The sequence below is a fragment of the Thamnophis elegans genome, chromosome 9 (assembly GCF_009769535.1).
Source record: "Thamnophis elegans isolate rThaEle1 chromosome 9, rThaEle1.pri, whole genome shotgun sequence".
Classification (NCBI taxonomy): Eukaryota; Metazoa; Chordata; class Lepidosauria; order Squamata; family Colubridae; genus Thamnophis; species Thamnophis elegans.
The window spans coordinates 6,748,459-6,853,059 of record NC_045549.1 but is presented as its reverse complement, the minus strand read 5'-3'; the positions used below and the strand labels follow the sequence as shown (position 1 = coordinate 6,853,059).

General features: G+C 45.0%; 1 protein-coding gene and 1 long non-coding RNA gene across 4 annotated transcripts; one reads left to right on the top strand and one right to left on the bottom strand.

Moving 5' to 3' along the window:
• Nucleotides 1-12,385: 12,385 nt before the first annotated feature.
• On the top strand, nt 12,386-13,090 carry LOC116513587. The gene is made up of 2 exons (XR_004256003.1): nt 12,386-12,743; nt 12,959-13,090. It is a non-coding gene; the product is annotated as an uncharacterized LOC116513587 (long non-coding RNA).
• Nucleotides 13,091-13,543: 453 nt separating this feature from the next.
• GC (GC vitamin D binding protein) lies at nt 13,544-64,032 on the bottom strand. 3 transcript variants are annotated; one of them, XM_032223709.1, is made up of 12 exons: nt 63,869-64,032; nt 39,716-39,785; nt 36,523-36,655; nt 33,585-33,796; nt 31,731-31,863; nt 29,305-29,399; nt 27,286-27,415; nt 24,108-24,310; nt 22,687-22,819; nt 21,840-21,937; nt 19,921-20,062; nt 13,544-14,178 (listed from the first exon to the last, which is right to left on the bottom strand). In XM_032223709.1, the coding sequence occupies exons 1-12, from the start codon at nt 63,930-63,932 to the stop codon at nt 14,152-14,154; spliced, it is 1,440 nt and encodes a 479-aa protein (XP_032079600.1). In that variant the 5' UTR covers nt 63,933-64,032; the 3' UTR covers nt 13,544-14,151. The 3 variants fall into 3 exon arrangements, with proteins under 3 accessions (XP_032079600.1, XP_032079599.1, XP_032079601.1); XM_032223708.1 differs by lacking the exon at nt 13,544-14,178 and adding an exon at nt 16,720-16,808; XM_032223710.1 differs by lacking the exon at nt 13,544-14,178 and adding an exon at nt 16,720-16,774.
• Between the last annotated feature and the right edge of the window lie 40,569 nt (nt 64,033-104,601).

Here is a 104,601-nt window from a genome sequence, read left to right as displayed (position 1 = left end):
GAAATAGGAAGGAAAGAAGGGAGGGAGGGAAGAAAGGAAGGGAGGTAAAGTGGAAGGAAGAGGGGAAAGGAGGGAGGGAGAAAGGAAAGGGAGGGAGGGAAGAAAGGAAGGGAGGAAAAGAGGAAGGAAGAGGGAGGGAGAAAGGAAAGGAGGGAGGAGGGAGGAAATAGGAAGGAAAGAAGGAAAGAAGGGAGGGAGGGAAGAAAGGAGGGGAGGAAAAGAGGAAGGGAGGAAAAGGAAGGAAAGAAATAAGGGAGGGAAGGAGGGAGGAAGGGAGAAAAAGAAGAAGGAAAGAAATAAGGGAGGGAGGGGGGAAGGAAGGAAGACTAATAGAAATCTAGCAATATACAGCTAGTCCTCGACTTATGACCTCAATTGAGCCCAGCATTTCTGTTGTTAAGTGGGTTTTCTCCCATTATATGACTTTCCTTGCCACGGTTGTTAAGTGAATCCGGCTTCCCCATGGACTTTTGTTTGTCAGAAGGTCGCAAAAAGGGATCCCATGACCCCGGGACAATGCCCCGTCATAAATGTGAGTCAGCTGCCAAACCGTCCGAATTTTGATCACATGACCCCCGGGACACCGCAACTGTCATAAGTGTGGAAAACAGTCGTAAATCACTTCAGCGCCTTTGTAACTTCAAAGGGCCACTAAAGTGAACGGTTGTAAGTTGAGGCTTACCTGTGCAACCCTGTGATGGAAGCCCCTCCCCTTTTCCAGGTATTTGACAGGTGCATCCCACATTAAAAAAAGGGACTAGGACAGTGTTTCTCAACCTTGGCAACTTGAAGATGTCCGGACTTCAACTCCCAGAATTCCCCAGCCAGCGAATGCTGGGGAATTCTGGGAGTTGAAGTCCGGACATCTTCAAGTTGCCAAGGTTGAGAAACACTGGACTAGGAGTTTGAGCAATCTCGACCTTTGTTTTGGGACACCCCTGCCGAGAACCACCATACAGCTAGTCCTTGATTTACAACAGTTCATTTAGTGACTGTTCAAAGTTACAACGGCGCTGAGAAGAGTGACTTGTGACCGTTTGCAGCATCCCCGTGGCAACGTAATCAACATTCAGACGCTTGTGGACTGACTCACAGCTACGATGGTTGCATCGTCACGCGCTCCCCTTTTGCGACCTCCAGACAAGCAATTCACTTAAGAACCGCGCTACTAATTTAACCACCGCTGGGATTCGCTTAACAACCGTGGCAAGAAAGGACAGAAAACGGGGCAAAATTCACATAACAAATGTCTCACTTAGCAACAAAGACGTGGGGCTCAATTAATCGAGGACCACCTGCATTGGAGTCTTTGTTTTAGACTCCCCTTTTCCGCGTTTCTTCTCTATCCGTTCATTTATGAGTTTTAACTCCAGGCCTGATTTGCATTAAATAAATAAATAAAAAAAAAAAATAGAAAAGTTTGCCAGAAAACCAGGCAATAATAAATGTTATTCCTCTCTTCCGTTTTGTTCTTTGCTACCCAATGACACATAAGGGGAAGAAAAAGAGATTTCACAAGAAGAAGTTAATAATTCACAATTATTAACTTCTAACCATGTCTTCCTTAAGTGGCTGGGATTTTTTCCCCCTGCTAACTTTAACTCTGAATCTGCCTCAATTCCTTTTAAAAGGTAAAGGTTCCCCTCGCACATGTGTGCTAGTCGTTCCCGACTCTAGGGGGCGGTGCTCATCTCTGTTTCAAAGCCGAAGAGACAGCGCTGTCCGAAGATGTCTTCGTGGTCATGTGGCCGGCATGACTCAACACCGAAGGCACACGGAACGCTGTTCCCTTCCCCCCAAAGGTGGTTCCTATTTTTCTACTTGCATTTCTACATGCTTTCGAACTGCTAGGTTGGCAGAAGCTGGGACAAGTCACAGGAGCTCACTCCGTTATGCGGTGCTAGGGATTCGAACCGCCAAACTGCCGACCTTTCTGATCGACCAGCTCAGCATCTTAGCCACCGAGCCATCACGTCCCTATATAAGGAAGATTTTTAAAGGCAGCCAAAAGTTCTTAGAATAGGTTGTTTGCAAGGGCTTTTAGCAGAAGTGAATATGCTTGAATTCTCCTTGGAGCATCTGAGCAGATTCTTACGAGGTTTGCAAAAAGTCTGCATGACAGGGAGATGAACAATTGCGGGACGATGCAGAGGGATGCAAATAAATGTAATTATATCAATTGTGTGATTATGCAAACGATGTACATGAAGTCAGTCATCCAAATTGTTTTGGCAGCCTTTGGTGGCGTTTTCACAATAGGGATTTGAACCGCCGAACTGCTGACTTTTCTGATCGTCTTAACCACTGAGCCACTGCGTCTCTCTTCACCTTTACTATTATTATGTATATATAAATGAACTCATACAATACACTGTTTATTAAGCACTCATAAATGTCATTTTATTTTGTAGCAGATTTTTTTACTATTTTTTCCCTTCTACAACACCTTACAGTCATTACATCAACATTGTTATGTCATCATACCTGTACATGTATATAATATTTCGCTTCTATATTTACACACCTTTATACACAGTTCTATATATATTTATATATAGCTTTTTGGCTTAATTAATTTTATTCTTGTTTTGCAGCCATTTGTACCAATTGTTCCAAATTTCATAATATTCCGACTCTTCTTTATCTTTTAATTTCAGTGTTAATTTGTCCATCCCTGCACAATCCAAAGGTTTTTTTTAATCACTAATTCATCCGAGGGGGGTATTATTTTGTTTCCAGCATTGGGCAAATGCTATTCTAGCTGTAGTTAGCAGATGTGTTAATATGTACTTAATTTTCTTTGTATCTTTCCCTTTGATTATTCCCAGTAGAAAGATTTCGGGTTTGTATTTTATCTGTTCTCCTGTAATTTCTTGCACCCATTTCCAAATTTTTGTCCAATATTTTTTTCTTTCCGGGCAGATCCACCATGTGTGATAATAAGTCCCTTGTACTTTTTTACACTTCCAGCAGGTCGGCTTCATGTTTGGGTACATTTTAGCCAATCTTGTTGGTGATAAATGCCAACGGTAAAACATTTTGTATATATTTTCTTTAAGTGCTGCTGATCGTGTTAGTTTATAATTTGTGTTCCAAATTCTTAATTTTTTTTTTAAAGGAACTATTGTAAGTCGAGGCCTACCTACACGGTGAAGTACCGGTAAATCTTTGCGGAATTTTTAAAAAAATTGTTCTCACCCACCCAAGCAGGCTTGAACAATTGGTTCCACGGAATGCCTCGAATACCTTTCCTCCCGGTTGAAATGTCAGGCCGACCTTGGCTCCTGGCGCTAAACCTCGTGGTGTCTCCTGGGTCTCTGTTATTACGGCACATTAACACACCCTTTGATCAGCAATGACTTCTCATTCCTTCTCATGGCTGTCCTTCCCTGATTTGCTCAAGTGGGAGATTTCTTAACCCCGCTTTCAGCTTCCAAGGGCTCACCAAACACAGTTTGGAATTGGGTGGAAGGAATGAAACGAAGGAAGGATTTTAACCATCAAAGGGGGAAAATATCGGTGCCGCGCAGGGGTGGGTTTCTCGCCCCGTTCCAACCGGTTCGGTTGGAACGGGGCCGGCGGCGTCCTCGTGCACGCGCGCGGTGCACGCATGTGTACTAGCGTGTGCGCGACGCTCCAGCTGCTCCTGGAGGATCGCGCAGGCGCTGTATGCATCCTGCGCATGCATGGAAGCGCAGAACTCGTCAAAACCGGGTAAGGACCGCGGGCGGGCGAGCGGGCCCTTCGCCGTTCCTGGAAGTTACTTACTTCCGGGTTCGCCGACCAACCGGTTCACAGGGACCGCCGCGAACCGTTTGAAACCCACCCCTGGTGCCGCGCGATCGTCAGAACTTTTTGAAACTTTTTTTAGCAGGTTTTTTTTTTTTACTACTGGTTCGCCCGAACCGGTAGCAAATAAATGCTTTAAAAAGTTTTTTTTTAAAGTTCTGATGACCAGCTGTGCGACAATCAGCTGTGCCACGTGATCATCGGGGCTTTTTAAAAACATTTTTAAAGCATTTTTTTATTACAGGTTCGGGCAAAATGGCCCGAACCGGTAGCATTTCACCCCTGGGGGAGTTTATACCTTCTGTTGGGCTTTGCACTTGAACTTCCTGTTCCTTTTGCAAGAACATGTATTCTATTGTCTGTTGTCAGATTCCTATGGGGTCATGTTTGTCTCAGCTCCCAGGTTTGGTTGAAGTTTGCTGGGTGATGGAATGTCCTTAGGAGATTGCATTGCAGTGGGCTTTGTGTCTTCTGCTAAATGGTCCTATTATGTCCTGAAGAGCCATGTCTTAATCCCATCACCCTGGAGCTGAAGGTCTGTTGTCTTGTAGATAGGCTGGCCCAGTCCCGCTGGAGCTAATAATTAAGGTGGGGGTTGCTTTCTGAGAGCCTGTTTCTCCTTTAGGGAAATATAATATTCTGCTGTTTTAAATATTTCCACAAAATATTTCATTTTTCTAGGAGAGGGGTGGGTGCTAACATTGTACAATTAGGAACAGCACTGATGACGTTACCTAGTTGGGTTATGAAACGTCTTCAAGAAAGCCACCAAGTTCAGAGAGCACCAAGGACCCCACAGTTCAACCCTGAGCTGCAAATATTCTCTTCCATCTGCTTCTTCTGGGCCAGAGTGGCGCAGTGGTGAGAGTGCAGTACTGCAGGCTACCTCTGCTGACTGCCGGCTGTCAGCAGTTTGGCAGATCGAATCTCAGCGGGCTCAAGGTTGACTCAGCCTTCCGAGGTGGGTCAAATGAGGACCTAGATTGTTGGGGGCAAGAGGCTGACTCTGTAAACTGCTAAGAGAGGGCTGTAAAGCACTGTGAAGCGGTATATGTCTAAGTGCTATCACTATTCCTTCCTTCCTTCCTTCCTTCCTTCCTTCCTTCCTTCCTTCCTTCCCTCCCTCCCTCCCTCCCTCCCTCCCTCCCTCCGTCCTTCCTCTCTTAATTCCCTTTCTCATTCTCCTTCCTGATGTCACAGTGGTTAGAATGCAGTATTGCAGGTTAAGTCTGCCCACAGCCAGCAGTTCAATCCTGACTGGCTCAAGGTTGACTCATCCTTCCGAGGTGGGTCAAATGAGGACCCAGATTGTTGAGGGCAAGAGGCTGACTCTGTAAACCACTTAGCGAGGGCTGTAAAGCACTGTTAAGCGGTATATAAGTCTAAGTGCTATCACTATTCCTTCCTTCCTTCCTTCCTTCCTTCCTTCCTTCCTCCCTCCCTCCCTCCCTCCCTCCCTCCCTCCCTCTCCTAATTCCCTTTCTCATTCTCCTTCCTGGTGGCACAGTGGTTAAAATGCAGTATTGCAGGTTACGTCTGCCTACTGCCAGAAGTTCGATCCTGACCGGCTCAAGGTTGACTCAGCCTTCCGTCCTTCCGAGGTGGGTAAAATGAGGACCCAGATTGTTGAGGGCAAGAGGCTGACTCTGTTAACCGCTTAGCGAGGGCTGTAATGCACTGTGAAGTGGTATATAAGTCTAAGTGCTATCACTATTCCTTCCTTCCTTCCTTCCTTCCTTCCTCCCTCCCTCCCTCCCTCCCTCCCTCCTTCCTTCCTTCCTTCCTTCCTTCCTCTCTTAATTCCCTTTCTCATTCTCCTTCCTGGTGGCACAGTGGTTAGAATGCAGTATTGCAGGTTAAGTCTGCCTACTGCCAGCAGTTCGATCCTGACCGGCTCAAGGTTGACTCAGCCTTCCGTCCTTCCGAGGTGGGTAAAATGAGGACCCAGATTGTTGGGGGAGGCAAGAGGCTGGCTCTGTAAACCATTTAGTGAGGGCTGAAAAGCATTGTGAAGATTCTAAGTGCTATTGCTATATTTCATCTCTGCTCTGGTTAAACCTGAATTTCTGACGCCCTTTGCTTTTATGCTTTATTGTTCTACATCAGCTGGTCTGGAGACGGAACAAGCTATACATTACCTTTACAGTGTTGTCAGACCACAATTCTCATCACCCCTAGCAGCACTGGCTAGGATTATTATTTTTAAAATAAAAGCTGCAATTCAAGATTTGATCCAGAAGTCGTGTTAATGAGGTGTCCCAAATCACATATTTTCCTTTCTTGGGAAATCCAAGCCTGGTTTTTTTCTTGACCTTTACAGACAGAGTGATTAACCACACATTTAATGAGAACAGGGGGAAGGAAGCCAAATGTGGTTTCTGGGGAACCAGTTTGCATATCTATTGATGGAGAGGCCCTCGTGGAAACTATGGGAGGGCCTTGAACTTCTTCTGACTCTGAGGGAGGCCAAACCATTAGATGGGATTGTGATATTTAGAGGCATTGGCCCTATTTAGGAATACCCTGGGAAACTTCACTTATTCTCAAATGTCAGCCAGGGCATAAATTTAGGGTGGGGGGGGGGAACAAGGCCATTCCTGTCTCCTCCTTTTACTAACAGAACAATAGCAAATTCACCAAACAAAATATTCAAAAGATAAGCTACCTCACATTAATCTAATTAAAACAGATTCTCTGCGTATTATTTAATTTTCTATTCTAAGGAGACGCCACCTGTGTTCCTGGAATATCAGCTTTAACCATTGCCTCGCGTGACTTCAGATTAACAGAGTTGGAAGGGGCCTTGCAGGTCATCTAGTCCAACCCCCCCCTCCCGCCCAAGCAGGAGTCCCTGCTCCATTTCTGACCAATGGCAGTCCAATCTCTTCTTGAAAGTCTCCAGAATCATAGGCGGTCTTCCCGAGCTCTGTTTTAGGCTGCGATGTCCTCCTGCAGCCGTCTGCCAGTGAAAATGGAGCTGGGGAGGAGGGGGGGTCATAGGCGGTCTTCCCGAGCTCTGTTTTGGGTTGTGATGTCCTCCTGCAGCTCTCTGCAGGTTAGGGTTAGCTCTCCATGAATTCCAGAGCAAAACGGACATCGCCATTCGATTCGGAGCCCATCAGTGTGGTTAGGAGGGGGCATGCCTTTTGACCCGGCCTTATGTACATTTCCTGGCAAAATACATGGGAAAATCCCATTGGGGAAAACACTTAGGGTGAGTGTTAACTCTCCATGAATTTATAGAGCAAAATGGACATCACCACTGGCTTCGGCGCCTGCCAGTGTGGTTAGGACAGTGCATACAGTATGTGGGCACCTTTTCAGCCAGCCATATCAGAGGTGGGTTCCTACCAGTTCGCACCTATTCGGTAGAACCGGTTCGTCAAATCTACCGAACCGGTTAGAAGAGGTTCCACCAGTGGACCTGGAAAGCAGGCCACACCTACAGAAGAGGTTCCAATTTTTTTTGAAACCCACCACTGACACACACACACACACACACACACACACACACACAGAGAGAGAGAAAGAGAAAGAAAGGAAGAAAGAAAAAAAATAAAAAAATAAAAAAAAATAAAAAGTGAGAGAGATGAAAGAAAAAAAGGAAAAAGGGACAGAGACAAAAGGAAGGAAAGAGAGAGAGAGAGAGAGAGAGAGAGAGAGAGAGAGAGAGAGAGAGAGAGAGAGAGAGAGAGAGAGAGAGAGAGAGAGAGAGAGAGGAAGAACACATGGCCAGGAAACCATTCCCACCAGGTCACATGGCCGGCAAGCCACTCCCACAAAGGAGGCCACACCCACAGAGTAGATCCGAAATTTTTTTTGAAACCCACCACTGAGCCATATGTACATTTCCTAGCATCACAGCCACTTGTACTATGATTCATGTGATTTTTATTGCTACTCCAACCATGGTGGCACAGTGGTTAGAGAGGTTTATTCCCAGCTTCTTCTGATAATCACAGGCTGCCTGCAATTTGGCAGTTCAAATCTCACCAGGTTCAAGGTGTACTTAGTCTTTCTGAGGTGGGAAAATGAGGAGCCAAATTTTTTGGGGGGCAGGCTGACTCTGTAAAGTGGTTAGAGAGGGCTGTGAAAGTCTTGCTTCCTTGTGACAATCTGAAAGCTTTCGTTCCTCTGATGGTGACAATCCTACTTGATTCTGGAGGGGTCCCTTGATAAAAATGAACCTGTCCTAATACTTACTAGGGGAACTAGTAAGTTAATTTTTGAAGCTTTGTTAATATTCAAACAGTTCAACACTTTGAACTACCTGTTTAAGATACACAACTGGGAGGGAGGCAACTTGATTTCAACAAGTTATGGAAAAGTTGTTGAGTTAGAAATAACAAACGGCAGTTTCTCTGCTAGGGGTTGGGGAGGAAAAAATCACACACCATTTCATTTTGCTGATCACTTACATTGAGTGAAGTCTTTGATCACAACCTAGGGTAGAAGGACCAAATTTTGGCCAGCTGAAGGTTGAAAGACAGCCAAAAACCTTCCATTTGGTCTCACGGATTGTAGTTATTGATGAGGATTTAAGAAGCCTGTGGGGGATATGAACTCACACGATCCATAAATTCCTACCCTGGATTTATCAATTTTAGGCATTTTCCACATTAGCTGCTAGTGAGGTCTCGAAATTGCTTCATTTATTCTTGTCTATCTCCTCTCCTGGAGTCTTTAATCTTGAGAGACTACATTTTTCTACCAACCAATTACTACCAACCTACCTTCCATTGAGGATCTGAATACTCCACGAGTCAAAAAAAAAGGGCCGTGAAAATATTTACATACCCCTCGCATCCTGTACATAAATTATTTCAATTCCTACCCTCAAAACGACGCTATAGGGCTCTGCACACCAGAACAACTAGACACAAGGACAGTTTTTCCCCGAACGCCATCACTCTGCTCCACAAATAATTCCCACACCGCTGTCAAATTATTTACTACGTCTGCATTACTATTACCATTAGTCTTCTCATCATTCCTATCACCCGTCTCCTCCCACTTATGACTGTATGACTGTAACTTAATTGCTTGTATCCTTAAAATTTATATTGATTGTTTCCTAGTATGATTTGATTGCTTATTTGTACCCCATGACTACCATTACGTGTTGTATCTTATGCTTTGTAACAAATATATCTTTTCTTTTATGTATACTGAGAGCTTATGCACCAAAGAAAAATTCCTTATAGCACATGGAATTCCTTATAGCACATGGAATTCTATTCTGTTCTGTTCTGTTCTATTCTATTCTATTCTATTCTACTCTACTCTACTCTACTCTACTCTACTCTATTCTACCCTACTCCTACTCCTACTCCTACTCCTACACTATTCTACTCTACTCTACTCTATACTCTACTCTACTCTACTCTACTCTACTCTACTCTACTCTACTCTACTCTACTCTACTCTACTCTACTCTACTTTATTCTTATGGGTAGCAGTGAACATTATGCTCTTTCTAAGTATTTATCAAAGAGAATCATTTTTAACATCCTTCAATGTTGCTTTATTCTCTTTCTACTAATTTTTCCCCAGGCTGAATTTCAAATTTTCTCAACCTTGGCAACTTTAAAACCCGTGGACCAACTCCCAGAATTCCCCGGCCAGCATTGGGGGTGGGGGGGTGGGGGGGGGGAAAGAGAAATAACTCTTGGGAACTCAAACAAATTAAACAATTAGCCGGAACAATGTCATGCACAGATGCCCTGCTGGTTAATACCTAACATGAAGGGAACACAAATAGGTTTCTCCTGTAGCCCTTCCCTTGATGACTTTATACCTCTAGGAAATTAGTGGTCACTCCCATGCAGGAGAACGAGATGAAATATGATGCCCTTCAATGCTATAGCTCATGTGCCAGAGGTGGCATGCAGCACCCTCTCTATGGGAATGTGAGTCCTCACCTCGGTTCAACTCTGCCGTGCATACATGCGCGGCTCCCACCAGCCATCTTGTCTTCAAGTCTCTGACGCGCATTTGTGGGGGGAAGAGTATATGTATGTGGGCTGTGCATGCATGCATGGGGGGGCATGGGGCATGCACATGTGCGGTGGGACAGGGTGCATGTCGGGGACAGGGCACAGGCATGGGAGGCAGAGTGTATGTGTGGAAGGGGAGCATGCACTGCATTTCACCCACAGGCAAACAGAACCTGCTTTGGGCACTTGATCCAGAAAGGTTTAGCCATCACTGCTACATCAGAAAATAGCTGGGGATCTCTTGGGTATTAAAATGAGTGGCATATCAACCCTGTTCTTCCTTTCATAAATTACATTTGAGATTTAAGATTTCCCTAAGCCTCGGCGAGCAGGATAGATGCTGTTCTGATTAGGTTCCAGGTGACCGACAGATCTTCACACTCCTGAAACGAATTTAACAACCGAACGAATGAATGGTTTCCTGCAAAATCCCCCTTCCCTTTCGCTCCTCTTTTATTTCCTCTGGGAGGGGCCATTCACCGTCCACCTGTGGCCTTACTCCCAAGTCAACCCCTGTTTTTTAGCTGTTCCCTTCATCTGGTAACTCTGCGCATGCGCACACTGGGAACAGGCTCCAGCTGTTCTTTTGCCTCACTGATGTCTGACTCCGTAGGCACCTGATCATTGCCAGATAGCCTCAGCCCCATCTCTGCCTCCAACGCAGAGCCCTCGTCCGAGCCTTCCCCAGACTCCAGGACTGGCCCATGTTCCTCCCCAACATCCTCACTGCCCAACTCTGCTGCCAGCTCCACTGGCCAGCCACAACAGAAAATCTTCAGATTATGCAATGTTTATTATAGGTGGCTTTGATATCTGTGTGTGTGTGTGTGGAGGGTGGATATGATTTATATGATTAAAGTCCTGCCCACTTTTTCTGGATTCTTTTGACCTGTAGGCAGCCTTGGTTCGTGGACCTAAATCAACCGTTTCTCAATCTTGACCGCTTGAAGATATGTGGACTTCAACTGCCCCAATTGGAGTTGGGTTATCTCACCATCACTTGGAAAGTTCTGTTTCTAGTAGACGCCTGTCAAACCTCAAGTCATTCACAGGATGACTGATGCCATCCCCCAAAGATGTAAAATTCTTAGTAAACCATCGGAAAATGCATTGAGCCTACAGCCGGAGTGGCGAACCTCTTTGTCAGGGTACGCGATGGCTAGCTGACTTTAGCCTTTTTTGAGGTCATTTTTCGTCCTCCAGGGGGCGCCAGAGGCTTTATAGGAGCCTGGGGAGGGCGGAAACAGCCTCCCCTGCCCCCCCCGGAGCTTCCCTGAAGCCTCCAGAGCTCGAAAAACCCGCCCCTACGGGCAAACTGGAAGTTCGGGAATGGACTTCCGGTTTGCTCGTAGGGCCGGTTTAAGCCCTCCGGAGCCTTCAGGGGCCTTCCGGAAGCTTCTCTGAAGGCTCCGGAGGACAGAAAACGACCCTACGAGCAAACCGGAAGTCCCTGAAGGCTCCGGAGGGCTTAAAGCAGCTCTATGAGCAACCGGAGAACTGTGAGCCGAGGTGGCGCAGTGGTTAAATGCAGCACTGCAGGCTACTTCAGCTGACTGCAGTTCTGCAGTTCGGCTGTTCAAATCTCACCGGCTCAGGGTTGACTCAGCCTTCCATCCTGGTTACATTACTGGTTCAGCACACCCAACCCACAGGTAGCAACTATCGGTTTGTCCGAAGCGGCAGCAGCCCACCACTGGATGTGAGGAAGAAGGTCACTCCCTCTAGAACCCAGAAATGTCTTTATTCTTTTTAGATTTATACCCCTCCTTCCCTGCGCCACCTCGAAGAGCCGAGGTGGCGCAGTGGTTAGGGTGCAGTATTGCAGGCCACTTCAGCTGACTGTTATCTGCAGTTCGGCGGTTCAAATCTCACCGGCTCAGGGTTGACTCAGCCTTCCATCCTTCCGAGGTGGGTAAAATGAGGACCCGGATTGTTGTTGGGGGCGATATGCTGACTCTGTAAACCGCTTAGGGCTGAAAGCCCTATGAAACGGTATATAAGTCTAACTGCTATTGCTATTGCTATTGTTCCCGAACTTCTGGTTTGCCCATAGGGCCGTTTTTTTGCACTCCAGAGGCTTCAGGGACCTTCAGGAGGCTTCAGAGCCTCCGGAGGGCTTAAATCGAACCTACGAGCAAACCGGAAATGATTTCTGGTTTGCTTGTATGGTCATTTTTTGCCCTCTGGAGGCTTTAAGGAAGCCTTCTGAAGGTCCCTGAAGCCTCCGGAGGGTCTCTGGGGGAGTGGTGGAGGCTGTTTTCGCCCTCCCCAGGCTCCTATAAAGCCTCTGGAGCCTGGGGAGGGCAAAAAAAAATCATGCAAAAAATGGGAAGCTCCTGTCATGCGCGCATGCGTGCTGGGTTGTGTGTGTGTCACACATTGCATTATGGGTGTGGCACACCTGCGCTCCCCCCGCTTTTTGGCACACGAGCCAAAAAAAGGATTCGCCATCACTGGCCTACAATGTTGGCACAAGCGAACAACCAGAGATGAGAAGGTGCCTCGTTACCGCCTTCCTCTGGTTTTACAATCCTAGCCTAGTTGAGCCGTCATTCCATACCTCCAACTTTCGTTTCCTTCCCGTTTTCCTCAGGTTTAAAACAGCATCTTATTGTCCTGGGTTCGGATTTTAAAAGAGTATTTTATTCTTAAGCGCGGTATTCAAGCTGACACTCGAAATTACTTAGGAGCAAAAAACACACGGCAAAGCTGTCACATGGGGGAAGGCGAGCATCTCTCTACACAATCCAAAAAGAAAGTGAACCCTTCACAAGTTTGATTCTCACCACCCTCCCCTCATCCTTTAAGCACTGGAAAACAAGCTGTAGGGAGATTGTGTTGGATGGGGCATCCCAGCACATCTGGTGGGCACCAGGTGGTAGAATACTTCATTTCTTCAGTGAAGGAGAATGTTTGTAACCTCAGGGCTGAAATGAGGGATCCTTGGTGCTCTCTGAGGTTGGTTGTTTTCTGGCGGATGTTTCGTGACGTAAACACAACACCGTCCGTGTTAAGATAGGGTTTGGGGTGGTGGTGAGGAGGAGGAGGAGGAAAGAAGGAGGAGGGGAGGAGGAGGAAGTAGAGGAAAAGGGAAGAAGGAGGATAAGAATAAGAGGAAGAAGAAGAGGAGGAGGAGGAGGAGGAGGACTGTGAAGTCCTTGGTACTCTCTGAGCTTGGTTGTTTTCTGGCAGGTGTTTCATGATCCAAACACAATACTGTCAGTGTTAAGATGGGGTTTGTGGTGGTGGTGAGGAGGAGGAGGAGGAAAGGAGGAGGAGGAGGAAGCAGAGGAAAAGGGAAGAAGGGGAATAAGAAGAAGAGGAAGAAGAAGAGGAGGAAGAGGAGGACTGTGAAGTCCTTGGTACTCTCTGAGCTTGGTTGTTTTCTGGCAGGTGTTTCATGATCCAAACACAATACTGCCAGTGTTAAGATGGGGTTTGTGGTGGTGGTGAGGAGGAGGAGGAGGAAAGGAGGAGGAAGAGGAAGCAGAGGAAAAGGGAAGAAGGGGAATAAGAAGAAGAGGAAGAAGAAGAGGAGGAAGAGGAAGACTGTGAAGTCTTTAGCACACTCTGAGCTTGGTTGTTTTCTTGCATACATTTCATTACCAAACTAGGTGACATCATCAGGGCTAGATGGGAGTGGGATTTGTGGAGAGGAAGAGGAGGTGGTGGTGGTGGTAGTGGGGTGGTGGTGGTGGTGGAGGAGGAGCAGGAGGAGGAGGACTGTGAAGTGTTAATACTCTCTGAGTGCGGTTTTCTTGCGGACCTTTCATTACCAATTTAGGCAACATCATCAGTGCTAGATGGGAGTGGGATTCGTGGAGAGGAGGAGGAGGAGCAGGAGGACTGTGAAGTCTTTAGCTGCTAAAGTTTAGCACACTCTGAGCGTGGTTGTTTTCTTGCAGACATTTCATTACCAATCTAGGTGACAGCATCAGTGTTAGATGGGAGTGGGATTTGTGGAGAGGAGGAGGAGGAGGAGGAGGAAGACTGCGTAATCCTTGGTGCTCTTCGAAGTTGGTTAATTTTTTTGCAGATGTTTCATTACCCAAACTAGGTAACATCATCAGCTGTTTTCACCTAGTTTGGGTAACGAAATATCTGAAGAAGAAAAAAACCAAGCTCAGAGAATACCAAGAACTTCTCACTTTACTTCCTCCACCCCAAGAAACACAGAGGAGCAAGAGGAAGGCTAGAATGTCATATTATTTGATAGATGGGGTAATACTGCCACCTGCAGGCTGAAACGAGAAGCATTTTTGCTATGACATAATGGACATTCCAGCTTGCAAATGTTGGAGAAACATTTCAGAAATAATTCTGGACTTTATGATAGATCCCCCCCCCCCGCCCCCCGCCCCCGGTATCACTTTCTTTCAATTCCTTCTTCTTTCTGGAACAGAAAGGGGAAAAAAAACGGAGGGAAAAATTAACAATAGGATGATGGAGGAATATAACATAAAATGAGAAATACTACATTCATCTACAGAGAAGCATTCCTAAACATCAAAACTTACATATTTCTTTGGTATGGAATTTCAACCTCTCTGTTCTTAGGAGAGTGTTATAAATGAAGGAGAATTCAGTTCTACAAATCAGGCCTCCACGCAAATTTCAAAATGTTATGAATGTAGTATATGCTTACTAATAGATCACATTAGTTACTAGGGTTATTGGGGGCACGATGCTCAGTAGTTAAAGACCCTGGGCTCGGTGGTTAAAGACCCTGAGCTGAGGTGGCGCAGTGGTTAAATGCAGCACTGCAGGCTACTTCAGCTGACTGCAGTTCTGCCGTTCGGCTGTTCAAATCTCACCGGCTCAGGGTTGACTCAGCCTTCCATCCTTCCGAGGTGGGTGAAATGAAAACCCAGACTGTGGGGGCAATATGCTGACTCTGTAAACTACTTAAGAGAGGGCTGAAAGCCCTATGAAGCGGTATATAAGTCTAACTGCTATTGCTATTGCTATTGCTAACTTCATCCCCTGTTCATATATATGTTTGTGGGGCTTTGATCTTATACATGGAGTCCTTGGTGTTCTCTGAAGTGGTATATAAGTCTAACTGCTATTGCTATTGCTATCTGGTAAGCTGACAGCCTGGGTTTGAGACCCAGTTGCCATGTTATGGGGTGAGCTCCCTGTAATTAATGTTCCATTCATTAATTGTTCCCACTGACAAGAAATTTCTCCTTAATTCTAGATTAGAACTATTTCTGGAGTTTCCATCTATTGCTTCTTGTCCTGTCCTCAGATGCCTTGGGGAAGAAGTTGACCTTCTCTTCTCTGTGGCAGCCCCTCAAATATTGGAAGACTGCTGTCATGTTACGCCTGGTCCTTATTTTCAATAGACTGGACATACCCAGTTCCTGCAACCGTTCTTCATATGTTTTAATCTCCAGTCCCCTAATCGTCTTGGTTGCTCCTCTCTGCACTTTTTCTAGAATCCCAGCATCTTTATAACGTGGTGACCACAACTGAATGCAATATTCCAAGTGTATTTCAAGTAAAGTATTCCGCCCTAACTCTAACCCTCTAACCCTAACCCCAATCCTAATCTCTAACCCTAACCCCTAACCCCAACCTCCTAACCCTAACCCCAACCTCTAACCCCTAAACCTAACCCCTAAGCCTAACCATAACCCCCTAATCCTAACCCCAACCCTAACCCCTTACCCCAACCCCTAAGCCTAACCCCTAACCCTAACCCCAACCCCAACCCCCTAACCCTAAACTCAACCTCATAATCCCTAACCCCAACCTCAACCCTAACTCTCTAACCCTAACCTCTAACCCCTAAACCTAACCTTTAACCCTAACCCCAATCCTAACCCCCTAACCCTAACCCCAATCCTAACCCCCCAACCCTAGCCCCAACCCAAACCCAAACTCCTAACCCCAACCCTAACCTCTAACCTAACCCTAACCCCAACCCCCTAACCCTAACCTCAACCTCTAACTCCTAAACCTAACCCCTAACCCTAACCCTTTATATGCACTTAATACTATCATAAGATATTAAGAACACTTGTGTTTTCTTTAACAATATTAAGATTTTACCATGTCAGATGTGCCCAATCCAGGGGTGAGTTCCTGCCAATTCTAACCTCTTCTATAGAAGAGGTTCCACAAATCTACAGTGCCATTTAGAACTGGTTCCAGCTCCCTCCCCCTCCCCCCGCCCGTCCGCACATCATCAAGATGAAGAGCAAGAGGAGGAATTCTGGGAGTTGAAGTCCACAAGTCTTAAAGCTGTCAAGTTTGAACACCCCTGAGGGTTTTTTTCCTAATGGGTTAGGGGTGCAAGAGTCTTGTAACTTGACAGCTTTAAGACTTGCACACTTCAATGCCAGAGTTCCTGAGCCAACATGACTGGAGGAGGAATTCTGGGAGTTGAAGTCCACAAGTCTTAAAGCTGTCAAGTTTGAACACCCCTGTTTTTTTTTCCTAAAGGGTTAGGGGTGCAAGAGTCTTGTAACTTGACAGCTTTAAGACTTGCACACTTCAATGCCAGAGTTCCTGAGCCAACATGACTGGAGGAGGAATTCTGGGAGTTGAAGTCCACAAGTCTTAAAGCTGTCAAGTTTGAACATCCCTGTTTTTTTTAAAAAAGGCTTAGGGGTACAAGAGTCTTATAACTTGACAGGTTTGAAACTTGCGTACTTCAAATGCCAGAGTTTCTGAGCCAACATTTTGGTTGCTAATCAAGAGCGTTGTTAAGTGAGTTTCACCACATTTTACAAGTTGGCCACACCCACCCAGTCACATGGCTGGCAAGCCACTCCCACCCAGTCACATGGCCGGCAAGGCACTCCCACCCAGTCACATGGCCGGCAAGCCACTCCCACAAAGTAGGCCACACCTACAGAAGAGGTTCTAAAAAAATTTGAAACCCACCACTGGCCCAACCTCAGTCTTTTTCTAGTGTCTCACCTACCTGAGTATTTTTTAAAAAAGGGAACGTTCTCAAGATTTGTTTTCTATGCAGCCAACTAGGAAACAAAGGGTAGAGACAGAGTCTATGACCTGAAAACAACAACAACAACAACACCTGGATGGATTAATTCAGTTACAGCTCTCAAATCTTTAGGGTATATTTTTGGGGATAAGAGATTTTGACAATGGTCCCGTCTCCACTCAATCTGGTGTCATCCCGCTAAACTTGATTCATCAATGGCTGTAAAAAAAAAAACCCACAGGTTTTATGCGATGAGTCTTCTGTAATCAGAACAAGTCTTATACACAGAAATAAACATCGCTTCTTCTTAGATGTTTTTCTGACTTCGTAGTCTAGATCCATATATTAATGAGGCCTGATCTGCCAATAAATCCCAATTAACTCTCAATTTCAAGGATGGGGATCAGATTCACTTACGCTACTGTGCTAAGGACAACGGTCCATTCATGGCTGATTTCATCAAGCTCTATCAACGGGATTCACACCACTTGTGAAGCCCTTAAACTCTATCCTGAGCCACCATAATTGGAAGGATAATAACACCCCCCCCCCAAATTTAAATAAACAAGATTATGGTTTAAGTCAGGGGTGGGCTTCAAAAATTTCAGCAACGGATTTTCTGCCCGGTTGCTGGGTGGGTGTGGCCATGATGGTGGGCGTGACCTAGTCGGCCTCCTGTACCACGGTGGGTGGAGGGGGGTGTTTTCACCCTCCTGGGGCTCCGGAGACCCTCTGGAGGCCAGAAATGGGCCCGTTCCCAGCCTTCTGAAACTTCTGGGAGGCCTGTTACCACCCCTCCCCAAGGATCTGCATTGGCCCTGCACTTAACTCGCATCCAAACCGGGCCGGGGGGGGGAGACTTCTGGGAGGGGAGGGGTGGGCGGGGCCAGCCAGGGGTGGGAGTTGGAGGTTCTCCGAACTGGCCATAACATTAGCTGTGAGTTCTGCCGAACCTGGGGGAATCTATAGCAGCCCACCCCTGGTTTAAGTCAAAAGGCAGCAGCCTATAATTTCAGACTGCACAGTCCCCTCCCTTCGGGGTAGTTTAACTCCTGCAGTTGCCCACCAGGAGAACATTTTGGGGGGGAATTTTAATTGCTGAGTCAGGCTTTTAGATTTATTTCAGCCCAGTGAAATAACTAACTAACTAGAAGTGCAGCTGAAGTGGCTGCTGGTGGGAAGATAAAGCCCACAGGGAGGGGAGGGGTAGGGCTGAATCCCACCACTCCGCAGGTTGGATACTTTGCGTTGGCAGGCCGTATCTGGCTCGCGGGCCATAGTTTGAGGACCCTTGCTCTAAAAGGATGCAAAGGACCAGCTGTCTGCAAGGAGTATCAATCCTTCCTTTCCCCACCATCCAGTCAGAGCTGAAGAAGCTTCTGGGATGAGAAGCGAAACATCTTCAAAAGGAAAAAAAAACCAGAAAGTCTGGTTGCTTCCCGAAAAATCACCTTTGGGACAACCAAGACCTGGATGACTGAAAATCTCTACAGACTTTTAGCTATACAATTTGGGATAAACACCCTTGGAATGGTGTAGGAGTAGGAATGGATTTCCAGAGGGGGAAATTGAAGATTACAGCGTGACCCGTCAAAACCGCGGTCCACTAAAGCGCGCCTGATCAAAGCGCGTACGTGACGTCATCAGCAGCGCGACAGATAAAATTAAAAATAAATTAAATTAAAATTAAAATAAAATTAAAGCAAGCCGATTCACATAAAGGTAAGGGTTAGGTTTAGGGTTAGGGTTAGGGTTAGGTTAAGGGTTAGCGTTAGGTTTAGCGTTAGGTTAAGGGTTAGGTTTAGGGTTAGGTTTAGGGTTAGGTTAAGGGTTAGGCTTAGGGTTAGGTTTAGGGTTAGGTTTGGGGGGGGGTTAGGGTAAGGTTTTCGCGTTAATTTTAAATTTACCGCTCACAGTGTGCCGTTTTCGTCGCATTGTGATGACGTCACGTACGCGCTTTCGTCGAGCGCGCTTTAGTCTACCGCGGATTTGTGGTGGAACCGATTACAGGAACCGTTTGCACCACTCAGGTGACCCTGAGGACAGAGATAAACCTCCATGTACTTCCAGGACCCTCTAAAAGGATGCAAATGACCAGCTGTCTGCAAGGAGTATCAGTCCTTCCATTCCCCACCATCCAGTCAGAGCTTTTTGGATGAGAAGCGAAACATCTTCAAAGAAAACCCAGGAAGCCCAATTGTCTCCTGAACAAAATTACCTTTGGGACAACCGTGACCTGGATGACTGAGAATCTCTAGAGATGTTTTAGCTATACAATTTGGGATGGACATCCTTTGAATGGTGTGGGAGTAAGAATGGATCTCCAGAGGGGGAAAAAATTGCAGACTACAGGAACAAGAAGCACCACTCAGGTGACCCTGAGGACAGAGATAAACCTCCAAGTGCTTCCAGGACCCTCTAAAAGGATGCAAATGACCAGCTGTCTGCAAGGAATATCAATCCTTCCATCCCCCACCATCCAGTCAGAGCTGAAGAAGCTTCTTGGATGAGAAGCGAAACCGTGGCACGACAAAACCGCGGTCCACTAAAGCGCGCCCGATTAAAGCGCATACCTGACGTCATCAGCAGCGCGACAAATACAACCGCGGAGAAAAAAGGGCGCTTTAAAAAGCGCTTTTAAAGCAAGCCGATTCACATAAAGGTAAGGGTTAGGTTTAGGTTTAGGGTTAGGTTTAGGGTTACGTTAAGTGTTAGGGTTAGGGTTAGGGTTAGGTTAAGGGTTAGGGTTAGGTTTAGGGTTACGTTAAGCGTTAGGGTTAGGGTTAGGGTTAGGTTAAGGGTTAGGGTTAGGTTTAGGGTTACGTTAAGCGTTAGGGTTAGGGTTAGGGTTAGGTTAAGGGTTAGCGTTAGGTTTAGGGTTAGGTTAAGGGTTAGGTTTAGGGTTAGGTTAAGGGTTAGGCTTAGGGTTAGGCTTAGGGTTAGGTTTGGGGGGGTTAGGTTTAGATTTACGCGTTAATTTTAAGTTTACCCCTCACAGCGTGCTGTTTTCATCGCGCTGTGATGATGTCACGTATGCGCTTTCGTCGAGCGCGATTTAGTCTACCGCGGTTTTGTGGTGGAACCAAGCGAAACGTCTTCAAAGAAAAGAAAAAGCACCTTTGGGACAACCATGACTTGGATGGCTGAGAATCTCAACAGACATGTGAGCACGGACCTTACCTGTATTCCACAATACGCTGGAGGTGCATTCAGATGACAGCATTTGGTGGCATAACTACTTCTTTGTTCCACCAGAGCAGAGACCTGATTTTCAGCATCCAAAGTCCCAGGAGGGAACAGAGTTAACGCATTGGCTCTAAGCCTGCAATTCGAGACAGGAAGACATCACCAAACCCTTTTTAAGGTAAGAAAACACAGATTCCTTGGAAATGACTGAGATCTGATTTCATACAGCCGGGTGCAAGAAAATACAGTACAGGTAGACCTCCGTGTACAACCGCAGCTGAGCACAAAGTTGCTAAGAGAGACCGTTGTTAGGTGAGTTTTGCCCCCATTTTACAATGAGGCAGGAAATCAACACAATTTCATCCTCTAAGGTGACAGGCAAAGCGACCAAACTGAGCTAAAAGTTTGTTGTTGCGGGGCAGTTATTAAGTGAACCATACAGTCATTAAGCAAAACTGGCTGCTCCTATTGACTTGGCTTGCCAGAAGCTCCCTAGGGAGGATTGCAAATGACAATTCCAGCACCCTGGGATGTGGCAATTTTCCTAAACACATGCCAGTTGCCAAGCACCTAAAGTTTGATCAAGAGACCCGTCATAAGTGTGAGAACGGGATGTAAGTCCCTTTTTCCAGTGCCATTGTAAGTTTGAACTGTCATGTAATCATCATCTCCTTTTAACGACCCTATAATCCCTAGTGGGGTGGAGTCTGGGCAGCTGAATGGAGCTGAATGTTTACTGCCCGGATGCCCTTCCTGTTGCCAATGAGGAGTTTTGTTCAGCAGATATATTCTGATTGGTACCCAGAGAGAGAGAGAAATATCTGCCTCTACCTAGAATCGAACTCACAGCCTCCTGATTGTGAGGCGAGAGTTTCACCTCCAGGTCACCGCATCACTCTTTTGAATTGTTGTTTAATAAACGTATAGAATCATAAATTGCCAAGGGGAAAAAAATAAACACATAAAAAGCACCATTCAAGATCATGAGGCAGGAAGTCAACACCGTTTTATCATCTTATGTGACACGCAAAGCTTGTCTAATATTTTCACAAATTTGTTCCATGGCAGCGTTTAAAAAAAGAATGGCTGTCAACTTTCCAACAATAACAGAACCTTCCATTTCAGAGCTCTTTCCCAACTTTCATAGAACATGACATCTGCACATCAACATTCCTCGCCAAAAGTGTTGTGCCATTCTAATCTTTAGAGCACAAACTGTATTTGCCAATAAAGTACACGTTTTATGGGATCAATAAGTTTCTGATTACAAATGCTTTGTGCTACACATCGGTGTTCTGACCGAGGCTTCCCGAAAGCATGAAGCAAACTCCTTGTCCCGACAAAAAGCCCTTTTATTAATTTCCTGTGAATTCTGCTCATTCACATCCAGCAAAGTCTTTCAAGGGAGGATTTACAATCACAGACCTTATCTGGCTTGGAGAGCTGCCAGGCCGATATCTACAAAACTTGGCAAGGAGAGTCACGAACCAATGAAGTGAACTAATTGTCTCCTGCAAACTCCACTCCCCTTTTGCTCCTCTTTTATTTCCTCTGGAAGGGGCCATTCATCATCCACCTGTGGCCTTACTCCCAAGTCAACCCCTGTTCTTTAGCTGTTCCCTTTGTCTGGCAACTGGGCATGTGCACACTGGGAACAGGCTCCAGCTGTTCTTCTGCCTCACTGATGTCTGACTCTGAAGGCAGCTGATGACTGGCATACGTCTCTGGCCCCCTCTCTGTCTCTGACACAGAGCCCTCATCAGAGCCTTCCCCAGACTCCAGGACTGGCCCATCTTCCTCCCCAACCTCCTCACTGTCTGAATCTGCCATCAGCTCTGCTGGTGGGCCACAAAAACCCTGCTCTAAAGCATGATAGAATACAAATTTCCATGCAAATATGGAGGAAACTTTACCTCTTGAGGAATTCCACGTATGTATGATCCGTATATTCCCCACAAATCTCATTTCCTTTTTCAATCCAAGTGTGCAACAGAGCTATTGTTTTCAAACCCTAGAATTCAGAAAGAAATACCGTTGCATGAATGAAGAATGTTACCGCATTATATAGTATTCCAGCAAAGTGCTCCTCCCCCCCCCGATAGAGGACTTATTCTCTCCCTCTCTCCCCCCCTGCCTCCTTCTCTGTCTCTACATCTCCATTGCCATCAGAGATGGTATTCAGCCGGTTTAGACCGGTTCACCCAAATCGGTAGTGGAAATCACGGGTGGGCCTGCCCACCTGCCCCGGCTCTCTGCCGTCCCATTTAGGCACTTTTTAAAGCCAAAGCACATGCGCGGATGGGGCAAATGTGAACGCACACTCATCTATGAGAAACGGTAGGGAAGGTAAGTGAATGGCGTCCCTGATCTACCTCTATATCAGTAGGAGAACGTAGCAGAACTAGGAGGTGGAGTTAAAAGAGGGACTAGCCGAGAATCCCTACACTAGGGGTCTCCAAACTTGGCAGCTTTAAGACTTGTGGACTTCAACTCCCAGAATTCCCCAGCCAGCTTGGCTGGCTGGGGAATTCTGGGAGTTGAAGTCCACAAGTCTTAAAGCTGCCAAGTTTGGAGAGCCCTGCCCTACACAGTCATAAGAACAGCAAGCCCAATGAATTCCTTTGCCCTCCAAGCTGGTGCTGAACTATTAGTGGAGAAGATCCCCATGGATAGGCGGTTTAGCAATAAATCCGTTCCTTTGGACCTTCTTCCCACAGGGACCTGTGCCTGACTTCGTCTGAGAAGGTTCTCAATCTTTACCTTCTCCGCGAAACATGCTTTGGGGTCTGCTAGGCCACAGCAATCATTGGCGGCAGCTTGGCCGGCAGAATACAAGGTAATAAGAAGAGCCTCTGGAGCACGGCTGTATATCCGGGCCATGTCATAAATATTACTGCAAAAGGAAAAAAAAAACAAAGGCCGCTTTCTGAGTGACTTTAGCTTAGGTACTCTCCTTCCTCCCAACATACCCGTATTTTTCAGAGTATAAGACGCACCAAGATTTCAAAGAGGTAAATTAAAAAAGAAGTTTTTGCACCCTGCAGGCCTCCCAAACCCTCTGCATGCCGTTGTTGTTTTTTTTGTGAAAAACAGGCTACGCAGAGAGTTTGAGAGGCCTGCAAAGTGCTCCTTTGAGGGAGGGAACGAGCAAAAAAACACCCTGTTTTTCAAAAAAACCAGGCCCGTTTTTTTGCAAAAAAAACAGGGCATGCATAGGCTTTGGGAGGCTAGTAGGGTGGTTCCTGAAGGCTGGGAGGGGGGGCAAAAACGAGCAAAAAACACCCTGTTTTTCAAAAAAACCAGGCCCGTTTTTTTGCAAAAAAACCAGGGCATGCATAGGCTTTGGGAGGCTTGTAGGGTGGTTCCTGAAGGCTGGGAGGGGGACAAAAACGAGCAAAAAAATGGTCATTTTTGCCCTTCCCAGCCTCCAGGAGCATTTTGCAGCCCCCCCCCCCCAAAGCTCTGCACGGCCATTTTGGTGAAGGGGGCAGGGTTTCAGGAGGCCAAAAATGCTCTATTCAGTGTATAAGATGCACCCAGATTTTCACCCTCTTTTTTGGGGGGGGAAAGGTGTGTCTTATACTCCGAAAAATACGGTACTTCACACAATTGAAGTTGGAGAAAGAAGTGAAGAAGGGGCACTTTGGATGTTCTCCTGAGCTCCTGAAGGGAAGGAGGGGTATAAATCTAAAAAGAATAAAGACATTTCTGGGTTCTAGAGGGAGGGACCTTCTTCCTCACATCCAGCGGTGGGCTGCTGCCGCTTCGGACGAACCGATAGTTGCTACCTGTGGGTTGGGTGTGCTGAACCAGTAATGGTTTGGCGGCCTGGGTCACCGGAACCAGCAGTGACCCAGGCCTGCCACAGCCCCAAACTGGTTCTCCGGGTGCCGCCATGGGTGCCGCCATCTTGTTTTTTGCTTCTGCAGTCCCCCCACCACCACCCTCCCACCTGCCCCCCCCGGCACTATGCTGTCCTATTTAGCCTTGTTTTTGATGCCTCGTGCATGAATGCCAGGCACACGCATGAGCAAAGTGCGTGCATGATTGCGCATGCACAACCAGGGTTATTAAGGTAAGTGCAGCCCACCTCTGCTCACATCCCCCTGAAATGGTTAGAGAGCCCTGCATGCAAATCCCGCCTCTAGAGAAGGAGAAAAATGGGCCCCAAATCCCCTTACCGATATATGTCTACTTCGCCATCTTCCCTGCAGACGCCTTCGTCAACCGAACTGGGAGCTTGAGGCACATGGGAATGCTTAACCCACGGGAGCGAGTAAATGCACAAGTATTTTCCCACGTCGTCTTTAGAGCGGCAACAGGCTTGGAGTCCTTCGTTCGCTCCACAGGCGGTATTGCAGATGTGGGCGATGTGAGGTTTGAGCTGGAAGACAGAAGAGCATTGCCTTTGCAACACAACCAACGCAACAGGGCCGATAGCGTTTGACGGAAGGGATCATGGCTCCCTTCGTTTCGATTTTAAATAAATAAATAAAAATACAGGTTGCCCTCGATTTTGGTTGCCCAAAGATTCTGTTGGGAAGTGCGGAGATCCCAATTCCACTCTTCTATATAACTAGTCCTTGACTGACGCTATAAAAAGCGAATTATGACCGGGGTTTTTTACACTTATGTGTTCTGACCCTCCTTGTCCTACACCAAAGCACGGCGAGACAAAGATACTGCAAGGATTTATTAACACACAGACAGGACCTTGGCAGCAATCCAGCACAGTCCAGGCCTTGGCAGCAATCCAGCACAGACTAACCTTGGCAGCAATCCAGCCTGCCAAGCTAGCCACGAAAGTTCTCCCACTTTAGTGCATACGTTGACTCCTGCAAAAGGCCGTGTGCACAATCATTCCTTTTATAGTCTCGAGAGGAGCCTAAATACCACCAAGCTGAGTGCAATTATCTCCTGTATAACTGCGTAACTGTTCCTTACACCTATTAGCTCTTCGTTGCCGGGCATCCAGGAACAACTCCCTTGGCTCCTCCCCACTGCTCCAAGGCATGACGTCTGGATCACTCTCCCTTGTCTCCTCCCCACTGGTCCAAGGCTCAGGCGTCTCCTGGTGGCCAACCAGCCTCTCTGCGCCCTGCTCGGAGTCGGAACCCTGTCCAGGGTTCTCCACATCCTACAGAGCCGACTCATAGGGCCCCTCGCTGTCGGAGTCTGGTGGCAGCTCCAACGACTCCTGCTGAGCCACAACACTTATGTAAGGCCATTATGTAAAACATGCTCTTTTTTTCAGGAGGCAACCAGACTTCCTTGTTTTTTCCTTTCTGAAGATGTTTCACTTCTCGCCCAAGAAGCTTCTTCAGCTCTGACAGGACTGTGGGGAATGGAAGGATTTATATTCCTTGCAGACAGCTGGTCATTTGCATTTGAAGCAAATGAACCTCTAAAACAGGGGTGTCAAACTGAATTTCAGCGAGGGCCACATCAGGGCTGTGGTTGATCCCAGGGGCCGGGTAGGCATGGTTCAGCTTGATGCAACTCATTAGGCGTGGCTGGCTGGCTGGCTGTGGCCAGCTGGGTGGGCATGGCTGGCTGGCTGGGCGTGGCCAGCTTGACACCATTTCCCAAACTGCTGGCATGTTTCCTCTTTCCATTGGGTAGACTGGGCTGAAACCACGCTGGCCTGGTGTTTCCTCTTCACAATGGGTAGAGTGGGCCAAAGTGATGCGGGCTGGTCTCTTACATTTTTCAAGGCTGCCCCCCGAGCTGGATCTGATCCGTGGGCCTTGAGCTTGACACACTTCTGCTCTAAAAGGTTGCAAATGTCCAGCTGTCTGCAAGGAATATAAATCCTTTCATTTATCCTGTTGGAGCCGAAGAAGCTTCTTCAGCGAAAAGCTAAATGTTTTCAAAAGAAAAAAAAAACAAGAAAGTTCCAAAGGCCTCCTGAAAAAGCATCTTTGGGACAACTGTGAGCTGGCTAGCTGAGAATCTCTACAGACATTATGTAAAACCATGTAAAAAATATACAGCATCCACATGATCTCAAGGGATCAACATTTCAAATGCTTTGCAACTGGCATGTACCGTATTTTTTGGAATATAAAACGCATCTCCCCCCCCCCATAAAAGAGTGTGGAAATGTAAGTGCGTCTTATACATGAATACAGCCATTTTTGGCCTCCTGAAGCCCCGCCCTGCATCCCATTTTTGTGAAAAATGGGCCTTTTTTTTTTGCAAAAACTGAGGTTTTTTACACATTCCCTCATTTCCCAGAAGCACTCTGCAGGCTTCAGCAGGGCTGAGGGAAGGCAAAACACCCCCGTTTTTGAAAAAGGGTGGAAAACGGGCCGTTTTTCACAAAAACGGGCGCGTTTTTGCTCTTTCCCCCAGCCCTGATGAAACCTGCAGAGTGCTCCTGGGGGCTGGGGAGGACAAAAACTTTTTTTCTTACTTACCTCTTGGAAACCTTGGGGTGTCTTATACACCGGTGCGTCTTATAGTCCGAAAAATACGGTATTTATAACGGTTGCGGTGTCCCGGGGTTGTGGGATCCCCTTTTGCAACCTTCTGACAAGCAAAGTCAAAGAGGAAGCCAGATTCATTTAACAACTGTATTTCTAACTTAACAACTCTGGCAACAAGACTATAAAACGGGGCAAAACTCACTTAACAACATATCCCTTAGCCACAGAAACTTTAGGCTGAGTCATGGTTGTATGTCGAAGACTGTCTATAATTTAGGGCATAACATGTGAACTGCACAGGTTGACTAGGCCTTGATCATTATAAGATGGTGTCAGGGTTCCAAATAGCATCCGAAAATAAATCAGAGCCCAAGGCAAAGTATTGCTGAAAGTTCCAATTTATGAAGAGAGCCATGTTGGCACATCTGGGGAAACCTGAATCTGAAAGCTTCCCGGTTTTCCCCACCCAGTTGAAAGTTCAGGATCTTGCCCCCACACCCACAAGCCCATCCCATGGTCCAATCTGCTGGCAGCTTCCTCCCATCCAGTTCCGGTCAGGTGCAGAGGTGCAGAGACAAAGGATGACCTTGGCTTTCTAGAAAGAATGTTGTTATGGCTACATAACATCTAACTCCATACAATCCCCCCCTCCCATTTTCCCACAATAGAAAATGCATGGCAGAATAATAGAAAGTGTGGCAGGCCAAAGATCTTAAGAGAAATATGGCTGCAGGGCTGCCTGCAGGACAGAGAAGATTAGGATGATATTATCGTCAGATATGCGTAGAGAATTCTTCTGCCCCATAATTACGTATCCTCTTCATCACTACCCTGCTGGAAGTCAAGTCCACCAAGAGCTGCATCATCTAGTCCTACAAATTGTAGAAATAAGATCTAAGGCAGCTCTCGCCTGCCTTTCCTGATCGCTCACCTCATTGTGCAAACAGTTTTCTTCCAAACTGGCACAGCACTTGGAAAGAATTTCAGCTGCTTCTCCAGCGAGGCTTATGGCATTCTCAAAGGACAGGCTCGGCGTCTGCTGGGTAAATTTTATTAAGTAGCTGGAGCATTAGGGAAGGGAAGGGAAGAAAAAAAAAAGAGAATTTAACCAACGGAGAGTTGAATTAGCTGCTCAAACATTTTCCTGACCTAGGCTTCCCCAAAAAGCATGAGGCAGAGTCCTGGTCCTGACAAAACCCCTTTTATTAAACGAATGTGAACTCCTCTTGTTCACATTCAGCCAAGCCCTGGCAAACAGTCTTTCAAAGGAGTAATTATGACTACAGACCTTATCTAGCTTGGAAAGCTGCCATGTAAATATTTTCCAAGTGTGGTGCTGTGCAAGGAAAGTCTAGTAAGTAGTTGGAAGGACTGGCTGGCATCACCCACCCCTCCCCACCCTCCCACCCCACCCCTCCCCACCTTCCCACCCCTCCTCTCCCCTCCCCTCCCCTCCCCTCCCAGGAGTCTCCACACAGCCCATTTTGAATGCCAGGGAAGTGCAGGACCCGTGCAGAGGTTCTGGGAGGGTGAAAAATGGCCCTCTCAGAAGTTCCAGAAGTCTGGAACCGAGGTGGTGCAGTGGTTAAATGCAGCACTGCAGGCTACTTCAACTGACTGCAGTTCTGCAGTTCGGCTGTTCAAATCTCACTGACTCAGGGTTGACTCAGCCTTCCATCCTTCCGAGGTGGGTAAAATGAGAACCCAGATTGTTGTTGGGGGCAATATGCTGACTCTGTAAACCGCTTAGAGAGGGCTGAAAGCCCTATGAAGCGGTACATAAGTCTAACTGCTATTGCTATTGCTATTGCTATTGGAAATGGGCTCATTTCCACCCTTCGGAGAGTCTACGGAACCCGGAAGAGGCCGTTTTCACCCTCCGGAGCCTCGGGAGGACAAAAGTTCCTCCCCCCCCCAATGGTGCAGGAGGCCCACACAGCAACCGGGCAGAGAACCAATTGTTAAATTTTTTGAATCCCACCCCTGGGTATATGGTCTCCTACCTGTTCTGACCCCCCTCGTTCCACACCCAAAGCACACTCCGAGCCAGAGATAAGTTACGGCATTTAATTAACAGACAAACAGGTCCTTGGCAGCAATAAACACAGATAAGACTCGGCAGCAATCCAGCCTGCCAAGCTCACAGTAATGTCCTCCGACATTCAATCCTGCGTTGACTTCTGCAAAGAGGGCCGTGTGCACAAGTAGCTTTTTATAGTCTGGAGAGGAGCCTAATGACCACCAGCTGAGTGCAATTACCTCCTGTAACTGCGCAACTGTTCCTGACGCCTAGTAGCTCTTCAATGGCGTGCATCCAGGAACAACTCACTACTGGTGTCTGGCTCACTCTCCCTTGTCTCCTCCCCCACTGGACCAAGGCTCAGCTGCCTCCTGGTGGCCAACCAGCCTGTCTGCACCCTGCTCGGAGTCGGAATCCTGTCCAGGGTCTTCCACATCCTCCAGAGCTGACTCAGAGGGCCCCTCGCTGTCGGAGTCTGGTGGCAGCTCCAACGGCACCTGCTGGGCCACAACACCTACCTATGCAAAATTTGGATTAGAAGACCCCCCCACCCAAGGTCCCTTTCAATTCTCTTATTCTGTTATTTTGAGGTGGATGAGATAGAAGAGTTGGGAATGATGGAGGAGATGGAGGAAGAGGAGAAGATGGAGGAAGAGGAGGACGAGAAAGAGAGAAAAACACGAACGATGGTGTTTTCAGTGCAGTGCCATGTTGTGTTGAATAGAAATTGAAAGATTCATAGAGAGAAAAAAAATCTATATATGGGGGTCACTAAGAGTTACTTAGTGGCACATAATCAAAATGGAAAGATGCGTATGTAGAGACGGTAACCAGCTGAATCTGTCATGGCTCAGTTGTGAATTTCAACCACTAAAACTTTATCCTTCTGACCTGGCATGGGTGTATGAGACAAAAGGGTTTCCACTCTACCTGACCGTTGTTTTATTTTTCCCAAGCAAGGCATAGAGAGCGCAGGCTTTGTTTGACAGATGGGTAAATGTTTGGATGGGCTTGTGTTGTAACCTCTGCAAAAGAAAAGAAATTGAAAATGGTCAGGCAGAGATCACACAGGTACCGTATTTTTCGGACTATAAGACGCACCGGAGTATAAGGCGCACCATGATTTTGAAGAGGTAAATTTAAAAAAAAAAAAGTTTTTGCACTCTGCAGGCCTCCCGAACCCTCGGCATGCCTTGTTTTTTGCAACAACAAAAAAAAGGGCACGCAGAGGCTTTGGGAGGCTTTTAGACTGCTCCTGGGAGCTGGGGAAGGGGGAGGCAAAACCAGCCTGTTTTTAGCTCTTTTCTGCCCTCCCCAGCCTCCAGGAGCACTTTGCAAGCCTCCCAAACCCTCTGCACGCCCATTTTTGCGAAGTGGGTGTGGTTTCGGTAGAACAAAAGTGCTGTATTCAGTGTATAAGACGCACCCAGATTTTCACCCCCTTTTGAGGGAAAAAGGTGCGTCTTATACTCCGAAAAATACGGTACTTTATATCAGGGGTGAAATGAACCAGCCCGAACTGGTAGTAAAAATGCTACTGGTTCAGGAGAACCGGTAGTTTAAAAATGCTAAAAAAAAGTTTTTAAAAAGTTGGCCACACTCAGCCAGTCACATGACACCCCCCTCCCCCCCACCAAACCATGACCACCAAACCATGACCACAGAACCGATAGGGAGAGATTTTGAACTTCACCACTGCTTTATATGGGCTTCCCTCAAAATCAATAAAGCATCAGCTAATCTTCTAGGCCAACAGGACATTTTGCTCCATTTAACAGACAGGGATTTTGATCTGGGATTCCTGATCGAAGGCACAGAGCTGAGTAACCATTATCAGATCCGGGATACTTTCTTAAAACGCTGTCTAAAGCTGGGAAATAATACATCCATTGGATAGAATTTTTTAAAATCCCTTTTTATGACCCTGTAATTCCTTAATTCAGGATAGAGTTGGGGTTACTGGATGGAGCTGATGCCCTTCCTGATGCCACATGGAGTTTGCAGCAGATATTTTTTCTTTGCACCCAGAGAGAGAAAGATCTGCAGCTACTTAGGATTGAACACTCAACCTCCCAAGTGGGAGGTGAATATGCTGGTGAACCTTATCATCTATGTCTATGTCTATGTCTATGTCTATGTCTATGTCTATGTCTATGTCTATGTCTATGTCTATGTCTATGTCTATGTCCAGGTCCAGGTCCAGGTCCAGGTCCAGGTCCAGGTCCAGGTCCAGGTCCAGGTCCAGGTCCAGGTCCAGGTCCAGGTCCAGGTCCATCTGTCTGTTCGTCCATCCATCCATCCATCCATCCATCCATCCATCCATCCATCCACCCACCCACCCACCCACCCACCCACCACCCAGCAATTATCTAGGTATCTATCTATCTATCTATCTATCTATCTATCTATCTATCTATCTATCTATCTATCTATCTATCTATCTCTACTTACCTACGTATAATCTACCTACCTACCTACCTACCTATACTCAATCTCTCTCTCTCTCTCTCACCCTCCCTCCCCCCTCTCTACTAGATAGGTACCTACCTACCTACCTATAATCTACCTACCTACCTACCTATAATCTACCTACCTACCTACCTACCTACCTACCTACCTACCCACCAATAATCAGTCAGTCTGTCTATCTATATATCTATCTATCTATCGATCTATCTATCTATCAATCATCTATCTATCTATCTATCTATCTATCTATCTATCTATCTATCGTCTATTTATCTATCTCTACTTACCTACGTATAATCTACCTACCTACCTACCTACCTGCCTGCCTACCTACCTACCTACCAATACTCAATCTCTCTCTCTATCTCCCTCCCTCCCCCCTCTCTACTAGGTAGGTACCTACCTACCTACCTATAATCTACCTACCTACCTACCTGCTTACCTACCTACCCACCAATAATCTATCTATCTATCTATCTATCTATCTATCTATCTATCTATCTATCTATCTATCTCTATATACCTAGGTAGGTACCTACCTACCTACCTATAATCTACCTACCTACCTACCTATCTACCTATAATCAATCTATCTATCTATCTATCTATCTATCTATCTATCTATCTATCTATCTATCTCTAATCTATCTATCGGGATAGCTTGACAATTTAAACCTTTGCTTTGCTCTACCTTAAAAATATTCTATTGTTTGGATCAACTTTGATCAGCTCGACACTCTTGGGCGAATGATCACTTGAGCGTACATAGAAAAATCATTTGGAAATCTAGCCATGGGTTTTCTAATGCAGCGGGAGGCTGGAATGGAGGTGAGATGATTACAGTTTATTGGGCAGCTGATAACAAGCAGGGGGAAGAATGCGCTGACCTCTTTCAAGAAGCAGATGTTATTTTGTGTGCTGGCACAGCAGGTTCTGACGGCGGATAAATAATTTCTTGTAGCGTTCAGCAAGATTGGCAGAGGAGCGTAGCTGTAATCACTAGAATACTCGACCAGAAACCTAGAAGACAGACCAGAAGAGAAGAGCATAAAGGCGTAGCATGGAAGACTACTTGAGTAAATACAGGTAGTCCTTGACTTATGACCACAACTGAGCCTAAAATTGCTGTTGTTAAGTGAACTTTGCTCTATTTTACAACCTTTCCTGCCACCATTGTTCAGTGAATTACTGCAGTTGTTAAGTTAGCAACATGCTTCTAAAGTGAATCTGGCTTTCTCATTGCTTGTCTGAAGGTAGCAAAAAGGGATCACCGGACCTCAGGAACATTTCCATTTATAATTTTCATTTCCAGAAGAAATTCCACTGAAACAGTAATGTCAGAAGAATAATTTGGGCGAAATTTTAAGGAAATGCATGTTTAATTTTTACATGTATTAACTGCAGCTAGAATTGTATTTGCACAAAAACTGGAAACGTAATGAGAGTCCTACAGAGGCGAATGTGATTAGGAAAATATTAGAACGTGCAGAAATGAATAGGTTAACGCTTGCTAAAAAAAAGAGAAAGAACAAATGGAATATTATATGACATGGGAGTTATTTTATGGATGGTTGGAGAATAAAAACAGAAGTGAGAAATAAATGGAGACTAGTAAAATAAAGAATATATGTTAAGATAGAGATGTAAACAATATGATGAATATTATATATGATTGTTAAGATCACCATACTCAATATAATATTATGTTTTCATTAGAAGATACGTTAAGAGGGAGAAAGGAATAGTTATAATGCTGATTATTAATATTGTAAGATTAGAGGATTATCATTAATGCAATGAATATTGTAAATCTTTGTAACTGTACAAACACTTGTACCCAATGATACACTGTTCAATGGAAGATGATACGTTCAAGTTAAAAAATATTAATTAAAACAAAAAGAATAATAATTTGGGGATCCAACTCAAGCTGGGATTGCATGAGAATAAATAAAAAATGTGTGAATTAATTAGAGCATCTTTTGGAAACCTGACAGATGCTTTTTTCAAGAGGCAACTGGACTTCCTTTGTTTTTCCTTGAAGACGTCATGGAGGCCACTCGATAAATCTCCAAGTGGCATCCATGACTCTCAAGAAGAGTACTAAGGGCCAGGTAACTGCTATAAATCCTTCCATTCTCTAACATTCAGTCAGAACTGAAGAAGCTTCTAAGATAAGAAGCGAGGTTCCACCACAAAACCGCGGTAGACTAAAGCGCGCTCAACGAAAGCGCGTATGTGATGTCATCACAGCGCGACGAAAACATCGCGCTGTGAGCGGTAAATTTAAAATTAAAGTGAAAACCTTACCCTAACCCCCCCAAACCTAACCCTAAACCTAACTCTAAACCTAACCCTTAACCTAACCTTTAACCTAACGCTAAACCTAACGCTAACCCTTAACCTAACCCTAACCCTAACCCTAACGCTTAACGTAACCCTAAACCTAAACCTAACCCTAACCCTAAACCTAACCCTTACCTTTATGTGAATCGGCTTGCTTTAATTTTATTTTAATTTTATTTTAATTTATTTTTAATTTTTTTTCGTCGCGCTGCTGATGACATCAGGTACGCGCTTTATTCGGGCGCGCTTTAGTGGAGCGCGGTTTTGACGGGTCACGAAGAAGCGAGACGTCGTCAAGAAAGAACAAAGGAAGCCCAGTTCCCTCTTGAAAAAAGCACCTTTGGGACATGTGGAGAAATCCAAAATGAAGACAACGGACGCTTTCTGCACCTCACCTCTCTGCAAATCCCTGAGGGTCCTTCTTGAAGGCCTCACATATTTCCTCGTTGGTGGGCTCCACATAAGTCGGGAAGTCCTTCGGGTGGTGTTTCAAGGCTGCCAGGCAGAGCTTTCGAGCAAGACCTTGTTGGGTGCAACATCCAGCGATCCCGGGGTGTCTTGGGAAAGGAGCATCGGGGTGGCAGGATTTCTCAGAGAAAGCCGTAGACTTTGTTGGAGGGGAGGGCGAGGGTTGGTGGGAAAGGAAGAGATGGAAGGAAGGGGGCAGAGAGAGAAAGCATTGCATATTATTACTCTCATCCAATTTTGAGGCGTCCTTGGTGATCTTTGACCTTGGTTGTTCTCTTGCAGACGTTTCGTGACCCAACTAGGTAACATCATCAGTGCTAGAAGGGAGTGAAGTTTGCATCCATATGAACAGAGGTCAAACCCCACTCTCATCTAAGGTAAAGGTAAAGCTTCCCCTCTCACATATGTGCTAGTTGTTCCCAACTCTAGGGGGCGGTGTTCATCTACCGTTTCAAAGCCGAAGAGCCAGCGCTGTCCGAAGACGTCTCCGTGGTCATGTGGCCGGCATGACTCAACGCCGAAGGCGCATGGAGCGCTGTTCCCTTCCCACCAAAGGTGGTCCCTATTTTTTCTACTTGCATTTTTTTACGTGCTTTCGAACTGCTAGGTTGGCAGAAGCTGGGACAAGACACAAGAGCTGTTATCTGATGCTAGGGATTCGAACCGCCCAATTGCCGACCTTTCTGATCGACAAGCACAGCGTCTTAGCCACTGAGCCACCACGTCCCTTTCCACTCCCATCTAGCATTAATGATATTATCTAATTTGAGTAATGAAAAATTTGCAAGAAAACAACCAAACTCACAGAGCACCAAGGACCTCACAGTCGTTGTCGTCGTCGTCCTCCTCCTCCTCCTCCTCCTCCTTTACCAACCTCATTCCCTTTTATGAAGACATTACCTAGCTCGAGGCATGAAATGTCTGCGAGAAAACCTAACCAAGTTAAGAGAGAACCAAGAACCTCTCGTTTCAACCCCGAGTTACACATTTTCTCCTTTATTCCCCCAAGTTTCCCTGGAGGGGGCAGAAGCGGAGGTCAATTCTACTCTCGATCAGCAAAGTTTCATTTAATTGCCTGTCACATTTTCCACTGAAGCCAGCTATCTATCTCAAGGAGCATCACAGGCTGGCCCGAAGGCAGTATACTTGTCTTCCATGCTAGCTCCGAGCAATTGGTTTAGGTCAGGCACTGTAAGCTGATCAGAGTTGCTTCTTTATTGCTGTCAACCTATTTACGAGAATCTCACCAGACTGACTGCATTCTTTTGGAACCAGCCAGATAAAGGTTTGAGGGATTTTTTTTGGGGGGGGGGGAAGAGAGGAGGGCGGTGTGAGGTCTCATTGCTTCCTGTCCTGCAAGGTTCACCAGTCTCTTTACACACACGTCCCATCTCTAAATAGAGATTCCATCAGTTTTCAACGATAGGTTTCTTTCAAACACGGAGTACATGTAGATAGTCTTTGTAAATAGGCCTAGATAATATTAGGTAAAGGTTCCACTTGCACTTACGTGCTAGTTGTTCCTGACTCTAGGGGGCAGTGCACAACTCTGTTTGAAAGCTGAAGCGTTGTCCGAAGACGTCTATGTGGTCATGTGGCCGGCATGACTCAATGCTGAAGGTGCATGGAACGCTGTTACCTTCCCACCAAAGGTGGTCCCTATTTTTCGACTTGCACTTTTGATGTGCTTTCGAACTGCTAGGTTGGCAGAAGCTGGGACAAGTAACGGGAGCTCACTCTGTTATGCGGCACTAGGGATTTGAACCACCGAACCACCAACCTTTCTGATCGACAAACTCAGGACAAGAAGCAATGGGTGGAAACGAATCAAGGAGAATAATGAGAAATTTCCTGACAGTCAGAACAATTAATCAGTTAAGGTTTCCTGTCTGAGCAGGGGGTTGGACTAGAAGATCTCCAAGCTCCAGAATTTCCAACTTTGGAATTATATTCCTATTCCTATTCCTATTCCTATTCCTATTCCTATTCCTATTCCTATTCCTATTCCTACTTTCTCTTTTCTACTCTACTCTACTCTACTCTACTCTACTCTACTCTACTCTACTCTACTCTACTCTACTCTACTCTCTTCTATTTTATTCTACTCTTTCCTATTCCTATTCCAATTCCAATTCCAATTTTATTGTATTCTATTCTATTCTACTCTACTTTACTCTACTCTAATCCTATTCTATTCTATTCCTATTCCTATTCTATTTTACTCTACTCTTTCCTATTCCCATTCCTATTCCTATTCCTATTCCAATTCCAACTCCAATTCCAATTCTATTCTATTCTACTCCTACTCCTACTCCGACTCCGACTCCTACTCCTAGTCTACTCTATTCCTATTTCTATTCTATTCTATTCTATTCTATTCTATTCTATTCTATTCTATTCCTATTCCTATTCCTATTCCTATTCCTATTCCTATTCCTATTCCTATTCCTATTCCTATTCCTATTCCTATTCCTATTCCTATTCTACTCTACTCTATTCCAGTGGTGGGTTCCTACCAGTTTGGACCGATTTGACCGAACCGATAGCTGTTCGGCGAACTGGGTCACTGGAACCGGCAGCAACCCAGGCCTGCTACACCCCCGAACCAGTTCTCTGGGCGGCTCTGTAGGCGCTACCATCTTGTTTTTTCACTTCTGCGCATGCACAGAACAATTTTTACTGCGCTGTGCATACGAAGTGCACTTGCGCACGCAGCACACCCACGAGCGAACCGGCAGTATTGTCTGCCGGAACACAAACCCCACGCCCCCCTTCATCTATTCTAAATATTTTTTTTTCTATTGGTACCCAATCGTTTCCGGTCTGAGGAAGACTGGATCTGCCTGGATGGATGCAGAACTTTACCTCGTTTTCGTAGCAGTCTGGATCAGCTCCGTCCGCACAACATTTTTTGCCCAAGTCGACCATTTCGTTGACGAGGCTGATGATTTGTTCAAAGGTGGCATTGGAATACTTCCTGCTGTTTATGACGATTGATCTGCAAAAGCCAAGTTGAAAGAAAAGTGAATTGACGCCTGGTTTTAAAGGAGGGAGAGGAGGAGCCAACGTCGCAACGCTACATTGTGCGGCTTCGACTGTCCGAATCTGCCGATGACACTTTTGCCCCTGGACGGTCCGGCAGGACCTAAACCGTCCCGAAGAGACGGTGACTGGGAAGACAAGACCTTGGGAAAAGCCGAATCCGACATTGACACCTGGTTTTAAAGGTCTGCTTGTTGGCGTTGTGGAGCTAAGAGCTCGGCTGCCGTGGAGGGTTTTTCTTCCAGAGCAGATGCATATTAAAAAGGGATAGAGTTTGCCGAAGAAGCCTGGCCCTCTGACAAATCGGCCATCGACAGACACATAGACATTAACCACGTTTACAGACAATGCAAAAGAGGCAATCAACCAACCCAAAAGAGAACAAAAAGATTCCAGCATCTCTCCGCCGGCAACCAGCACTCAGATCAGCATAGATCAACTCCAGGTGCTTATGGAAATTCTCAGCCATCCAGGTCAGGGTTGTCCTAAAGGTGCTTTCTTCCGGAGGCAAGTGGACTTTCTGGTTTTTCTTTGAAGCCGTTTCGCTTCTCATCCAAGAAGCTTCTTCAGCTCTGACTGGATGGTGGGGGATGGAAGGATTGATACTCCTTGCAGACAGCTGGTCCTTTGCATCCTTTTAGAGGGTCCTGGAAGCACTTGGATGTTTATCTCTGTACTCAGGGTCACCTGAGTAGTGCTAAACACCTTGTTTGTTTTGGTAGCCCTCTGCCAGCGAAAACAGGGAGCTTGTGGGGAGCGCACATGTTTTCATTCTCACTGGCAGAAGCACCATGGGCCAGTCATTTGCTGCTTCCAGGCCAGCTCCGCAGGCCAGATCTAAGCACCCTGTGGGCTGAATTCAGCCCATGGGCCTTGAGTTTGACACCCCTGGTCTAGAATGTCGCACATACCATTTGTCCTGTAGCTATGCAGGCAAACCCCCAACTTTATGACTCTAATGGAGCCTGGAATTATGATTGTAAATCGTTGCAGTTGTGAAGTGGGCCGTGTCATGCCTGCAAGCCGTCTTTTCTTTTGGGCTTCAGGCCTGCCACATTTTCTACTATTCATTTTCTATTGTGGGAAAACGGGAGAGGTTGGGTGAAAGGTAGCCATAACAACATTCTTCTTAGAAAGCCAAGGTCATCTTTATCTCTGCACCTGGCCGGATCGGGATGGGAGGAATCGGTCTTTGTGGCAACGGAAGATTGAGCCATGTGATGGACTGGTTATGGGTGTGAGGGCAGGAACTTGACGTTTCAACTGGCTGGGAAAACCTGGAAGTTTTCAGATTCGGGTTTTCCCAGATGTGCCAACACGACACCTCTAATGAAGTGGAACTTTGAGGAAACACAAGCCTTGGAGTTTTATTGAGTTGGGGGTGTTTTTTTGGCACCCTGACTTATGGGACTGGACCCCATTTTACAGCATTTTTTTTGTGGCAATTGTTAAGGGAACGTTGTGAATTTATTTTATGCAATGGGTATTTATTTATTTATTTATTTGCTTGAAATAAGAAGTAAATTTGATAAAACAACCTGATCAAAAATTATGGCCATGTGACTGCAAAATAGCCATTAAGGTGAGTCCGGGTGCCAAGTGCCCCAAATGTGATCATATGACCATGATATGTGTGTGTGTGTGTGTGTGTGTTGTGTGTTTGTGTGTTTGTGTGTTGTAACTTCAAAATCAGGTCATGACTAGCTTTGCGAGAATCTGTTGTAACTTGGAACAGTTGGTAAGTTAGTCGTAAGTCAAGAACTACCTGTATTTCCTATTTCTGGCTGATACAGATAATCCTCGACTTACAACAGTTCATTTAGTGACCATTCGTAGTTACAACGGTGCTGAAAAAAACGTGAACTTATAACCATTTACACACTTACAACCGTTGAATGCCCCTGGTCACAGGATCAAAGTTCAGATGCTTGGCAACTGATTCATATTTACGACAGTGTCCCAGGGTCACATGATCCCCTTTTGCGACCTTCTGTCAAGCAAAGTCAGACCAAGGGGGGGGGAAACTAGATTCACTTAACAACCGTGTTACTCATTTAACAACCACAGTGATTCACTTAACAAGTGTGGCAAGGCAGGTTGTAAAACGGAGCAAAAATCCACTCAACAACTGTCTCGCTTAGCCACGGAAATTTGGGGCTCAATTGTGGCTGTAAGGACTATCTATACTTTGATGCTATCCTTTGGGGCGCTCCTGGTTTCTATGCACAGTAAGTAAAGTACCGTATTTTTCGGCGTATAAGACTCACCTTTTTCCCTCAAAAAAGAGGCTGAAAAACTGAGTGCATCTTATACACTGAATACAGCATTTTGTCTCCCAAAGTCCTTCCCCCTTCATCACAATGGCCGTGCAGAGCCTTTAGGAGGCTTTCAGAGTGCTCCTGGGGGCTGGGGAGGGCAGAAATCAGTGAAAAATGGGCTGTTTTGTGCACAATTTTGCCCTCCCAGCCCCCCGGATTACTCTACCTCCTAAAGGCTATGCATGCCCTTTTTGGGGGGTCAAAAACTGGGCCCATTTTTACAAAAAAACAGGCCGCTTTTTGCTCATCTTTGCCTCCCCCCTCCCCGGAGCAATAGCAATAGCAGTTAGACTTATATACTGCTTCATAGGGCTTTCAGCCCTCTCTAAGCGGTTTACAGAGTCAGCATATCCCCCCCCCCACAATCTGGGTCCTCATTTCACCCACCTCAGAAGGATGGAAGGCTGAGTCAACCCTGAGCCAGTGAGATTAAAACTGCTGAACTGCAGATAACAGTCAGCTAAAGTGGCCTGCAGTACTGCACCCTAACCACTGCGCCACCTCGGCTCTTATAAGCCTTCTAAAGACTATTCATGCCCTTTTTTGGGAAGTCTGCAGAGTGTAAAAACTTTTTTAAAAAAATTGCCTCTTCAAAATCTTGGTGCGTCTTATACTCCGGTGTGTCTTATACTCCGAAAAATATGCTATACGCCGATATTCTGAACTCCAAAAAATAAATGCAGTTTCAAAATACATACATGGAGCGAAAATTCATTTCCCCCAATGCGTTGTATTCATTGCAGACTTTTTCTTTGAAGTAATCCTTGCCTGTCAAAACAAAAGATGAAACTCTGTTAGAAATGTAACCAAAAAGATGCACAGGTGGTTATAAATGATGATAGGGAAACATGTAGATTTTAAATCTCAACTGCGTTTTATATCAGAAAAAATTAGATAAGTATGTATTTAATATTAGATGTAATAGCAGCAAGGATTAGATTCGCACAATGTTGGAAAAATGAAGAAACACTGCGAGATGAAGAGATAATTAAGAAGATGGTAGATTGTGCAGAAATGGATAGATTGGCATTGAAAATCAAACAGAAAGAAGATACAGAATACTATCAAACATGGAATCGATTTTATCAGTGGTTGGAAGAAAGAAGTGGAGATTAAGGAGGAGGAGGAGGAGGAGGAGAAGGAGAAGGAGGAAAAGAAGAAGAAGACAAAGAAGATGAAGATGAAGAAGAAGAAGAAGAAAGAAGGAGGAAGAGGAGGAGCAGGAGAAGGAAAACTTGCTTCTTGCACTCAGCAAGGATGTAAGGAATAGCCACTTTTTGCCATAACAAATTATATTATCACTTTCAGTGGTGCAATTCAGCTGGTGAACCGGTTGTGGTGGCGGTGGGGGGCTCCACCCACCCGCCCGGACGTCATCACATCCCGTTTTTGACTCCCTGCGCATGCACAGAAGGTCCTGCGCATACACAGAGGTGGCACGTGCGGCTCACATTTACGAACAGGTAGCGAAGGTAAGTTGATTTCACTCCTGATCACTTTGATCACAAGTAGAAAAGCACAGGCTTCAGTTATGAAACCCGGCCTTTTTGAACATTCATCCTGTTTGTAATAAATCAAGCGCACCAAAACAAAATATATATATATCCATTTTTAAACCTATAAAAACTACGTTGATTGTTCCTCTTCCGACAGCTTAGTTGATAGAAACCGAGTTGAAAAACCTTCCCCAATCGCCCAGCCGATCTCTCAAAGCTTCATTTATATCCGTTTAGCTCCGACTCGAGATAGTTCCTCCTTTAGAGGCCATAAATCTTGGCTTAAATGGAGAACATCCATTTAAAACGATGACTTCTGTGTACTTAAAGGCCCTTCAATGCGGTTTGATAATCGCCGATTAAAAGAGCATTTTGAATAAAAAGCCTCCTTCTCTCTTCTCTCCAGCTACTTAGGACATATTGGTCCTAAGGTGGCGCAGTGGCGCAGTGGTTAAATGCAGCACTGCAGGCTACTGCTAGATCAGCAGTTCAGCGGTTCAAATCTCACCGGCTCAGGGTTGACTCAGCCTTCCATCCTTCCGAGGTGGGTAAAATGAGGACCCAGATTGTTGGGGGCAATATGCTGACTCTCTGTAAACCGCTTAGAGAGGGCTGAAAGCCCTATGAAGCGGTATATAAGTCTACTGCTAAGTCTACTGCTATTGCTATTCCTTAAGACTGTTTGCTAGATGCTGGGCTGATTTGGAAGTGCCGTGAGCTATTGTAAATTTTTGCAACTGTTAGCAAACTTAGTATACCGGACTGATGATATGATTACTGGACTATGTTGTTAGGATTATCCCTTAACTGAAAGACGTTGATGACTGACTGTCTTATCCGTGTATGACTTGGACTGTTTTGATGGACTCTGATACCTCTATTTCCACGAAAGTAAAAGCCTATTTAAACTGCAGTGTCTCTGTATGCTGGTTTGTGTGTTCTCCAACACAACTCTCACAACGCTTCGCTGAACGTACTCGCTCTCCCAACGTGGAGCTTATCTAACACTCCCCATTAGCTTTTTGATGTCTTCCCTGATTTATTAAAAAAAATAAAAAATATGGAGAAAGCCTGAAATTCTAAACATCCCCTCAAAGCAGTGATGGTCATCGCATGCGCGCATGTGTGCAGACGCTCGTCGGGGCCGCGCCCCAGAAAAGCCGAACTTTCCCATTCTAGAGCACATGCGTGTTTGATGATTAGCTGGCCGGTACGCGGTTTACAGCACTGCTGCGCGTGCAAAGGGATTGCACTCCGGGAAAGCCAAATTTCTGGGTTTTAGTGTGCATGACTGCTCCAACGATCAGCTGATCAGCGCGCATGTGCAGGCGCCCTACTACGCGCTCGAAGGACAGCTGATCATCGCACGCGCATGCATGCGTGCTCTACATGGGCTGCCCTTGAAGAGCATCCGGCGACTTCAGCTAGTCCAGAATGCGGCCGCGCGAGTGATCGTGGGTGCACCTCGGTTCACCCACATAACACCTATCCTCCGCGAGCTGCACTGGCTACCTGTTGATCTCCGTGTGCGCTTCAAGGTGCTTCTTACCACCTATAAAGCCCTCCATGGTAGTGGATCTGCGTACTTGGGAGACCGCCTCCTGCCGATTACCTCTTCGAGACCGATTAGATCTCATAGATTAGGCCTCCTCCGAGTGCCATCTGCCAGCCAGTGCCGGCTGGCCACTACGCGGAGGAGAGCCTTTTCAATGGTAGCTCCGACCCTCTGGAACGAGCTCCCCGTGGGGATCCGTACCCTCACCACCCTTCAGACCTTCCGCGCAGCCCTCAAGAACTGGCTATCCTGCCAGGCCTGGGGGTAGAGATTGATCTGCCCCCTCCCGAATGTTGGATGAATGTTGTTTACTTTTTAATTATATGTAATGTTATATGTTATTGTCTGTATCCCCCTTCCTATGAGTTGTTAGCCGCCCTGAGTCCCCTCAGGGAAAAGGGCGGCCTATAAATAAACCCATTCATGCCAGAAACCCAGAAGACAAACAGGCAAGGGCACATGTGCTTGGTGACATGGCTTCTTCGTGTGCAAATTTGGGCATGCGTGCCATAGGTTCGCCATCACGGTGACTCATTTTTTTTTTCATTTTCAAGATCCACCTGGGGAATCAGAACAATGCCAGATGAAACAAAGACTACGGCTATTTCTCCTGCATGGACCTGACGCGACACAAAGTCGGTAACTATGAAAAAAAGGAAAATTTGAAAGAAAAAAGATCCCTCTTCTGCCAAACGGCAGAGCAACACACAGAGGCACAGTGGCTGGGGTAGACAACTGAATGGACCATTGGGGATCCCTAGGAATTATGCTGATGAAACATGTTCACAAGCTGGCCAGTTCTGGTGGACTCAATGACTTAAGTGAGTTTTGCACTCTTTTACAATCTTTCTTGCCACAGTTGTTAAGTGAATCACTGCAGTGATTAGAAGCAAGTTTTCCACCTCTTCCTTCCCGCAAATCCTTCTCCCTTCTATGACGTTACCTAGTTTGGGAAATGAAACATCTGCAAGAAAATAACCAAGCTCAGAGAGCACCAAAGACCCCAAAGTCCTAGTTGTCATTGTCGTCATTCTCCTCCTCCTCCTCCTCCTCCTCCTCCTCCTCCTCCTCCTCCTCCTCCTCCTGCAAATCTCTCTCCCTTCTATAACTGATGATACTTAGTTTGGGTAATAAAACATCTGCATGAAAACAACCAAGCTCAGAGAACACCAAGGAGCCCAGAGTCCTAGTCGTCCTCCTCCTCCTCCTCCTCCTCCTCCTCCTCCTCCTCCTCCTCCTCCTCCTCCTCCTCCTCTCCTCCTCCTCCTAACAAAGATAGCGTTAGCCACAACAGGAATTGCCCAACAAGCCCCTTCATTGCATCAGCCTAAACTTGAACCAAACCTAGCTCAGACAAACTCTTAGGATTTGTACATGGCACCGGGGGGGTGTGTGTGTCCTGACAACAGCCAATAGAATACATGTTCTTGCACAGGAACAGGAAGCTCAAGTTCAAAGCCCAAGAAAAGGTAGAAACCCCCCTCATTCTCAACTCCATTTGGTCAGCTGCCCAGAATCACGCCTGCTTGGTGGTTCTGCTTCATCAATAAATTCACCCTCTTGCCCATCAGCCTCCATTTCGCCTCCGGTGCCTTTCTCCCGGCTTGGACCTTGGACCTAGATATGTCTTCCAAAGGTTTGGTGGCACAAACGCCTACCTGGTTCTCTCTTTTTTCGCTCTGTTCTAAGTTTGCTTCTGCGTTTTGAAAAACGGAAAGAATACACCAACGTTGACTCACTCCGAGACAGAGTGAGCTTCAAATGGATTCAGCCGGTTCAGACTGGTTCGCCTGAACGGGTAGCGGAAATCGACGGTGGCCCTGCCCATCCACCCCGGCTCTACGGCATCCCATTTAGGCCCTTTTTTCGCCAGAAGCACATGCACGGAAGGCTGAGCCCGCGCGCACATTTCCAAAGTGGTAGGGAAGGGAAGTAAATATACCAGAATGTCTTGAGGAAAATAAGATTCTTTCAGTTATTTTTGTTAGGTATAATTACTGATTGTACAGTTGTAGAGATTAACTTGATCTTGCATTTAATAACGGCAGCTAGTTGGTGGCGCAATACTGGAAGAAGGAAGATTTGCCTACTATTCAAGAATGGACATTGAAAGTAACAAACTTAGCAGAGATGGCTAAAATATCGGCATATCTCAAGGATCACTCAGATGAGAGATATAAACTGGAGTGGAAAAGATGGATTGATTATACTCAAAATAAATACGGGACTAAGATATTTCAGATAGCTTATGACTAAAGAAACCAGGAATGATATAAATTGTTTAGAGCAGTGTTTCTCAACCTTGGCGACTTTAAGTCCTGTGGACTTCAACTCCCAGAATTCCCCAGCCAGCTTTAAGTCCACAGGACTTAAAGTCGCCAAGGTTGAGAAACACTGGTTTAGAGTTAGCCTAGCAAGGAGGAGCTAAAGCTCAAGTGAAAGATGTTATTAACTTTTTTTCTTTTTAAGCTTATTTTAGAATGTTTTTGTTAAAGAATTATACCTTGTATTAGGTCTGGGAAGTCTGGGGGGGGGTTGGGGGGAGCGTGGGGGGGGAGGGAAGTAAATATTTGTAAAAGTTTGTTTTTTAAAAATTTTCATTAAAAAAAACAGCAGGAAAAAAAAAGAAAATAAGATTCTTTCAATAGAACTGTGTTTCCAAGTAAGGGTTTTATAAGGTTTCAGCTTTGAAGTAAATAAAAAAAAAACCACCCTGAGTTTTATTTATGTATTTACTGAAAAAAAAAGCCAAAGCTCTCTGGGCATTTTACAATAACAAGTTAGTGACAACATACCTGAAGGTAGAACAAAGCTGAAAAATAAAGAACAGGAAAAGGCAACCTAGAGAGGATGGAAACTGTTCAACTGTCACAAATGATTAAATGCCAGCTCAATTCAGGTGCTGACACTCTTTTCGGAAATTGAAAATAAAATGGCTAAGAAGGAAGCTTTGCTCCTTGAGGGAATAGAGCAACAAAGAGAAGGCTCGTTAAACACAGCAAAAACAAAAATTCAAAGAACCAGGAGGCATTAAAGGATACAGTGGCCACCGTAACTCATCTGAAAGTGCACTGCTTGTGTTTGCAAACAGAGAGGCAGAGCAAATCACAAACTGAGAAAAAAAAAAGAATAGAAAGCCAGCTGGATCCTTTTCAGGAAGGAAGGAATAAACTTAAAAGTATTTTGATAGTTGCAAGAACAAAACAAGGTCTATGTTATTATTATTATTGTACAATTGTATCACAGCGGCCAGTTGTTTCGCCGGATTTGGCATTGGTTACTAGTCGGGCCCCACCCAGGGGCCTAGGACGTCGTAACATATTTTCGTAATATGCGTGGAGATCCAAGCAGTGCGGCTTTTTGCATTTGACTGATGGTGATTTTGTCAATTTTTAACTGTTTTAAATGTAATTCCAGTGCTTTTGGAATAGCACCCAGTGTGCCAATTACCACTGGAATTACCACTGCTGGTTTGTGCCATAGTCGTTGAATTTCGATAGTCCTGGTATCTTGCGATTTTTTCATGTTCCTTCTCGGCGACCCTGCTATCACCTGGTATTGCGATGTCTATGATTGTGACCTTATTTTTCTCAACCAGTGTGATGTCTGGTGTATTATGCGCCAGTATTTTGTCGGTTTGTATACGGAAATCCCACAAGATCTTGACCATCTGATTTTCTGTGATTTTCTGTGACTTTTTCAGGCAAATTATTATTATTATTATTATTATTATTATTATTATTATTATTATTATTATTGTAAAGGCATTGTTCATAATGGATCTAATTTATAGTATTATCTAAGTAGACAAGAACATGTAAAATGGTTTGCAAATTCAATTAGTAGCCAGTCTCTCACTAAAAGCCACAGAGCAGTGTTGGTTCCCTTCACACATCTGTGCTAGTCGTTCCTGACTCTAGAGGGCGATGCTCAGTGGTGGGTTTTTTAAAAAAAAATTAGAACCTCTTCTGTAGGTGCGGCCTGCTTTGTGGGGGTGGCTTGCCGGTCATGTGACCGGGTGGGGGTGGCTTGCTGGCCATGTGACCGAGTGGGAGTGGCTTGGCAGCCATGTGACTGGGTGGGCGTGGCCAACTTGTAAAATGTGGTGAAACTCACTTAACAACGCTCTTGATTAGCAACCAAAATGTTGGCTCAGGAACTCTGGGATTGAAGTGCGCAAGTCTTAAAGCTGTCAAGTTACAAGACCTTCGCACCCCTAACCCTTTAGGAAAAAACCCCAGGGGTGTTCAAACTTGACAGCTTTAAGACTTGTGGACTTCAACTCCCAGAATTCCTCCTCTCGCTCTTCATCTTGATGAAAAATTGTTCCACTGATTAATTGTTCTCCCTGTCAGGAAATTTCACCTTAGTTCTAAGTTGCTTCTCTCCTTGATTAGTTTCCACCCATTGCTTCTTGTCCTGCCCTCAGGTGCTTTGGAGATTAGCTTGACTACCTCTTCTTTGTGGCGGCCCCCGAGATATTGGAAGACTGCTATCATGTCTTCCCTAGTCCTTCTTTTCATTAAACTAGCCATGTCCAGTTCCTGCAACCGTTCCTCATATGTTTTAGCCTCCAGTCCCCTAATCATCTTTGTTGCTCTTCTCTGCACACCAGAAGTATTGGTGTAATTTATAGAAAACCATCTACTCACACCGCACAGCAATTTTCCTTTTGTGGAACACACAACATCAGATGGTTGGCAAGCGAACATTGATATTTACAGGAGATGTCAAACGTCCAGAATAATTCTCTGTTTTAGCAACTTATTCCTTGACCGACCTGAATGCATTTATATGGAGATTCCTATCCACAAGCTGGACATTGGATAACCTTGTATTGAGCAAAAAATGGAAGGGAAAGTGTGTTATTCTTGCAACACCCTGAAGGGGGCAGACTTGTGTTGATCATTGTCATTTGATTTTTTTTAAGCTTTTCACTTCTAGATTGAATTATGCGAAAGAAATCCCGCTCAATTAATAAAGCTCCAGAGAAAATGTTGTGATGCATGTTTCTGCAGTGTGTGTTAAAAAGACTTGTTAATGAATGGCTAATTCAACAAATTGGGGTCAATTAAGTTGGACAGCAAGTTGGCTGAGCTAAATCATCATCACCAATTAGAAATTAGCACAGAAAACCTAGCCGTGATCTTTATATTGACTGCCATAGGACATAATTTTGGGGGAAACAGTGTTTCAACCGGAGGTGGGATTCAGCCAGTTATGACAGAACGATAGCGGGAATTTTGAGTAGTTCGGAGAACCGGCAAATAGGCTGGCCACGCCCCTGCTGCCTCCCTGCTGATCTTTTTTTGTTGCCCTGAACAGGAGAACGGAGCTGGAAAGCAGGTTAGCGGGATGGGGAGGGAATGGGGATTTTGCAGTATCCTTCCCCTGCCACGCCCACCAAGCCACGCCCACCAAGCCCCAAAAATGATCCAAAAAAACCCGGCCTGGAAACAGCCTGAAAAACGGCCTGAAAATGGCGGAAAAACGGTGTGTTTTTTGCCCGTTTTTGCCCATTTTCATGCTGTTTTTCCGGCACCCGTGAAGACCTCTGGAACAGCGTAGGAAAATCAGTTTCCAAAGCAGCTGGGCCTGCTTACACAAGCAGTTTTCTAGCTTCCTAAACCTCTTTTTCAAAACCAGAACTTATTGCTAGCTTCGGCTGCTTGCTTAACCTCTGCTGAATGAGCAAATGAAAATACCTGACTTCAATATCTCGCTCAACCAGGCCAAACAAACCCTCCTATCCCATAACGGAATGTGGGAATTCAGTCTCAAAGTTGCCGATGTTTACACAGAAATCCCCCCCTCTTTGATTTCCAAATAAGTCGGGACAGAACGAAGTCTAAACCAGTTAAAAAAATGTATTACATTTGTACTTCCAAGTCTCACACAGACTTATATATTCATACGTAAAATACATAAAATTCATACATCAACTTACGGCAGTTTGTTTAGTGACGATTCAAAGTTACAACATCACTGAAAAAAGTGGCTTATGTCCGTTTCCCCACACTTAAGACCGCTGCATGTGATCGAAATTCGGGCATTTGGCAACTGGCTCGTATTTCTGACGGTTGCAGTGTCCCCTTTTGCGACCTTCTGATGAGCAAAATCAATGGGGAAGCCAGGTCCACTTAATGACCGTGTTACTAACTTAACAACTGCAGTGATTCACTTAACAAATATGGCAAATAAGGTTGTAAAATGGGGCAAAACTCACTTAACAAATGTCTCACTTAGCAACAGAAATGTTGGGCTCAATTATGGTTGTAAGTCGAGGACTATCTGTACACAACCTCACAGTGAATATCCATAGGCTGTTTCAAATGAGTGAAGCTTTGTTCCAGAGATTTGATTTAGTAGCGCTCCGATTGGATCTCGGAACTGAGACAAATGTTCGTACAGGTAAATCCTCAATTTATGGCCAAAATTGAGATCAGAATTTCCATTGCTAAACAAGAGGGTCGTTAAGTGAGTCACGTCCAAATGTATGACTATTTTTTATTAAGCCATTAAGCAGTTATTAAGCAAATCATTGCGCTCCTGGAGTGGTCGTAAATCACTTCTTTAGTGCCGTTACAATTTCAAACGGTTGCTAAATGAATGGTTGTATGTTGAGGACTTCCAGTAATTGTAGCGATGATTCAGATCATCATCAGAGTTGGAGGGGGCCTTGGAGGTCTTCTAGTCAAACCTCCTGCTCAAGCAGGAGTCCCTATACCATTTTAAATAAATGGATGTTCCAGTATCTTCTTAAAAGCCTCTTAAAAGTGATGAAACATCCGCAATTTCTGGTGGCAAGCTGTTCCACCGGTTAATTGTCCTCACTGTTAGGAAGTTTCTCCTCAATTCCAGGTTGCTTCTCTCCTTGATTAGTTTCCATCCATTGCTTCTGGTCTTGCCTTCAGGTGCTTTGGAGAATAGCTTGACTCCCTCTTCTTTGGGCCAGCCCCTCAGATATCGGAAGACGGCTATCTGTTGTGGCCCAGCAGGAGCCATTGGAGCTGCCGATGGACTCCGATAGCGAGGGGCCCTATGAGTCGGCTCTGGAAGGTGTGGAGGACCCTGGGCAGGGTTCAGACTCCAAGCAGGGACCAGAAAGGCTGGTTGGCCACCAGGAGGCGCCTGAGGCATGGAGCAGTGGTGAAGATCAAAGGGAGTTTGTCCCTGACGTCAGGCACTGGAGCAGTGGTGAAGATCAAAGGGAGTTTGTCCCTGACGTCAGGCACTGGAGCAGTGGTGAAGATCAAAGGGAGTTTGTCCCTGACACCAGGCAGAGAAGGGCAGAGAAACAGAGGCAGCAGTTACAGAGACAGACACATACAAGATAATCAAGCCCAGGTGGTTGTGGCTTGGCTCCTCCCAAGAGAGTATATAAGAAGAGACTTTGGGAGGAGACCTTTTGCAGGACACAACCGTTCAAACAAGCTGGAGAAGCTCTTGTTTGTTTTGTATCTCTTGCCTGTGGGAGTCTGGGTTGCTGCCAATGTTTTGCCTGTGAGTAATTGCTGTGAATAAAGCGTGGCTATCAGTAAGCCTGTGTCGGTGTTAATTACCGGACGGAGGGGGGGTCAGAACAGCTATCATATCTCCCCTAGTCCTTTTTTTCACTCGACCAGCCAAACCCAATTCCTGCAACCGTTCTTCATACATTTTAACCTCCAGTCTCCTACGTCCGGCCTGCAGTCATATTCCTTTTAGGATCTTTGGCCTGCTACACACACTCTCTCTTTCTTTACTATGCTGTTTCATTAGTGGGGAATTGGGAGGGGGAATAGTAAGGAGCAGAATGTGTTGTTGCCAAAATAAAAAACATTCCTTTCTAGAAGCCCAAGGTCATCTTTTGTCTCCACACCTCTGCACCTGACCAGAACTAGATGGGTGGAAATGCCAGCGTGGCAGAGGAAGATTGGACCCTGTGATGGACTTGTGGGTGTGAGGGCAAGGTTTTGAACTTTCAGCTGGGTGGAAAACCCAGGAAGCTTTCAGATTCGGGTTTTCCACAGATGTGCCAACATGTCTCTCTTATTAAATTGGAACTTTGATGAAAGCTATGCCTTGAATTCTGGGTGATATTTGGAATGCTGACATCCTAGCTGTCTTTGTTTCTTTCCCTTTAATTCTTTCCAGAGTCTCAACATCTGATCAAATAGAAACCAAGTGTTTTGAAATCAGGACTCGGTCTTGTAGAAAGGCTGACTTTGGGACCAATCTACACAACCTTTTCACATATGGCACCCGCAATTCTTCTGCTTTCAGGGACCAGGCTGTACAATAGATGGGACATTTCTTGGTAGAACAATAGAGAAGGAAAATGGAAGTAGAAAATTTAGCTACCTGTGTTTTCCCGAAAATAAGACCCAATTGGAAAATAAATCCTAGCATGATTTTTCAGGATGCTTGTAATATAAGCCCTACCCCCCAAAATAAACCCCAGTTAAGATCGTCAGCTAGACATTTAGAGGAGACATTTAGTACTGTATTTCCCTGAAAATAAGACCTACCGTATTTTTCAGAATATAAGACGCACCGGAGCATAAGACGCACCAAGATTTTGAAGAGGTAAATAAAAAAAAAGTTTTTGCATTCTGCAGGACCTCCAAATCCTCTACACAACTCATTTTTGTGAAAAAACAGGGCATCAGAGAATTTGAGAGGCCTGAAAAGTGCTCCTGCGGGCTGGGGGGGGGGAACGAGCAAAAAAACAGCCCTTTTGTTGCTTGTTTTTGCCCTCCCCAGCCCCCAGGAGCACTTTGCAAGCCTCCCAAACCTTCTGCACATCTATTTTTGCAAAGGCGGCGGGTTTCAGGAGGCCAAAAATGCTGTATTCGGTGTATAAGATGCACCCAGATTTTCACCCTCTTTTTTGGGGGGTGGGTGGGAAAGGTGCGTCTTATACTCCGAAAAAATATGGTAATTGGAAAATAAGACCTAATGTGTCTTTTGGAGCAAAGATTAATCTAAGATCTGGTCTTATTTTCGGGGAAACGTGGGTATTACAGTGTCTCTAATCTTGGACCTCAAAGACTAGCAAATAGACAATTGGCTTCATGGCTAGGAAGGAACACATGATATATAAATAAACAAAACGAAGCAAATAGCAGGAAAACACATGGGAAAGGATGCATAGTTCAATGCCTTATCTCTTCCCGTAAGCTGAGGCATTTTGTGGCTGCAAGTGCATGTAAACAATTGCTAAACCTTGTCGGTAAATTTCCACTTGATGGATTGATGGATTCCCACCTTGACCCAGTACTGCATTTCTGGAGCTACAACTTCCATCCACCCAACCTACTTAGCTCCTGGTCAGGGATGATGGGTCTAAGAGTTCGGCCTCCCAGGTGCTCGTGCGGGGAGCTCTCGTGCTACAGATTCATAGGGATGGAGGGCTGTCAGGGAATTGCTCGGCCGGTATCCAAATGGAGCCGAGAGGTATGGACACACGGACTTGTACAGGTAGTCCTCAAAGAACGACCACAATTGAGCCCAAAACTTACGTAGTTAGTAAGTGAGAAATTTGTTAACTTTTGCCCCATTTTGTGACTTTTCTTGTCACATTGGTTAACTAAATCAGTTAAATTAGTCACACAGTTGTTAAGTGAATCTGGTTTCCCAATTGAATTTGTTGATCAGAAGGTCACATCTCTGTCTCTCATTTTCTCTCTGTTTCTCTCTATCTGTCGGTCTCCGAGCCGAGGTGGCGCAGTGGTTAAATGCAGCACTGCAGGCTCCTTCAGCTGACTGCAGTTCAGCAGTTCGGCTGTTCAAATCCCACCAGGCTCAAGGTTGACTCAGCCTTCCATCCTTCCGAGGTGGGTAAAATGAGGACCCGGATTGTTGGGGGTGATATGCTGACTCTGTAAACCGCTTAGAGAGGGCTGAAAGCCCTATGAAGCGGTATATAAGTCTAACTATTGCTATTGCTCTCTGTCTCTCTCTGTCTCTCTCTTTCTGTTTCTCTCTGCCTCTCTCTCTCTCTCTCTCTCTCTCTCTCTCTCTCTCTCTCTCTCTCTGCCTGTGTCTCTGTCCTCTCTGTGTCTCTGTCTGTCTCTCTCTTTCGTACCTACCTACCTACCTACCTACCTACCTACCTACCTACCTACCTACCTACCTACGAGTCAAGCTATTCTCCAAAGCACCTGAAGGCAGGACAAGAAGCAACAGATGGAAACTAATCAAGGAGAGAAGCAACCTAGAATTAAGGAGAAGAAATTTCCTGACACTGAGATCAATTAATCAATTGCTTAATTAACAACTTGCCTCCAGAAGCTCCAACACTGGAAGTTTTTAAGAAGATGTTGGATATCCATTTGTCTGAAATGGTGTAGGGTTTCCTGCCTAAGCTGGGGGTTGGACTAGAAGACCTCCAAGGTCCCTTCCAACTCTGTCATTCTGTTCTATTCTGTTCTGTTCTGTTCTGTTCTGTTCTACCCTACCCTACCCTACCCTACCCTACCCTACCCTGTCTATCCTATTCTTTATTGTATATGTACATATATGGTTTAAAAAAACCCAAAAATGTTTTTATTGAGAGGGTTTTGTTTTTTTTGATTTTGGTATAATATCCAGGACAATTTTATTCTGCCATTCTTTTTAATGGTTTTAATTGAAGTGCCTTGAACAGGTGGCATTAATCAAGGGCCGCCATAAATTTTGTAACTAAATTTACGAATGCCTTTCCTTTTGCTCCTTGCCTTATCTTTTTTTGTTTTTAAATGTTCCCTTTTAGTTTTATAGCTCATCCAAGATCTTGGCTTTGAGGCAGGGGTGAAATTCAGCAGGTTCTGACCGGTTCTGGAGAACCGGTAGCGGAAATTTTTGAGTAATTTGGAGAACTGGCAAATACCACCCCTGGCTGGCCCCAGAGTAGGGTAGGGTGGGAATGTGGATTTTGCAGTATCCTTCCCCTGCCACGCCCACCAAGCCACGCCCACGGAACAGGTAGTAAAAAAAATTGAATTTCCCCACTGGATTGGCCCCTTCCATAGGAAACAAAAGAGGAGTGAATGGGGAGTGGGCTTTTGCAGGAAACAATTCGTTCCTTCGGTCGTTTCAAGAGTGGAAAGTAATGTTTGTGACTATAAGAGATCACAACCCCTCTTTCCTATTTACAGTCTACAACAAACCCAGTTTTAGAATAGAATAGAATAACAATAAGAATAGAATAGCAATAAGAATAGAATAGAATAGCAATAAGAGTAGAATAGAATAATAATAAGAATAGAATAGCAATAAGAGTAGAATGAAATAGCAATAAGAGAATAGAATAGAATAACAATAAGAATAGAATAGCAATAAGAGTAGAATATAATGGAATAGAATAGCAATAAGAATGGAATAGAATAGCAATAAGAATGGAATAGAATAGGAATAAGAATAGAATAGGAATAAGAATAGAATAGAATAGAATAGAATAACAGTAAGAATAGAATAGAATAGCAATGAATATAATATAATAGAATAGAATAACAATAAGAATAGAATAGCAATAAAAGTAGAATAGAATAGAATAACAATAAGAATAGAATAGAATAGCAATAAGAATAGAATAGAAATAAGAATAGAATAGCAATCAGAATAGAACAGCAATACGAGTAGAATAGAATAGAAATAGAAATAATGGAATGGAATGGAATAGAATAGAATAGAATTCTTTATTGGCCAAATGTGATTGGATAGACAAGGAATTTGTCTTTGGTGCATATGCTCCCAGTGTACCTAAGGAGAATAAAAATACATTCATCAAGAATAAAAAATAAAATAAAAAAAGAATAAAAAAATGACTTTTCTGTCACGTTCCGGCATTCACGTTGCATACAAACAGGGATTCAGTTTGTTTGGATGAAAAACCTTTCTCTCTATCTAAGAAACTATGTGATAACCAGCACTAAATGACAATGATACAAAGGTAATCAAATCCAAGTCAGTTCTAACCAAGTTAACACCAGCACTCATATATATATATATATATATATATATATATATATATATATATATATATATATATGTGTGTGTGTGTGTGTGTGTGTGTGTGTGTGTGTGTGTGTGTGTGTGTGTGTGTGTGTTTTGTGTGTGTGTTTTGTGTCACAACCCCTGTGTATCGGCTCATCCCAAGAGACCATCCAGACAGAAAGCCATTATTTTTACTGTTGCCTTTGTTACATTTGTGTTGCATTTGTGCTGATAAATAAATAAAGGGAGACTAGTATAGATCTGTTTCAAGCTATTTAGCTCTCATCAGCTAGCCATACCCTTACTGGGATTTGAACCTGTGCTGTATTATATATTAGGCAGTTGTGTTAGCCACTAAGCCACAGGTTCTCCTCCTTTATCAGCTGAGCCAGGGAAATAGGTATGTGTTTTGTGTCATATATACCTTTACCCCACCCAGCTCCATCGGTAGATTTGACGCACCGGTTCTGCCGAACTGGTGCAAACTGGTAGGAACCCACCTCTGGCCTGAGGGCTGAAAACAGCAAGGGGAAATCTACTTTTTCCAAGTTATTACTTAGGCCAGCGAGAAGCTGAAAACAGCCCCTCTCTCCTGATGTGAATGGAACACTTGGTTGACACTTGATTCCATGAGAAGTTTATTAGCACACTGATCTATGGTAATTGACGGGCACTTTCCTTGTGGCCTGAGGTGCTGAGAACAACGATATCGATATAGAGCATTGTCGAACTGTATTACCATAAAACAGCTAATGAAAGATACAGCTCATAACTTCTGGCGGCCATAAAATGGGCTCCCGCCAGAGCTGTGGGAGAGCTTAGACTGTGGGAGAACCCAGGCTGCAGAAAAAAGCATGATATCTATGGAGCACAAAACGTGGACTAATAATACAGATCCAGAATAACTGAGTCAGAAGGGGTCTTGTAGGTCATCTAGTCCAACCCCGCCACAGGCCAAGCAGGATTACACCATTTCTGACAGATGGTGGTCCAGTCTCTTCTTGAAATCTTCCAGTGACGAAGCTCCCACAACTTCCGAAGGCAACTTCTGTTCCACGCGTCAGAAAATTCCTCCTTGGGAAGTATATGAGGCTTGACGAGGGGTGTTAGATCTTAAAGTAATACGTCTGCACATGTATACTGTCTTCTCTTATTTTTTCTTTAAAACTAAGATATGTTAAGTATATTGATATGGAAGTATAAATACCATCAACACAGAATGGAGTTTGCTCAGAAGCTGAAATACACCAAATGAATGAGAGGAAGAGTGGGAAGTAGAGGTGAGAAGAAAGATAGGATGAGAGGGATAGGAGAGAGGGCAAGGGGAGGAAGATGAGGAGAATAAGGAGGAGTGGAATGAGGAGAGAGGAGAAGGAGAAAGGAAGGGGAGGTGTAGAGTAGAAAAGGATGATGGAGGGAAGAAGGGAGGGAAGAAGGGGGAGGAGAGAGGTAGAAGAAAGTGGTGTATGGAGAGCAGAAGAGCCAATAATTGGTTTCTATCTTTTTTAGTTTTTTTTCCCCCTGGAGTTGATGGCAAGATGGACTGATGTAATTATTAATTAATACAATATGATATTGGCTACGTAATAGTATACATGTGATTCTATGTTATGAAAATGGAAAATAAAAAAAGTATTTTTGCAAAGAGAAAATTCCTCCTTATTTCCAGGTTGAATCTCTCCTTGTCCAGTTTCCATCCATGATTCCTTGTCTGGCCTTCATGGAAAACAGCTTGGCCCCCTCCTCTTTATGGCAGCCCCTCAAATATTAGAAGACTGCTATCCTGTCTCCCCTGGTCCTTCTCTTCTCTTCACTAGACTAGCCAGGCCCAGTTCCTGGAACTGTTCTTCATACGTATGTTTTAGCCCAGTGTTTCTCAACCTTGGCGACTTTAAGTCCTGTGGACTTCAACTCCCAGAATCCCCCAGCTGGCTGGGGGATTCTGGGAGTTGAAGTCCACAGGACTTAAAGTCGCCAAGGTTGAGAAACATTGTTTTAGCCAGTGATGAAACATGCAGGACTTGTGGAGGGAAGCACTTCCACTGATGAATTGTTCTCATTGTCAGAAAGTTCCTCCTTATTTCCGAGTTGGATCTCCTTCTGAGGAGCTTCCACCACCCATTGGTTCTTCTCCTGCTATAGGTGCAATCCTAGAACAGCTGTACACTAGCTGAACAACATCGGAATTGACAAAATCACCACTGGTCAGTTGGAAAAGCCAGCTGTATTTGGAGCAGCTTACATCCTGCGACGATATACCCTTAACGCCAACGGGCAACAACATCTGCCTATCCCAAGGAAGGACTTGATAGGTGGATAAAAACGAGCAGGCTAAACATCTGGCTGACTATGTGACCCACCATAATAATAATAATAATCGGAAAAGGTAGCTTTGGTTGGAACAGTTTGCATCCATCAACCAATGATATCGTTAATATTATTGAACAACAACAACGATCTATCCGAGGTCCTTGGGAAGGACTCAAGATTGGACGAAAACGACTCAAGCGGGGAACAAAGATCGGACTGACTCTGCAACCAACAGTATTCATAGCTTCATGATCTAGACATCAGTTTTACAGTTCTCACAGCCCATTACAATCCATCCATCTATCCATCTATCCATCTATCCATCTATCCATCTATCCATCTATCCATCTATCCATCCTTCCTTCCTTCCTTCCTTCCTTCCTTCCTATCCTCTTCCTTTCTTCCTTCCATATTCTTTCTCCCTCTCTCTCTCCCTCCCTCCTTCCCTCTATTCCTCTTCCTTTATTTTCTTCCATAATTTTTCTCCTTCCTTCCTTCCTTCCTTCCTTCCTTCCTTCCTTCCTTCCTTCCATATTCTTTTTCCTTCCTTCTTTCCTTCCTTCTTTCCTTCCTGCCTGCCTGCCTTCCCTCTATTCTGCTTCCTTTCTTCCTTCCATATTCTTTCTCCTTCCTCCCTCCCTTCCCTCTGTTCCTCTTCCTTTCTTCCATATTCTTCCTTCCTTCTTTCTCTCTATTCCTCTTCCTTTCTTCCCTCCCTTCCTCTATCTTCCTTTCTTCCCTCCCTCACATTCTTTCCTTCCTTCCCTCTCTCTATTCCTCTTCCTTTCTTCCTTCCATATTCTTTCTCTTTCCTTCCTTCCCCCTATTCCTCTTCCTTTCTTCCTTCCATATTCTTTTTCCTTCCTTCCTTCCTTCTCTCTATATTCCTCTTCCTTTCTTCCCTCCCTTCCTCTATTCCTCTTCCTTTCTTCTCTCCCTCCCATTCTCTCCTTCCCTCCCTCTATTCCTCTTCTTTTCTTCCCTCCCTCTCTCTATTCCTCTTCCTTTCTTCCCTCCCTCTCTCTCTCTATTCCTCTTCCTTTCTTCCCTCCCTCTTTCTATTCCTCTTCCTTTCTTCCCTCCCTCCCTCTATTTCTCTTCTTTTCTTCCCTCCCTTCCTCCCATTCTCTCCTTCCTCCCCCCCGAACACATCTTCTCAAAGAAAAAAAACACTATATGTTTTTAATACATCTTTTAATCACCTAATCGGAGGGCAGTTATCATTTGGCAGTTTAGAGTCACAAGTTTTTTTTTTAAAGCCATCCAGAAGTGAGTTCACAAGCAAACAAACTAGCTTTGAATTGACTTGGTCAATGTCTAAATGTGGCAAGACACCGAAGTACGGTTTTTAACTTTGGCCCTGAATTTATTCTTTGCTCGGACAAAGAATAAAGGCCAGCTTAGTTGACATCCCCTGCAATCAGGGTCCATCAGGAGTAAATTATATCAGAGCCCATGGAAAGGGAAAAAAAGGCAGCGTGCAAGGAAAGCGCAGCTTGTCGACGTGACACTTCCATTGAAAATTGACCCCCGCCAAGAACCGATGTGCTTTGCTTCCCCTCAAACAAACCAGATTGCCTTGAGTCATAATGAAAGTGTTGCAAAATTGCCTTGATCACTTACAATGGCGAGGCAGGAGGGGAGATTAAGGCTCAGCCATGTTATTGTCGCTTCCAACATCTGTTCTCAGAAAGAAAAAAAAGATTCATTGGCAGCCAGCAGCCGGCTGCTCAAAATAAGGCAAAAAAACCAACAACACAACCACAACAACACCTCGGCATGATTTGCGTTAATCCCTTATTTTTCTCTGCCTCCTGCTTTTCCCATTGATTGACCCAGCCCAGTGACAGAAAACATAAATCATACACGCCAAACAGTGGCGGGTTGCAGGGGGTACGGCCCAGTTACGGGCGTACCGGAGCCTCCCCGGAGCACTAGATACCGTTCCGATACGGTGCTGCAGAGGCCCTGCCCGAGCTCCTTACCTGTCTTTTAAGGTTTCCGCGCTTCTGCGCACGCGCATGGTGTGTACAGCGCCTGCGCAATGCTCTGCCGAGCTGGAGCATTTCAGAGGCGCTAAGATGCATGTCTGTGCGCGCTGCCCGCACGCATGTGAATGCCGCCGGGCCCGTTCCAACCGTACCAGTTGGAACGGGATCCGCGACCCACCACTGACTCCAAAGTCCCTTCTGGCTCTGTTATTCTGTATACTAGAGGTAGTCCTCAATTTACAACAGTTTGTTTAGTAAACAGTAACAGAGTTGGGAGGGACTTTAGAAATCATCTAGTCCAACCCCCTGCTCATGCAGGAGACCCGTCCTAGGGATTCGAGTCTCAGAACTGCCGAGCTTTCTGATCGACAAGCTCCGTGACCGTTGGAAGTTCGAAATTAGGGCTGAAAAAAGGGACTTAACGACCGGTTTTCACACTTAACGACCATTGCAGCATCCCCAAGTGCCTGAATTTTAATTATGGGGACAGTGCAGTGCTCGTAAGTGTGAAAAATGGTCATATAGGTTACCTTTTTCATTGTTGTTGTACCTTTGGACAGTCACTAAAGGAATGGTTGTACGTTATAGGACTATCTATATAATATACTAGCTGATAACCCAGCGTAATCCGGGTATTTATTTATAGGGGGAAAATGTCCGGACCAAACGTAATTTCTAATGTTGCATTTTCTCCTTTACCAGAGGGAACCCTCTTGTGGAGTACTGTGAATCCATTACCATGGCAACTCTGCATAGTAGAAGCCCTTTTATGGCAGTACAGTAGAAGCCATTTTAAGGCACAACAGGCTGTATCTTAACAGAACACACACCCCAAGTATTTTTTTTCCAGACAGGTTTGGTTGAAATTGCTCAAGGCGTTCCAGAATTATGCTGGAACACACACACACACACACACACACACACACACACACATTGATATATACACTATATTGCCAAAAGTATTCACTCACCTGCCTTTTCTCACATATGAACTTATATTGGCTCCCAATAGATGTTCAGGTGCCATTCAAGTTTCCTGGTTATTGCCTTTAAAGCTTTAGATACGAGCAATACTGGGTGTACCAAGGTACACCCACACTACCCCTATCCTCCCCGAGCTGCACTGGCTTCCTATTGGTCTCCGAGCATGATTCAAGGTGCTGGTTATTACCTTTAAAGCCCTACATGGCCTAGGACCCGGATATCTACGAGACCGTCTTCTGCCGCACACCTTCCTAAGACGGATAAGATCACACAGGATGGGCCTTCTCCAGGTGCCATCAGCTGGACAATGCCGGCTGGCGACGCCTCAGAGTAGGGCCTTCTCTGTTGCCGCTCCAGCCCTATGGAATGAGCTACCCCCAGAGATCCGGACCCTACCCACTCTCATGGCCTTCCAAAAAGCTATTAAAACCTGGCTATTCCGGCAGGCCTGGGGCTGTTGACCTCTTGATTGAGGTCCAGCCCCGCTTAGACTGGGTGCATGTTGTGTCTCTTTTAATCTGCTGTGCTATTTGTTTTATTTGTTTTTAATTTTTTTCTAAATTTTTATTTCTGTAAGCTTCCCGGAGTCCTCCGGGATTGGGCAGCCTATAAATTTAATAAATAGTAATAGTAAATAGATACCATAGAACCAAGATACTTGCAGGACAACCTGCTCCCCTCAACCTCTGCCTGTCCCACGCATTCCCATATGGACATGCCCCCATGCTCCAGTCTCTGCTGACTGATGTCTAATGGATGTTGTTACACATTCTCTACCCAACACTCCTATTACTACAGAACAGATAAATGAAAACCAGTCTGATAAAATCCAGACGAACTATAATTAGTGCAAAGAATACTGGAAAAAAAAGCCATTAATTTGGAGGCGTCACGTTATAACTGATGTGCATCTGTAGGATAATAAAAATGAATGAAGCATTGAGTAGGCTAAGGAAATCTCTAGCCACATTATGGGCACTAATGCAGTGCCAGTGACTCAACAATGAATCCAAACGGGGGAAAAAAAATACTAACAGCAATTCAGTCGGGAAGACATAATCGCAGGTTAAATACTGTAAGTTCATATGCGAGTAAAACAGAGGTGGGTTCCTACCAGTTTGCACCTATTCGGTAGAACCGGTTCGTCAAATCTACTGAAGAGGTTCCACCAGTGGACCCGGAAAGCAGGCCACACCTACAGAAGAGGTTCCAAAATTTTTTGAAACCCACCACTGACTTGCATGCTTCAATGCCAGAGTTTCTGAGCCAACATGACTGGGGGAAGAATTCTGGGAGTTGAAGTCCACAAGTCTTAAAGCTGTCAGGTTTGAAGACCCCTAGTTTTTTTTTTCTAAAGGGTTAGGGGTGCAAGGATCTTGTAACTTGACAGCTTTAAGACCTGCGTGCTTCAATGCCAGAGTTTCTGAATAGCTACTTGGACCGACCTAAGTACTAATTCATAATTTCATATCCGGTCCCATGAGCGGCAAGCCACTCCCATCTGGTCACATGAGTGGCAAGCCACTCCCACAAAAGAGGCCACACCCACAGAGTAGGTTCGAACAATTTTTGAAACCCACCACTGGAGTAAAGGCAGGTGAGCGAATACTTTTGGCAATATAGATAGATAGATAGATACTTTATTTGTATGCCGCCCTTTTCCCTGAGGGGACTCAGGGCGGCTCACAATTCAGGGGGAGGGAGGACAAACAATTTACAAACATAAAACAATACATCATTAAAAAGCACAACAGTCATACTATTCGAGTGGGGTTGAAATCTTTAGCCCCAGGCCTGTCGGGACAGCCAGGACTTAAGGGCTACGCGGAAGGCCTGGAGGGTGGTGAGGGTACGTATCTCCACGGGGAGTTCGTTCCAGAGGGTCGGAGCAGCCACCGAGAAGGCTCTCCTCCGGGTAGTTGCCAGACGACATTGGCCGGCTGATGGAATTCGGAGGAGGCCTAATCGATGGGATCTTATTGGCCTAGTGGAGGTAATTGGCAGTAGGTGGTCTCTCAAGTACCCAAATATAGTGTGCATAGCAGAGGTGAGTTCCTACCAGTTCGCACCTATTCGGTAGAACCGGTTCGTCAAATCTACCGAACCGGTTAGAAGAGGTTCCACCAGTGGACCCGGAAAGCAGGCCACACCTACAGAAGAGGTTCCAAAAATGTTTGAAACCCACCACTGACACAGAGAGAGAGAGAGAGAGACAGAGAGAGAGAGAGAGAGAGGGAGAGAGAGAGAGGAAAGGAAGAAGAAAGAAAGAAAGAAAAAAACGAAAGAAAAAGTTGGATGAGAGAGTACCGATTGAAAAGAAAAAAAAGGAAAAAGGGACAGAGAGACAAAAGGAAGGAAAGAGAGAGAGGGAGGAGAGAGAAGGAAGGAGAAAAAAAAAATAATAAATAATAAAAAAAAAAGAATAAAAAAAAGTGAGAGAGAGAGATGAAAGAAAAAAAGGAAAAAGGGACAGAGAGACAAAAAGAAGGAAAGAGAGAGAGAAAGAAAGGAAGAAAGAAATAAATAAAAAAGAAAGAAAAAGTGAGAGAGAGATGAAAGAAAAAAAGGAAAAATGGATAGAGACAAAAGGAAGGAAAGAGAGAGAGAGAGAGAGAAAGGAAGGAAGAAAAAAATAAATAAAAAAGAAAGAAAAAGTGAGAGAGAGATGAAAGAAAAAAAGGAAAAAGGGGCAGAGAGAAAAAAGGAAGGAAAGAGAGAGAGAGAGAGAGAAAGAAAGAAAACACATGGCTGGCAAGCCACTCCCACAAAGTAGGCCACACCCAGAGAGTAGGTTCAAAAAAAATTTGAAACCCACCACTGGTGCATAGATAAGCCCTCTACTTGAAAACAACAGTTCAGATGAGATCACATAAGTGAGCCTGATTGGGCTAAATTACAGGTGTGATTCAGAAACCTGAGGTTGTCTTTATCTTTTTCTTTTCATTTCATCTGTTGCTCGCATTCCACTTTTATATCAGTTCCTGTCGTGCAGTCTTGTGCCTTTCATTCTATATTTTGATACGGCCTTTATGCCCATCGGCGACATGACAGATATAGTTTCAAAGAACTTTCTCAGTCTTTGAACCCTTTTTGAGAAAGGCTTCCCCCCCCCCCCGTTCTTTTTGTGAGGGCTTCCTATTGATTGCAACAAAAACATAATAATAATATTCCAATTAGAGGTTTGGCAGAGCCTGGATGGCTTTCACAGCAGCGAAATGGAAATATTAATTATCAGGTAATTCGATGCCCTTAAGCTCTGAAAAACAGCTTCGGGGTTTAATGAAAAAGGCCAGCGGGCGAATTATCATTCCTTTTTTCATTTCAAAACCAGGAGCCTTCTCAGCTGGTCTTTTTCTCATGTTAAATGTTCCACAGATATAATCGTCAAAAAAAACAACCTCCCTCTATTTCAATCCAATCCAATACAATAGCAGAGTTGGAAGGGACCTTGGAGGTCTTCTAGTCCAACCCCCTGCCTAGGCAGGAAACCCTATACCGTTTCAGACAAATGGCTATCCAGCATCTTCTTAAAGACTTCCAGTGTTGAGGCATTCACAACTTCTGGAGGCAAGTTGTTCCAAAGTTGTTTAGATCGGTGCGCGCTACCTGCTCGAAGATACGTCGGTGAAGCATGGGTACTAACCTTACCATCCACGCAAAAACTACCAGGAGGGGCACAAAGACAAGATAGAAGACAAGATAGAAAGACCTGCAAGTGGGTTAGAGAATCAACCAGAGGCTGCCGCCGATTCGGCATACGCAGAAGGCGTAGCACATGCCCCCCCCCCCCCAAACCGGTAGTAAAACAATTACCAACCCACCACTGGAACAAAGAGAAGTTTGTGGCATCATCAAGAGAGTAAAAGAATTGAAATGGGCTGGTCACATAGCAAGAAGAACTGATGGCAGACGGATCTGTTGTGGCCCGCCAGTGGATCTGGCAACAGATTTAGACAGATTTGGATGGGGAGGAACATGGGCCAGTCCTGGAGTATGGGCAGCACACCCTTGCCCCCCTGTGCATACATGTGCGTCCCCTGGGGTTCCCGCCAACCCCATGCATGTGCGCTCTCCCTTCCCCGTTTTGGGCCTAGTAGGCCTCCTTGAAGCCTCCTGGCAGCAAAAACGGGCTGTGGGGGGATGCAACACCTCCCCCCCGATGCTAACCCCACCCCCCCTTGCACATGCATGCGCATTTCCCACATGTATCATGCCCCTGTGCATATGCAAAATTAGTCCCCAAAATTAGTTGGATGGCGGGAAGTATGCACACATGAGCTGGGGCGATGGCTTCCATGTCCACAGAGAGGGCTGTGCATGCCACGTGTGCCATAGGTTCGCCAACACGGGTCTATGGGGACATGAAGAGCGGGACACATCTTGGAAGCTGAAGGACAATTGATGACTCTTTTCTTGCTACCAAAGAAAGACCCAAGAAAATCAATGCAGCTTCCCGACCCAGTCTGCCAAATTTCTGCTCGTTCTTTGTTGGCTAAGGAGAAATGACCCGCTTTTTCTTTTCATCCGAGAGAATCAGGATCAATATAAAAACCGTACCTCTCTGAAGTCCATGAGTCCATGTGAGCAGGAGCAGTAGGAGGCTTACAACACAAGCCCTCATCTTACAATTCCCTGACAATCACACTGGATTGTCATGCATTTAAGTTTTGTTTCTTACGGCTGGATTGCAAATGGGGAATCAATGAATGAACGCCCGTGTTTAAATATGGCTTCCCTTTATATATATTTATATTTGATCAATCATCAATTGCCACGCAAAGATCAGAGGGCAGGCATCCTTGGCCTGGCTGAGAGGAAGCCAAAGTCCAGAATCAGGCAAACACATGTCAGAAGGGGAATATTGACCCCAAACCATGTTTAGACTTAAAAATTAACTCGGCAGAGCCTGGAGCCTGGAGAGGGTGAAAAATGGGTCGAACAGAACTCTTGGAAGTTCAGAACTGAGCCTGTTTCCAGTTTCCAGAGGGCTTCCGGAGCCCAGGGGAGGCCGTTTTCGTCCTCTCAGAGGTTCAAGGAAAGCCTACAGAACCTGGGGAGGGAAAAAAGCCCCCCCCCACCACCACCATGAGGAGACCAAGTAGGCCACACTCCCATGGTCACCCCCACCCAGCAACCGGGAAGAGAACCGGTTGCTAAAATTTTTCAATCCCACCCCTGAAATTCCGAATGTAAATCACAAGACCGTGGGGATGTGTAAAAAATGCTCCTAAGCCACTTTTCTTCAGTGCTTTTGTAACTTTGACCGGTTACTAAATGAATGGTTATAAGTCGAGGACAGCCTATGTAGGGCAACTATATCCACACACCAGAGGTGGGTTCCTACCAGTTCGCACCTATTTGGTAGAACCGGTTCGTCAAATCTACCGAACCGGTTAGAAGAGGTTCCACCAGTGGACCCGGAAAGCAGGCCACACCGACAGAAGAGGTGCCAAACATTTTTTGAAACCCACCACCGGTCCTTGGATATGATTATTCTACACTATCATGCTCCTATTTATAAAACTCAGGGCCTCTGTGAAAGGTAAGGATGACTACTGCGTTTGTGGTGCAATCAGAACATTGCGTGTGTTGAAGTTGTTTGAACGCAAACCAAAGATGCCTTTTAAAAAACAAGTTTACATCCTATTCTTATGCATGCCAGTGCTGTGTGTGAGGTAATTTAAGGTGGTTCTGACAAGTGTCGGTGGCATCTTCATATCCGGTCACATGGGCAGCAAGCCACTCCCATAAATGAGGCCACACCCACAGAGTAGGTTCGAACAATTTTTGAAACCCACCACTACTCCTTGGATATGATTATTCTATACTATCGTGCTCATATTTATAAAACTCAGTGCCTCTGTGAAAGGTAAGGATGACTACTGCGTTTGTGGTGCAATCAGAACATTGCGTGTGTTGAAGTTGTTTTAATGCAAACCAAAGATGCCTTTTAAAAAACAAGTTTACATCCTATTCTTATGCATGCCAGGGCTGTGTGTGAGGTAATTTAAGATGGTTCTGACAAGTGTCGGCGGCATCTTCATATCCGGTCACATGGGCAGCAAGCCACTCCCATCCGGTCACATGGGCGGCAAACCACTCCCACAAAGGAGGCCACACCCACAGAGTAGGTTCGAACAATTTTTGAAACCCACCACTGCCACACACCCCTGTTCCTCATCATGTGACAGGGCTTCTTCCATTTTGTCTTGACAGGAAAGTGTTTGGCAGCCCCTCATGAAAACTTTCCCACCCCCAGATAGATTTTATCAAAGCTACTTTAATCACCTTTATCGGTAGTTCAGTGGAGTTTTGCCATATATTCTTGCTAGCAGAAGAAAACTAAATCAGATGTTCTCCCAATGGAGACAGCTTATTCGACTTTCCCATTTTCTCAAAGACCTCGTGCTTCAGTTAAATCACCTTTTAACCTCTTGAGTCAACCCGAAAAGCAAGGTTATTGGAGCTTACAACAGCGAAGGTCTTCTCTGTTATTAAACCATCGTTTATCCTCTGAGGGCGTCTCCAAGGTCAATATTCTTTTTAAAATAAAAGAAAGTGGAGTAAAAGAAAGTTAAATAAAGGAAAGTGAAATAATAAAGTGAAGCCAAAGAAATAATATAATAAAATAAAAGTAAAATAAAGTGAAGTAAAATAATAATAAAATAAAGTATAATAAAGTGAAATAAAATAATAATAAAATAAAGTATAATAAAGTGAAATAAAATAATAATAAAGTATAATAAAGTGAAATAAAATAATAATAAAATAAAATATAATAAAGTGAAGTAAAATAATAATAAAATAAAGTATAATAAAGTGAAGTAAAATAATAATAAAATAAAATAAGATGAAGTGAAATAAAACAAAGTAAAATAATAAAATAAAGGGAAAATAAAGTGACGTAAAATAATAAAATAAAGTAAAATAATATAATAAAAATAAAATGAAATAAATTGAAGTAAAGTAAAATAAAATTAAGTAAAATCTATATATATATAAAAGGCAAGTACCACTCACTCATCATGAAATCTCCAGAACTACAAACTTGAAATTTGGCACATATGTTCCTCTTGTTTTCTAAGTGCCTGCTAAGAAAGGATTTTTCAAAATGACCATCAGATCATTAGTATTTCTTATAAAGTAATTAACACGCTCTGATGTTAAGGAGTTCTACTCCCCCTCCCCACCTGAAAAGAACTCTGTTTCAACTGCCAGTTACCTCACATTCTGTTATCTCAGTTCAAAATGGCAAATGTTCCACACCTTCACTTAGGAGCGGTCTGGAGCTCCTTACAGTACTAAACATTGATACCTCATCCAAATCTCTACGTCTTCCACCTATGGAACTGCTTCCAGACTCAAGGCGGCGGGAACGATATTCCCTTATGTGTTTTAATCACCAACCACCACTGAGCCAACGGATTGTCTAACTGAATTTGTCCTGCATAGCCCGATCAAATAGTTTAGCCGCGAAGCACGGGTTTCCAGCTAGTAATAAAATAAAATAAAGCGAAGCAAAGTAGAATAATAATAAAAAATAAAGTAAAATAAAGGGAAGTGAAGTAAAATATTGTTGAAAGAAATGTCCTTCTGGGTTCGGCTCCAAGTGGGGAAAAAGACACTGGAGACATGGAGGCTGCTTGGAAAGATGGTTTAATGGTGGACAGGACCACATGGCTTGAGCTCCTGAACAGAAAAGGTGATCACGTGCTTCAATGTTGGTGGAGAAGAAGAGAGAGCGAAGAAGGGGATTGCAGGGTTTTTAATAATCTGTTCAGCCCCACCTCTCTGTTTCCTGTTCCTGTGTAAGCAATGTATTCTGATTGGTTGTCAGACTCCCATGGGGCAATGCAGGGACAACTCTCTAGGCTGTGTTTTGAATCCAGGTTTGGTTGAGTTCTCAGATGCCATGTGGCGAGTTGGGTAAAGGCTAATCATGCCTTAATCCCATCACCCTGGAGCTGAAGGGGAGAACTCTTTATTATGTAAAGGGACTGGCTTTGGCATCTTAATGGCCCATTGACAAAGAGGCAGGGAGCTGCAGGGAGCTACTTTGTCTTTAAAACATGTTTCTCCCTTTTCACGTCCAGGGAAATATAATATTCTGCCTTTTCGACATTTCCTAGGATATTTCATTTTTCTAGGAGAGGGATGGGTTTTAACTTCCTACAAGATAATAAAGTAAAGTAAAATAAAAATAAAAGAGCTACTGGAAACATACTTGAGATGTGACCAAGATCATTTCTTTCTGCTCAGGGAAGAATTCAACATACAAAACCACGAAGGTACTTTTTAAAAACATGTTTTGAGTTCTAACTTGGATAACTTTCTGAAAACGTCTATGGCTGAGTGGTTAAGACGCAAACCGAACTAATATGTTCTCCTGGGAAGCAAAAAAGCTTCAGACGTAGAAAAGCTGGGCTTTGACAGGATGGATGAACAACGATTTTCTGTTTAGGACGGGAGTGTGACACTTTTGCACAATTTCTAAGGTAGCCCGCGCTGGGTAAGACGATGTAAAACTTGGAGAATATTGTAGCTCAGGGTTGAAATGAAGGGGTCCTTGGTGCTCTCTAAGTTTGGTTGTTTTCTTGCAGATGTTTCATTACACAAACTAAGTAACATCATCAGTGCTTCCTCCCCCCTCCTCTTTCTCCCTGCAAACCCCTCTCCCTTCTCCTCCTCCTCCTCCTCCTCTTCCTCCCTACTAGGACTGATGATGTTGCCTAGTTTGGTTAATGAAATGTCTGCAAGAAAACAACCAAGCTCAGAGAGCACCAGGGATCCTAGAGTCCTTCCCCTCCCTTCCTCCTCCCCCTCCCTGCAAACCCTGATCCTTTCTATCACTGATGGCGTTACCTAATGTCTGCAAGAAAACAATCACACTCAGAGAGTACTAAAGGCTTCACAGTCCTCCTCTTCTTCTTCTTCTTCTTCTTCTTCCTCCTCCTCCTCCTCCTCCTCCTGCCTGCAAACCCTTCTCCCTTCTATCACTAATGTGCTACCTAGTTTGGGTAATGAAACATTTGCACGAAAATAACCAAGCTTAGAGAGCACCAAGGATCCCAAAGTCCTAGTCGTCCTCCTCCTCCTCCTCCTCCTCCTCCTCCTCCTCCTCCTCCTCCTCCTCCTCCTCCCCCCCTCTCTTCCTCCTCCTCCTCCTCCCCCCTCTCTTCCTCCTCTTCCTCCCTTCTAGCACCAATGACGTTGCCTAGTTTGGGTAATGAAACTTCTGCACAAAAACAATCAAGTCCTAGTCGTCGTCCTCCTCCTCCTCTTTTCCTCCTCCTCCTCCCCTTCTCTTCTCCTTCCTCCTCCTCTTCTTTCTCCCTTCTAGCAGGGAGGGGGAGGACTCTAGAGTCTAGGATCCCTGGTGCTCTCTGAGCTTGGTTGTTTTGTTGCAGACATTTCATTAGCCAAACTAGGCAACATCATCAGTGATAGAAGGGAGAGGGGTTTGCAGGGAGGAGGGGGATGGCAGGGGGCACTGATGATGTTACCTAGTTTGGGTAATGAAACATCTGCATGAAAACAACGAAGCTGAAAGAGTACCAAGGATGCCAAAGTCCTCCTCCTCCTCCTGTTCTTTTCCTCCTCCTCCTCCTCCTCCTCCTCTTTCCCCCTTCTAGCACCGATGATGTTACCTAGTTTGGGTAATGAAACATCTGCACGAAAACAGCCAACTCAGAGAGCACCAAGGAACTCTCACTGTAAGCCTTGGATAAAGTTTTGGTTGAAATTCTTCACACCTTTTTCATTTTGCTCTTTGGAGAACGGAGTTGAATGAAAGGGGAAGAGAGCAGACATTTTCTGTTTTGTCTGAATTTGCAAGACGGGCCGGGGGGGGGGGATGCATAATCTCCGCGTGGGTGTATGAAGGCTTAACCTTTCCCTCCTCCTTGCTTTCATAACCATGCAGGAGCTCATTGTCAGAAAATAAACAGTACAACTTAGTTTGCGTGCAGGGGTGAATTTTCAAGAGAATCCTTACTTCAGATCTTTACTACTACATTAAAATTCATGAAATCCCCAACAAGGAAGATGTGAGTAGGAATTTTAAATTCCCCAAGTGATAATTTCATTTCATTTCATTTATTATATTTATATGCTACCCTTTTCCCCCGAAGGGGACTCAGGGCGGCTGACAAATCAAATCTGGGAAAGGGGGGGTACAGACAAAAAATAAAAAACAAACATGACAATACACAATTTAAAACACACAACAGTCATACCATTCAAGACGGGGGCAACAGCTCTTTAGCCCCAGGCCTGTCGGAACAGCCAGGTTTTAAGGGGCCTGGAGGGTGGTGAGGGTTCGAATCTCCACGGGAGATGTGGTTAATGATTAACATAGTCAGCCAATAGGTTGTGGGGGGGTCAAGGACTGCAGAGTTAAGTGGTTTGTTGGGACATAGCCTACAAGCAACAATAGGATTGCAGTCCAATCCTATTAATCAACAAGCCAGCAGAACTAGGCTGTAATCTTGCATCTTAAAACAATCTCTTTAAAAAGCTGTTAAAATATACCGTATTTTTTCAGACGATAAGATGCACCGGAGTATAAGACGCAGCCAGATTTCAAAGAGAAAAACAAGAAAAAAAATTTTTGGTCTCCACGTGTCCGTTTTTTGCTCTCTCCAGCCCCCAGGATTAGTTAACATATGATCCCCTAAACAATATTTCCAACGTATTTATAAATTCTTCCCACAGTAAGAATGGGGATAGTCAAGCTATACCTTCAGATGGTTCTCTAAAACTGGTCAGAACCTGCTAAATATCACCTCCGGTCTGTAAATCCACATTTCAAACTTCTTAATAGTGGGGACAATTAACCAGTGGAAAACAGAAATCGGGAGTGCTCCATCACCTTTTAAGAAGAGACTAGACAGTCACGTGTTCTGACCCCCCCCTCGTCCTACACCAACACACACTCCAAGCCAAAGATAAGTTATGGCATTTAATTAATAGACAGACAGGTCCTTGGCAGCAAACCGGCACAGCCAAGCTTGGGCAGCAATCCAGCCTGCCAAGCTCACCATAATGTTCTCTGACATTAATTCCTGTGTTGATTTCTGCAAGAGGGGCGTGTGCACAAGCAGTCCTTTTTATAGTCTGGAGAGGAGCCTAATGACCACCAGCTGAGTGCAATTACCTCCTGTACTTGCGCAACTGTTCCTGATGCCTATTAGCTCTTCGGTGTCGAGCATCCAGGAACAACTCATTGGTGGCATCCGTATCACTCTCTCTTGTCTCCTCCCCACTGGTCCAAGGCTCAGGCACCTCCTGGTGGCCAACCAGCTTCTCTGCGCCCTGCTCGGAGTCAGAACCCTGTCCAGGGTCTTCCACATCCTCCAGAGCCGACTCTTAGGGCCCCTCAATGTCGGAGTCTGGTGGCAGCTCCTGCTGGGCCACAATAGTCATCTATCTGAAATTGTACAGGTTCTCCTGCTTGAGCAGGGGGCTGGACTAGAAGACCTCCAAGGTCCCTTCCAGCTCTATTCTATTCTAACATTATATTAACTGTGGTTCATTGCTTCCTCTCTCTTTCTCTCTCTCTTTTTTGTAATAAGGCTAAAAAAACTAACAGACTTCTGATGCTAGAAAGGGACACCATCCCCTCTCTCTTTTATTTTGTTTACAGAAGAATGCGTAATGTGTTCAATTGAACAGTCCACCTCCTAATACAATAATCTTCCTTCTGATTTATTTGTGCTTCCAAACTCGTAGCAGAATTTTCCTGAAGCTTCTCTGGTGGGAAGAAGAGGCTGTTGGAGCAAAACAAATCAGGGTTGTAAATGTATTGTAAATCATCCTAAAAGCTCAGTTGTTTGTGCTGAGATTCCTGGAACGTCGTCGCCATTAACTTAAGGGTAGTATTTCATACCTGCCGAAAAATTCAGAAATAAGAATATGATTTGTTCAATCTCCCTCCCCTTGTGATGTTTGACAGGTAAGATTCTTCAGGCGGTAGAATTAATTCAGTGCAGGGAAATCTAAATTCACATCTATAAACTGACTCCAGGAATGTCCTCAGGGGTTGGATTACAATTCTTTGGTACAATTTATGATCTAAGCTCACCATTCTCTATCTGTGCTGATGTTGTTCGATTATAAGAGCCCTCTGTGGCGCAGGGGTTAGACTGCAGTATTACAGGCTGACTCTGGCCACAGTCTAGAGTTCGATCCTGACTGGCTCAAGGTTCATTCAGCCTTCCATCCTTCTGTCAGTTAAGAGGAGGACCTAGATTGTTGGGGTGGGGGGCGTGTGCTGACATTGCAAACTGCCCAGAGCATGCCATGAATTGAATGTGGCAGCAGCCAAAAAAGCCAATGCAATCCTAAATTGCATTAACAGAGGGATACAATCAAGATCAAGGCCAGTATTAATGCCACTCTATAAAGCTTTAGTAAGACCTCACCTGGAATATTGTATCCAGTTTTGGTCACCACACTATAAAAAAGATATTGAGATGCTAGAAAAAAGTGCAGGGAAGAGCAACCAATACTGTTAGGGGACTGGAGACTAAAACATATGAAGAACGATTGCAGGAACTGGGCATGGCTAGTCTAGTGAAGAGAAGGACCAGGGGAGACATCATAGCAGTCTTCCAATATTTGAGGGGCTGCCACAGAGAGGAGGGGTTCAAGCTATTTTCTAAGGCCAGACAAGGAATAATGGATGGAAACTGAACAAGGAGAGATTCAACCTGGAAATAAGGAGGGATTTTTTTCGTGACCCGACAAATGCGAGCATGACAATAGCGCACCGACAAAACCGTGGCGAGAAAACCGTGATGTCATAAACACACCCACAACCACGCGCCGACAAAACCGTGCCCACAAAAGCACGATTTAAGTTAAGGTAAGGGTTAGGGTTAGGTTCCGGGTTGGGGTTAGGATTAGTGTTAGGGCTAGGGTTATTAGGTTGTTATTAGTTGTTTGTTGTGGGCGCGCTGTTGTGGGCGCATTTATGATGTCACAGTTTTCTCACCGCGGTTTTCTCGCCGCGGTTTTGTCATGCACGCATTTGTCGGTGAACCGATTTTTTGACAGTGAGAACAATCAACCAGTGAGAACAATCAACCATTGGAACAGAAGCTGCCTTCAGAAGTCGTGGGAGCTTCATCCCTGGAGGCTTTCAAGAAGAGACTGGACTGCCATCTGTTAGAAATAGTGTAGGGTCTCCTGCTGGGCAGGGGGTTGGACTAGATGACCTACAAGGTCCCTTCCAACTCTGTTAATCAAAAGCACTATGAAGAGGTATATAAGTCTAAGCGCTATTGCTAAGTGCTATCATTGTACCACGATGGTCTTGCAGATTTTGATTCTCCCCCCCCCTACTGTGAATATCTGTAGAAGAGACCAGATGACACACTGTTTAATGGATGATGGATTGTTTGTGTTATAATAAAATAAAAACTTAAAAAAAGAAAAAGAGAGATTGATTTTTGCTGGGAGAGCACTCGGGCACCACAGGCGCCTCCGACATGAGTGACGTAGAGCTAGCCATGCCCATCCTGGCCACTTTACAACTTTTACAACTTTAATAAGATTTGTATGCCGCCCACTCCCAAGGGACTCTGGGCGGCTCACAACAAAAGTAAAAACATAAAAATATTAAAAATACAATTATTTAAGAATAAGATATCATCCATTCAATCAAGTGGGGCTGGATATCAATCAACAGCCCCAGGCATGCCGGAACAGCCAGGTCTTGGTGGCTTTACGGAAGGCCGGGAGAGTGGTAAGGGTCCGGATCTCTGCGGGTAGCTCGTTCCACAAGGCTGAGAAGGTCCTCCCTCGGGGAGCCGCCAGCCGGCATTGTCCGGTTGATGGCATCCGGAGGAGGCCCAACCTGTGCGATCTTATTGGTCGTTGGGAGGTGAATGGCAGGAGGCGGTCTCTCAGGTAGCCAGGTCCAATACCATGTAGGGCTTTAAAAGTAACGACTAGCACCTTGAAGCGGGTCCGGAGACCAATGGGGAGCCAGTGCAGCTCGTGGAGGATGGGTGTAACATGGGTGTATCTAGGTACACCCATTATCGCTCACGCTGCTGCATTCTGGACCAACTGCAGTCTTCGAACACTCTTCAGGGGCAGCCCCATGTAGAGTGCGTTACAGTAATCCAGTCACGCCCAACTCCCCCCCTTTAAAGGTCAAATACAACCCTGATGTGCCCCTCAATGAAATCGAGTTTGACACTCCCGAACTACAAGATCTGCTAGGAAGGAAGAGAGGCTACAACGAAGAGAAATTCAAAGGTAGATTTCTGGCAACTTTACGCCAAAGACAAAGCATCCTTGAAATCCCAAAATGTTTAATAGCAACAGGGCAAACTTCAAATAATTTCACCCGCTGTCTGTTTTGAAAGAGAACCGTGGGCTGATGGGACAAAGCAGGCATTTCCATTTACATCCAAAGAGGATTTAAATCACACCTAATAAGCGCCATTTTTTTTCTGAAACATCTATCAAACATCTATTTCACAGTCCCCGTATTTCTAATGAGCTGGCTGGCACAGATAAAAGATTCTGATTAATTTCGAGGAAGAAGGTAAACTGACAAAGAATAATAATAATAAAAAACAATGAAAGTGCATTACTTTTTAATGGTGGCGGCACGAAGTAATGATTATATTAGCAGGAGAGCAGAAGTGCGCATGAAGGTATAAACAAAACAGACTCTGTGCTAGTCCGAGACATTCAATAGAACTAAGATGTAATTCTCAGAAATTACTAAAATATTTGGAGACGCATCTCTGCAAGCAAATGTTCCATTCGAGGCAGTTAAAAATGGGAAAGAACCACAAGGGTTCTCAGTTTGCGGGCCCTCAACACATTGCTAATTTGTAGTTTAGGATACCTTTGGGGATAACTTTACCTTCTGGGCCATAGGATTACCAAGATTGGATCTGAATGCATAGCAGAGATGCTTTCTAATGGGAGAAGGAGCAACTCTCATACCACCCTGGCCATCTGTACCCCTCACCAATCCGGACCATCTATAAACCATCCATGAACCCCCAAAAAACAAAGCAAAAGACCACTTAAGCCTTTCTGGGTACGCAGGTAGTCCTCAATGTTCAACTGTTCATTTAGTGACAGTTTGAAGATAAGATAAGGCAAGGCAAAGTAAGGTAGTAGAGGAGAGGAGAGAAGAGAGGAGAATAGAAGAGAGAGGGGAGAAGAGATGAGATGAGAGAGATGAGAGGGGAGAGAGGAGAGAAGAGATGAGAGAAGAAGATAAGAGAGGAGAGGAGAAAGAGGAGAGGAGAAAGAGGAGAGAAGAGAGGAGAAAGAGGAGAGGAGAGAGAAGAGATGAGAAAGGAGAGGAAAAAGAGGAGAGGAGAGAGGAGAGATGAGAAAGGAGAGAGAAGAGACAAGAGAAGACGATAAGAGAGAGGAGAGAAGAAAGAAGAGAGGAGAAGAGAGAGAAGAGATGAGAGGAGAGGACAGGAGAGGAGAGAAGAGAAACGAGAAGATAAGAAGATAAGAGAGAGGAGAGAAGAGGAGAAGAGAGAACAGAGGAGAGGTGAGGAGAGAAGAGAAATGAGAAGAGAAGAGAAGAGAAGAGAAGAGAGAGGAGGAGAGGAGAGAAGAGAGAGATGAGAGGAGAGAGAAGAGAAGAGGAGAAGAGAGAACAGAGGAGAGGTGAGGAGAGAAGAAAAATGAGAAGAGAAAAGAAGAGGAGAGAGAGGAGAAAAAGGAGAGGAGAGAAGAGAAGAGAGAGATGAGAGGAGAGGAGAGAAGAGGAGAAGAGAGAACAGAGGAGAGATGAGGAGAGAAATGAGAAGAGAAAAGAAGATAAGAGAGAGGAGAAGAAAGAGAGGAGAGGAGAGGAGAGAAGAGAAGAGAAGAGAGAGATGAGAGGAGAGGAGAGGAGAGGAGAGGAGAAGAGAGAACAGAGGAGAGGTGAGGAGAGAAGAGAAACGAGAAGTGAAAAGAAGATAAGAGAGAGGAGAAGAGAGAGAAGAGAGGAGAGGAGAGAGGAGAGAAAAGAAAAGAGAGAGGAGAGGAGAGAAGAGGAGAAGAGAGAACAGAGGAGAGAAGAGAAATGAGAAGAGAAAAGAAGAGGAGAGCAGAGGAGAGAAGAGAAGAGAAGAAGAGGAACAAAATGAATGTAAAGTTCAGCAATTTACTTTTGCTTAGAATCTTGTGTTCCAATATCTGGTTGAAAAATGTTCCATTTAGCCTTAGATTCACTCCGCGTGGTCTTTGGTGATTGCACAACCGCTCTTGATTCAATTTCCAAAGAAATCCCATTGAGAGGCAGTTTCTCCTGCTCATATATAAATTACGAGCAAAGCTTCCACATAGCCATAAGATAAATAAATCATTTAAGATAACTTTTATTGTCATTTTTTTTTGATGCGAGCATACCGGCCCACATTAAAAATGAAACTTTGTTGCCTGCTCTCAAGTGAAAGTATATATCTACTCCAACACATACACACTACACATATACCTACAATATACTGCATTTTGTGGAGTATAAGATGCACCTTCCCCCCCCAAAAAAGAGGGTGAAAATTCGGGTGCGTCTTATACACCGAATGTAGCCTTTCCCCCACCAGAGGCCAAAAACGCGAGGCATGGAGGCAGCGATGATCTGTGGCAATCCCTGCAGCCTGGAACAGCTGATTGGGGGTATTCCGGCAGCCCGATCCACCCGCCAATCAGCTGTGCAGAATCAGGCTGCAATAAGTGCTGAAGCTGACCTGGCTGATCAGAGTTTGCAGCAACGATCGCATTCAGAAAGCACACACAAGTGAGCAGGATTCAAAATAATAACAATATACAATACAATACCAAAAGCAGGTTTTCCAAGGTAGCAGTAAATACAAGCAAAACGCCAGCAGTTTCACTTTCAGTTCTTGGCTAAGCCTAAAGAGCCGAGGTGGCGCAGTGGTTAAATGGAGCACTGCAGGCTACTGCTAGATCAGCAGTTCAGCGGTTCAAATCTCACCGGCTCAGGGTTGACTCAGCCTTCCATCCTTCCGAGGTGGATAAAATGAGGACCCAGATTGTTGGGGGCAATATGCTGACTCTCTGTAAACCGCTTAGAGAGGGCTGAAAGCCCTATGAAGCGGTATATGTCTACTGCTATTGCTATTGCTATGTCCTTCCTGTCTCCTTGTTGTTCACATGGCAAATACTGTTTCACAGACCAAATATCCCTCATTGGCTGATTTAGTTGCTATGCCTATCCATTGGCTGACCTTGCTAACATGTATTCCAAGACAGGAAGTTAGCCAGCTGAATATTATGGAGGCTGGTAGGCAGAAATTTTTGCCTTCTTATTTACCTCCCCAAAAACTAAGGTGTGTCAAACTGTGACTGGATTTGGATGTTCTGCTTTGGATACCATGAAGTCCTCTCCCAGCAGGTAACAAGGAAAACACATCATTAAGAAGATGTGTAGCATCCCAGATAATCTTGCGGACTCTGCGCAAACATTGTTTCTGTGCCGTATCCTGGATAGAAAGAAGTGAGCTGCCAATGATCTTTTCTGGCATCCTCACCACTCTCTGCTCTGCCTTTCCATCTGAAGCAGTAATGCGTGCAAATGAGATATTGATACAATATGACAGGAGGTTCTCGACCGTCCCTCTATAGAAAGTGCTTAGGACAGGAAGATGCACTTTTCTCATATGACGAAGAAAATGCAGGAGCTGCTGCTCCCTCTTCACCAGTGTCTCACTGTTGAGTGACCAGTCTAGCCTACTTATTAGTTACCCACCAGTGGTGGGATTCAAATAATTTAACAACCGGATCTCTGTCCTAATGACCAGGTGGGTAGGCAGGGCTTAGTGGTCATGTGACCATGTGGGCATGGTCAACTCAACATTATTCAGGTCGATGGGCGACTTGCCTTAGACTGTTACAATGTAACAAGGGTTAACCGGAGAGGCAGTTTCTGTAAGCAGGTCAATAAAGATTTGGCTAGAAACAACACCAGAATGTTTCCTTCCTTCCTTCCTTCCTTCCTTCCTTCCTTCCTTCCTTCCTTCCTTCCTTCCTTCCTTCCTTCCTTCCTTCCTTCCTTCCAGGATTAGCCCTGTAAAGTGGAAAAAAACCAAAAGAAGATTTCTTCCAACAACCAGTTCTCTGAACCTCTTAGAAAGTTAAGAACTGGTTCTCCCGAATAGGTGCGAACTGGCTGAATCCCACCACTGTTACCCACCCAGGAACATGATGCTGCTAACCACTTCCACAGGTGAATCATTAATTCATAGAGGTACAGATACAGATTAACAGCATTGGAAGGGACCTAGTAGGTCATCTAGTCCAACCCCCCACCCAAGCAGGGGACCCTTCACTATTTCAGACAAATGGCAGCCCAGTCTCTTCTTGAAAGCCTCCAATGATGAAGCTCCCACAATTTTTGAAGGCAACTTCTGTTCCATTGGTTGATTGTTCTCAATGTCAGAAAATTTTGTCTTTATTTCCAGGTTGGTCAGTTTCCATCCATTATTCCTTCTCTGGCCTTCAGGTCCCTTGGAAAATAGCTTTACCCCCTCCTCTCTGGGGAAGCCCCTCAAATATTGGAAGACTGCTATCATGTCTCCCCTGGTCCTTCTCTTCACTAGACTAGCCATGCCCAGTTCCTGCAACCGTTCTTCGTATGCAAAGGTGGGTATTCAGCTGGTACTGACCAGTTCTGGAGAACCAGTAGTGGAAATTTTGAGTAGTTTGGAGAACCAGTAAATACCACCTCTGACTGGCCCCACTCCCATCCTGAAACCGACAATATTTGAACTTACATCACCGAAAAAAGTGATTTATGGACCATTTTCACACTTAACAACCTTTGCAGCATCCCCCATCAAAATTTGGATGCTAACTGTTGCTGCTGAAAAACACGCCTTAGACATCCATCTTTACGGCATAGTACGGTAGTAGGAATCAGAATATAAGTTTATAAGTTTTTTGTGCTGGACTGAAATTCTTCACACTCTTCATTCTGCCCTTTTGAGAACGGAGTTGAATTAAAGGGAAGTGAGCAGATAATTTTGTAGGGAATAAAGCCTGATGGTTAGTACTATTTCTCAAAACTGTGGACAGTGAGCCAATTGGGACAATGGCTAGAAGAATTCACAGCTGATTTAAAAAAAAAATCAGTCTGGCTCCCCACCCCAGCTGTGTTCCTGGGGAGTCTGCAATGCTTTATATATGCTTTCATGCAATAAATCCCTTCTCAAATTTTGAGGGAGCTGACGGTGTCTTTTTAAAGAGGCAATCTTGTTCCCCAGACCAGCTGGTGCTAAAAGATGAAGCACCCTTCTAGAATAGGGACATCTGCTCACTTGTGAATGTGGGCCTGGCTGCAAAATCCGTTTGAAATGGAAAGTATGGTCCAGACTGAAGATCAGTCTAAAAAAAAAAAGAGCAATATTCCTGATGCTGGGGGATTTCAATCGTCTTATCTCATGCCATATCTCACATTAGAAGCCTATCGTTGGGTTAATAGACAGCTTACATCAGGGGTCTCCAACCCCTGGGTCCATGGACCGGCATGGAAGGGGGGGGGATGGCATGCTAGAAACCGAGTTGTACAAACAAGTTAAGGCTCACCTGTGGGAAGCAGGCAGTGTTGTGGCCCGCCAGTGGCCAGTAGAGCTGGCAGCAGATTCGGACAGTGAGGAGGTTGGGGAGGAACATGGGCGAATCCTGGAGTCTGGGGAAGGCTCTGATTAGGGCTCTGTGTCAGAGGCAGAGATGGGACCAGGGCTGTATGCCAGTATCAGCTGCCTTCGGAGTCAGTGAGGCAGAAGAACAGGTGGAGCCTGTTCCCAGTGTGCACATCAGGGGTAGGTTTCAACCGGTTCGCGGCGGTCCCCGCGATCCGGTTGGTCGCCGAACCCGGAAGTAAGTAACTTCCGGGAACGGCGAAGGCCCCCCCGCGCCCGCGCCCCCGCGCGCCCCCCGCGCCCGCTCCTTACCCGGTTTTGCTGAATTCTGCGCTTCCACGCATGCGCAGGACGCATACAGCGCCTGCGCGATCCTCCAGGAGCAGCTGGAGCATCGCACAGACGCTAGTACGCATGCACGTGGCACGCATGTGCACGCGTGCAGCGCGCGCATGCGCGAGGACGCCACCGGCCTCGTTCCAACCGAACCGGTTGGAACGGGGCGAGAAACCCACCCCTGGTGCACATGCACAGAGCTGCCAGACAAAGGGAACAGCTAAAGAACAGGAGTCGACTTGGGAATAAGGCCACAGGTGGACGATGAATGGCCTCTCCCAGAGGACATAAAAGAGGAGCGAAAGGGGAGTGGAGTTTGCAGGAGACTACTAGTTTGCTTAATTGGTTCATGACTCTCTGAGACTCCTTGCCACATTTTGCAGAGATCAGCCTGGCAGCTCTCCAAGCCAGAGAAGGTCTGTGACTGTAAATCCTCCCTTGAAAGACTTTGCTGGGTGTGAATGAGCAGAATTCACAGCCAATTAATAAAAGGGGTTTTTCTCAGGACACGGAGTTTGCTTCATGCTCTCGGAAAGCCTCGGTCAGAACATGCAGCACACGAAACCACATGCTCTCCGGCCCATGTTGCTAAGATAATATCTACTTTCAGTTGTCTTTCTGCTGAAGTGGTTAATCATTCCTTTTTGTTCTTTCATCAGTGGTTTTGCACGCAGATCCCGAAATGTCATATTCTGTAAACAGTGAGGGGAGGCCATTGAACTTTTCAGCTGGGCGGCTTGCACAATACGCGAAGACAATCATGACATCTCAACACTAAGTAGTCACGAGGGGGAGGTGTTATCGATGCTGATACCGACATGATAGTCGTGTTCCGATACTTGAGGGGCTGCCACAAAGAAGAGAGGTGGGGGTGTCAAACTATTCTCCAAAGCACCTGAGGGTAGAAGAAGAAGCAAGATACCGGGCTCATATTACCATATGTGCAGAGGTGGGTTCCTACCAGTTCGCACCTATTCGGTAGAACCGGTTTGTCAAATCTACCGAACCGGTTAGGAGAGGTTCCACCAGTGGACCCGGAAAGCAGGCCACACCTACAGAAGAGCTTCCAAACTTTTTTGAAACCCACCACTGGTCCTTGGATATGATTATTCTACACTATCATGCTCATATTTATAAAACTCAGTGCCTCTGTGAAAGGTAAGGATGACTACTGCGTTTGTGGTGCAATCAGAACATTGTGTGTGTTGAAGTTGTTTTAACACAAACCAAAGATGCCTTTTAAAAAACAAGTTTACATCCTATTCTTCTGCATGCCAGTGCTGTGTGTGAGGTAATTTAAGGTGGTTCTGACAAGTGTCGTCGGCATCTTCATATCCGGTCACATGAGCGGCAAGCCACTCCCATCCGGTCACATGGGCGGCAAGCCACTCCCACAAAGGAGGCCACACCCACAGAGTAGGTTCAAACAATTTTTAAAACCCACCACTGCATATGTGGTGGACGCGTGCAGAAGCTAAAAGATACTGGACTAAAATTCACACATGGTGGGAAAAAAATGATAGAAAAACATATAGAACTTTAAACCAGAGATATTCTTATTGGGGAACTTACTGGAAATATATAGTAGAGAATTGAAATATCTGCTTGTAAATGTGTTAACAGTGTCTAGAATTGTATTTGCAAAAAAATGGGAAAAAACGAGAAAATACCAACGCAGGAGGAAGTTACTCAGAAAATAATGGAACGTGCCGAAATGAGCAAATTGACATTTGAAATTAGAGAACAAGAAGACAAACAATGTTATAAGATATGGGATTTATTTTATCAATGTTTAGACAAAAAAGTATGGAAATGAAATATGCTAGAGAATTTTACAATACAAGGCTAATGGAATGATACAGAATGTAATATAAAGATGTACTACTATTGGATGCATTTAGGATGGTGTAATGAAATGCCATGATATAAATTAACTTAAAATTTAGAATATCTTGCATAAAATGAAGTAATAATAGTTATAGTCAAATAAATGATTAACAGTGATAATAATGTATACATATATACTAGATTGATAATATGAGATTTTATATAAATTGTAAATTTTATAAAAATTGTAAGGACTATGGAGAGGATGCACAAAAGCTTTGTAACCAAGAAGCAATGGGTGGAAACTAATCAAGGAGAGAAGCAACTTAGAACTAAGGAGAAATTTCCTGACGGTTAGAACAATTCACCAGTGGAACGAGTTGCCTCCAGAAGTTGTGAATGCTCCAATAATGGACATTTTTCAAGAGATTGGACAAGCATTTGTCTGAAATGGTATAGGGTTAGGGTCAAACTTGCGGCCTGCAGGCTGGATGCATGATGTGCTGGCTCCACCCTCACCCAGTTTAGCAAAGGGGATACGTCACGTGATGCCGCCATGATGACGTGAGTTTGACATCTCTGATATAGGGTTTCCTTCCTGAGTAGGGGGTTAGACTAAAAGAACTCTAAGACCTCCATAGTATCCTATGATTATCACTAAGAGTTGTATCCTATGATTTATGATGAATGTATTTTTATGATGACTATGATTGATCGCTTGTTGCTTGTATGAACACTGACAGCTCATGCACCGGAGACAAAGAATTCTATTCTATTCTATTCTATTCTATTCTATTCTATTCTATTCTATTCCATTCTATTCCACTCCATTCCACTCCACTCCTCTACCCTACCCTACCCTACCCTTCCATTCCATTCCATTCCATTCCATTCCATTCTATTCTATTCTATTCTATTCTATTCTATTCTATTCTATTCTATTCTATTCTATTCTATTCTATTCTATTCCACTCCATTCCATTCCACTCCTCTACCCTACCCTACCCTACCCTACCCTTCCCTTCCATTCCATTCCATTCCTCTACCCTACCCTACCCTTCCATTCCATTCCATTCCTCTACCCTACCCTACCCTTCCATTCCATTCCATTCTATTCCATTCCATTCCACTCCACTCCTCTACCCTACCCTACCCTACTCTACCCTACTCTACCCTTCCATTCCATTCCTTTCCATTCCATTCCATTCCATTCTATTCTATTCCACTTCATTCCACTCCACTCCTCTACCCTACCCTACCCTACCCTATCCTTCCATTCCATTCCATTCCATTCCATTCCATTCTATTCTATTCTATTCCACTCCATTCCACTCCACTCCTCTACCCTACCCTACCCTACCCTTCCATTCCATTCCATTCCTTTCCATTCCATTCCATTCTATTCCACTCCATTCCACTCCACTCCTCTACCCTACCCTACCATACCGTACTATCCTATCCTATCCTATCCTATCCTATCCTATCCTATCCTATCCTATCCTATCCTACTCTATTCTATTCCATTCCACTCCACTTCTACCCTAACATCCCTACTGTTCTATTCTATTCCATTCTATTCCTCTACCTACTCTCCCTACCCTACTCTACCCTACCCTACCCTACCCTACCCTACCCTACCCTATTCTATTCTATTCTATCATCTATTCTATTCTTTAGAAGCAGGGAGGGCTGAAATTAAGAAGTACGTCCAGCTGCCACTGTCACCATCATCATTTGCTATCATTGGTTTCAACGGAACTCTTCGTGCGTAGCCGTGTTCCAAAGGTTGTCCATCATTAACCACAATATTCTTTTTCCCCCCTGAAAAAGTACGTAATTTCCCACTTCGCTTCTTAAGAAGAATAACGGGTAGGAGGTGTTATTGGGCGACAGCTTTTTTCTCCTCCCTTATGAAAGCCGTCTTCGTTGACATTAAAGCTCTGTTGTTGATTTATATAGGTAACTTTTCTAAGAGGTAAGATGGCTTGGGAGAAAATACCGCTTTGATTTTGAAACAGCAATTCTGCCATGTGTTTTTTTATTTTTGTAACCCTGGGATGGGGGAAGAAATCGTATCTTCGTAGTCTGAAAATACAGACTAAACTTACACCAATGATTTACTTTTCTATCTTGGTTACTAGGCATGAAAAATTTGAAAGGAGCAGCCTAGAACCTAGAAGAAATTTCCTCTGCCTCACTGATGTCTGACTCCGAAGGCAGCTGATAACTGGCATACGGCCCTGGCCCTCATGAATGGAACTCATTGTCTCCTGCAAACTCCACTCCCCTTTCGCTCCTCTTTTATTCCCCATGGGGGGGGGGCATTCACCGTCCACCTGTGGCTTTACTCCTGATCCTTGTTTCTTAGCTGTTCCCTTCTCCTGGCAGCTCTGCGCATGCGCACACTGGGAACAGGCTCCAGCTGTTCGTCTGCCCCACTGATCTCCGACTCCGAAGGCAACTGATAACTGGCATACAGCCCTGGCCCCCTCTCTGCCTCCGACACAAAGCCCTCATCAGAGCCTTCCCCAGACTCCGGGACTGGCCCATGTTCCTCCCCAACCTCCTCACTGTCCGAATCTGCCGCCAGCTTTGCTGGCAGGCCACAACATAGGCAAAGCAGTTGTTAAATTATGCCAAGGCCACCTCTGAATAGAGCTGTTCCTTTGCTCTTAAAAATGGGATATCAACTGGCAACCAATGACACTTAATGTTTCCTTCTGCAACTTGATACATACCTTCCGTATTGGGATTGACTTTGAACCGCCAATCTTCTGGGGCGCACAGCGGATTTAATTTTCGGATTAAGCGGAAAGACCTGGAGCCCCGGTGAAGTTCCTTTGATCTCACAGCCCATCACAGCTTGCCTTTAAACGGATATTAGCAGAAAAAGGAAATGGCAAATAGCGTCAGCAACCTGATATCTGTCGGGAGGAATATATTTTGAAACCATTTTTGCAGAGTGTAGGAAGAGGTCAGATCAGTCCTCGGCTTACAGCCACAATTGAGCCCAGCTTTTCTGTCGCTAAGTGAGACATTTGTGGAGTGAGTTTTGTCCCATTTTTACAACCTTTCTGGCCACCTTTGTTAAGTGAATTTCTGCAGTGGTTTAATCAGTAACAATCTGGCTTCTCTTGTGACTTTTCTTGTCAGAGATTCACAAAAAGGGATCATGTGACCCTGGGGATGCTGCCACAGTCGTAAGTGTGAAAAACGGTCATAACTCACTGATTTTCAGTGCCCTTGTAACTTCAAATAGTCACTCGGCGAACGGTTGTGTGGGAAGCACCCGCCATAGAAGAAAGATATATTTTGGGAAATATTAAAAAAGGCAGAATATTATATTTCCCTAAAGGAGAAATAGAGAAGCATGCTCTTAAAGACAGAAAGCATCTCCCCAAGTCTTTCTTTTTTTCTAATTTTTATTTTTATTTGATTGGCTTTCTATTAAAAAAAACATTTCTTAGTGCTTAATAAACATCGTGTTGTCTGTGTATTTAATTTACCTCACAATGCAAACTACATTCTTAATCTCTGCCCCCCCTTTTCCCCAACAATTGGTAAAACGAATTCCATGTTTGATAATATTCTGCATCCTCTTTCTCTTTAATTTCCAATGTCCATCTATCCATTTCTGCACAATCCACTATCTCCTTGACTATTTCTTCATTGCGTGGGATATCTTCGTTTTTCCAAGATGGTGCGAAAATAATCCTCCCCGCAAGTCTTCCTTAAATAGCCACAGCAGATGCCAGCACTGAAGAGCTTATTGGGAGCCAACTATCTAGATGGCTCCATTCATAAGCAAAGCAAACACCGCAGGCAGAAATCCATTCAAGGAAGGATATTTCAAAACTCCTGGGCAGAATGGTAGGATTAGAAAGAAGTCTCTCACCCAAGACCCAACACAGCCATGAAACCAAAATAGGAATTGCCCAACATCCTTTCAGGATGCAATCCCCCACATTCCCCAGGATAGTCAAAACTTCAAAGTTTTTAACGTTAAACATTTGGCCAATCACCAGGTGACAGTGAGTTCTAGTCCCGCTTTAAGCATGAAAACCTGCTGAATCCCTAGTGCCACATCACAGAGTGAGCTCCCGTTACTTCTCCCAGCTTCTGCCAACCCAGCTGTTCGAAAGCACATTAAAAATGCAAGTAGAAAAATAGGAAGGTCACAGTGTACCGTGCGCTTTCGGCATTGAGTCATGCCGGCCACATGACCACGGAGACGTCTTCGGATAGCGCTGGCTCTTCGGCTTTGAAACGGAGATGGACACTGCCCCCTAGAGTCGGGAACGACTAGCACATATGTGCGAGGGGAACCTTTACCTTTACTATAGTTTAGTAGTGCACTTGGAAGGGAAAAATAAATCTTATCCGTTCTCATTAGGTGCAATGAAAATAGTCACTTAAGTGAGATGGGAGGCGTAGAAATTGAATCCATAAATTTGCTTTTGAATTTTATTTTCCTTTTTTTTCCCCCTCCCAGAAGAGGCCTGGATATCTGTGAAATTCTAACAGGGTGCGTGGACGTCTCTCCTCTTGTTAAAAAGAGAAGAAAATGTCTGTGTGAACCTCCCTTCCTTGTACAATACCCCGTTTTGTGGCACTACAGCCTCACCGCTTCGCTGTGTTTCAATTAACTTGAGAGACCGCCTACTGCCAATTACCTCCACGCGACCGATTAGATCCCATAGACTAGGCCTCCTCCGAGTTCCATCTGCCGGTCAATGCCGACTGGCAACTACGCGGAGGAGAGCCTTCTCGGTGGCAGCTCCGACCCTGTGGAACGATCTCCCCGTGGAGATTCGTACCCTCACCACCCTCCAGACTTTCCGCACAGCCCTTAAACTCTAGCTATCCCGTCAGGCCTGGGGCTAAAGACTGTAACCCACCCGAATGGTATGAATGTTGTGCTTTTAATTATGTATTGTTTTTACGTGTCAAATGTTTGTTCCCCCCCCCCCTTTGAGTTGTAAGCTGCCCTGAGTCCCCCTAGGGAAAAGGGCGGCATATAAATAAACTTTCATAACTCATAACTCATAAATTCCAGAGAAACATTCCCCTATGGAGCTTGCTCAGCTGTGCTTTACCTTTAGTTATTTTTAAACTTTCAGGAGCTGTGCAGTGAGATAATCCTACCAAGAACGAAGTTGGGCTTCTGTATTTCTAAAAAAACAAACAAAAACCCACCACCCCAAAAACTCAGCACCTTGCAATTTTAGAGACTTTTCTTCCTGGAATCACTGTGCAGCACCATGTTATCTTGTGGCAATTCCAGGAAATTCTGAAAGGAAGCCGCAGCTCAGCGCTGTCAATCCGGGATAATTTGAAGCATTGGAAGGAAGAAAAGAGTTGGAATTGGGCGGCCATACAGTGTGCATTTCAAATATAAGCACCATCATCTTCTGTGCTTAAATGGACTAATAAAATGTAAGTCGGGAGAAGCTTTTCCAGAAGCATCTCTTGAAGCATGGAGAAGCTTTTTGAGTATTTGGAGAGAAGCATCACATGTATGAGTGAGAGAGATGCAACATCATTTTATAGATGATATACCGGCCAAGAAATTAAAAGACGCTTGCTCCTGGGGAGGAAAGCTATGGCAAATCTAGACAGCAGACTAAAAAGCAGAGACATCACCCTGCCAACAAAAGTATAATCAAGGCTATGGTTTTCCCAGTTGCCATGGATGGCTGTGAAGGTTGGACCATAAGAAAGGCTGAGCGCCAAAGAATGGAGGCCTTTGAACTCTGGTGCTGGAGAAGACTCCTGCATTGAGTCCCTTGGACTGCAAGGCCATCCAACCGGTCAGTCCTAGAGGAGATCAACCCTGACTGCTCTTTAGAAGGCCAGATCCTGAAGAGGAAACTCAAAGACTTTGGCCACCTAATGAGAAGGAAGGACTCCCTGGAGAAGAGCCTCATGCTGGGAACGATGGAGGGCAAAAGAAGAAGAAGGGGACGACAGAGAAGGAGGTGGCTGGATGGAGTCACTGAAGCAGTCGGCGTGAGCTTCAATGGACTCCAGAGGATGGCAGAGGACAGGAAGGCCTGGAGGAACATTGTCCATGGGGTTGCGATGGGTTGTACATGATTTCTCAACTAATAACACAGTGGCCTGTCTGTCTCTCTGTCTGTCTTTGTCTGTCTGTCTGTCGGTCTGTCTGTCTGTCTCCATTCTCTCTGTTTCTCTGTGTGTCTCTCTCTGTCTCTGTCTCTCTGTCTGTCTCCATCTCTTTCTGTTTCTCTGTCTCTGTCTCTGTGTATGTCTGTCTCTGTCTGTCCCTCTGTGTCTCTGTCCGTCTATCTCTGTTTCTCTGTCTCTCTGTGTGTGTGTCTGTATCTCTGTTTCTCTCTCTCTCTGTGTCTCTCTGCCTCTCTCTGTGTCTGTCTCTCTGCTTCTCTCTCTCTCTGTTTCTCTCTGTCTCTGTCTATCTGTCTCTGTCTCTCTGTTTCTCTGTCTCTCTTGGTGTTTGTCTCACTGTTTCTCTCTGTCTCCGTCTCTCTCTGTCTCTGGCTCCATCTCCCTGTTTCTCTGTCTTTCTCTGTCTCTGCTTCTCTCTCTTTGTCTGTCTCTTTCCTTCTCTCTCCGTCTCTCTGCTTCTCTCTGTCTCTCTGTCTCTCTCTGTCTGTCTCTGTCTCTCCATCTCTGTTTTTGTCTGTCTCTCTGTTCTCTCTCTGTGTCTGTCTCTCTGTTTCTCTCTGTTTCTCTCTGTCTCTGTCTCTCCCTCCCTCCCTCCCTCCTTCCCTCCTTCTCTTTTTCTCTACTTTTTAGCTAAGCTAAAGAAGTGCAAAACCTTCTTCTTACCTGTATTTAAAGACTTACATCTGATGGCATTGCCTTGACATTACAATAAAATAATCTTGATGAGAAGATAATTTGGTGCCCTTGAAAAGACGAGGAAAGTGCGAGTTGCATAACAAGGGAAGACGTTTTATTACCAGGCAAGGTAACAAGGAGAGTGCAGTTTCAATCAAAGAAGTATCAAGGAAGAAACCACACTCAAGCCAAAAGTGGCAGAGCTCACGCGCCTGGGAAATCAGGGAATTCAGGCAGTTCAAATGGGTATAAAGATTCATTGCAAGCTTAGCTCTCTACAAGAATCTGGCCAACTGACCGTTAAGGGAAATGAGCGGGAGTTCAGAAAGGAATTCGAGGTCGGCTGGACTTAGATCTCTTTGTGAATACAGGTGATCCTCGATTTATGACCCCAATTGAGATCAAGATTTCTGTTGCTAAGTGAGTCATTTGTTTTGCCCCATGAAACGGACTTTTTCATCACAGTTGTTAAGCAAATCACTCCAGTTGTTGACTCAGTAACACGGTGGTTAAGTGAATTTGGCTTCCGCGCTGAAGGTCGCAAAAGGGGAATCGCATAAACCCGGGGACACTTCAACCGTCATAAATAAGAGTCAGTTGTCAAGCCGTCTAAATTTTGATCACGTGACCATAGGGGTCATGTGGATCACGTGTGATTTGGATCAGAGGTGGGTTCCGGATTCTTTTACTGCCTGTTCGCTCAGCTACGCACGCAGATGCAGTAGTGGGAAAATTGCTTCTGCGCATGCGCAGGACGAAAAAACCAAGATGGTTGCAGCCTATGATGCCGCCAATAGAACCAGTTTGGGGGCGTGGCCGGCTGAGTTACTACTTACTTGGCCGAACTGGTCTGAACTGGTAGGAACCCACCTCTGATTTGGATACTTGAGAGCTGAGGTGGCACAGTGGTTAGAGTGCAGTACTGCAGGCTACTTTAGCTGACTGCTAGTTCAGCAGTTCGGCGGTTCAAATCTCACCGGCTCAGGGTTGACTCAACCTTCCATCCTTCCAAGGTGGGTAAAATGAGGACCCGGATTGTTGGGGGCCATATGCTGACTCTGTAAACCGCTTAGAGAGGGCTGAAAGCCTTATGAAGCGGTATATAAGTCTAACTGCTATTGCAATTGCTATTGCTATTCTTGGCAACCGCCTCATATTTATGACTGAGTCATACGACCGTGGGACACAGCAATAGTCATAAGTGCAAACCAGTTGCCAAGTGTCTGAATTTTGATCACATGATTGTGGGGAAATGCTGCAGCGGTCGTAAGTGTGAAAAAAGATCATAAGTCACTTTTTTCAACTTTGGTGGCGCAGTGGTTAGAGTGCAGTACTGCAGGCTTCTTCTGCTGCCTGCCGGCTGCTTGCAATTTGGCAGATCAAATCTCACCAGGCTCAAGGTTGACTCAGCCTTCCGTCCTTCGGAGGTGGGTAAAATGAGGACCCAGATTGTTGGGGGCAAGAGGCTGATTCTGTAAACCATTTAGAGAGGGCTGTAAACGCACTATGAAGCGGTATATAAGTCTAAGTGCTATTGCTATTCCTTCCTTCCTTCCTTACTTCCTTCCTCTCTTAATTCCCTTTCTCACTCTCCTTCCTGGGGGCACAGTGGTTAGAATGCATTATTGCAGTTTAAGTCTGCCTACTATCAGCAGTTCGATCCTAACCGGCTCAAGGTTGACTCAGCCTTCCGTCCTTCTGAGGTGGGTAAAATGGGAACCCAGATTGTTGGGGGGCAAGAGGCTGACTCTGTAAACCGCTTAGAGAGGGCTGTAAAAGCACTATGAAGCAGTATAGAAGTCTAAGTGCTATTGCTATTCCTTCCTTCCTTCCTTCCTCCCTCCCCCTTCCTCTCTTAATTCCCTTTCTCTCCCTCCTGGTGGCACAGTAGTTAGAATGCAGTATTGCAGTTTAAGTCTGCCTACTATCAGCAGTTCAATCCTAACCGGCTCAAGGTTGACTCAGCCTTCCGTCCTTCTGAGGTGGGTAAAATGAGGACCCAGATTGTTGGGGTAGGCAAGAGGCTGGCTTTGTATACTGCTTAGAGAGAGGACTGTAAAAGCACTATAAAGTGGTATATGTCTAATTGCTATTGCCTGATCACTAACCGAAAGGTTATAAATTGAGGACTACCTGTATGGTAAATACATTTGAAAGTGTCTGTCTTAAATGTATTGTAATTGCCATTAAAAAATATTGCCATTAAAAAAAAGGAGTTTAATGAGAAGATAGTCTGGGTGTCTCAAAGAAGCTGTAAAATGGAATTGTGTGATAGTGAAAGAAGAGTGAATTATTCCACAGCTTATTTTTAAAGTAAATGAGTTGCACTGAAGGAGGGAGAATTAAAATGGTCTCAGCCTGTGTAAACTGAGCAGGCTCCTCTAATTACAGAAAATGTGTCCAATCCAAAACTTTTCACTTGCCACAAAAATCCCTTGTCCTCTTTCTTTACCTACCAGCTAATGGGAATAAAAGCCGCAGCAAACAATTAACATTTTCTATGGTGCCACAGGGTGCATGTGACAGAGTAAAAATGGGCCAGTTTCCTATTATTCCATCCAATTTCAATATTCTGTACAAATGTGGAGGGGGAAAAAAAGCTTTCATTTCTATTGAAAAGAACCCCCTAATAAAAATGAAAGGAGTGAATTAAAGGCTAATTTTTTATTTTATATAATTTTTTTATATCCCTATTTATATATTTTTATCCCAATAGTGTTAAAAAAGTTGATTTATGACCACTTTTCATACTTTACGACTGTTGTGGCATCCCCCTATGACCACGTGATCAAAATTCAGGCGCTTGGCAACTGATTCATACTTATGACCGTCGCAGTGTCTCGGGGTTGTGTCATCTTCTTTGGTGACCTCCTGACAAGCAAAGTCAATGGAGAAGCCAGACTCACTTAACAACCATGTTACTAACTTAACAACTGCAGTGATTCACTTAACAACTGCGGCAGGAAAGGTCGTAACCTGGAGCAAAGCTCCCTTAACAAATGTTATGCTTAACAACAGAACCTTTGGGCTCAATTGAGGTCGTAAGTTGAGGACTTACATAGAATCATAGCGCTGGAAGGGACCTTAGAGGTCTTCTAGTCTGCTCTCTGCTTAATGCAGGAGACCTTATATAGGTAGTCCTCAACATATGACCACAATTGAGCCACAAAGCTTCATGCCTTTGGGGAAGCCTAGGTCAGAATATTGAGCAATGGAAATTTTGGGCTCAATTCTAGTTGTAAACAAAAGACTACCTGTATAACCGACATATTAGTTTAGTTTAGTTTTAGTTTATTTGGATTTATAGGCCGCCCTTTTCCCTGAGGGGACTCAGGGCGGCTTACAATCATTGGGGGGGGGGGGGTGAAATTCAAAACAAACAATATGTGAACAAAATAAATAAGGTAATAAAAAACACAACTTGCATTCAACATTCACACTCGGGTGGGGCAAATCGAAGACTTATCCCCAGGCCTGTTGGGATAGCCAGGTCTTAAGGGCTGCGCGGAAGGCCTGGACGGTGGTGAGGGTGCGTATCTCGACGGGGAGATCGTTCCACAGGGTCGGAGCTGCAACAGAAAAGGCTCTCCTCCGTGTAGTCGCCAGTCGGCATTGACTGGCAGATGGGATTCGGAGGAGGCCCAGTCTGTGCGATCTTATCGGTCGGAGGGAGGTAATCGGCAGAAGGCAGTCTCTCAAGTACTCAGATCCACTACCATGAAGGGCTTTAAAGGTGGTCAACAGGACCCTGAAGCGCACCCGGAGATCAACAGGTAGCCAGTGCAGCTCGCGGAGGATGGGTTTTATGTGGGCGAACCGCGGTGCGCCCACTATCACTCGCGCGGCCGCATTCTGGACTAACTGCAGCCGCCGGATGCACTTCAAGGGCAGCCCCATGTAGAGCACATTGCAGTATTCCAGCCTAGAGATCACAAGGGCTCGAGTGACTGTTGTGAGAGCCTCCCGATTCAGGTAGGGTCGTAACTGACGGACCAGGCGGACCTGGGCAAATGCCCCCCTGGTCACAGCCGACAGATGATGGTCGAAGGTCAGCTGTGGATCCAGGAGGACTCCTAAGTTACGAACCCTATCTGAGGGGTATAGAATTTGACCCCCCAGCCTGATAGATGGAACATTAGCCAAATTGTTGGGAGGGAAACACAACAGCCACTCGGTCTTGTCCGGGTTGAGTACCAGTTTGTTAGCACACATCCAGTTCTTAACGGCCTCAAGACCCCGGTTCATCACATCCACCGCTTCATTGAGTTGGCACGGGGCGGACAGATACAATTGCGTATCGTCCGCATATTGATGGTATTTTATCCCGTGCCTCCGGATGATCTCGCCCAGCGGTTTCATGTATATGTTAAATAGTAGGGGGGATAAGACCGAGCCCTGCGACACCCCATATTTTAGGGGCCTCAGGGACGATCTCTGCCCCCCGACCAACACCGACTGCGACCTGTCCGAGAGGTAGGAGGAGAACCACTGTAAAACAGTGCCTCCCACCCCCACCTCCCGCAGTCGTCGCAGAAGGATACCATGGTCGATGGTATCGAAAGCCGCCGAGAGGTCAAGGAGAACCAGGATGGACGCATGGCCTCCATCTCTGGCCCTCCAGAGATCATCGGTCAATGCGACCAAAGCGGTTTCTGTGCTGTAACCGGGTCTGAAGCCGGACTGGAAAGGGTCAAGGTAACTAGCTTCCTCCAAGGCCCGTTGAAGCTGGAAGGCCACCACCTTCTCAACAACCTTCCCAACAAAGGGAAGGTTGGAGACAGGACGGTAGTTATTTAAAACGGCTGGATCCAAGGATGGTTTCTTCAGGAGGGGTCTCACCACCGCCGTTTTAAGTGCGGCGGGGAAGTGCCCCTCCCGAAGGGAGGCGGTTGCAACCGCCTGGATCCAGCCACGTGTCACCTCCCTGCTGTTGGCAACCAGCCAGGAGGGACACGGGTCCAGAGTACAGGTGGAGGCACTCACAGCTCGAATGGCCTTGTCCACATCCCCAGAGGCAACATCCTGAAACTCAACCCAGAGATGGTTTGCCGAGTAATCCTCTTGTGTCCCGGCTGGATCTGCAGCGGTGGAGTCCAAGTCCGACCGAAACCGAGCAACTTTGTCCGCTAAGAATTGGGCATAATCCTCAGCTCTACCCTGCAAGGGTTCCCCCGTATCCCTCCCATTTAGGAGGGAACGGGTTATCCTAAACAGGGCGGCTGGGCGGGACTCAGCGGACGCAACCAAGGTGGCAATATGAGATCTTTTTGCTGCCCTAAGTGCCCTGATGTAATCCTTGGTGCAGGTTGTTAGGAGTGCTCGGTTCGACTCGGACTTATCGGACCTCCACAAGTGCTCTAGGCGTCTCCTCCGGCGCTTCTTCTCCCGGAGCTCCTCGGTGAACCAAGGAGGCCTCCGGGATCCGCTGACCCGGAGGGGCCGTAGTGGCGCAATCCGGTCGAGAGACTCCGATGCCGCCGAGTACCAGGCAGCAGCCAGAGTCTCCGCCGAACTGTGGGCGAGGGTATCAGGAATAACCCCAAGCTCCGTCTGGAACCTCATAGGGTCCATCAGTCGCCTGGGGCGGAACCACCTGGTCGGTTCCTCCTCCCTACGGTGGGGGTTTGGCCTCCGGAAGTCGAGCCTCAGTAGGCAGTGGTCTGACCACGACAGGGGTATGGTCTCACTACCCCTCAGACCAAGATCACACATCCACTGCTCCGAGAGAAATACGAGGTCGAGCATATGACCCGCTGAGTGGGTTGGGCCCCGAATTACCTGGGTCAAGCCCATGGCTGTCATGGAAGCCATGAACTCCTGCGCCCCATCAGAGTGTTCACCGAGCGATGGCAAATTAAAGTCCCCCAGAACCATAAGCCTGGGGAACTCAATTGCCAGCTCGGCTACTGACTCGAGGAGCGAGGGGAGGGCTGCTGCAACGTAGTTGGGAGGCAGGTACGTTAGCAGCAGACCCACTTGACCCTTGAGGTCCAACTTCACTAGCAGAGTCTAGTGAGTAAATAGATGTCCGAAGAAAATCAAGATGGTGGCCAGGATAGCAAAATGGAAGACTGAACCTTTTTAAGGTATATCACAGGGAGGTCTTCAATTTGGTGGTTCTGGCCACCATCTTGATTTTTGGTTGTTTTTTTTTTACACAACTTGACACCTCACTGTGTGGCTGATCTATAAAACTGCAGATGACAAGGTAAAGGTTCCCCTCACAGATGTGTGCTAGTCGTTCCCGACTCTAGGGGGCAGTGCTCATCTCTGTTTCAAAGCCGAAGAGCCAGCACTGTCCGGAGACGTCTCCGTGGTCATGTGGCCGGCATGACTCAACGCCGAAGGCGCACGGAACACTGTTACCTTCCCACCAAAGGTGGTCCCTATTTTTCTACTTGCATTTTTACCTGCTTTCAAACTGCTAAGTTGGCAGAAGCTGGGACAAGTAATGGGAGCTCACTCCGTTACGCAGCTCTAGGGATTCGAACCGCTGAACTACCGACCTTTCTGATTGACAAGCTCAGCATCTTAGCCACTGAGCCACCGCGTCCCTGGATGACAAGGACAGAGCCACAAATAGCTTCTTAAAAGATGCCGAAGTAACCATCCACTTGACAGTGGTATGGGTGGCATATAAATTTAATAAACAAACAATTTAACAAACAAGCAAACGAAACTCCTTCAAAAGTCACCATCAAAAGGACAAGAATGACTAAAGATTTGTTTTGTGTGCACATTGTGTGTTTTAATTCCTCTCACTGAATTTTAATTTAATCTCCCTCTCAGTTAATGCAAAGACACTTATTATCGCCTCATAATCACCTCGGTTTCCCCTTTTTATTTTCTATGTATCATGCTTTAGTCAGTGAATCCTGAATGCGGATTATTTATGCTGTTAGCATGAGCTTTTGGCAAGGTTCCCAGCTCTTCTGTGAAAGTTTGTAGGCAAATGCGGTGTGAATATATGGCTAGATGAATCTTTTCCCTCAATTTAATGTTTTACCACTCATAAACAGGACGTTTCGGTCTCTCAGGATGCTAATCAACGCTATTCAAAAAATGCTGTTGAAAGATGGGAGCTATGCTGGAAAGTGAAGGAAATTTTTTGAAAAAATAAGGCTTTCTTTCTTCCTTTCATATTTTTTGTCATAGATTTTCAGAATTTTTCATGGTTACAGAGTTAAAATCTGATTAGACGCATTTAAACATAGCAGCAGAATGACAGAGTTAGACGGGACCTTGGAGGTCTTCTAGTCCGACCCCCTTCTCAAGCAGGAAACCACAATATGGCTGTTCTAATAATATCTCCTATTAGCTGATAACCCAGTGTTGCTCGGATATTTATTTATATGGGCGAAAATGTCCAGGCCAAATGTAATTTCTAATTTTTGATTCCCCCCCCTTACCAGAGGGAGCCCCCATGTGGAGTACTGCGAAGCCATTACCATGGCAACTCTGCATAATAGAAGCCCTTTTACGACAGTACAGTAGAAGCCATTTTAAGGCACAACAGGCTATATCTTAACAGAACACAGATTTTAGAGGTGTCTTACCACCCACAATATTTGTTTCCAGACAGTAAGTCATCCGTGTACCAAGTTTGGTTGAAATTGCTCGTAGCCAAACCCAGGACTAAAGTCTTCTCAACATTCAATAATTGGGCTGGCTTGAGACTGCTATTCAGGAAAAAGCTGGAGATTTGAATTCAGCAGGAGTGCTTGTTATGAATTCCTACTTCTGGACGTATGTAGAGAATAATGAGTCCCATTAAAAAGACAAGTATCTTTAATATAGTTGCTTCGTACCCCTAGATTTAGCTCAGAACGGCTGTCATTGAATGCAGGCAGACCTGCATCGTATTTGAAAGAAAACCTAGATTCACGGAGAAATGAATGAATATAGAAAAGCATTATGTAAACCATATTTTGAAAAGAAGGAAAGAAAGAGTGGATATTTTTTTGTTTCTTTCTTTGTTGTTTGTCCATTCGTTTGTTCATTCAATTTCTTTAACTGCCTATCAATCCATGAAATTGGGCAGCTTACAACGCTGAAAGTATACAACAATAGAATAATAGAGCAGAGCAAAGCAGAGAAGAACAGAGCAGGGCAGAGAATAACAGAGTTGGTAGAGACCTTGGAGGTCTTCTAGTCCAACCCCCTGCTTAGACAGGACACCACTTCAGAGAAATGGTTATCCAATCACTTTTTAAAAACGTCCAGTGTTGGAACATTCACAACTTCTGGAGGCAAGTTGTTCCACTGGTTAATTGTTCTGTCAGGAAATTTCTCCTTAGTTCTAGGTTGCTTCTCTCCTTGGTTAGTTTCCACCCATTGCTTCTTGTCTTGCCCTCAGGTGCTTTGGAGAATAGCTTGACTCCCTCTTCTTTGGGGCAGCCCCTGAGCAGGGGGGGGGGTTTCCCTGCCAGTTCTAACTTCTTCTATAGAAGAGGTTCCACAAATCTACAGTGCCGTTTAGAACAGGTTCCAGCTCCCCCCACCCACCGCCCGTCCGCACATCATCAAGATGAAGAGCAAGAGGAGGAATTCTGGGAGTTGAAGTCCACAAGTCTTAAAGCTATCAAGTTTGAACACCCCTGGGTTTTTTTTTTCCTAAAGGGTTAGGGGTGCAAGGCTCTTGTAACTTGACAGCTTTAAGACTTGCACACTTCAATGCCAGAGTTCCTGAGCCAACATGACTGGAGGAGGAATTCTGGGTGTTGAAGTCCACAAATAGCAATAGCAGTAGACTTATATACCGCTTCATAGGCCTTTCAGGCCTCTCTAAGCGGTTTACAGAGAGTCAGCATATTGCCCCCAACAATCTGGGTCCTCATTTTACCCACCTCGGAAGGATGGAAGGCTGAGTCAACCCTGAGCCGGTGAGATTTGAACCGCTGACCTGCTGATCTAGCAGTAGCCTGCAGTGCTGCATTTAACCACTGCGCCACCTTGGCTCTTTTTACCTAGATTCACGGAGAAATGAATGAACATTTAATGAATTAATGAAATCTTAAAGTTGTCAGGTTTGAACGCCTCAGGGTTTTTTTCCCTAAAGGGTTAGGGGTGCAAGGGTCTTGTAACTTGACAGCTTTAAGACTTGCACACTTCAATGCCAGAGTTTCTGAGCCAATATTTTAGTTGCTAAGCAAGAGCGTTGTTAAGTGAGTTTCACCACATTTTACAAGTTGGCCATGCCCACCCAGTCATATGGCCAGAAAGCCACTCCCACAAAGCAGGCCACACCTACAGAAGAGGTTCTAAAAATTTTGAAACCCACCACTGCCTCTGAGATATTGGAAGACTGCTATCATGTCTTCCCTAGTCCTTCTTTTCCTTAAGCTAGACAACAGTTAAAACAATAGCATCATATTAAAAATGATAAAAAACTTAGGACAAAGATGGAACAAGGGTTTCAGTCTAACTCCGTGCTCAAGCAGGAGAGCCAATACCATTCCAGACAAATGGCTATCCTGCCTCTTCTTAAAAACCTCCAGTGTTGGCACACCAACAACTTCTGAAGGCAAGCTATTGATTGTAGGAAATTTCTCCTTAGTTCTGGTTTGCTTTTCTCCTTGATTAGATTTTTTTTAAAAAAACTATTTTTTTAAGTTAAAAGTGGTTTTTAATATTATGTTCAGAGGTGTTTTGAACTGGCCCATTGATGCATGAAAAGAGATTCAAAATTCAGCTCATTCTATGGATGTGCGAAGCAGTTTCAGGGCATCACATACCTGTGAAGGAGGACACGTATCTTATTCAAAATTAGTTTCCTGTCTTTTCAAGAATCTTGATGATTTCTTTATCGCCTTGATTGGTCATTTTGCTCTCGGCTATAATTACACAGCACTTTCTTTTTCTCTTTTCTCGGAAAATTTCAACCGTTCCGTCCGAAAGCGCTCGCTTTTCCTCAGGGATGACATTTCCTCAAAGTGAGAGTCCTTCAGCTGGGACTTCTGGTTTCAATATCCATCAAACTGGAGGCCGATTAAAGGGATAAAATGAGTCGCAGTGGCTGTTTGGCTAAGAGTAGATTTTGTTCGACAAGGTCCATTGCTTCCAGCAATGAATGAATGAATGAATGAATGAATGAATGAATGAATAAATGAATAAATGAATAAATAAATAAATAACATTTCAGTGGCTTCATTTTAGGAACACCAAGTCCAGATTTCAATCCATTTTATTTGTTTCTTTGTTTATTTATACAGGCAATCCTCAACTTACAACTATTCATTTACTGACCGTTTGAAGCTACCAGGGCACTGAAAAAAGTGACCTTATGGCCATTTTGTCACACTTACAACTGTTGCAGCATTTCCATGGTCACATGATCAAAAGTATGTATGTATGTATGTATGTATGTATGTATGTATGTATGTATGTATTGTGTCACAACACCTGGTATGCCCAAATATGGGAGGGAGCATACTGCTTCCCTTTTCTGTCTATCGGCTCACTCTGGGAGCCATCCAGGCAGAAAACCATTTTTTTTATGTTGCCTTGTTACATTTGCGTTGCAATTGTGCTGATAAATAAATAAAGGGAGACTAGTATAGATCTATTTCAAACTATTTAGCTCTCATCAGCTAGCCATATCCTTATGGTTATGATTAGACTATACTAGTCTCCCTTTATTTATTTATCAGCACAATTGAGATATATATATATATATATATATATATATATATATATATATATATATATATATATATATATATATATATATATATATATATATATATATATATATATATATATATATATATATATATATATATTAGATTTTTACAACCCCTGGTAAGCCCCAATTATGGGAGGAAGCCAACCGCTTCCATCATCTGTCAATCGGCTCGTCACAAGAGTCCATCACGACAGAAACCCAATATTTTTACTGTTGCCTTTGTTATATTTGTGTTTTTTTTTATTTCTGCTGATAAATAAATAAAGGGAGACTAGTATAGATCTATTTCAAGGTATTTAGCTCTCATCAGCTAGCCATACCCTTACTGGGATTTGAACCTGGGCTATATTACATATAGGCAAACTTCTTAGCCATTAGGCCTCAGGCTCTTATGCGTTATCAGCGAAGCCAGGGTGAAAGGTATCTATTAGATTTTTACAACCCCTGGTAAGCCCCAATTATGGGAGGAATAAATAAATAATGATAAATAAGACTAGTATAGATCTATTTTAAGCTATTTAGCTCTCATCAGTTAGCCATACCCTTACTGGGATTCAAACCTGGGCTGTTTTTACATATTAGGCAGTTATATTAACCTCTAAGCCACAAGCTCTCCTCCCTTAGCAGCTGAGCCAAGGGAATGATTAAGTGTTATGTCAAAGCACCTGGTATGCCCAAATATGGGAGGGAGCATACTGCTTCCCTTTTGCCTTTCAGCTCCACCCTAAGAGCCTTCCAGGCAGAAAACCATTTTTGTGTTGCATTTGTGCTGATACATAAATAAAGGGAGACTAGTATAGATCTATTTAAAGCTATTTAGCTCTCATCAACTAGCAATATCCTTTCTGGGATTCAAACTTGGGCTGTTTTTATATATTAGGCAAGTTATATTAACCTCTAAGCCACAAGCTCTCCTCCCTTATCAGCTGAGCCAAGGAAATGATTAAGGCTGCCAACTCTTACTTTAGAGGTATGTGCGCATCAATATGCATAAACATATGTTCTGAGGTTATCTATCCGCTAATACACATGGCACAATATTTAGGCAACCAAACCAGACTTTTCTCGATCTGGTTTCCAAGATACCAGCACCATCCCATCTGTCAGGGCAATGTCACAGCATAATGAGGAAAGCCTACTCTATATTAAATTACTAAATTGATATAGTGTTTAAATGCCAACGAATGCTTACATTTTGGCCGAAATGCAGATGTACTAAGTTCTGCTACTTTCCCATCCGGAAACAAGGGTGACCCCCCCACTTTTAATATTCCGCGAGTAAATAATTCCGCTTAAATGTATTAACTCATTAGACTTTTTTTGTTTTCTTTCTTCCCGCCTTAAGGGAGCCATGCCCGATCATCCAATTAGGATACTTCATCTGCTTTCCAGTTTGAATTTTTAATTTGACATTTTCCTGGAAGGATGAGGTATGGAGCTGGAAGAGTGAGCGATGGAAATTCTCTGCAGATTGAATTAGCCACGCTGCGGGATAGGCAGCCTCCTGACGATTTATAGCTTCATTCCACTGCTTGGTGGCGCAGTGGTTAGAGTGCTGTACTGCAGCCACTTCAGCTGACTATTATCTGCAGTTCAGCTGTTCAAATCTCACCAGCTCAGGGTTGACTCAGCCTTCCATCCTTCTGAGGTGGGCAAAATGAGGACCCAGACTGTGGGGGCAATATGCTGACTCTGTAAACCACTTAGAGAGGCCTATATAAGCGGTATATAAGTCTAACTGCTATTGCTATTGCTACTTTCATTTTTTTTATTTTTTTTTTGAGGAGGACTAGTTTGGCTTGGAAATAAAAAAATACGTGGGAAACAACGGGCCTGCCGGCTTTTCTGATCGCTCAACTCATGGTGGATACGATTTTCTTTTAAACTAGCCCAGTGCTTGGAAAGAATTTTAGATGCTTCGCCAGGGAGGGTTATCACGTCTTCAAAGGGCCCGCTTAGATTTTTCTGGGTGAATTTTATAAAGTAGCTAGAGCAGTGATGGCTAAAAGCAGGGGGAGTGCAGGGGGGTCATGGGCAGGCGTGCCCACATCCATAATTCTATGCGTGCGACCCCCATGCCCATGTGTGTGCAACCCTCCCTGAGCGCATGCGTGCATGACCCCCGCCCTCCCCCCGCTTTTGGTGTGTGATGGACCTGTTTCTTGCTCTCCCCAGGCTCCAGAAGCTTTCACAATGCTTTACAGCCCTCTTTAAGCGGTTTACAGAGTCAGCCTCTGGCCCGCAACAATCTGGGTCCTCATTTTACCCACCTCGGAAGGATGGAAGGCTGAGTCAACCTTCAGCCTGGTGAGATTCGAACTGCCGAATTGCAGGCAGCCAGCAGAAGCAGCCTGCAGTGCTGTATTCTAACCACTGCATCATCGCAAGCTGGGGAATTCTGGGAGTTGAAGTCCACAGGTCTTAAAGTCGGCAAGGTTGGACAGCCATGGTTTTAATTTAGATTTAAGAGCCAAGGTGGCGCAGTGGTTAAATGCAGCACTGCAGGCTACTGCTAGATCAGCAGGTCAGCGGTTCAAATCTCACCGGCTCAGGGTTGACTCAGCCTTCCATCCTTCCAAGGTGGGTAAAATGAGGACCCAGATTGTTGGGGGCAATATGCTGACTCTCTGTAAACCGCTTAGAGAGGCCTGAAAGGCCTATGAAGCGGTATATAAGTCTACTGCTATTGCTAGATGGTTTAAGGCCCCTCACAGCGGTGGTCTCCAACCTTGGCAACTTTAAGACTTGTGGACTTCAACTCCCAGAGTTCCTCAGCCAGCAAGGAACTCTGGGAGTTGAAGTCCACAGGTCTTAAAGTTGCCAAGGTTGGAGACCACTTGCCTTATAAGACATCAAAGTACCTGGGCAGGCGTTTCCATAGAAACCCCTTGTGTCATCCTGCATCACAATGTGCAGCTTGCCCATAAAGAGGCTGGGAGTCAGCCTGGTCCCTGAAAGGCTGCTTCAACAATTTGGATTTCTCCCACTCCTCTCCCACGGCTTGAATGCCTAGACCACACCAACATCATGGCACGATTCCACCGCAGCAGAAGCAGCAGTAGAAACTGTCGCTGGATGAGGAAGCGTAGGCCCCGCGGCGGGGGCTCCGGACGAAGGGGCAGGGGCAGGAGAAGGGGGAAAGGAAGCCGTAAGAGGAGAGGTGGGTTATGGGAGAATTTTTTTCCCCCTTTGGCCTTCTGGAGCGAAGGAGATACTGTATGTGAGTTGAATGGGTCTACAACCCAGAGCCCTTGTCAAATTAAGCCATCGGCCATGAGTATCCATTTGTGAAAGAGGAAAAATGATCTGGAGAACGGCAATATAATATAATAGGAAGGCACATTCACATCCAGCCTGCATGGGTTTTTCACTTGCTTTGACGAGTGAGGTGGCTGGAAGTTCTAGTCCCGCTCGGACATAAAAGCCAGCTGGGTGACTTTGGGCCAATCAGTAGGAGATTGTGAGTTCTAGTTCCGCCTTAAGCATGAAAGTCGGCTGGGTGACTTTGGGCCAATCACTAGGAGATTGTGAGTTCTAGTTCCGCCTTAAGCATGAAAGTCAGCCGGGTGACTTTGGGCCAATCACTAGGAGATTGTGAATTCTAGTTCTGCCTTAAGCGTGAAAGTCAGCTGGGTGACTTTGGGCCAATCACCAGGAGATTGTGAGTTCTAGTTCCGCCTTAAGCATGAAAGTCAGCTGAATGACTTTGGGCCAATCACTAGGAGATTGTGAGTTCTAGTTCTGCCTTAAGCATGAAAGTCAGCCGGGTGACTTTGGGCCAATCACTAGGAGATTGTGAATTCTAGTTCCGCCTTAAGCATGAAAGTCAGCTGAATGACTTTGGGCCAATCACTAGGAGATTGTGAGTTCTAGTTCCGCCTTAAGCATGAAAGTCGGCTGGGTGACTTTGGGCCAGTCACCAGGAGATTGTGAGTTCTAGTTCTGCTTTAAGCATGAAAGCCAACTGGGTGACTTTGGGCCAATCACTAGGGAGATTGTGAGTTCTAGTTCCGCCTTAAGCGTGAAAGTCGGCTGGGTGACTTTGGGCCAATCACTAGGAGATTGTGAGTTCTAGTTCCATCTTAAGCATGAAAGTCAGCTGGGTGACTTTGGGCCAATCACTAGGAGATTGTGAGTTCTAGTTCCGCCTTAAGCATGAAAGTCAGCCGGGTGACTTTGGGCCAATCACTAGGAGATTGTGAATTCTAGTTCTGCCTTAAGCGTGAAAGTCAGCTGGGTGACTTTGGGCCAATCACCAGGAGATTGTGAGTTCTAGTTCCGCCTTAAGCATGAAAATCAGCTGAATGACTTTGGGCCAATCACTAGGAGATTGTGAGTTCTAGTTCTGCCTTAAGCATGAAAGTCAGCCGGGTGACTTTGGGCCAATCACTAGGAGATTGTGAATTCTAGTTCCGCCTTAAGCATGAAAGTCAGCTGAATGACTTTGGGCCAATCACTAGGAGATTGTGAGTTCTAGTTCCGCCTTAAGCATGAAAGTCGGCTGGGTGACTTTGGGCCAGTCACCAGGAGATTGTGAGTTCTAGTTCTGCTTTAAGCATGAAAGCCAACTGGGTGACTTTGGGCCAATCACTAGGGAGATTGTGAGTTCTAGTTCCGCCTTAAGCGTGAAAGTCGGCTGGGTGACTTTGGGCCAATCACTAGGAGATTGTGAGTTCTAGTTCCATCTTAAGCATGAAAGTCAGCTGGGTGACTTTGGGCCAATCACTAGGAGATTGTGAGTTCTAGTTCCGCCTTAAGCATGAAAGTCAGCCGGGTGACTTTGGGCCAATCACTAGGAGATTGTGAATTCTAGTTCTGCCTTAAGCGTGAAAGTCAGCTGGGTGACTTTGGGCCAATCACCAGGAGATTGTGAGTTCTAGTTCCGCCTTAAGCATGAAAATCAGCTGAATGACTTTGGGCCAATCACTAGGAGATTGTGAGTTCTAGTTCTGCCTTAAGCATGAAAGTCAGCCGGGTGACTTTGGGCCAATCACTAGGAGATTGTGAATTCTAGTTCCGCCTTAAGCATGAAAGTCAGCTGAATGACTTTGGGCCAATCACTAGGAGATTGTGAGTTCTAGTTCCGCCTTAAGCATGAAAGTCGGCTGGGTGACTTTGGGCCAGTCACCAGGAGATTGTGAGTTCTAGTTCTGCTTTAAGCATGAAAGCCAACTGGGTGACTTTGGGCCAATCACTGGGAGATTGTGAGTTCTAGTCCCACCTTAAGCATGAAAGCCGGCTAGGTGAATTTCGGCTAATCACTAGGGGAGTTCTAGTCCCGCCTGTAACCCTAGGTTTAAAAAACCACCATTTTTTTTGCTACCAGGAAAATATTTCATTTATGAATGAAATATTCATCAATGGGAATGAATTTATGAATGAAATATTCATAAATGTTATAAATATTCTTTTGTGGAGTCTCCCAAGGACCCTGGAAACCAAGTGGTCAATTTTTATAAACAAATTTTACCTGTGCAGATTGGACTAGATATATAAAAATATCAATTCTTGAAACCTGATTCCTTTTCCTGGGCATCTGGCTATTAATTTGGCCCTTGAAATAAAATTTTGATCTCTTTTTCCCCCCAGTAGGGACAAAGTGTAATTAATAGAGAAAGAGTAATAGTATTAAGAAAAAAATGTGTGTTATTGTTTTTCATCATGCAGGTTGTAGAGGAAAGGGAAGGAGGAGGAGGAGAAGACACTAAATTTCAGTGGGACTCAGCACGACCAAAAACTCTTGTTCCAATTGAGGCAACTTTCCTCTTCAATGTTTTCAGCATCACAAGAGCAAGAACAATCCTGCAATAAAACCTGACATGCTGTACAGACACACTTACACGAATGGGAAAGTTTATTTTAAACACGAAGATATCTGTACTAACACTATAGTCTGAACTAATATATACAAGGGAAATATAATTTACAAAACCTATGATATGCTGACTCTGTAAACCGCTTAGAGAGGGCTGAAAGCCCTATGAAGT

Coding starts and splice junctions, on each gene's coding strand:
- GC (XM_032223708.1), bottom strand. CDS start 63,932: ATGAGGGCTTGTGTTGTAAGCCTCCTACTGCTCCTGCTCACATGGACT. Junction 33,797..36,522: donor CAGACTGCTACGAAAACGAG/GTAAAGTTCTGC, acceptor CCTCCAACAAAG/TCTACGGCTTTCTCTGAGAA. Junction 29,400..31,730: donor ACATCTGCTTCTTGAAAGAG/GTCAGCGCATTC, acceptor TTTCTTTTGCAG/AGGTTACAACACAAGCCCAT.